The sequence below is a fragment of the Vipera berus genome, assembly GCF_964194415.1.
Source record: "Vipera berus genome assembly, chromosome: 5".
Classification (NCBI taxonomy): Eukaryota; Metazoa; Chordata; class Lepidosauria; order Squamata; family Viperidae; genus Vipera; species Vipera berus.
In genome coordinates, this window is record NC_138207.1 from 17,663,700 (window position 1) to 17,807,878 (window position 144,179).

General features: G+C 41.9%; 5 protein-coding genes across 6 annotated transcripts; 3 read left to right on the plus strand and 2 right to left on the minus strand.

Moving 5' to 3' along the window:
• The first annotated feature begins 11,127 nt into the window (after positions 1–11,127).
• LRRC31 (leucine rich repeat containing 31) lies at positions 11,128–26,401 on the plus strand. Its single transcript, XM_081328407.1, has 9 exons — positions 11,128–11,340; positions 14,862–14,984; positions 16,588–16,755; positions 19,533–19,700; positions 21,023–21,190; positions 22,091–22,258; positions 22,801–22,968; positions 23,611–23,778; positions 25,646–26,401. The coding sequence occupies exons 1-9, from the start codon at positions 11,331–11,333 to the stop codon at positions 25,963–25,965; spliced, it is 1,461 nt and encodes a 486-aa protein (XP_081184533.1). The 5' UTR covers positions 11,128–11,330; the 3' UTR covers positions 25,966–26,401.
• A 132-nt stretch (positions 26,402–26,533) lies between these two features.
• LRRIQ4 (leucine rich repeats and IQ motif containing 4) lies at positions 26,534–36,880 on the minus strand (the record flags this gene model as incomplete). Its single annotated transcript, XM_081329987.1, has 6 exons — positions 26,534–26,677; positions 29,828–30,024; positions 30,116–30,254; positions 31,848–32,021; positions 33,933–35,082; positions 36,876–36,880. 6 exons carry the CDS (start codon positions 36,878–36,880, stop codon positions 26,534–26,536), a joined length of 1,809 nt encoding a protein of 602 aa, XP_081186113.1.
• A 7,081-nt stretch (positions 36,881–43,961) lies between these two features.
• On the plus strand, positions 43,962–55,054 carry LRRC34 (leucine rich repeat containing 34; the record flags this gene model as incomplete). The annotated part of the gene is made up of 10 exons (XM_081329908.1): positions 43,962–44,077; positions 45,909–46,030; positions 46,544–46,608; positions 47,578–47,661; positions 48,863–48,991; positions 49,177–49,272; positions 49,792–49,946; positions 51,605–51,760; positions 52,795–52,921; positions 54,851–55,054. The coding sequence occupies 10 exons, from the start codon at positions 43,962–43,964 to the stop codon at positions 55,052–55,054; spliced, it is 1,254 nt and encodes a 417-aa protein (XP_081186034.1).
• Positions 55,055–56,714: 1,660 nt separating this feature from the next.
• On the minus strand, positions 56,715–72,089 carry MYNN (myoneurin). 2 transcript variants are annotated; one of them, XR_014026548.1, is made up of 9 exons: positions 72,047–72,089; positions 70,298–70,597; positions 68,413–69,215; positions 65,602–65,761; positions 65,331–65,509; positions 64,979–65,062; positions 64,729–64,815; positions 57,589–60,753; positions 56,715–57,548 (listed from the first exon to the last, which is right to left on the minus strand). XR_014026548.1 is itself a non-coding variant. In XM_081328633.1 (8 exons), exons 2-8 carry the CDS (start codon positions 70,561–70,563, stop codon positions 60,494–60,496), a joined length of 1,839 nt encoding a protein of 612 aa, XP_081184759.1. In that variant the 5' UTR covers positions 70,564–70,597; positions 72,047–72,089; the 3' UTR covers positions 56,715–60,493. The 2 variants fall into 2 exon arrangements, 1 of the variants encoding a protein (XP_081184759.1); XM_081328633.1 differs by having other exon boundaries at positions 56,715–60,753.
• Positions 72,090–77,957: 5,868 nt separating this feature from the next.
• Positions 77,958–82,647, plus strand: ACTRT3 (actin related protein T3; the record flags this gene model as incomplete). Its single annotated transcript, XM_081330106.1, has 2 exons — positions 77,958–78,160; positions 81,729–82,647. The coding sequence occupies 2 exons, from the start codon at positions 77,958–77,960 to the stop codon at positions 82,645–82,647; spliced, it is 1,122 nt and encodes a 373-aa protein (XP_081186232.1).
• Between the last annotated feature and the right edge of the window lie 61,532 nt (positions 82,648–144,179).

Sequence of the window (144,179 nt, forward strand, 5' to 3'; positions counted from 1 at the left end):
TCCTCTGTCCTGGTCCTATTAGATCTCTCAGCGGCTTTTGATACCATCGACCATGGTATCCTACTGCGGCGTCTCAGGGGGTTGGGAGTGGGAGGCACCGTTTTACGGTGGTTCTCCTCCTATCTCCTGGGCCGCTCGCAGTCGGTGTTGATGGGAGGGCAGAGATCCGCCCCGAGGCCTCTCATTTGTGGAATTCCTCAGGGGTCGGTTCTCTCGCCCCTCCTGTTCAACATCTATATGAAGCCGCTGGGTGAGATCATTCGTGGTTTCGGGGTGGGGTATCATCAGTACGCTGATGATACCCAACTTTTTCTTTCCACCCCGAACCAACCCAGCGATGCCCTCGCCGTGATGTCCCGGTGCCTGGAGGCGGTCCAGGTCTGGATGGGGAGAAACAGGCTTGGTCTCAATCCCGCCAAGACTGAGTGGCTGTGCATATCGGCATCTCGGGTCAACCAGACTATTCCATCTCTAACGATGGGGGGTGAGGTGTTACCCCCCGTTGATAGGGCTCGCAACTTGGGCGTCCTCCTGGATTCACGACTCAATTTTGAAGACCATATAGGAGCCGTGACCAGGGGGGCTTTTGCCCAGGTTCGCCTGGTGCGCCAGTTGCGACCCTATCTGGACCGAGATGCCCTACGCACAGTCACTCATGCGCTCATGACCTCCCGTTTGGACTACTGCAACGCTCTCTACATGGGGCTGCCCTTGAGGACCACTCGGAGGCTTCAGCTGGTGCAGAATGCGGCCACGCGAGTTGTGATGGGGGTTTCCCGATACTCCCATGTAACACCTCTACTCCGCGAGCTGTATTGGCTTCCGGTTGCCCTCCGGGTGAGATTCAAGGTGCTGGTGATGACCTATAAAGCCCTACATGGCTTGGGTCCGGGATATCTGAGGGAACACCTGCTGCCGGCATCAAGTTCCCTTTGTCCAGTGCGCTCCCACAGGGAGGGTCTTCTCAGGGTGCCACCGGTAAGAGATTGCCGGCGGACGACACCCAGGGATAGGGCCTTCTCAGTGGGGGCGCCTGCCCTTTGGAACCAGCTGCCAGTGGAGCTGAGGATTGCCCCCGACCTCCGTTCATTCCGCCGGGACCTGAAGACCTGGCTCTTCGAGCTCTCTGGCCCAGGCTGAGGATTAATCTTATTTTAACTGGGGTTTTATTTATACAGGGATAAATTTAATTTTTTTTAAACTTGTTTTTAACTTTTGTATTTTGGTTTTTAATTACCCTGTAAACCGCCCTGAGTCCTTCGGGAAAGGGCGGTATATAAATGTAATAAAATAAAATAAATAACTCCCAGAATTCCTCAGCCAGGCACGCTGGAATTCTGGGAGTTGAAGTCCACAAGTCATAAAAGGGCCAAGTTTGAAGACCTCTGCTCTACATCAGGGGTGGCGAACTACAGCTCTTTTATGACTTGTGGACTTCAACTCCCAGTAGTCCTCAGCCAGCCATACCAGCCAGTCATAAAGGGGCCATATTCCACACTTCTGCTCTACGTACTTTACCATATACAGAGACAGCATCTTTTCCTTCATCACTTGACTTGGAGTACCTTTCCGTAAACTGAGATTCCAACTGTGAAGGAATTGTCTGCATTCCATGCTGGCATATTAACGGTGGGTGTCCTGCCATGAACTGGCTCCTCATTAGAGTCTCTTGCTGATGCCTCAGTTCTAAAACAAATCATATAATATCGATGTGCCAACAGTGAGTGCATTTGGTTCAGCAATGCAGAGTTGACCTTGGACATAGGGAAGGAAGGAATACTCCAAGTTGAGGGGGCAGGTTTGCAGAAAAGATTACACAGCCTTGAGAAAAAAGAAAGCATGGGGAAGAAAAGAGCTCAAAATAACTCTGCCCTGATTTTGTTTAATATAAAATGGGAAAGAGAGAAACATTTTCAAGACTGAGGTAAGCCTTTTGAAGTAGAGTAGGTCTCGAAAGGGGCATATCAGGAATTCCACAAATGTTTTTTTTATTGTAATAAGATACAATATCAGAAGCTTACAAGCCTGTCTCTCTGTTTATACACATTGAGCAGTTATGGCTCATGGAAAATGCTGGGGTTAGATCTCACACTGGTTTGTGCAGAACATCACTCCGACTTTCCTTCTGGGCCTCATTCAGGATGCTGGTTTCTGTTGCTTTTATGCAGTGCTTCCTAAATTTTTTCCATCATTACCTAAAATATTTTATCTGAAAGTTTTATTCAACTCTGAAGACGGGTCATAAGCCCCTTCCTTCAGCACCACTGTAACTTTGAATAGTCACTTAACAAATAGTTGCAACCTGAGAACTACTGCACTATTATGAACAATGTCATCAAATGTTCTCTATGTCATTTCAACAAATCACCCCTGGTAATTATTGCCTTGTAGGAACACTTTAATGATGCGGTGGCTCAGTGGGTTAGGACGCTGAGCTTGTCGATCAGAAAGTTGGCAGTTTGGCGGGTCGAATCCCGAGTGCCGCGTAACAGAGTGAGTGCCTGTTACTCGTCCCAGCTTCTGCCAACCTAGCAGTTCGAAAACATGTAAAAATGCAAGTAGAAAAATAGGGACCACTCCGGTGGGAAGGTAACAGCGTTCTGTGCACCTTTGCCGTCTAGTCATGCCGGCTACATGACCACGGAGACGTCCTCGGACAAATGCTGGCTCTTCAGCTTTGAAACGGAGATGAGCACCGGCCCCTAGAGTTGGAAACGACTAGCACGCATGTGCGGGGGAACCTTTACCTTTTTTAGGAACACTTTGGGAGATTTTGAATATATTTTAGTACCTGTTGCAATATATAAGCTGATTTCAATGTCCCTGTTGTGATGGGTAATTGGATTCTTTATTACCCAAAGAAAAAACACTTTTATCCAATTCTGGGTATTTTACCCAACTTTGGGAAGCACTGCTTTAATGATTTGTGGCCTGGATAACTGAAAATTATTGCTTCCTGCATAAAGTTGTCTTTATCTTATAATTTTTGATTCTATCTGTTGTATACTGTATTTTTTATAGAAATCAGACAGGTGGGAAGGCAGGATGGTGGTTTTTTTACAGCACTGAAAGCTTTTCCACAGCTGAGAAAGAGGTGATTAAAAAAATGTGTTAGAACATAAAGGTGTGAGAAAGAAGCCAGATCTAAATCTTGGAGATAACATGTTAGGTTAGACCAGTGTTTCTCAACTGGGGTGACTTGACGTTGTGTGGACCTCAGCTCCCAGAATTCTCCAGTCAGCAAAATGGTCAACTCCACACATCTGAAAGTTGGTAAGGTTGAGAAACACTGGATTAGAGGCTACACTACCCAATTATAGGGGGCGTGATGGCCTAACGATTAAGATGCTGGGTTGTCGACCAGAAAGTGGGCAGTTCAAGACCCAAGTATTGTGTGATGGGGTGAGTTCCTGTTCTTACTCCAGCTCCTGCCAACCTTGCAGTTCAAAAGCATGCAAATGCAATTAGATAAATAGATACCACTTAGGTGGGAAGGTAACAACATTCTGTGCACGTCACGTTCTGTGCATGTCAGCATATAAACACGCTGCTACCTGACCACAGAAGCCTCTGGACAACACTGGCTCTCTCAGTTAGGAAACAGAGATGAGCACAACCCTCTAGTGGGGGACACAACTGGACAGGGGAAACCTTTAACTTTTTTTTTACCCAATTCATAATGTATGAGAGTGAGCAGCATACATCCATAAAAATCAAAAAGAAAAAAAAAATGTCCAACAAACATAGATCCAGTAAAACAAACCGCAATCACACACATAATGGTATATGTTACTTAATTTAAAAACAAAGTTTATTTATAATTAAAGGAATGCAATCTAGAAAAATGTGGTACCCTGCTACTATAGGGCAAGGTCTAAACTATCACACTGAATTTTTATTCCATCTTACCACCTGGTGTAAGGCCACTCCCAATTTGGTAAAAGGCCCCGTCTTCCACACCTCTCTGCTTCCCAAGGATTATTATTTTTCTCATGTGATCCTGAGGAGTCATGCTGTTGAATTAATGCAATGGATCATCACCAGTAATCAATCAAATGGAAATGTGTTGAGAGAAAGCAATTACATTAATGACACAAAACATCAGAGGAATATACAGGCAGTCCTCGACTTACAACAATTCATTTAGTGATCATTCGAAGTTACAATGCCACTGGAAAAAATGACGTATTTTTCACACTTATGGTCTTTGCAGCATCCCCATAGTCATGTGACCAAAATTCAGATGCTTGGCAACTGACTCATATTTATGACAGTTACAATGTCCCAGAGGCCTGTGATCACCTTTTGCAACCTTTTGACAAACAAAGTCAATGGGGATGCTAGATTCACTTAACCATGTTCCTAACTTAACAACTGCACTGATTCATTTAACAATGGTGGCCAGCAAGATTGTAACATGGGGCAAAATTCATTTAACAACTGTCTCATTTAGCAACAGAAATGTGGGCTCAATTGCAGCCGTAAGTCGGAGACTACTTATAAAATAGCACAGGCCTTATATATTTTGTTGTTTCACAACTCTGCATTGATGGGACATTTCTAGAGTTATCAAGAGTGTTTAAAAAGACTACTGTAGGTTCTTTGCATGCGCTTTGCACATGGAAACCTGTGGCATTTTAGTTTGCAGATTGGAAAAGAATGCCCTAAAAATAAAAGCTGTTTTCTACCTATCAAGCCATATCACTTAATTTTGACTGTCCAGATGTTCTTTCCAAACTTCAAGATAATTTCCAGTCCTGCAGTATAACATCTTTTAGAGTAAAGCTGGCAGATAACTGGACCAGAGCTCTTTAATGTCTCTTGATGTTTCTCTCTATGGATTAGTTAAGAATTTTGAAGTAAAGCAGTGTTTTCCAACTAGCCTACTGGTTGAGGAATTCTGGGAGCTGAAGTCCGCACATTTTAAAGCTGCTGAGCTTGAGAAACATTGGAGTATGAAAAAACAGAGGTACCAGCTGTCAAGGCCTGGTTTCATATAGGAATCTTTTCTAATCCTATTCTGTAAATCCTAGCAGTGCAGCACCTTATAGGGATGAAGTCAAGTTAATCACTACTTTAGAGTTTTACCCTGAACAAACCCTTCTTGGCAGCAGGCAAAACCCATTCATCCAGTGATAATTCTGTCACAGTTGGTTAAGCAAGAAATGGAAGTATGGCATTTTGTGGAGTAAAACTAGCTGCGTACACTTAATCAAGCTTTGCGAACTCCAGGGAGAATAAAGAATAAGCTGATGCACATGCAATGTAACTATTGTGTGCAAGTAAAGTTCAGAAGTAAAAGTTTAAATTTTTGAAAATCTTGTCCTTCCGTGATAATAGTGCTGTTCAAAAATGTTATTCAGTTCATATCTAATTTTATTGTGGTGAACTGAATACAGAATAACAGAGTTGGGAGGGACTTTGGAGGTTTTAGTCCAAATCCCTACTTGAGCAGGAGACCCTATCCTATTCCTGACAAATTGCTGTTCAATCTCTTCTTAAAAGCCTCCTTCAGTGATGGTGCACCCACAACTTCTGCAGGCAAACTGTTTCACTGGTTAATTGTTCTCATTGAACTGTTGTTGGGATCTAGGAATCCGCAGAACTAATATTCCCCAACCTGGCAAATTCCATCTGTGGTGGACTTCAACTACCTAATCTTTAGCCAACAGCACACTGGGCCAGGAGAGATTTACTTAGATGACTAAAGCTCCATTTATGAAGTTATAGTATAGGACAGTCTTTGGTGGCCTACTGGTCTATTTCTCTTGATCTACTGAAAATACCAAGTAGCCCTTATCTTCTACCTCTTTGGATAGAGAGCACCAGGTGAAGAGAAAGATGCTTTGGGATTGACAATGCAGTAATTAAGGCAAGTAAAATTTTAAAATAAACTCACAACATACTGAACCCACAAAGTAGCCAGCTACCTTTGAATCTAGCATGTTCTGTGAACTGATGTAGATATTTTATATTTCAGTATGTTGTTTGAACCTACATTAGATTAAATTAAATGAAAGCCATTTCAGCAGCAACCCAGAAAATAATTAGGTTATGCCTGTGTGTTGTGTATATATGCACATACACATATACATGTACATATACATATAGGATTTATTTAAAGCAGTTTCATTTTGGTTTTCCTTAGATGCATCAGAACAAGCATTATCATGGGAATTGTACAATGTAGAAATTTGTGCTAGGAAAGGGATCTAGAGGTAAGATCCTGCTGTGAACCTCTCCAGGTCTCTAGAAAACTAAGCAAAAATGGACTACCAAATCATACCTGTAACAAAAAATGGCAAAACAAAATGGGAATCATATTGCAAGTCTTCTATGATATGGAAGGTTCCCATTTATTTGTTAAATTACTCCTAAATTCCAAATCCATCAGAAACAAATTTGCATACTTACAAACTGGATTTTCTTGCCCCTCTACATGCTAGAGTTAATGTGTTTAAACCACCACAGCTAGAACAAAATCCAGATAAATTCAGTACATTCAAACTTAATGCCTGGTAGAAAATGGTCATCCACTACAATCAACAAACCATCCTGCAGACATATATTTAATTTATATCTATTTTTCCATTAGCATTAGTACTCAAATTAGTTTGAAATAAAATAAAATAATAAAATTGCATTTTAATTATTAAAATTTCCCTTATTAGCAAGGTAGCTTCAGCATTAAAACATGAATATATATATATATATATATATATATATATATATATATATATATATATATATATATATATATATATATATATATATATATATATATATATATATATATATATATATATATATATATATATATATATTCATATCAGCAAAAACCAGGAGCAATGAAACAAGTTTATCCTTCTTTGCAGGGAATTCAAAACCTTTCTAAAAAGGACAGAGATTTAGAAGAAATTAATTTGTATAGAACAGAGAACAGTGGCTGAAATATGTTACTTTCAGTTCTAAAAAAGCTTGTTTCCAAAAATATTGTATAAACTTTAAAGATTAAAGTCAAATGATTAGGATAGCTAAAGAACAAGCAGAAATACAATACTTATACATGTGCTTTGCTTGTGTTAAATTACATTCCTCATCTTTTCACATTTCATTAAGCTGGTTTACATCATGAAAAATAACTCATACAATTAAAATGAGGGATACAAAGATCCCTGAAAGTATAGTCATCTGGTAGATGCATGGCCATATCAGTTTTAATAAACAAAGACACTGTAATAATCAAAGATTCATGTGACTGAAATGCCCTTCTATTTCCCTAGTGTGAAACATGTTTTCCTGAGACTATGTTAAAGTTACTCACATTGTTATTACACAGCTGTCCCACATTTAATTTATGGTTGCTTGCATATACTTACAGTAGTTGTCAGTTCCTTCGTTTTGAAACAAGACAAGTGTATATAGAATATGCTGGATCTATGCATTCAGTCTGGTTGGCAGTATTGAAAAAGCATTGCAAAGTCAAGGCATTCTGAACAATGACTTTGATATAACCCCAAACTCAGCTTCTTTGGATTATTCTTTATCCCTACATTTAAGTCCTTTTGATTCTGACATCAGAAGCTCTTTTCCCACATCATCTCCTCAGCCTAGCAGAAACAAAACAATGTAATTATAAGTCAAACATCCCACTGATCTGATAAACCTATTTTGATATTTAACCTGTTAAGCCGTTAACAGCTTTCAAAGCCCTTAATGCATTCGCTGAAAATATTAATTGTTGCAGAAATTTTGCAGTCCACTGTGGAAGAATAATGATCACAGTGGCTTTGGAGTATTATTTGTTTTGCCAAATTTTTCCCCTAAAAAACATTGTGATCTGTAAGTCTTGGTGCCCTAGTTTGCTTATCCTGTTGGGTAGGAAAGATTAAAATCCCATTAAATACACTGAAAAACAAACAAAGATAACAGCAGTTTGCTCTTTAGGTCTTGCTGCCTGTTGGTTACAGCTCTCTGAAGCATTTGGGGGATCTCTTCACAAGAGATCAGTTTCTTCAAGAGAAAAAAAAATAGATAAAAAGATTCATCAGAATGTCAAAATCTAAGATTAGTCAGGAATTTTGAGAATCTGTGAATGATACAGACACTCACCAACTGGCTATCATGAGAAGCTTACTTATTCAGAAAAGACCCCTCTATCGTGGGTATTGATACCATCCTTGTAAAGGTAGTCCTCAATTTAGAACTTAACATCTGCAGTGATTCACTTAATAACTGTGGCAAGAAACATCATAAAAAGGGGCAAAACTCACTAAACAACTGTCTTGCTTAGCAATTGAAATTTTGGGCTCGTTTGTGGTCATAAGTAGAGGATTACCAACATTTGTTTTAACCCAAATGTATTAAATCACAGAAATCATCCTTTCTCAGTCCATTGATTTCTAAAACCTTTCCCAATATGATTATGTCTAACCGAGTGTTTTTCTTTGAAGAAAAGACATTTTCTCCATATATTCAACTGGCTGGACCAACCTTTACTTTGTTCAACATAACCTCAGTTAGCTAATTGGCTTGTGTATACACAACTCTGAATCATAAGCAAACAACATGATAAGAACAGTGATGTGTATAAATCAAGTCTACATCCTTATGGATATATATCAGATAATACACAAATCTATTTGGTTTTTGGTTGCAATTTACGATAGTGAAGAATTCAGACAGAGGGAGTAGCATAAAACTGATATGAAACTGAATCATTATGTGCCATTTAGGATGGAAATAGATTGAAAATAAAATCCTCAGAATATTTTTTTTGTGATTAAATGCAGGCAATATAGGATTTCAGTGTTTGCAAATCCTTTTTGTCAAATCAACTTGTGGCATTAATCCTCTAATGGTATTATTCCCTTAGAATATTTTCCTTTAGGATTATAGAGTCATGATGAGGCAAAGTACAAAAATCCACTTTAATCTTTGAATTATAGATGTGTGGGAAGGAGCTAAAGAGATTGTCCTCGGAAAAAGGTTCGTCTCTCTTCTATTACCTTAATGCCTTCTCTTTCTGACATATTATTGAGACTAAGAATATATTTAGTACGGCTGGTATGCACACAATTGCACTATTTTCCGGATCAGCAAGTTCTTCTCTTAATCGCTCGTATTATAATAAGCGTCTTTTTGAACTTTTGTAACTTACTAAACATGGAACCTGTTCTTGCAGACCAATAAGAAACTATAGCCAGCACAGAATATATAGGTGCAAGTTGTATCTCTAATGTGACACCTTTATTATATGACCCAAAGGTGCTTTTCCAAAAGGCAACTGAACCTCCTTGGTTTTTTCCTTGAAAACGTTTCGCTTCTCATCCAAGAAGCTTCTTCAGTTCTGAACTTCAGAACTCAAGGAGCTTCTTGGATGAGAAGTGATATCTTTTCAAGAAAAAAACCAAGAAAGTCCAGTTGGATTTTGGAGAAGCACCTTTTGGATAAACATGACCTGGATGATTGAGAATCTCCATAGACTCTACTTTATGAATTGCACTGGATATCAGTTAGTTAAAGATACATGTTTTCACCTATGAATCCCTTCATGGCTTAGGGCTTGCAATTTATGAGACCACTTGCCCCCAGTTTTCTTTGCCTGTCCTATAAAATCAGACAGGGTTGTTGTGCTCCAGGTCTCTTCAACAAAAGAGTGTGATCTTTTGGGACCAGAAAGATGCCTTTTATGTTGCTACTTATTTCTGCTATCTGGAACAGTATTCTGTCCACAAAGTTGATTTGGGCCCAAAATTATTGGCATTTAGAAGAGTTTTTAAAACCTGGCTCTTCCAACAAGCCTTAATCAAGGCATTTTGTGAACTATATGAATGTTTGATATTTTAATGCTTATATTCCCTAATGTACTCTCAGGGATTCTGATGGATGGCAAGTGATTGAACCCATATTGCGTATTTGCAAACCAAATAAAACATTTGTCCATGTTTACCCAACCTGTCAGTTTACAACTACACAATTCTAGAAATGTTTTTATCACATTTAGTGCTCACACCCTTGATAGATTGCTCTATTTACCCAACAACACCTGTCTTTGGGGCAGATTGCAATATGCTAACTCCTACACACTCATATTGCAGAGTAACCCATGTTTGAGGCAATTACAACAACAAAAAGATTATTCAGGAAATGTAAAATATTAACACAAAGGATTGCAGTGTAAACCTTTCCTTAGTACCTTACCCAGTTGATTTTTCTGGAATTAAACTCATCAATAATTTGATATGTTGCTTTTTGGTTCATGTTCTGTTTTGTGACTGAATAGGTAATATTACACTGTGGACTTAAATAATTCTTCTGAGATTTATCCTCTGCTCATTGATACTTTAGGGTTATTTTCTTCTTGCTTTCAAAATCATAGTTGCAGTTTGGAATTGAATGTAGTTCAATAAATTGGCAAGTCAGGAGGCATCCAAATTGAATTAAAGAAATAAACAAAAGTATCAATCAATTTAGCCAGGGTTGTCTCTGCTTTTGAGCAAACCACTTATTTCTTAGCTTGGGTTTCAAATCTGTAAAATAGGAATAACAATAACCTGTTCAATAGAATAGTAAATGCAGGCACAATGAAGCCTGCATAGATCTTTTAAAATTAAACATACTGAATAAACAAAAAAAAAGTTATTTCTGAGATCACTTCCTTTTACTTATGATATTAATTTTCTTAGTTATTTGGTTCCATAATTTTCTCAGAGTGCATCAATTTATCCTTAAAACTAGAGGGAGTAAAAAATTAGAGAATACACTGAACATGTTCTTGAAGTATTGAAATTTGAGCTATAAATTGACTCAACCCTTGGAAAACAAATGTAATGCAGCAAAGTGTCACATGTAGCAGACTGTGGGATCAAAGTCTACAAAATTATTCTCCTTTTAGTTTTGGAACAGCAGAAAAGGAAGGAAGGAAGGAAGGAAGGAAGGAAGGAAGGAAGGAAGGAAGGAAGGAAGGAAGGAAGGAAGGAAGGAAGGAAGGAAGGAAGGAAGATTTAAATGAAATATCCAAGCAAAACTATTTACTAAATCTTTGGCAAAATTTGGGTGAAAAGAACCAAAATCAATTGAGAAAAAAATTTGCTTGGAGCAACATCTCTCTACGTTTTTGAAATCTGCCACAGATTTTTAGAATAGAAGTAGTTTGGCTTTTGGTCTCTTCTTCCAAAATTTACCACTTATTTCAGGAAAGTTAACAGCAGAAATTGTCCAAGAAGAACTGAAGCACAGTGAAACAGTTAAAATGATCAAGAGCCCATGTTGAAAATCCCATTGCCAAGGCTGATTTAATTTACAAGTGAGAAACAGTTTTACAGTGCATGGGCAAAGGTAAGTTGCTTGATTTAAAATGTATTCTGTGAAGTTGTTCAACATTTAAAAGAAAAAAAACCCTTTAAAATATGTCTTATTTTTGTGTATATTAGTGCATATGAACCTTGTTTTTAATGGGAGATGAGAAGATTGCAAGTTCCAATGAGAAACAATGTGTAATGTTTATTTAAAGAGATCACATAAAGCTGATAATATATCTGGACTAAAGCTATCGTACACACACACACACACACACACAGACACACACACTAGCTAAACATAAATGCTTTCATTAATGTTTAACAAATTCCTATTTTCCTCAGATTTCTACTAGAATTCTTTCTTCCATCCAGCTTATACACAGAACAAATTTTATTTGCTGCCTCCTTTTCAAATTCTGTTCAAGCATAGTCTAATTGTTTCTTATATAGAGATCTCACTAAGTAATTTGCATTCAGGGGCATCCATAGCAAGCTTTGATGATGTATGCAATGACATTATCATACAACTTTACCTTAAGATGTTGCATTTGCAAGATGACATGGTTGTGAATACTTTCCCTGCCCCATTGAACCCATGTTTGCATGACTGCAAATAAGATATGAGCTATTGTGACCTATCGCTTAGGTCTTTACTCCAGTTCCCACTGAAGACATTACCAGTATGTGACCAACACTGAAGTGTATTTCTTCTTATGTCATAACAGGTGTATTTTAAGGTTAGGAGAAAGAGCTCACAAAAATAAACAATAATTAATAGGTCCAAAAAAGGGACACGGTGGCTCAGTGGGTTAGGACGCTGAGCTTGTCGATCAGAAGGTTGGCAGTTTGGTGGGTGAAATCCCGAGTGCCACGTAACAGAGTGAGCGCCTGTTACTCGTCCCAGCTTCTGCCACGGAGACGTCCTCGGACAAGCGCTGGCTCTTTGGCTTTGAAACGGAGATGAGCACCGGCCCCTAGAGTTGGAAACGACTAGCATGCATGTGCGGGGAAACCTTTACCTTTACCTTAATAGGTCCAGTGGTTCCTCTAGGGATATTAAGAGAAGTCAGAGAGACCATCTATATTAAAAACCAGTGCTTTTTCTGTAAAAGAAAAAGGTGCCAGAACTCACACAATGTCATACAACCCGCCTTGCCTACCGTACAAGATTCCATCCCAAAAAGGTGCCGGACCTCCGTTCTGAGCGTTCTATGACAAAAAAAGCCCTGATTAAAACTGATCAGCCCTCTCTCAAAAGAGGGGGTGGGTAGGACACCACCTATCCTCTGTTTAAAACACAGTTCTTTCAGCAGTCACAAGAAGGTTCCACACCCAATTGCCCTCTAATTCATCTGACCCTGAGAGTACAGATAAACCCCCAAGTGGCCTCAACAACTCTCAGAGAGCTAATGACCAACCTTCAGAGTGCTAATAGCCAGATGACTGCAAACAATATAAATCAATCTATTCTCCACCATTCAGCCAGAACTGAAGATGCTTCTTGGATGAGAAGTGAAATGTCTTCAAGGGGGGAAAAAAACCAAGAAAATCCAGTTGCCTTTTGAAAAGCACCTTTGGGACTAGCGGGCTAAACATTTTGGTTTGTCTCCTTTGTAGATTAGTTGACTGAAAACACAGTTGCCCTAATAAGAATGGATGTATATTTAATTTTTTCCAGTTCAAATAAACTCAATCATTTCATATATTGCTATGCTTGAGTGAAAGAACAATAAATTCAAATTGCCACGTTGCTATGAAGTTCACAGGTGTAGCTTTCAGTCATACTATTACTCAACTGAACACTCAACTGAAGTGTGCAATTCCCTTGGAGCTCAAATTAAGTCCCACTGAATATACTAGAAATTCTTTCAGTGAACCAAAAGAACATTGAGTCCTTTTTAAGCAGACTGAGAAGAACAGTTTAAAATTGATGATGAGTCTTAGACAAAGCCATTTAGCTCTTAAATGATGTATGTACAAACTGATTTTAGAAAAGAGCATGATTTTCAAAGAGGTCAGCCTAATAACCAATGGCCAAGAGGTACTACAACAACAACAACAACAACAATAATAATAATAATAACTGCAGCACCACTTGAACACCATTAGCATTGACAAATTTGCCATTAGTCAACTGCAAAACGCAGCCTTACTAGGAATTGCTTCTATCCTACGACGATATCTGTAATACCATCAAACATCCACATCTGCCTATCCCAGGTCCTTGGACTCAATAGGTAGACAAAAATGCCAAATCCAGGCTGAACATCTGGCTGACTGTACGATGATTAATAATAATAATAAAGTTGGAAGGGATCTTGGAGGTCATCTAGTCCAACCCCCTGCTCAGGCAGGAAACCCTATACCATTTCAGACAAATGGCTGTCCAGTCTCTTCTTAAAAACTTCCAGTGTTGGAGCATTTACAGCTTCTGGAGACAGGTTGTTCCACTGGTTAATTGTTCTAACTGTCAGGAAGTTTCTCCTTAGTTCTAGGTTGCTTCTCTTCTTGATTAGTTTCCATCCATCTCTTCTTGTCTGCCTTCAGGTATGCTGAAGAATAGCTTGACCCCCTCTTCTTTGTGGCAACCCCTGAGTTATTGTAACTCTGTGAGCGTCATTGTCTTGCTCTGCTTGGGTGGTAGTGGTACCATCTCTTGCTTATCTAGGAAAGCTGTGAACAATTCATAAGAAATAGCATAAGGTCAGACAAAGATGAGAACAAAGCAGATCACAACAGATTCCCTCTTTATCACACAACTATTAACCAGTACTTAAACAAGTGATGGCATCAGATCAGCAAACCAGGAACAGTTCATAACACCCAGTAGCTTATTTCACTTCATGGTAACAATAAATATTCCAAGAGTCCTAGATAATGGAAACATTTGTAAATATGGGGGGGGGGGGGGAAGAACCCCCACAACCCAACATTTAAGCTTTCGCTTCAAGGAGAAAAATATGAGTTTTGTAATAATTCATATGTTCCACGCAAAAGTAATATGACTGAATATACCTTTGATAAGGCAAAGACACATTTTTACGAAGGCACTAAAATGAGTCAGCAAAATTGTGTCAACATTTACACTCAAGAAACTTGTCTGACTACTTGTGTCTTAACTAAGGTAACTAATTGCATGCCTTTACGTCCGTCTTGATTCCTGGTGAGTTCCTGGACAATTCTGTGCAGATTGCTTGGCAACTTTTCTTTTTTTTAGAAGTGATCTCCCCTTGCTTTCTTCTACCTAGCGTTACCTAGGGAAAGTAATGGGCTCAGAATCGCCCGCCTGGCTTCTGTGCCTAAGGCAGAACTGGAACTCATAGTCTCCCAGTTCCTGGCCTAATATCTTTCATATTCATAGCTGGCGAAGTCCATTCATTTTCGTCAACTTTATTCACCAAGGATGCCTTTGTATTTCCAAAACTAGGGCAATTAGAGGCCTCACAAAGAGGGTCAGATAGTCCATGCTGCCTGGCTTAGCTTTGTTGGTAGATGCTGAAATGGTATGTTTCTAGTTTCTTTGTTCAGCAGATAACTTGCTGCCTTCTACTTTTCAAGCAGAAACAATGTCATGTCATTGGAGAGTTCAGCAGTTCTGGAAAAAAATGGGCAGATTGCCCTCTGACAAGAAGTTGGATTTAAACAATTGTACATTGGATGTAGTGGATATAACGGAGCTGAGTGAGTATACTTCTGTGGTATTTCTTTTCATATATATATACACATGAACATGCATCAATTATCTTCTCTAGAGGCCCTTCAAGAATCAACTTTGTATTTGTAAAATTTGGAACATCTCAATCTGCTCTTCTTATGTGGAATCTTCTTTCTCTTTAACTTTCCAGCCTCTTCCTTACTCCTTACTTCAAGCCCTTTCCTAAAAAACTTTTTTTTAACAATTTAGAGCCATGTGTCTCAACATCAGCAACTTTAAGATGAGTGGACCAACTCCCAGAATTCCCTCAGCCACTAGGCTGTATTTCCTGCATTGTATGTACTTTTGTTGTAAATTTTTCAGTTCTTCCTTTCCACCCAGTGGGAATGTATTTAATGAATTCCCTCCACAGAAATTTATTCCACATAATATCTGTTATGTACTGAGCTTGTGGTACCACACCACGTGAGCCAACGGCTCCTTTGAAACCTAGACAGACCGTCTCCAGCCTTGCAATTGGTCTACCTTGGCGGGAAGCATGGGTTCCATTCTACTGGCTGCTGCTAGAGGGTTGGACTGTATATATATATAGTGGCTGGGCACGGCCCAGGTTAAGCTCTGTCATAACTAATAAAGGATGTGTTACTCTCTGAACAACTGTGTGTCTTCATTCCGGATCACCAGAGCCCACGACATAACAATATCTACTCGTCTTTAAGGTGCCTTGAGACTATAATTTATTTTGCTGCAATAGACATGAGGAATTAACATTAATTCATTAACTCATTCAACTGCTGCATTTCCACAAAACAATAAAGAGTTTACCTTATGGGAATGCAAAGCTAGGTTTCACATTTCTTTTCTCTCTCTGCTTTTTTTAATGCTGTTGAGAGTTGTAAATCAAAAGAAAGATGATCTACTTATTTTTATTACTGTGTAATAATAAGCATTTTGAGATTGCTATTTACTGCTTAATAATTTATTAAAATGAGCCATCTTTAATTTACCATTTACAAAGCAGGCTTATTAGAGCAAGATATTGTTAGAGCTATCTGCGGTTTGTAACATTAAATAGCATTAAATAGAAATGTACTGTAAAGCTTTCCATCTCCTTGTGGCTAGAGAGGAGAGGGGAAAAAACCAGGAAAATATATATGCTCAAAACTTCATCAGACTTGTTTTCTTAGTGCTACATCATAGCACCTGTGTGTGAATCAATGTGTGAAAATATAGCCAAGGGTTGTTCACACAACCTGCTTCACTCTGGTTAACTGTGATGCTGCTCTTTCAACTGCACAGGGAATAAAGGACCAGCAAAAGTTTTAAAGATGAGCACATTTAATTACATAGTCTAGGTTTACAGAACACACAAAGATGTGGATAGATGAGTTTAGGGTGAACGGAGCCATTATTTCACACCCATGCTTTTATCTTCGTGACTCCACTTCTACTGCCACCTCCCAAGTTTATACAGTACAGTAGTAGAGACATAGATTGCATTGGTGTGGCCTACTGTTAGCCTTAAATAAACTTGGATGCAGGAGTTTAATTTACCAGAAATAACATTCATTCATGTTCTAGCCTTGCCATGTGTTAGCAATCTTTCTCTGTTGCTTGACTGCCTTTTAGCTACTGTACTATCACTGCTGCCAGATTTGGAGGAGATTGATCTTTCCTGGAATGACTTCATAGGAGGAAAACTAGAACATCTGGCCCTTCAGTTTAAACACCTGCAAGAGCTGAAAGTCCTCCAGCTGAACAGCTGCAGACTCACGACCAAGGACATAGGATGTTTAGGTACCATTTAGTAGTAGTAGAATCCACAGAGTTACCCCAATTGACTATGTTATTAAAGAGAATGATAGATGATGGGTGAAATTGCAAAATCTAGAACTGCTTTGAATTGTCTCTAGCATACACCTGGGCCCATCCTGACGCTAAAGCAGGGGAAGATATTGAATCTGATTTGAAGTCTAAATTATTCTCCTTCCACATCTCCATGACCCAGGCACTATTTGGATGGTCAGACCCTGAGGAAAAAGGAAGGCTGGCCTTCTAGCCAGAAGCTCTGCCACTTGCAGTGCTTTTTTTGTAAAAGAAAAAGGTGCCAGAGCTCACATATGTCATACAACCCACTTTGCCTACCCTACAAGGTTCCATCCAAAAAAGGTGCCGGAACTCCGTTCTGAGCGTTCTATGAGAAAAAAAGCCGTGGCCACTTGTATCATCTGTTTTCTCCAGATAAGGCCTGTGTTCCCTTCATGGTAGAAAACAACCACTAAAAGCTGCCGCAGTTATTGTGTAGTGGGTCCGACGCAAGGAAGAGACGCCAGCCGGAGTACGTGTTCAGCTCTTTATTGGAAGGGGGGTAGCGTACTGGCGAATGAGGGTTACCTGGCCTCCTTAAATACCTAGCCAGGTAGGCGAACAACCAATGGGGTTGGCCCTAGGTTTCCCGCCGAAACTGGGTTTCCCGCCAAAACCGTTCAGGCCAACGCCCCTTGGTGGCTGTTGCCATGCAGGAGCCTGCATACATAACACCCCTCCCCCCTTAGAGAAGAACCACATACAACTATAACAATTTAACTATATACAATGTGTGTAATGCAAGGCAACTGTGGGGTGGTCACTTGCACACATAGTCCGCTAGATAGGCAGGTGTCCTGTGGGGCCGGGTGGACCGTCTGGGTGTGGCTTGGCCCTGTACTTGGACAGCCGGTTCGTGGGGCATCTGTGCTGGGTTGCGCAGAGCTGGCTGCAGGAGGCCCTCCTCCTCTGGTTCCGGTTCTGGGTTGTTTCCGGTTGTGGTGACCTCCTCTGGGGTGTGGCTGTTCTGATGGGCATGTGTGGTGCGCTCAGGGACCCATCCTCTGAGCTGGTCAATGTGACGCCTCATGTGTCTGTCCCCCTCCACCCCTACGATGTAAGAGAGGGGTCCAGTTTTCTCAACCACTGTCCCCGGAACCCATGGATGCCCTGCCCCGTAGTTCCTTGCCCAGACCAGGTCCCCCACGTTGAGAACCCTGTGTGCTGGTGATGCTGATGCTGATGCTGATGATGCTATTGTGTAGTGGGTCCGATGCAAGGAAGAGACGCCAGCCAGAGTACGTGTTCAGCTCTTTATTGGAAGGGGGGTAGCATACTGGGGAATGAGGGTTACCTGGCCTTCTTAAATACCTAGCCAGGTAGGCGAACAACCAATGGGGTTGGCCCTAGGTTTCCCGCCAAAACTGGGTTTCCCGCCAAAACCGTTCAGGCCAACGCCCCCTGGTGGCTGTTGCCATGCAGGAGCCTGCATACATAACAGCAGTGATTACAGATAGGAGAGAAATTTATTCTGTTCATGTTTGATCCTCCAATTTTGCATTTTTTAGACAATACAAAAAACACACCTCAATTATCCTTCAAAATTAAGATTGCTGTCTCAATATTGAAATGCATTTTCTCACTATATCAGTATAGCACATTTCATTTTACACTGGAACCTGTGTAAAAAAATAATAGATAAAAATGCACATATTCCTGAACATAATGGCACAGCAACACATCTATTCAGGAAAATTGGATTCAAAATGGTATTGTGTTGACCCAGGGCACAGCACAGAGACAATGCAGTCAGCTGGCAATTCAAACAGTTCCTTTTATTGGTCCCAATTTTCCCCAATTGCTCCCACGTTTTCTGGCAAGCCTCCAACAATAGATCACACACCATATCCCTTGCTGAACTCAAGGCCATAGAGATAACAAGGAAGAAAAGATAAACTTAAGGAGTCCTAGTCCGTTTGAATCCAAGCTTGCCTGAGCAGTTTTCAAAAGAGAGAATCCGAAATACATCCAGAGGTCTTAAAACATTCAATCCACATGGTCAGCCAGTCCAATAGTCAAGGTTTCCAGGTTTCCAAACCGAAGGCACAGAACAAGAGCGACAATACACAACACTCCAATGAATCAGCGTTTGTTCCCGACAAATGCCCCACCCCACAGTGGCTCCTTAAATCTCAATCCCCAAGTGTGCCTTGTGGAGTGGGGCAGAATGCTCTCCTCCCAAGTAATTGAGCTTGCCTGCGTTGTTCCCTCCTTCTCTCCATTCTCTGTGCTCTAGGATCAGGTGTGTGTGTGTGGGGGGGTCTTGCTCATCGCCTGAACTCTGTCTCCCCTGTTCCAATCCTGAAGGGCCCTGGCCTGCCTTGGCCTGCTCTTCCCCACAGTCTTCTGAAGCCACAGACACTTCTCCCTCGGTCTCCATAGGGTCCTGTTCCAGCTCCATTTCTTCCTCAGATTCAAGCTCAGACGGAGGCATGACAGGTTTTTTTTTTTTACACAAAATGGTTTGCAATGTGTAAAGAAGTGTGGAAAAAATAGGTACATTAGTACAAATTAGTTCAAATACATTTTCTAGCTACTACGGAAATGAAGAACAGTAAAACAATTGAGGGAAACCAAATCTGTAGATTCTTTACCTCTCTATCAACGACTGAAATCTTCAATAGTTTCATACGTATGTGATACTTTTTGCATATTCAGTTCAATATCCAAAACACCACAAGGAATCCCAAATGCTTTTTTTTTTACAGGAGAAGCAATAGAAGGAATTCCTCATCTTGAAATACTGGATTTATCATGGAATCCTGGCATTGGGGGAAGGCTTTCCCTTCTAAGCTCCAAAATCCTCAAAGGCTCTAAACTCCATACATTAAAAGTAACAGATTGCTGTCTTACTCAGGAAGATGGCAAATCAATAGGTAAGATTCTGTGGCAGAGAGATACTAACATCTTTGGAGTGTTCACTGTATTAGCTTATTCTTCAAACTAAGTGTCTGATTGAATGAACTCATGATGTTCAAGCTCTTCTGAGTGGTCCAGACAGGAAAGCAAAATCATGAGGACTAAATGCTACCTGGGATGTGGTGGCTGAGTGGGTTAGGACACTGAGCTTGTCGATCAGAAGGTCGGCAGTTTGGCGGGTCGAATCCCGAGCGCCGCGTAACAGAGTGAGTGCCTGTTACTCGTCCCAGCTTCTGCCAACCTAGCAGTTCGAAAGCACGTAAAAATGCAAGTAGAAAAATAGGGACCACTACGGTGGGAAGGTAACAGCGTTCCGTGCGCCTTTGGCATCTAGTGAATGTGAACTGGACAATTACTGTGGATAATTTCCAGTTTAATTTGCATGCAGGACACATCCAGAACATCCAACTGTATCTCCAAATCAGAGCAAGCACTCACGGCACTTACTTCAGCTAGCAAAAATATAGCTTAATATTTATTTATTGAACTGTTGCAAACTTAGGAAAATAACTATAAAAATAAATAGCAGGCAAAATTAGGGAAAGAAACATGAACACCATAGTTTACAATATTTATATCTATATCCATATCTACATGTCCCACAACGTTTGAAAGCCACTGGAAAGTGTAGCCTTAATCTCTTTTATATGTAACAGCAGAATAGGATGTGGTGTTTATTCTACATCATGAAAGAATCAACATGGCAGATAGGGATGATTTATCCAATAATAGAAGTGTCTGTTCCCTAGAATACATATTAGTAATATTAGGGTACCATGCAAGTAGGTGCACTTGAACATCTAGCTGCTGTAATGGTGTTATCTCAAGACTTAATGGCTATTGTGTTATATAACTTTTTATATTTAAATTTGAGCCAGTCAAAGGCTTAAGATATTTTATTTCCTTCATTTGTTGTTATAAATGATATTTGGTGATTTGGTGCTGAATTCTGAGGATGTTTTCCTGGGCAGATCTGGAGATAAGAGGTTGGGGACTGCACAATCTAAAGATTTTCTAGCCCAGACCTCAGATGTTAGTCATAAATGGTCAAGAGAGAATTCCTTTTCCAATATGGTAGGTGTAGTTTCTCAGACACTTGGAATCCATTACAAGAATTTTCAGAAACTTTATTAAAATGTTTCTGTGATATTTCTTTAGTGATCATAGTTCAGAAATGTTTGGGTAATTTCCTAAGCAGTAAACTATTTTTTAAAAATTCTTTCCAACTCTCTGCTATCCTGTATTCCAGTGTTCTTAACTGCATCTGTCTTATTTTCAGCTCGGCTTCTAAGTAGGATCCCCAGCCTCAAAATTCTGGACTTGTCAATCAATGTAAAATTGGGATGTAGCCTTAAAAGTATTGCTCAGGAATTACAGTTTGTTTCAAGCTTGCAAGTATTAAATCTGAACACATGTGGATTAGAGCAAGATGGCTTCCATTCCATAGGTAATTATAGGTGTTAATTGGGAGCTGAGATTTTTTTTTTCATAAGTAAATTTGTATCCAATTTTTTTGGGTGGGGATTGAAAACAACATGACGAAGGCTGGTATGGTCAAAGCATAAAAAGTTGGGGCTTCAGCCCGATCCTATTTTATCCCTAACCCTATAAAATTAAATAAAATCCTTTAAAAAAAAGTTGGGGTTTGAAGTAAAAATCACATTTTGACATAAGCCCACATATCATTCCATCTGAAGGAGGACCAACAAAAGTAGGATCTAGCCCGTCAAGCTACGGAGTTGTTTCATTACTGTAATTAAAGCTGAATTGTTCATAAATTGAATTTAATTTTACATTTTAGACATTTTTCCATTTTTTAAATGATTGTTTAGCTAAGATACTGATCTTAAGCATCACTTTGTTAAATTCAGCATTTTGAAAACTGATTGCTTGAAATAATGTAAACTTTGTTAACATTCAGAATAAGGATTCTTGAAATAAATGCAAGTTATGAACAGAAAATTAAATGTTTTTGCATAAGAATATTTTAAATGTGCTACCTCTTAGTGATGTTAGAACTTTTATAGAAAAAATATTGAAACTAAAATTTGATAACTTAACTTCCATTCACATCTTAATTCTGAGCTAATCAAAATTAGATTATGCTTCAACCACATTTCTGACAAAAGAAAACTAACATAAGAGTGAATATGGTTAACAATCAGTTAAATGACATTTATCCTTTTGGCTACGTAAATTCAGCATTATTATATTATGTTAATCTTTTTGTAGCATTGTGTACATCCTTGAATCCCATCCTTATGGATGAAATATGGTTTATCTGTTGTACAAATAAATATCTCAAATGTGTGTAATTATATAATTAATAAAAACTTACCTATTTCAGATGCTGCTTTCCAATATTTATCGGAATTGAGAACATTAGACGTATCATGTAATAAATTGATTGGAGGAGTTTTCCAGTCTTTGGCTGGTCATTTGGCCAGTTTAAGTAAACTTGAAATCCTGAATCTTCATCAGTGTTGTATTACAGAAGAGGACATGTTGGTTTTATGTAAGAAATATGTGGAAATGCCTTATAATGAATTGTAAAATCATTTAGCTGTGAGAAGCAGTGTTTGTTGGCCCATGCAAAACTGGGATCATCAATTCTGCCAGGTTTTTAACAAAAGCTGAGAGCAGGGCCATTATTGAAAATTACAGCAGAGAAATAGATTTGTCTGTTCGGTTAAGTGAGATAAATATCCCAGTCTAATCAATTAAATCACCTTTAATGGGTTGTCAGAGATAGTTTAACGCAATGAGATCATTACTTCAACAGAAGACACTCTTCAAGTGAGGGCTTTCTTAAATATTGGCTATATTGGTCAAGTTGCATTATCTCCTAAGACTGATATTGTTCCATTTCTTTTTAAGCTCTTACTATTATTCCATTTTTCAAATAACTTATAAATGATGTGTTCAAGCAACTGGGGAAAGCAAAGAATAAAAGAAAGACTCCCAGGCCAATACATGGAGCTGGTTATATATTAATGGGTTCAAAATAAATTCTTCTTAATTTTACCGTATTATCTCTGTTATCTATTTCCCCCCCAGCCCAGATAATACCTCTTTTGTCAAATCTTCGGGAGCTGAATTTATCCTCAAATACAAATGTAGGGATATCTACCTATCATCTTCTTAGCAGACTACGATTTTTACCAAAACTGATATCTGTGCTCCTCAACAATTGTGCCTTGCAACATGATTCATTTCTGTCTCTAGGTAAGAATAGAGTGAAATTCTGTCTTTGCCTCTTTGTGTCCTCCTCTTTCTGGTAGGACTTGTTCATCTTCCAAGATCTTTTATGTATAATCTGCCTATAGAGGCAGACACTCTTAAAATTAATATCTGGGTCCATTATTAAAAGATATCCTTCAGCATGTCCAGTGTTTAGTTCCTTTTAGTTCCATCTAATGTCCAATTTTTAAAATTCAAAACAAAATCCTTTGGGAAGAATTCTTTATTTAAAATATATTGGGCCCTTAATTCATTTGTACATTTCTAAAATCTAAAACCATTATAAAATGTGATAATATATGTCTGTGGGATGCTGCAAGTAGACATAAATGCAGCCATGTTGCTGAATGCCCAAAGTGTGGTCATGTGATTGCAGGGGTGGAGTGACCGTTGGAACTTCGGCACTATGTCGCAACTTCCTTGTTCCAGGTAGAACAACGGTTGCTAAGCAACTGGTTGCAAGTCAAGGGCTACCTGAATAGGGTTTTGTTCCTTAGTAGTAATGAAAGAAGGTTCAAGGGGAACAAAATGTTGGAAAATTGGTTTGATATATTTAGAAATCTAATTTGTATGCATAGGACCGCCTTTCTTTGAAAATATACAAAGGGTTGTTGTTAATCTTTTCAGCTGATGCTGTCTTTCATCTTCCTGAACTGAAGCTAGTAGACCTTTCTTGGAATAAATGTGTTGGTGGCAACTTAAATCTGATTCTGAAAGCAATAAACCCTGATTCCAAGATCCAAGTGTTAAGGCTGAGCAGTTGCAGCTTGGTGGATGAAGATTTGATTGATTTGGGTACGTACAGAAATTCTATCCACCCCCTCCATTTCTCCACAACTATATTGGTTTGTTCATTGGGCATAATGTATCTCCTAAATATCAAAGGAAGTTTGCCCAGGAGAATAGTGTCAAATGGCTCCATTTTTATTGTGAACTAATCCATAGTAACAATCTTTCCCAACCTTCTTGTTGTTGTTGTTGTTGTTGTTGTTAGCTGCGAAGTCGTGTCCGACCCATCGTGACCCTATGGACAACGTTCCGCCAGGCCTTCCTGTCCTCTACCATCTTCTGGAGTCCATTTAAGCTCACGCCTACTGCTTCAGTGACTCCATCCAGCCACCTCATTCTCTGTTATCCCCTTCTTCTATTGCCCTCAATCTTTCCCAGCGTTAGGCTCTTCTCCAGTGAGTCCTTCCTTCTCATTAGGTGGCCAAAGTATTTGAGTTTTAGCTTCAGGATCTGGCCTTCTAAAGAGCAGTCAGGGTTAATCTTCTCTAGGACTGACCGGTTTGATCGCCTTGCAGTCCAAGGGACTCGCAGAAGTCTTCTCCGGCACCATAGTTCAAAGGCCTCAATTCTTTGGCGCTCGGCCTTTCTTATGGTCCAACTTTCACTGCCATACATTGCAACTGGGAAGACCATAGCCTTGACTATACGCACTTTTGTTGACAGGGTGATGTCTCTGCTTTTTAGTGTGCTGTCTAGGCAATGTAGGAAAATGTTGAATTTATAGCTTAATTCTAATTATATTGAAAATATTAGACTCTACACCATAACTTCTATTAATTCTTTTTAAATAGAACTTGATGTTATAACTATGGTCTAAGCATGAACCTTTCTCTAAAAATATTATAGGCATATATACCTACTTATATCTACCAAGTCTGAGCACATTATATCAAACTAATTCTGGGTAGAGATGTAGCCAGTAAATTTAGGCAGCAGGTTATAGTTCTTATTAGTAAAGTGTCTAGAATTATTTTAGTTAATTATGTATTGTATCAGGAATAATTTATTTTATTTTATTTTATTTTAATCCCATTTATATCCCGCCCTTCTCCGAAGACTCAGGGCGGCTTACAAGCTTAGCAATAGCCTTCATTCTATGTATATGCCTGCTTATTAGGGCTTTCGCCCCCCCCCCCCCAAGCGGCATTATTACAAAGTCAGCTTATTGCCCCCAACAATCTGGGTCCTCATTTTACCTACCTCGGAAGGATGGAAGGCTGAGTCAACCTTGAGCCTGGTGGGATAAAAAATAAATAAAAAGGAGGCAGTAAATAGGAAAAATATACTTTATGAAATATTTATGTTCAGTATCCATACTCAAGAGGGATTCCAGCTATATCTTCCAGTGTCTTCAATTCTTTGAGTAAATAGTCAGGACCATATTATCTAATCTTTTATTATCAAGAAAAGAAATGCCATCTAGATCAAAGGGAATTTTTATATGGAAGTATTTTCTGAGGCTACTGCATTTATAAGCTTTGATATTTTCATTTTGAAGAGCTAAGATGATGAACTTTGGGATCTTTTGTGCTCTCATTTTCTTGCAGATGTTTCACTACCCAGATAGATAACATCATCAATGTACCTTCTGCAAGAAAACAACCAAACTCAAAAAGCACCAAGGATCCCACAGTTCAACCCTGAGTTACATATATTCTCTTCTGAACTCTTTTAGACCTCCATGGTTGCCTAATTTAGATAAAACGCATGTCAACTGGAAAGAGAGATGGCACTAATCTCTCTGCTTTCCATTATGACATTCCTTTCCCCAGAGCACAATCCCTGTTCTTTCCTGATACAAAACCCAACCTGAGAGTACAGCTTGTATGTTTTTAAACCCATTACCTACATTTCTCTTGGTTGCTTCTTTCAGCTTTGATCATCCAGGCAGGGCATCTGGCTCAGCTAAAGAACCTGGACCTCAGCTACAATAACAATATTTCAGACCAAGGATGGAAGACCTTCTGTGGAAGCCTAGCTGCTCTCGGGCAGCTTTCTGAATTGGATATTAGCTGTCGTCCTTCATCACGGTGTGGCTGTGGGGAATGGCTGGGGAAGCTGTTGGATGCCCTATCTCAGCTACTTCTGTTCACAGACCTAGAACTAAATGGTTGGCTTCTTTCTGTAGCTCAGCAAAAGCTACTTGAAGATTTCAGGCTGAATAAGAAACGAAATGTCCATTTCAAACTTTGATATGGAGCCTAAAGTTTTGGAGTAGCATACAAATGCCTAGTTGGTGGATTGATGCCTATTTTCTCCAAATTTACCTAAAATGCTACAGCAGGGGTCTCCAGACTTGGTAACTTTTAAGATTTGTGGACTTCAACTTCCAGAACTCCTCAGTCAGCCCAAAAGTTGGAGAGGAAAGGTGGAGGTCTAATGTCTAAGGTAAAGTTTTCCCTGTCAGTTGCGTCCGACTCTAGAGGATGATGGCTGTCCATTGGAGGAAGCCAGTGTTGTCCGAAGACAATTTCTGAGGTCACGTGGCCAGCACGCCTATAAGCTTACTTGAAAATTTCAGGGTTGATATTCGACATCTAATATCTGGTCCTCGCTTATTGATGGGTGGATAGTCAATTCAACCTCTCTTCGTGCTTCCCATCCCAACCACATGAAATGTTCTTTGAGCATTAAAAAAAATACTTATTTACCTCTGAAGATTAAACAGGGATTTAAAAAAAAATAATACTCGTTTGTGTTTAATCCTTTTGTTCTTTTGCTCGAAGGCTTTCCAAAGCCCCTGCACAGCCCCCCAAAATAATTATTTCTTCTTGTCTTTGGGTTTTTCTTTCTCCTTGCCTTTCTTCTCCTTTTTCTCTTTCTTGACCTTCTTCATCATTTTCAGGATCTCTGAATAGGCTCCGATCCCTTTGCGCACTCTTAGGCCACGCCACCAAGCCTGGACCTGTGGGAATATGGGGGAAAAGCCCAATTGTAGTTAACGGTGGCTGTGTTCGCTTTGCAGTTGCTGGACGGGCTATATTGAGCTCCTCCTTACTAAACGTGGGCTTGTTCATTGATTCAGACATAAAATATTACAGAAAAGGTAACTCTTCTATTTTTCCCCACATCATTCAGTATCCTGCCCCTTTATTTAAAGCCACGTTTCCTTTATTTATTTATTTATTTATTAATGGGACTTATATCCCGCCCTATCTCCCGAAGGACTCAGGGCGGCTAACAACAATAACATAGAATAAGTACAGAAATTAAGATAAAATTAAAATTAAAGTCATCTGTGCAATAAATTAAAATTAAAAATTAAAAATAAATTAAAAATTGTAAACATAATTAAAATCCCTGTCAGTCCAGGTCAGCCAGGTGGAAAAGGAGTGTTTTGAGGCCGCGGCGAAAGGACTGGAGATCTTGGGCCATCCGAAGCTCAGGGGGGAGCTGATTCCATAGGACTGGCGCTCCCACAGAGAAGGCCCTTCCCCTGGGGTTCGCCAGCCGACATTGTCTAGCCGACGGTACCCTGAGGAGGCCTTCTCTGTGTGAGCGTACTGGGCGATGGGAATTCGTTCCCGGTAGCAGATGGTCCTGCAAGTATCCTGGGCCTAAGCCATGTAGGGCTTTAAAGGTAAGTACCAGCACCTTAAATCTCACCCGGAGGGCAACCGGTAACCAATGCAGCTCATGGAGCAGAGGTGTTATATGGGAGTATCGGGGAGCTCCCATCACTACCCGTGCAGCCGCATTCTGCACCAGCTGAAGCCTCCGGGTGGTTTTCAAGGGCAGCCCCATGTAGAGAGCATTGCAGTAGTCTATACGGGAGGTAACGAGTGCGTGGGTGACTGTACGTAGGGCATCTCGGTCCAGAAAGGGGCGCAATTGGTATACTAGGCGAATCTGGGCAAATGCCCCCCTAGCTACGACTCCAATATGATCTTCAAAACTGAGTCGTGAATCTAGGAGGACGCCCAGATTGCGTGCTCTATCAATGGGAGGTAACATCTCTCCTCCTATAATCAAAGATGGAACCTCTTGGACTAAACGAGATGACGGTACGTAAAGCAACTCAGTCTTGGCCGGGTTGAGCTGAAGCCTGTTCTTTCCCATCCAAATCTGTACCGCTTATGATAACCAAGATTATTAAACCTGTACAATTTGCCTTTCTTTCAGCATTATTGCCCCCTAATCCCACACAAATCAGATTATACTTTTTATATCGATCATAATTTCTGAGGCTATTGTGATGGTTTAGTCATACTTTTTGGCAGTGCTTAAAAAAAAAAAAGGTGCCGGAACTCAAGAACAAATCTGGCTCCAAACGAAAGCCCTTTACGGAGCAAGGGGGAAAACGCTTTAGGGCAGGGGTAGGCAACCTCGGCTCTTTTATGACTCATGGACTTCAACTCCCAGAATTCCTGAGTCAGCATAGCTGACTCAGGAATTCTGGGAGTTGAAGTCCAAAGGTCATAAAAGAGCCGAGGTTGCCTACCCCTGCTTTAGGGAGCTTCTGAGGCACAGATCACGTGAGCAGCATCAGCTTCTGAGGCACAGATCACGTGAGCAGCATCAGCTGATGGACGCCATTGCCACGGCTTTTGAGAGGGCCCTCGTCCTCCTCCGCCTCTGATGACCTCATCCTCCTCCACCTCTGATGACCCAGAGGCTTCCTTCGGAGGCAGAGCAACCAAGGTGGCGGTGGTGCTGCTGCTTTGGGAGTGTGCCTGGTCCCTCAAAGAGATTCACTCCAGGAGCCAGTCCTGGTCCCTGGCGGCCAACACGGGGGTGAGGACCCCATGAACCAAGGCACGAGAAGAAGGCCTGCTTTCAGGGCTGTGGAAGTGTTTCCGGGTCGACCTTCGATGCCCCCGATTTCCCCAGGCAGCTTTCTTTCACCGAGCCAGAGCCTTACTCACAATGGCGGCTTAGAAGGAGCCAGTTCTTCCCTTCAAAAAAAAAGGTGCCAGAATGCTATTCCGGTGCATTCTATGACAAAAAAAAAGCACTGCTTTTCAGTAAGCCTATTTGGTGCCTGGCTTTTTTTTTTTTTAAAAAAGAAGCTTATTACTAAACGTCTTAAAAGCGTCATGTCTTACAAATAGCAAGAAATTACATCCATTCACTTTCTCCAGTAGAAAATTGCTGGCCACCGTCCTAGAGCATATTCATGGCTGTCTTTTTTTATACAAATAAGATAGTAGCGGGATGCCAGCCTCGTGAGAAGGACATGCCGAAATAATAACTCTGTCTTTGCTGCAAGGTTACACTAAGCAGGATCTTGCAAGTACAATCTGAAAGTACATCTCCTCTGCCCTCCTCACCTTTACAGTCCAAGAAACTATGCAGGGTCCCTTCTAAGAGGTTTGCCATGCCCCCCCACTTCCTTCTGTGGACTCAGCTGCCTTTACAGGTAGTCCTCAACTTACGACTTGGTTGCTTAGTCTGTATGACAGACATGGGGGGGGGATCTGAATTCAAAGCTCCATCAGTCACATGACCACACTTTGGATGCTTGGCAACCAGGGTAAAATTAAAGCTGTTTACAGCATCCCACAGTTACATTATTGCATTTTATGAAACTTTTGTTGAAACCAGCATTTGCTTCTGGTTTTCAGTAAAAATCACACTCATAGCGATCTATTGGTTTGCTTAATGACTGAGGATTCACTTAACAACCTCAGCAAGTTACTTAATGTCTGGTGCAAAAAAATGGTGGTAAAATCAGGTTGGTCGAGTAACTAACCCACTTTACGACTGTCATGAGTTACACTTGTGAAGGGCAGACTCCATCCATTATGGGGGTAACTCAAGGATTACCTGCAATGGGCCATTGTCTACTCTTCAGCTCTTCCTCCTATCTCCCCAAATCATTCCCACGTGCCATCACATATAATTATTTACACATAATCATGGTTTTACATTCTTATGAGTGAAAAATGGAGTTTGATCATAAGAACTAAGGATCATAGCATTTTCCCCAGGAAAGACACTATTGATCCAGACCTGGCCATGTTGCCCCAACTGTTTAAGATGAAGAATGTTTCATTAGATATTTAACCTGTTCTCCTGTATGCTTCTGACTGTCCTCCTTCTCCCAACTTCATACCTTTATGGTTGTCTCTTTTGTTTTTCTTGCCTGTTGTAAATATTCCCATATGGCTGACAACCCTTGACTAAACACCTCCACTGGTGGGTCCATCATAGGATTCCCTTTCAGTGATAGAACTTGCAATTTTTCTAGACTGTCCAGGTTCTCTGGGATTTGAAATAATTGGTTGTTATGGAGTAATAGCTTCTGCAAACCTAAAGACAAATCAGAAAAATAATAATAATGATGAGCTAAGTTGGCTAAGAAGGCCAAGAATTTTCTTTGTGTCTGTGTTTTTCTTTTTACCTTGTAGTTGGCATATGGAGTCAGGCAGCTCTATAAGAAAGTTGTTATGAGCGTCAAGTATTTCCAGGTTATTCAATAATCCTATGCTTGATGGAAGGTACTCCAAGAAGTTGTTTTCGATGTACAGTTCTTTTAAATTCTAAGGGGGGAATGCACATGTCCATTTGGCCAGATGTGGCTACTGACTTGTCCAGAAACTCAAAGTAATCTTCAGAAAACTTTAATGAGAAGCCACATTTAATTTTAAATGGGAAAAGAAGGCAAATTTGAATCTGCAAGCCCTTCCACAGAACTGACCACTTTAGGATGTCTGTCTCCTGAATCCTTGCCATCTCCATTCCTTTGCCCCAAAACTATCTAAGAGTCTACCTGCTGAGTAACATCTCAGGTAAGTCAGCAATCTTCCAGTGAAGAGATAAAACACAAGGATCAACTTATGGGGGACTCACAATTTCCAAACCAAAGTTCAGCTCAGTCAGGGAAGATGAGAAAACAACACCAAAATAGGGCAGGCCAGTTTGATCTAGTAGTGACTAAGGCACCAGGCTAGAAAGTGGAAGACTGTGAGTTCTAATCCTGCCTCAGGCATGAAAGCCGGTTGAATCACTTTAGACTGGTCACTCTCTCTCAGCCCAACTCGTCTCAGAGAGTTGTTGTGGGGGAGATAGGAGAAAGGAGTATTAGATATTGTTAGTCGCCTTGAGTTATTTATAAAATACAGATTAAAATAAACACTGATAATATCCTGGTGCTTCTAAAAGTCGGTGGGAAATTCCAAGACTTTGATGACAATTGAATCCCATCGATCTGTATTTTTACCCCACATCTCCAGAGTAAATGGTGAAGAAAGATCTTAGCAGCATTTTCTCTGTGGCAACATTTTGTGAGGACCTACAGGTAGTCCTCAACTTACAACCATTAGTTTAGTGAATGTTCAGAGTTACAACGGCATTGGAAAAAAGACTTATAGCCAGTTTATCACACTTATGACCGTTAGAGCATCCCCATGGTCATGTAATCAAAATTTGGATGCTTGGCACTGCAGTGTCTTGAGGTCATCCAATCACCTTTTGTGACCTTCTGACAAACAATCTCAATGAGCAAGCCAGATTCACTTTACAACTGTGTTACTAACTTAACAACTGCAGTGATTCACTTAAAAACTGTGTCAAGAAAGGTCATAAAATGGAGCAAAATTAACTGTGTTGCTTAGCAACAGAAATGTTGCTCAATTGTCATAAGCGGAGGAGTACCTATACAGAATCCCTTATGCCCCTGACAGATGCCAATCTCAGCTTTGCACAGCATTTGCAGCTGTTAAGTTAATCAGATAGGCTTTTTTAAAAAAAAGAAAAAAAAAGAAAAAAGAATGCATCTCACTTTGAACAGTGAAAACCTGCTGACTGCTTAGCTTCAGTGGCATCACCAATTTTTTTTCTTTTTGCAAAGAATGATTAATAAGTATGCATATGTGCCCTTTATTTTTTTCTTAACCCAAGAAATGAGGAAAAAGTCAGATCAAAACTCTATAAAATCTTGATCTTAACCAAAAGTCCAAGAGGCAATGAATTCTAAATCAGTGTTTCTCAAACTCAGCAACTTTAAGATGTGTGGACTTCAACCCCCAGAATTCCCTAGCCAGTATGGTTGGGGAATTCTGGGAGCTGAGATCAATTGCTGTTTACATTGCAAATGTCTTTTCTTCAATTTGTATGTTAGTATTTTTTCTTACCTGCAATTGGCTAACATTCTCTGGTAAAACTGTTAATTTGGTCCCTGTATCTTGTCCCATGTAGAGTGTCTCTAGTGATACAATATGGAATATTTCCTCAGGGAACGAGACGAACCTGTTGCCGGTTAGACCAAGGCTTTTTAGCTGATAAAGCTTATTTACGCCTGGAGGTATCTTGATGTTTTCAAAATACAGATTTGGGAAAATGCATATTATTCAGTTTGTACATTTTAAATGGGTTCTAAAAGTTCTCTACGTGAAGTAGTGTCATTGATTACCAAGTACCCTTTCTAAAACAGGAAACCACTAAGATATCTACAGGTGATTCACAAACATCAAGATGGCAGCTGTGATCACATGATTATGGTCTCCCTCTTGACTTTCTTGAAACCCCAGCTGGCAGACACCCCTGGAGACTACTAACCGACTTGAATTCTCCAATATCCTAAAACCTTATTCTCTTTCTCCTTTTTAAACTTCTCTTCCCCTCCTCTCCCTCAGTATGTAATGCCTGGTGAGTCTTTCTGGGACTTAAGAAAAAAGATCACTAACTCCAGCTGAAATATAATAATAACAAATGATGTCTTTTAGAAGATGAAAGGATATTTTATTCTGCCTGGAAATGTGAATCAAGTCACCAAGCACCAGAAACGCTGTAGATGCTATTTATTTATTCATTTGTTTCTTTGTTTATCTATCAAATGAAAATTACAAATTTGAACAAGCAAAATGAAAATAAATTATGTGATAAGGACAATAGGCATGTTTGTGTACTTACTCCCTTAAGAATCTTTTAAATACGGGGTGAGGTCCACAGAAGTTAAGTTAGAATTAGAACTGTGAAATTTAGTAGCTGAGACAACTGAATTAGGTAAGATATTCCAGATTTTGACAACTCTGTTACAAAAATCTTTTTTTTTTACAAACGAGCTTAAGACGCTTTACATTAAGTTTAAAGTGGATGTTCACACACCTTACATTACGATTAAAACTAAATAAATCATTTACAGGTAAAATGATACCATGTGCAATTTTATATGTATAGATATGAATACCTATCCAATACCTATATGTTGGGATCTCAAGTCCCATAATTTTCAACTGACTGGCAGTCATAAGATTTGTTGCCCTAGTACATCTGGAAGACTTGAGAATGATCTTAGGATGGGTTTCTATAAACACATTTCATGGAGGTCCACCAGGGTGAGCTACCACAGGCTGAAAGTATCTGCAAGGCATGTTCCAAAACAAGGGTGTCAAACTTGTGATGTCACATGACGTGTCACAACATATCGTGACTTTTTTCCCACTGCCAGCAATGGGGTGGGCACAGTTTTGGCATGATGCATCCAGCCTGCAGGCCAGCAGTTTTGGTTTGGTTTGCAACCACAATGGCACAGTGAAAGCTCCACCAATTTTGTGGGTCCCACATGAAACACACATAACAAACAGATGGAGTAATCTTGACATTTCTGACCGCAACCTGTGGACACCCCTGCATAGGCTCCCCATATTTTTTGACTCAGATCTGCATATTTCCTTAGCCCCATGTGGGGAGAGAGAGAGCTGAGCTAACTAGCAGATTTTGGCCACCATAGCTCAAGTTAAAAAAAACATTAATTTCAGACTGCACTTTTTAGTACAAAATTATGTTACAAAAGACCTCTTAAAAACTAAGGGGATAGAAAAGCACACACATCACAAATATTATTATTATTATTTTACATGCCCCAAAGCATAAGTTCCCATGTTTTTAAAGATGAAAATGTGTGTGATTATGTTTATGGCATTGTTGGTTTAACTGAGTGGCCTGTGTTTTCCAAAAGTTTATTTTGTATTTGACAATCTAAACTTGAGAAGTGCCCCTAGCAGGTAAGATTCTGTATTTTTACCTCTATTCATCTTTTATACTTTTGGGCACACCCTGTAAAGTATACCAGTGGTTTTCAAAGATATAAATCTAGTAACAATCTACAATTATTGGTCCTTTTTAAAAGTATTTAAGGTTGTCGTAATTGAATTTTAATTTACTATGGGAGGTCATCTGACTAGAAGAACTGGGATCAAAATATGATGGATAAATACCTCACTTATCTGATTGTCATCCAGGGACAATATCTCCAAATTTTCCATTGCACAGATCTGCGCTGGAAATTCTTCCAGAAGATTTTCACTTAAATCTAAAATTATTATATTGGTTAGTTTTCCAAACGAAGGGTGTAACTCTTTTAGGCCACAATTCTTCAGGTAAACCACAGTAAGGCATTTCCAATGCCGTAACAGACGTGGAAAACCAACCAGGGCATTCCCCGATATGCTAAATTCCTTCATTTCTGTCAATTGCTTTAAACTCCGAGGGAGTTTGTACAATTGATTTGTTGACAAATCAAGCAGAGACAGTTTACAACACTTGCTCAGTGAATCAGGCACCATTGTCAGCTTGTTGCGGGCAAGATAAAATTGAGATAAATTCTGCAAGGATGAAATTTCATCTGGAATGACACTCAGATTATTTTTCTCAAGATCTATAATTTCTAGATTATGCAGTTGACAGAGTTCCAAAGGAAAATGTTCAAATCCATTCTCCTTTAGATAGAGCTCTTGAAGTTTGGTAAAATTCACTATTTCCTTGGGAAGACATTTTAGGTTGTTGTTAGAGAGCCCCAGCAGTTTCAAGTGATGAAGGTGTTTGCAGATTTCCACGGGAAATTCATCCAGATTTAAATCATAGAACCTGAGATGAGAAAGGAGCCTTATTTTACTGATGACTGTAAGTGTATTGTAAGGAAGTGGATTACTGCTCACATCCAAACTTCGGAGACATTTCAGTTCTCCCAGTTCCTCGCATAGCTCTGATATCCTGTTATTATTCAAATAAAGAACCTGTATATTCTTAAGACTACTTATTGCTCCTGGGATGCTACAAATTTCATTTCTTTCCAGATGTAGCTCCTCTAGGTCTTCCAGCTCAAACACTTGCCATGGGATGGTTTTCAATTTCCTGTTGGCTAAATCAACGAAAAAAATTCGGTCTGTGATCTGCACTGGAACCAGAATTTCCTCTTTTGATTCTTTGTTCCCCAAAACTTCGTATATTATCCTTTCATCTTCACTCAAATCCCCTTCCTCTGCTGTTGGCAGGTTCTCACATTCTACAATGGTAGGGAAAATTTCAGAGCGGAGAGCAGATGCTTTTGCAGTATAAGAGGTCTTGGAGACACCAATTGGCACGTAACTGTTTTCCCAGAAACAGAAAGAGAAATACGTTTTCAGCCATGTCTTAAAAAACAGGTGTCCTCAACTTACAACTATTTGTTTAGCGACTGTTCAATGTTACATTGGCATTGAAAAAAATGGCTTATGACCAATTCTCACATTTACAATTGTCACAGCATTACATGATCAAAATTCAGACAGTTGGCTACTGGCCTGAATATATGATGGTTGCAGTGTCCCAGGGTCACATGCTCTCCTTCTGCGATTTCCCAAGTGATTTTTGACAAGCAAAATCAATGGTGGGAAGCTGAATTTGTTTAATGGCTATGTGATTTAGTTAGCAACTGCAATGTTTTGCTTAAAAACCATGGCAAAAAAGATAGTAAAATCGGACATAATTCACTTAATGACTGCTTTGCTTAGCAATGGAAATGCTTTCCAATTGTTGCCATAAAGGATTAAAGGTAAGGTAAAGGTTCCCCCGCAAATGCGTGCTAGTTGTTTCCAACTCTAGGGGCCAGTGCTCATCTCTGTTTCAAAGCCAAAGAGCCAGCACTTGTCCGAGGATGTCTCTGTGGTCATGTGGCCGGCATGACTAGACACCAAAGGCGCACAGAACACTGTTACCTTCCCACCGTGGTGGTCCCTATTTTTCTACTTGCATTTTTACGTGCTTTCGAACTGCTAGGTTGGCAGAAGCTGGGATGAGTAACAGGCGCTCACTCTACGCGGCACTCGGGATTCGACCCGCCAAACTGCCGACCTTCTGATCGACAAGCTCAGCGTCCTAACCAACTGAGCCACTGCGTCCCCTAAAATGTTGCATTACTCCATTTTACAGAGAAGGTGTGATCTAAAATTAATGAATCCAGTAACCAATTAAAGAGATTTTATAAAAAGTTTTGAAGCAATATTCTGTGTATCATATAAAGAATGAGATGTGTAAGAATTGTTGACATATTTTGCTTAATGAGGAAGACATTTTTCCCCTTCCAGACAACCACAAATTTATGCCCAGCTATTCACAATAGAAGAAATTACTGCCTCCCAGGTAAAAAGAAAAGTAACTTATTACAAATATTTGGGGCAGGTTATGCTTAAAACCTTCTGTAATGGGTGTTTGCTTTGCTGTCAGTTGTAGGTTGATACCAAAACACAGAATGTTGCTTATTGTTATGTTACTATACATACTTCTGCTCTTCTGAACAGAATAAAGTTAAAGTGTTAATGGTTTCTAGGTTTTCTATGAAATATATAGTATCATTCCAAAGGTGCTGTTCAAAGGCAATTGGACTTTCTTATTGTTTTCCTTGAAAATATTTCACTTCTCATCCAAGAAGCTTCTTCATTTCTGGCTGACTGACGGGGAATGGATGGATTTATATTCTTAGCAGTCATCTGGTCATTAGCCCCTGAGGTCCTTAGCTCTGATCCTGGGGGTATAGATAAACTCCCAAGTGGACTAAATGACTTCCAAACTCTCAGAGAATTAACCACCAACCTTGAGTGCTAACACAGCAAAGCAGTGATTCTCAAACTTGGCAACTTTCAAGGTCTGTGGACTTCAATTCCCAGAATTCCTTAGCCAGTAGGGTGAAACCACTGTTTGAAGGAGAGAAGGCCCCTCTAGGGGGAGGAGGAGAACTTTTTTCAGCATGGAGTTGATTCGAGGGAAGACACATCTAAGATCAAACCCTTAAGTCTGTTTCTGCTATTTTCCAAGGGAAGGCAATCAATCTGGCGAGATTCTTGTAAAGAGGTGTTTGACAATAAAAGAATGCTTTGGCCTATTCATGAAGTTGTTTTGCCTACTTCATGCTGGTTGGAGAATTCTGGGAATTGAAGTCCACTGATCTGAAAGTCGTCAAGGTTGAAAAATACTGTTGCAAAGTATTGTTTCAAATTTTCAGAAAAATAATTAGAAACAATAGCTCAGAGTTTTATTTGATAATGCAATTACAAATCTGGGACCATACATAACTGGGCTGAATTGAGACAACTGTATGACAAAATGACATGAAAGAGGAAAACTCTTTTTTCCCCCCTGGAAATAGGAACAGTAATTGTTTTTAATCCCTGTAAGTTTCCACTTGCTTCCTGACACAACTGTCAGATTCTGGGACGCTTGCCTTTTTCAAATAAAGATTGAATCTGATTCGCTGATGGACCACTGATGTCATAAACTATTCCGTAGCAGTTGACATTCATGCTGAAGACTGGATAGGCAGAAACTGATATTAAGGAAGTAGAAATAGAAAACATGATTGCCTCAAGCTCAACTCAACTAAGTTCCCCCATGGACAGTTCCATCTCAGAGTCAACCTCAGCTTCCAAGGTACAGAAAAATGATGGAAATAAAGCCAGTAGCTCGAAAGAACTTTGCATACACTCAATTATTTAAAGGTCGGCTTTCTTAAGCTGATATACAGAAACCCAGACCTAGTGCCAAACCATTCCTAAGGTAGTTTATCACAGTACAAGTATGCTGAGAAACGGACAGGTAGCATTGGAAGCATTGGTGCATATTACCAGATTAGGATATGCCTCTCCTATCACCGCCTATCCAAGCATTAACAAGTTTTTTTCCCCAATAAGCTGATAGCATAAAGCAGTGATGGCGAACCTTTTAGAGACCGAGTGCTTGAACTGCAACCCAAACCCCACTTATGTATCATCGGGTGCCGAGTGGGTGTGGCTCATTGGGTGGGTGTGGCCCATTGGGTGGGTGTGGCCCATTGGGTGGGTGTGGCCCATTGGGTGGGCGTGACTGCGGTGGTAACGACAGACTGGGTGGGACTAAAAAGTTCAATCCATCAATTCCAACTTTGCGAGATCTTTTTTTTCCCCCGCGAGTTGAAATTGATTGATTGATTGAACCTTTTTTCTTTGCACACGGCAGCAGAGGCCTAAAGCGAAAAGGTTTTATAAAACCCAGTTGAAAGCCTAGGACTGGGGCGACAGCCTGTGTGCACACAGAGAGGGCTCTGCATGCCACCTCTGGCACGCGTGCCATAGGTTCGCCACCACAGGCATAAAGCAAGAATTAAATTTGGACTTGCATCTGTATGGAAAGCCAACAAAATTACAGTTAGGTAAGGAATGGTTGAAAAGTATTAATAGCTACCGAAATTCTTACTCTGTTGATCGAGCTTTCCTGTAGGCTGCTATTTTTGATTGAATCAGTTCTGAAGATCTATTTGTACTCAGAGAGATACTTCCCTCTGAAGCACTGGTCATGTTCATAAATTCTTGTTATTTCTCTGTGGAAGTAGAGCCAATAAAAAGCAGATAGCTGCTTGGCTTACTGCTTTTCTTAAGCTTCTTGTGCATTACTTTTCTGTATCCTCTAATTATTACAAAACAAAAAGAAATCATGACATACATTAATGTGATTTTAGCTGCTGTCACTGTGGTTTAGCCAATAGGAAATATCTTCATATAAATGTAATGGGCAAAGAAAGTGATCCAGATGAATGCTTGGTGATTTTCCAATAGATTTTTGTAAAAACTTCAAAATTTAAAATTATGCTGGCAATTGCCAGGTTCTCTCAGCTCGTAAGACAAAATACTGCAAAAATATATTTGCCAGGATCCAAAAATACAGATAAGCACATTATAGTAAAACTATGAAGCCATTACAAAAGAATTCCAACAACTGTTATATATCAAATGTGAGCTCTATTTACACTATGATCAATGTTCAGTTCTTGTGGTTCTTTCCTTTTAATAAAGGGCTAAAGTGATGTTTTCAATATAAGTTGCAACTTCCTTCTGTACTTTGCTTTGATCTAGTACTAGTTTACTGCTCTAGTATTAGGTGGCTTAGTTTTGAGAATGAGATGGTTCACAGAAGTTTCTACTCCGCAGAAGCAGAGAATTCTTGACAAGCAGACAAATATTTCTTCAGCTATCAGAGAAGACCACAAAAACAGGGGTCTCTTGACACAACATTCGAAGGAAGGAAGGAAGGAAGGAAGGAAGGAAGGAAGGAAGGAAGGAAGGAAGGAAGGAAGGAAGGAAGGAAGGAAGGAAGGAAGGAAGGAATAGCAATCTATTTTCAGACTCTACCAATATCCTGTATAACAATGATCCTATGGTAGTTTGGCAAACTGTGAGGAATGGAAATTGCTAAGGAGCTGGAATGCAGAAATTGGTAGAACTTGCTGGCAATGAAGAAATAGTTCAGCTCAAAGCATGGTGGATCTCCAAAACTGTATCCTGCAAAATAGAGCACATTGAGTTGTAATTGACATAGAAATAAATAGGCTGAGCTCAATTTTGATGAAAGCAATGAGCAATGAGCAGATCCATACCCTTGGTAGAAGTGCCCTCAGACTATATTAACTGAATTAGTATCTAGAAAGGGGAAATATAATAATAAATAATAATAATAAATAGCAATAATAACAATAATAACAATAATAACAATAACAACAACAACAACAACAACAACAACAATAATAATAATAATAATAATAATAATAATAATAATAATAATAATAATAAGTTGGAAGGGACCTTGGAGGTCATCTAGTCCAACCCCCTGCTCAGGCAGGAAACCCTATACCATTTCAGACAAATGGCTGTCCAGTCTCTTCTTAAAAACTTCCAGTGTTGGAGCATTCACCACTTCTGGAGGCAGGTTGTTCCACTGGTTAGTTGTTCTAACTGTCAGGAAGTTTCTCCTTAGTTCTAGGTTGCTTCTCTCCTTGACTAGTTTCCATCCGTTGCTTCTTGTCCTGCTTTCAGGTGCTTTGGAGAATAGCTTGACTCCCTCTTCTTTGTGGCAGCCCCTGAGATATTGGAACACTGCTATCATGTCACCCTCACCCTTCTCTTCATTAAACTACACATGCCCAATTCCAGCAACCGTTCCCTATATGTTTTAGCCTCCAGTCCCCCAATCATCTTTATTGCTCTTCTCTGTACTCTTTCTAGAGTCTCGACATCTTTTTTACATCATGGTGACCAAAACTGGATGCAGTATTCCAGGTGTGGCCTTACCAAGGCATTGTAAAGTGGTATTAGTACTTCACGTGATCTTGATTCTATCCCTCTGTTAATGCAGCCTAGCACTATGTTGGCTTTTTTGGCAGTTGCAGCACACTGCTGGTTCATATTTAAGTGATTGTCCACTAGGACTCCGAGATCTCTCTCACAGTTACTACTATTGAGCAAGGTACCACCTATACTATACCTGTGCATTTGATTTTTCCTGCCTAAATGTAGAACCTTACTTTTTTCACAATTGAATTTCATTTTGTTAGATAGTGCCCAGTGTTCAAGTCTGTCCAGATCCTCCTGTATCTTAAGCCTATCTTCTGGAGCATTGGCTATTCCTGCCAGCTTGGTGTCATCTGCAAATTTGATGAGTTCCTCATCCAAATCGTTGATGAAGATGTTGAAGAGCACTGGGCCCAGAACAGAGCCCTGGGGCACCCCCACTACACACTTCCTTCCATGTAGATGCAGTTCCATTGAGGACCACACGCTGAGTACGGCCTGTCAGCCAGCTATGAATCCATCTGGTGGTGATGCTATCTAACCCACATTTTTCTATCTTATCAAGTAGTAGGTTGTGATCTACTTTATCAAATGCCTTACTGAAGTCCAAGTAAATTATATCTACAGCATTCCTCTGGTCCACTAGTTTTGTCACTTGGTCAAAGAATGCAATAAGATTTGTCTGGCATGATCTGTTTTTGACAAACCCATGTTGACTTTTAGTGATAACTTTGTTTGCATCAAGGTGTTTGCTGATTTGTTGTTTGATTATCTTTTCCAGAATCTTCCCAAGTATTGAGGTCAGGCTGATAGGTCTGTAGTTTCCTGGATCTATTTTTTTTCCCTTTTTTGAAGATGGGAACTACATCAGCTCTCTTCCAGTCCTCTGGTAGTTCCCCAGTGCTCCAGGATCTTTGAAAAATATAGTTCAGTGGTTCTGAGATCATGTCTGCCAGTTCCTTGAGAACCTTGGGGTGTAATCCGTCTGGTCCTGGTGATTTGAACCCGTCTAGGCTGGACAGGTGCTCACTTACCATTTTCTTGCCTATCTTAACTTGCGTTTCTATTCTGTTTTTTATGGCACTGGTTTTGGTAGGTTGGACTGTTTTTCCCCTTTGTGTAAAGACAGATGCAAAAAACGAGTTAAATAGTTCTGCTTTCTCCCTGTTGCTGGTCACCTTCTTGCCACTTTCCCCCACTAATGGACCAATCATTTCCTTAACTTTTTCTTGTTTCTTATATGTTGAAAGAAGCTTTTTTGTTATTTTTGACTTTGGTCGCAAGCCTTAGTTCATTTTGAGCCTTAGCTTCCCTCACTTCATCTTTGCAGGCACGGGCTGTTTGCTGATATTCTGCCCTAGTTATGTGCCCCTCTTTCCACTTATACTTATCCTTTTTATCTTTCAGTTTATCAGAGTTCTTTATGCAGCCATGCTGGTTTCTTTTGAAAGCTGTTATTTTTCTTCTTTGTTGGTATTGTGCTAGACTGGGCCTTTATTATCTCACTTTTCAAAATTTTCCAAGCTTCTTGAGTTGTTTTCCCCTTTAGGATTCTCATCCATGGAATTCTTCCCAAGGTCTCTCTAAGTTTATTGAAATTAGCTCTTTTAAAGTCCAAGACTCTAGTTTGGCTGTATTCTATTGCTTGTGCTTTCTGGAGATCTTAAAAAGGTGAGACAGCCATTTACCGAGAACTCTCAACCTGAGGACTCTCAACTTTTAGCGTTTCTCCATAAGGCCATGGCTCAGATGATCACACAAATAGCTAGAATCAGATTTGTTTGAGGGACATTGCAGAGCTGCAGTCCAGATTGGGAAATGAAAGCCTACTCCAGAAGGCAAATCTTTTATTTTCCAAGAAAACTCCATAGATATCTACGAAATCACTTGGAGTCAACCTCAAGTGAAAGGAAATTGCTTTTTTTTTCCTGCAGAATTTAGTGGGCTATTGTGGAGCGTGATCAGAAACTATGCAAAAGGAGGGACAATGCATGCATACATACTGTATGGTGCTAAGATATGGAAGTCATTGAGTTTAGATCGGGGGGGGGGGTCTTCAAACTTGGTCCTTTTATGACTTGTGGACTTCAATTCCCAGAAGTCATAAAAAGGCCAAGTTTGAAGACCCGGTTTAGATGTACTTAACTAGGCAAGGAACGATGTTCGACATTTTCTCACACACCTAAGCCTGAGCTTCAGTGAAAGCAAATGGATCAAATTCCCACTAGCCCTCGCAAGAGTTAAAAGGCAGGACAAAACGATCGATTTATTGATTATTAATATCCCGCGTTTTTCATGCGGGGGCTCAAAGCACTGCTCCTTCCTCCTCCTATTTTTTTTTTTCTTCCTAACAAACCACTGGCAAGGGAGGGCCATCTTGAGAGACCACTCAGAATGTGCGAACGCGGCCAACCGCAGCCTCGGCCGCTTCTCAAGGAAAGGCATCCAATCTCAGACGGTTGCCACGTGAGGAAAGGGGGGAAGAAAGGGAGGCGGCGCATGCTAATTTCGAAAAGCGTGTGTGGTCGCCATAGCAACCGCGGTCCGGGCAGCGGGTGTTTCTCTCGAGCAGCCGGATCTTTGCAAGCATCGCTTCGCAGCCACGGAAGGAGGAAAGGCAGCGTCAAGGCAAGCGCTAGTCCCTGCTCCAGGATGCTAGAGCTGCATGGCAAGGGCTCTCCCCTCTCCATTTCATGCTCTCCTCTCCTAGTCGTGTACTCGGAAGTATGCCTGGCGGTTGTCAAATGAACATCTGTAACTCGGAGAATGCCCAGATATATATGGGCCTTTAGAAATTAGAAGAAAAAGATACTCAAGTGAGCATCGGTAGGCTCACATTGGGCCCCTATGCCAGTACTATACCTTCATACAGGGAGCCAGGGCTTTTTTTCTCATAGAACGCTCAGAACGGAGTTCCGGCACCTTTTTTGGGTGGAACCTTGTAGGGTAGGCAAGGTGGGTTGTATGACATGTGTGAGTTCCGGCACCTTTTTCTTTTACAAAAAAAGCACTGGAGCCCTTGACTTACAAGAGTTTGTTTAGTGACCGTTCGAAGTTGCAAAGGCACTGGGAAAAGTGACTTAGGACCAGTGGTGGGATTCAAATCTGTGAACAACTGGTTCTCTGTGTGGATGCCATTTTTCCTGGGCCTGGTCAACAAAAAATTAGCTACCGGTTCTGCCGAAGTGGTACGAACCGGCTGAATCCCACCCCTGCTTAGGACCGTTTTTCATACTTGTGACCATTGCAGCATCCTTATGGTCACGTGATCAAAATTCAGATGCTTGGCCATTGACTCATATTTATGATGGCGGTAGTGTCCTGGGGTCATATAGTCTACCTTTTGCAACCACCTGACAAGTGAAGCCAATGGGGAGGTCAGATTCACATAACAACATGTTACTGACTTTAGCAACTGCTGTGCGTTACTTAACAACGGTGGCAAGAAAGGTGGTAAAATGGGGCACTTCTCCCTTAACAATTCTCGTTTAGCAACAGAAATTTTGGGCTCAATTGTTATGTAAGTTGAGTACTCCCATTTACTTCTTTCCAGGTGATCGTGTAGAAAAATGTTTCAAATTTGGTAAGATTAAGACATGTGGGACTTTAAATTCCCAGAATTCCCCAGCCAGCGATTGATGTCCACATATTTTCATGTTACCAAGTTTGAGAAATTTAACTTCCTGGATGGTGGGCTCCGGATTGGTCTCTAGAGGCCAAATGTATGCTGCTGCTAGTTCCTTCCAATTTGCGGGAAGATTCTGTAAACATTCCCAGAATCAGCTGAGGGTTTCTTGTGAGTCCTCTCTACATGATGGTGATGCTTTTTTTTCATAGATGCTATAGAGCCGGTGACGTTTTTTCCCCTCATCTTCCCTTCCATTTTAGACCAGCATGCTAGCATGCATGAGCCTGGATCAACAATATTCTGAAGCCTGCAGAGAACTAAAGCAGCCTGTGAACCTGTTTATAAAATGCATTCTCCGAGAAGTGAAACTCCATGATGAAGCGTAAGGCAACCTAGTAAAACTAAGCCAATAACTCATTAAATATTCCTGGCAGGTTTTCGAAAGCTATGATTTGGCAGCAGGAAAAGCTGGATTCTGCAAGCTTCAGTACTGATACAAAGTACAGTTAGTCCTTGCTTAATGACTAGACCAGGGGTCTGCAACCTTGACAACTTTAAGACTTGTGGACTTCAGCTCCCAGAATTCTGAGAGCTAAAGTCCACAAGTCTTAAAGTTGTCAAGGTTGCAGACCCGTGGATTAGACACTTGGCAACTGTTCAGAGGGACTCACCTTGCCCAAAGGCGCTCATGATCTGGTTCCAAAGTTCTAAGAGCAACACCCTCTACACTCACATGACTGCATTCGGGGCATTTGCCTTTACAACGGGCTGCCATCTTCCACAGTCACCTGATGTAATCGATGGAATTTTTTTTGTTGCAAAAATCGCCCTAAGAATGCATTGACTCACTTAATGACCACCGTGTCCACTTAAAGATAGCTGCATTCCCTTTACAACTGCCACAGGAAAAGTTTTAAAATTGGGCCGATCACGTGGGTGCCTCGACTTATGATTGTCATGACTTAGAACCGTAATTTCGGCCTCCATAACGGTTCTAAGTTGAGGATTACCTGTATGCGGATGTGTCTCTATGTATTCATATTGTGGAATGAGGTAGCACCAGAGGAAGGTTAAGAAACTTTAGCATCCAGTTCCCAATGAAGATTTCTCAGATTTTCCCAAGTACTACTGGTGAGATTGTTGAGATCTTTATTCGGCATTGCTCCCAGAATTTATTGGCAAAGTCATAAGAAAATTGTGAGAGTCTGGAAATTGAAGGAGACGTGTAGAATTACTTTTTCCAATAACAGAATGCTGTAGTTCAGTGCAGAATTGCCTGCATGTTGCAAAGCACGCAATTGGCTTGGAATTACAGCGTTGGACCTTTGAGGTTGTATGCATGGCTCAGCTGAACAGCTCATTCTTCCTATGAAAAGGCTTAAGATACAGAAGGATCTTGACAGACTTGAACATTGGGCACTATCTAACGAAATGAAATTCAATGGCGAAAAAAGTAAGGTTCTACATGTTGGTAAGAAAAACCAAATGCACAGGTAAATAGTAGCAACTGTGAGAGGGATCTTGGGAGTCCACTAGTTGGAGTCCCTTCCAACTTTATTATATTGTTATTGTTATTACCGTTATTGTGATGATGATGATGATGATGATGATGATGATGATGATGATGATGATGATAAAAAAGAGCCAGAGGCGCCTTCGATATGAAATCTCTGCAGCCCAGCTGGGGATAATGCTGAACAAGTTATCCTTCAGTGGTAGAACTCAGGGTTTTCCTGCAGAGAATACGTGGTTCAATCTCTGCTCTTGTTAAGGATGGGTGAGAGGGGGACTCTGCCTAAAACCCACGGTGCACCTTGCCAAATGATTGATAATTCTGGGCTAGCTGAACTAATCCTGTGACACAATAGGACAGCTTTTCTGCCTTCTTGCCAAAGCAATAAAATTACTAAGATACTATGCGTGAAATACTGGGACAAGCTCCCTAAATGCTAAAAAGTATCTACTGCACTGGACAAGGGGAGATTGCATCATGATATCATTTAGCTTAGAGCAAATCAAGTGAGACTTGTAGATAGTTTTTAAAAATCTATGTACCTGGATGCATTTCAGATTATGAATATCTTTTTCCTCTCAAGGAAAGAGAAAGAGGACTCTCTGCAAATCCATGAAAAATATTTAAACCTCCCCTTTAATTAGTGTGAAATAAAATGAAAGAGCCGCAAGAAAAAGAGCTTCTATTTGTGTTATCACAGGTTGGCCAAAAGAATAACGGTTAAAATAGCTGGGAATAACCGCTTGGTACCTGTAGAGAAAGTGACCGATTCCGATTTTCAGATCCTTGCATCTGTCTTTATGAACAATGTGTTTCTTACAGGTATGTTTCCTTGTTTTAATTTAATACTTTAAAGAGGCGCCTCTAGAATCAGATGGTATAATTGAAGGAAGACTTGAAATTTAAATTCTTCTGTTTATTTCAAAGGTGGCTTTTATTTTAAGGGCAACTGGACATTCTGATTTTTCAGGTTCACAGAACTGAAAAAGATTCTCGGGTGTGAAGTGGAATGTCTGAAATAAAAATCAGAATATCCAGTTGCCTTTAAAATAAAAGCATCTTTGGGACCAGCCCTGACCTGGATGAATGAGAATCTCCATAGAGATTTCCCCGTTATGTCAAAAAAGCACAATCAGAGAGCGCAACCATTGTTAAATCCCACTTTCCATCCTGTGTGACATTCAGATTAGGTCTTGGAATAAGGCAAGACTAGGCTTCATGAATGAATGTTGCAGTTAGAGAAAGCCAATGGGGTGATGGGGTGATATTAAGGTGTTGTTACAAAAGAGATTACAACTACCATCTGTTCATTTCTGCATCCTATGGTTCTTTCAGGGCTGGACCTGAGATACAATCTCTTAACTGACGCTGGTGCAGTCAACATTGCCGCTTTCCTTCAGGTATCTATCAGAAATCCCTGCTCCTTGAAATTCTTGGGCTTGAATTGCATTTGCCCTACATGTCTGCTGCAATTTAAACTCTCAGTCTCTCCTTGGAGGGTGGAAATTCTAGAATTCATAAACCCAGCATCGCCACAGGGGGTTGTAGATGAGATTGGGCCAGCCTAGTTTAGGTAGTCCTCGATTTATTAGCACAATTGACTAGAATTTCTGTTGCTAAGCAGTATGGTTGCTAAATGAGTCGCGCCCAGGTTTGACACCTTCTTTGGCCGCGCTCATTAAGCAAATGACTGCATTTGTTAAGTGAATTGTGCAGTTGTGAAGTGACTCTGGCTTCCCCCATTGATTTTGCTTGTTGGAAGCCAGCTGGGAAGATTGCAAATGGTATCGCATGACTCTGGGATCTTGCAGTTGTCATAAGCACATGCTGCGAGCTGCCTGAATTTTGATCACATGAGGGTTGTAAATGCGAGGATTGACTGTATGTCACTTTACGTAAGTCAAATGCTGTTGAAAAAAAATCAAATGGTGGCTAAATGAATGGTAAGTGAAGGACCTACCTCTAATACTACTCTTGTGTTAAAGGAGAATTCCAGGAAATGGCTTGCAGGCCTTAGGTGGCTTATGTGAGTCCCCAAGCTATTTATCTCATTGAATGCTGCTATGTCATTTAGAGGTGTGGCATGGAGCTTGAATTAAATGGAGCGATCAACAGAGTAACCTACAGAGAGCTCAGATGTAACCTGGTTGCAGAAATCCTGCACAAATCTGTACCTGAGTTGGGAGATTGCCTGGAGCCATGTAACCGTTGAGTCCTAACTCTCAGCCAACATGTTGCAAGTGTTGGTCTACAGACGAAACTGGAATGTGCATTCATCATAAGGAAACCAATCTTTGGTGGGTGAGTGTGTGTGAAAGCGACCCATGGAAGACCACATTAGCAACACACTCCATGTCCTTGTGTTGTAGGATAATCGGACCCTGCTGTACCTCAATTTGATGTTTAATGACATTGGTATCGTTGGAGCAGAATTCATAGCTAAAGCAATGCATGTAAGTGGCTCAGTTTGAGAGAAAACCGTGTTAGCTTCCCATTTGGAGGAAGACACATTGAGATGTAAAGTCTTTGACTTGGTGGATTCAAACTAGACCAGGGGTAGGCAACCTCAGCTCTTTTATGACTCATGGACTTCAACTCCCAGAATTCCTGAGTCAGCTGACTCAGGAATTCTGGGAGTTGAAGTCCATGAGTCATAAAAGAGCCGTGGTTGCCTACCCCTGAACTAGACAGTCGGGGAGAAGAGTGGATTCAGTCTTGTTACAGTCTCTGTGCAGGAACAGTCCAGAGGTGGGGAAAAGGTGGGAAAAGGGCCATAGTTCCCCAACCCTACTTTAGGCAGAGGGAGACTATCACTCAAATGGCAGATGCTGAGTTCTTTCTTTGCTTAATTCTTTGCTAAAGGACAAAAAATGCAGAACTGAATCCAAATGAAAAATTATCACTAAGGACACAGGCCTTTCTGTTTCATTGCTTCAAGGAAGGCTGCTTCACACATGCAAGCACAGTTTATGTGCCACCCATTCTGCCATCAGGTGACTCTAGGTGGCTTAAAACACTGTAAAAAACAACAATATAAAGCATTAGCAGTAGTAACAGTATCACTGATTTGGAAGGGACCTTTGAGGTCTTCTAGTCCAACCTCCTACTGAAGCAGGAGACCCTATACCATTTCAGACCAATGGCTGTCCAGTCTCTCCTTTAAAACCTCCAGTGTTGGAGCACCCACAACTTCTGGAGGCAAGTCATTCCACTGATTACTTGCTTTTTTCCCGTCTTAACGGCAATTAAATGACTTTAGGAAAAAGCCTAAGTTTCCAAATATAGAGAACAATGTTTCTTAACCTTGACAAACATCCTTGAAGGATGTGTGGACCTCAACTGCCAGAATGCATGTTGGTTGAGGAATTCTCGGAATTGAAGTCCTCCACAGATCTTAAAATTGCAAATTAATTAAGATTGAAAAACCCTAATTTAGAATATCAGGGATAATACCAGTCTCTTCCTCGGCCTGACATCATCCAGGAAGGTGGGGCTAAAATATTTAAGCTGCCCTGTGGGAATTACAAACCTTAAAGTTGTAGCATATGCAAAAGTTTGGAAAATAGCCATGCGGGCAAGGGATTTTGGAAGGTGCCAGATGGAGAAAGACCAAATTAAACTGTTGCAAAGAAATAACTGAAGTTTTCCTTCTAGAGGAATGACACTCTGTGTTACTTAAGAATGACAGGCAACAAGATTGAAAATAAAGGAGGAATGTATTTTGCAGCTATGATGCAAATCAACAACACAATACAGAAGTTAGATTTTGCAGACTGTGACCTGGTAAGTAAGTTAAGACAAAATTATTTGAAAGACTTGTCAAAAAGAAAAACATAATTCAGCCATGTTTACAGTACAAAGCCATCAAAGATCTGCCATTAAGGTTTTGAACAGAATATAAAATGAATTTAATTGTTGACTGTGGAGCTGAGTTGGCTTTTTCTGGATTTGTTATTTTTTATTTTCAGGGTACGCAGAGCATGATAGCTTTGGCAACTGTTTTGAATCACAATGAGTCAATTAAAGCTATAAATCTCAACAGGCCAATTCTGTACAGTGAAGAAGTGAGTATGCTGGGCAGTTTTAGTAGCAATGACACATGGCCATGAAAACACCCCTAAAATTTAGTTGATTTCCCTCCCCCCAGGGAAGAATGGATGGTAACAATTATAAATATGGACAAAAATGTTAGGCAATGTCAAGTTTCCTTGCATTTTGACTCTACACTAGCCAAATCCAGATGAAACCTATTTTAACATATCTCCCCTCCTCACACTTGGAAGGCACCAGGTTGGGGTAGGCTGCTGTTAGGAGCTGCGATGGCGCAATGGTTAGAATGCAGTAATGCAGGCTAACTCTGCCAACTGCCAGAAGTTCGATCCTAATGGGCTCAAGATTCACTCAGCCTTCCATCCTTCTGAGGTTGGTAAAATGAGGACACAGATTGTAGGGGGAATATGCTGACTCTGTAAACCGCTTAGAGAGGGCTGTAAAGCCATGTGAAGCGCTATATAAGTCTAAGTGCTGTTGCTATTGCTACCTGGAATAGGTTCAAAATGTAATTTAATAATATGGAACTTCAGGAAGAAACCACTATCCACATAGCTTCCATGCTGAAAGTCAACTGCACCTTGGTGGAATTGCATTTATGTAAACATGGAATGAAGAATTTTGGGATTGAACGTCTGTGTGATGCCTTGTATGACAATAACACCCTCCGATATCTTGATCTCAGCTGGTAAGAGAGCCTTGAACAATGCACATTGCTTTGTTAGAATAGCATTAAAATAAAAACACTCGGGCCCATAGCAACTAGCTGTAATGTAGAATGTTTCTCTATAGATTTTCATATATTTCAGTTTGCTTTCTCACTTAATTTTCCATTTTTTCTTAATTCCTTTAGGGATTAAGGGCTGCATTTTAGCAACAGGGCTTCTTTTTGAATACTATTTGTAATTCTGAAAACTTTTGCCCTCTAGTTGTTTCTCATCCTCTTTCTCAAGCCTGCTGATATTCCCCCTTTGTAGGGAGGTACGAGAGAAACAATTGGACTTCTCTTGCATTTAACCCAGCTTCTCTAACTTAACAGGTTTTAGGTATGTTGAGATTTTTTGAATGTCCAATGTAGCATGTGGGTGCATACATTTCAAGAACTGTGATATTTGGGATATGATGGCAAATTCTACTGAAATGGATGCAATTAACACTTTGCAAAGTTCTGGTTTTCAACAGTACTAATTTTGAACAACTGTGCTAGAAAAGAAATATTAACATTGGGTAGTAGTTAAAGTTATGTTGTGGCTTTCAACTTTTATATCCAAATTTAGGTGCAGATGAAGGTTGTGATTTTGTATCCCATTTCCTAGGAATAAAGCCATCTAATGACAGTGGGATTCACTTTTGAGTAGAAATATACAATGAAATGGTTGGAAAAATCTAGGACAGGGGTAGGCAACCTCGGCTCTTTTATGAGTCATGGACTTCAACACCCAGAATTCCTGAGTCAGTTGATTCTAGGAGATTATCCATTTCCAGTGTTTTGGCGTGAACCTCAAGTCTCAGAACTCTGAAGTCAGCATGGGTAGTGGACGAAAGTTATGGGAGCTCAAGTCCATGTATACCACTGATCCATTCCAATCCTCTTCCTTCCACAGAACTCCACCATGAGAATAGATGACTGGTTTCTATTTAAACCCCTCCAATGAAGGAGGAACCACTAATTCCTGAAGTTTCATTCTTGAGCAGCTCTGACCTTTAAGAAATTCTTCCTAATATCCAATAGAACTCTACTACTTTGTAACTTAAACTTATTCTTACCCTGGCTTGTGATGTAATGGTGGACAATTCTGCCTCATCTTCATGACAGTCCATCAGATGCTTAAAAACAGTTATCATGTCTTCTTATAGTTTTCCATTTTCCAAACCATACCCACAATCACTTCTTAAAAGACTTTTTCTCTCCAGGCCTTCTAACATCTTGGTTGTTTTCGAGACATACTGCAGTATCTCAGTGTTATTCCTAAAAGATGGTGCCCAGAGTTGGCACGATGTTTGAGGTGTAGTCCTAGAGAAGACCTAAAGAAATCAGTGGAACTTAAATCATATAACTCGGCATGTTCATAAATAAATACACATGCACTTGATAGCTTTCCCAGCCTTTCTGAACAATTTGCAGGAAAGGAGGGCAATTCTATAATACAACATGGCATTAAAGCATTAATTGCCAATATGTATTATTTAGGAAACAACTATGCATATTTTTTCTGTAATGCCCTCTCACTGTTGATTGTGTAAGAGTACATTATGGTATTAACCTTTGTGGACTGCAATACAATTCCTCCTCTGGAACACAATTCATTCTTTTAAAATGAATATTTTATGTTTATCTCTTTTCAGTAACAAAATTAGCCGAGATGGTATGAAGTTTCTAGGACGGCTATTAAAACAAAACAGCACACTTGAGATTGTAGATCTTAATTTTAACAGGATAGAAGATGATGGTGCTTTCTACCTGAGTGACGCACTTGCTACACATAATCGGACCCTCCAAGCGTTAGTATACAAAAACTTTTATTCCAGAGTATTGAAAACTGCAGGTCTGAAACAAATAAAAAAAAATATATGGAAAAATCGTTCCATTATTGGAAGCACAACAGCTACACTTAGAATGCTCTACTAAAATGTTTTAACATCAAAAAAAATCAGCATATTTGCCTATTGTGTTCATTGTTTGCTATGGATTTTTTTTAAAGGTCCTAAAAATCATGCCCATAACCAATTTTATGAAGATTGGGTTTAGATAAGTACTTGGCATGGCAAAATATCTGTCTACTTTTGTGATCCTAGGATGAGAAATTAAGTGGGTTGTTTCAAGTTTCTTCCAACAAAATTGAACAAAATTAAACTTCAATGAAAATTGAACCCATCTGAATCTGCGTGACTACTGCTAGTGGATCAGCTTAAGTCTCCTGGTGCCAAAATCTTTCCCAGCTTATTTCATTTGCCTGTAATCACTCTTCAGTGTGCTGATACCTGGGTCTGTGATGTAGCTTTTCGTATGTCCATTTAGGTCATGGTTTTTTTTAGCCATGGTTTGCTGAAAGTCATAGTGGTCTAGTTCATCCATAACTCTAAGATAGGGTTCTTCAAACTTGGTCCTTTTATGACTTGTGGACTTCAACTTCCAGAATTCCCTAGCCAGCATGCCTAGCTGACGAATTCTGGGAGTTGAAGTCCACAAGTCATAAAAGGGCCAAGTTTGAAGACCCCTGCTCCAAGATATCAGAACATAGGTAGGAAGCCCTCAGGAAAATGGAAAGTAACATTTTCCAGGTGGTTCCTAATCATCAAACAAAGGAGAAATTAGCATCAAGAGGTGGATTAACATAAACTCTTGTCATGTGTAAAAAGGGATAGAAAACAAGATGGGACTTTGTGGTTCTGGATAATGGTAGAAGATGTGTTTAAAGGTGGAGAACAAAGTTGCACCTAATATACAGATATTTTCTCATGAAGTTTGGAAAAAGGCCAAGGCTGGTCAACTTTGCTCCAAAACTTTTGTTTTCTGATTTATATCCTTTTCTTAGGCTAGCAGTGACGTACAACAACATATCTGGACCAGGATTGGTGGCACTTGCAGATGCCATGAAAACAAACCCTGTCCTTTCGTACATCTACATCTGGGGAAACAAATTTGATGAAGCTGCTTGTGTGGTATGCCTTTCTGCTGACAGGTTTCTGCAGATAGAATGAACTAGTTGTCCTTCGTAACAGTCATCTTCATCGCTTGTAAAGCAATTCCATCTGCCAGCCCCTTGCAGAGAAAGAATGGTGTTGCCACCTGTTACTTAAGGCCAGACATCTTGTCCTCCTTTCTGTTGACAACTGACATTTGGGCAATAGATTGGGTTCACACATTGCATAAGCCCAGGTTGTGCTTCGTTAGGTGAAGGAGCTGTCTGAACACAGCCATTGAGGCTTTCTCAATGTGCATTTCAGTCCAAGCAGCCCCATGGGAAGAGCGGTTTACAACTTTTAAATGACATTTGCTAACCTCAGTGTTTCCCACTTTTTTATATTATTAAAGAAACTCATTTAAGTCAGTTTATTTAATAATATGAAAAAATGGGAAATTAAACAACCAAGCCAGCAATTGTCATTTAAATAACTGAGTGATGAAACATAGATTGTTTCTCTTCGTATGTATATATGGTGGCCCTCTTTTCTTTTTCTCCTCGTTGCATATAATGCAAATATTTTTAAATAAGAGGCTTATAATAAAATATTGCTTAATGGGTGTATCCCACCATTCTAACCCTGTTTTTATAATCTTGCTCAGGGGGAGAATCTCTACTCACCTGATATGAAACCTATTTTTTTTTAAAAAAAACTTTTTGAACTCTTGCACTGAAATGTATCCCAACATATGACAACCTGATATATTTTCTGGCAATCATCTTCCTTTCATACCTGTCTTCTCCTTTCTCTTCTTCCTTTATCTCTAGTCTGCCAAAATATGGATGGTGTAATGCACCCAGTAGGGATTATCTTTTGCATTTTGTTCTATTATTCCATCTATTTCCAACCAGTGAATTATTATTGTCAATTAGTAAGATAATCATTATCTTTTTTTAAGGAAAGGGCAGCCAGGATTGCAAGTGAGTGAGGTTGGTGTAGATCTGGCTTCAGTGCAGAGAAAACAGCACAACATCTCCACTTACTCACTGATTCTTTCTGCAATGTCCATTTGTCCTGGGTTGGAAAAGCATCTGAGGTGATGGTCTTGATTTGAGATGACCAGGCAGACACGGTGTGAAAGAATGGTTCAGTTCCCCACGACTAGCAGGCCTTCCGAGTAGGAAACCAAAGCCATGCAGGCCAAAACTACTTTTAAGTTTATGTATAACAAAACTTTGCAAGTCTGAATGCGCTTCTTCCCTCCTTATCTTTGTGAGAATTAAGGAGGGTCAACCTGACGTTTTCTCAGGTTACAGTTCTTCCCTGGACTCAAGCTACTTGATCACCAATGATACAAAAAAGACGTTGAGACCCTAGATATGAATATAGAGCAGAACAAAGTTTAGGGGCTGGAGGCTAAACAGTAGGATGAATGGTTGAGAGAACTGGGTATGTCTAGTCAGAGAGGACTAGAGGTGACATGATGACTATCTTTCAAAACTTGAGGGGCTGTCACAGAGATGAAGAGTTTGAATGATTCTTCCAAAGAGTCTGAGAGCAGGACAAGAAGTAACAAGTGGAAGATCATTGAAGAAAAATCTAACCTAGAACTAAAGAGAAATTAAGGCTTACCTCCAAAAGTTGTGGGTGCTCCATTAGTGAAGATTTTCAAGAGACTGGACAACCGTGTGTCTGGAATGGTACAGTCTCCTGCTTGAGTAGGAGGTTGGACTAGAAGACCTCCAAGGTCCCTTCCGACCTATTATGTTAGTATATTCTACTTTCATTTGACTGCTGTTTTTGTGGCAGTCTTCCGCTTGTCCCTTAAGATTTCTCTTTCTACCCACTACATCCACATGTTTCGTGGCCATACTGTATGTTGCATTCTTCATTTTATTTTCTTACTGAAAGTATTCCTGTGCCACTTTGGCAAAAGCGGCCAACTTCATATACTGTGTTTTTCAGGCATTTGCAGAATTGCTTCAAAGTGGCCGTTTGAAGCCAACCGGAACAGATGTTGAGCCATATGAAGTGGATGGACGTATATATCTTGCTGAAGTCTCCCATGGCCTTAAGCGGCATTACTACTGGACACCAAGTTATGGAGAACCAGATAACAAAGATGAAAATGCATCTTTAGCAATAAATCCTGTTACAGAACATTTATGAATATAATCGTGTCCCCCACTCACCCACCCCGCTTTCAGGAGTGTTTTCATATGTGTGCCTTGCATTAACACACGTGAGCACTTTTTCAGGTGTTTGTAGCATAATCACAACAATCAATGTTGGGAATTTGGATTTATTTCAATAGTTGCATCTCAATCCAGCAATAGCTAATCTGCTTGAAAGCATTTATTCTGTAGCTTTTGTATTTGTGTGTATGTTGTAATTATTATAAATATGGTTTTTATATGATTTAAACTCTCAAGTGGATTTCTTGGACATAAATCCAGCTGGGTGAATAGCGCATGTGTAATATTCCAATGTTAAAATCTTTAGGATATTTCAATAAATTACATTAACATACTTGTAAGTTAATGCATTTTATTAAAAGTGAGAAGAGAAACAATGCAGGTTGTAATTTTGCTTTCTGCACTGGTGTGAATTTTTTATCATAACTACTAAAGAACTTGATAATACATCTCGGATTATTACATTCTGAATAAGAACACCAGTCATTTCAGAATCAGTTGCTGAAATGATAAAATATGATAGTCTGTTTCAGTTTGAAAAACATGGTCTGTTCCCCTGAAATGATATATTTAAAGGCATTTTCCTGAATCGCAGCTTCACAGAAGTATGAAACAGTAAGGTGTAAAGCACATGTATTGTGTTCCTAATCCTCCTCAAAACTGATGTATACTTCTAAGTATTCTTCAGTTAGATTGGATGTCATAATGAGCTTGAGAGGGAAGGCTTCATCAAATTGAGGCGTTAAGACTAAAAAGAGCAACTCTTCTGCAATCTTACTTCTATTGGTATAATTTGTGCTTCTTAAGTACATAGGTAGTATATACTTAAGTATATAGGTAGTCCTTAACATATGACCACAATGGGACCTGAATTTCCTTGACTAAGTGATGTCATTAAGAGAGTTACACCTGATTTTATGACCCTTGTAGCATGGGGGCTAAGCGAATCTTGTTAATTTATTTGTAAATTGTTACTTGAATCTGGCTTCCCCCACCGACTTTCAGCTTGTTGGTAGAATGGCAAACGATGATCCCATGATTCGGGATACTCCCACCATCATAAATAATGCAGGTTGCCAAGCATCCAAGTTATAATCATGTGACGGCAGGAATGCCGCACATGCGTGCTAGTCGTTTCCAACTCTAGGGGCCGGTGCTCATCTCCATTTCAAAGCCGAAGAGCCAGTGCTTGTCCAAGGACATCTCTGTGGTCATGTGGCCGGCATGACTAGACACCAAAGGCGCACGGAACGCTGTTACCTTCCCACCGTAGTGGTCCCTATTTTTCTACTTGCATTTTTACGTGCTTTCGAACTGCTAGGTTGGCAGAAGCTGGGACGAGTAACAGGTGCTCACTCTGTTACATGGCACTCGGGATTCAACCCGCCAAACTGTCGACCTTCTGATCGACAAGCTCAGCTAACCCACTGAGCCACCATGTCCCTTTGGCACGGCTACAGATGCAGTTAAAAGAAGCCCATTAACATCCCAAACCACCCAGGATTTTATCCTAAAATCCTTGCTTGGTTTGTTTCATGTTTAGGTCACTGATCATTCTGGAATGAGGCTTTTTCAAGTCATTCTTCTGTGTCTCTTTGTATCCCAAGCAACAATAGGAGGGCAGAGCCCAGAAGTGTTACAAAACCAGTTTATTCAAATCTAACATTAAAATATTGCAACCTATGTACGTATACCCTCAGAGGGATGTACAAAAACACATACACACACACCCATGAACAAAAAAGATTTGTAAATACGCGGGGAAAATATTTCAGAAATAATTTAAACTGGAGGGGGGTAAGTCAGAAAAGTCTTCAGAATGCCCACAATTGTGCGACTGTCATGTGGCAAAAATTACATTCTCATCCAAGAGCTCAACATACAGATGAAGAAAAGGTCTGAACATCTCTTTTCTTCATGAAGGCAGCATTCCACATCAGCATCAAAACCTCTGTTTAATGGTTGGTGAATCACAGCAAGTAACTGGTCATCAACCGGAAGGTTAGTGTAAGTCCAAAATGCAGTTGGCTCTTCCTTTCATCTCCCCCCACAAACCAGTGGGGGAAGCTTTATGCACAAAATGTAGCGCACCCCTTTTTGTGACATAATCCCTATGGCATCCAGCAAATCCTTGCAACTAGTACTTTAATACCAGCAGAAACCATGATTTGTGAAAAAGATATTACTCAACTGTCCAAATTTTCCAAGTATCACAGTAGAAACTTCAAACTGGAAAAAAAGGTTGTATATTCAGTTATTGCTGCAATAATTTTCAGCTCTCCCAGAGCCTATTGTAGTGTATAAGATAAAAATGGTCTTTTAAAAAATTGCTTCATGTACAAACCACAAACCGTAGAAATGGAAAAAATATATATATAAATATTAAATAGTCAAATACAATCCAATAAAAACCCCTGGGGCAAGATTTTTGGAATTCTGAAACAATATTCAAGAGTGACCCAAATCATCTGTTTTCCCTAGAAGGTAGTTTACAATGACATTACAAACAAGTGTGTCCAAAAAAGTATCTTCATACACTTTTCAGATTTTGTTTTGTGCTAACAGAAGCTTGGTATCACCAGCACTAAGGAAACTTATACCACAAAAGTCAGGTTGTGTATCAGAAAAATATCTATCAGAAGAAAAAATAACCAGGTTCTCTCCATCTTCAAAAATATGGGAAGTGGTTGCCAAACCTCACAGAGATAAGCCTCCTCTTCCTCTTCCTTAAACTGTAACTCCTAAACGAATCTAACATTGCTAATTATGTTCTTGGGTACTGGGGGGAGGAAACAGGTACCAAAGCCACTTGGCTTTGGGTTGATGTTCCTTAGGACAGCAATTTGGCTGCTGTTACTAAGAGCAAAATCCTTCTTATTTTTTGAGGATTCAGGAGTAGATTATTGGATTTACCAAGCAAGCACATCAGGCTAAGAACATGGTTCCTAAAATCAGAATTACCGAGTCTCTAGCTCTCCTGGTCCTGAAAAATGCACGGAGATGCCTTGTAAACTCTTCTCTTTTTCTAGGTCTTACTCGTGCCAAATGTCTGCGCAATGATATTCACATCCAATGGCAACGTTCATCCTTCGCATACAGTTCTAAAAACTCCCAGATTTAATAATTGGGATACAGCTCTGTTACCACACAGCAGACCTTTTAAAGACCTCTTGCCTATAGGAACTGGAGGGCAAAATGTATTGGTTCCTTTAAAATTATGCAACGTAAGGAATACAGTTCATTCTGTCTGAATCTGGATTTCTAGTTACTGGTTTATATTTAGTTTTGCACATAATACCATACACCTACGTAAGCCTAAGTGGGTACTACAAATCTTACCCAAATGAGAATTCGAATTTGATACAGTTGTCAGAGAGAGGTTAGGGTTAGTGCTAAAACTACTATACACTTAATAAACGTACTTTTTCTTATGACACAATGAATTTGGATTTGTTGCATTGAATAAATTTGTAAAAGAATGGAATCCTATTCAAACATTTCTCCACCTCTTTCAATATTCCTGGCTTGTATTTCCTAAGGTCTACAAAGAAAAAATAAGAAAAGTGAGCGGAATGGTACAGCTAAGTTTTCCTTTTTTTTTTGTTTCTTAGGAGTTTGAACGTAACTTCACATGTTTTAAGTTCATACTCTGTTTAATATCAACTTATCAGCCCTTTTTTTAAACATGTTACTTATCAGCAATTCCTTAAGAGCGCCTCCTAGTCAAAACGTGAAGACAGAATTCTAAATAAACTGCATCTTTGGCTGAAACTAGCAGGTTAATTCTTTTACAATGCAGAGCTCCTTAAAGCACATATATATTTTGGCAAGGAGTGGCTGAAAAAAATAGTTGGCCACTTGGCACCTCCTCACAGAAACACTTGGTATTGCTAAACGAAAAACCTAACTGCCAACAAGAGCTAAAAAAAGATTTGCCATTTTTCACTCTTCTGTGGAAATGGGAAGGAACAACTTCTAGAGCTTGCGTTGAATTTCAACTGGAAGGGAATTGCTTTTTAAGGAAAAAAAAGAAAAGAACCCAACATGCCTTTAGCAGTATGGAAACGATCAGTGTGGATAATATATAGTGTTTGGGGCAGTTCCTGTTGCGCAAAGATTTTATAATCCATCAGAAAGGACAGATCAGAATTCAGCTATGTATTTAGAAACTGATTTGGTATGCATAAACCACTCAAAATTTTAAACTAGGTGAGCACAAATATGTCCACAGCAGCGATCAAATCGTTTGCCAGAGAAAAGATGGATTATAAAATAAATTTCTTCTTCCAGCCTCTTCATTTTTCTGATAGCTGCGGAGGAAATAAAATTCTTTTTCTACAACGAACAAGACAGAACAAACGAACGATCTTCTCAGAAAGCTACTAACTTTTGCGAGAATACTGATAAACCAGAAGAGCTTTTCTTAAATCTGTAACCAAGCCATTCCAAATTTTTCAAGCCCGGGATATCTGAAACTGGAAACAAAAGTCCTGGGACCAAGTAATCGGACTGTCTAAATCCGAATAGAATAGGTAGCAAGTCAGGAAAAAAAAATACTTTGGGTGATTCTAGCTTTGAATTTTACCCCTCAGACCTGAAATCTGACTTCAGGGACATCATAATTATATTACTCATTATCGATGGAGCCGACATATAGCAGAATCACTGATAATAACTTATCAGGATATTTAGCTGATATAGGCAACTTTGCAAATTTCTCTTTATAGACAAGAAATTCATCTGGTGGTCTACATAGTAATCACTGTTGCAGCTTTCTATATCCAATGACTTAATCCCTCATTCGGATGTATCTCTGCTTCTGGAGAAACAGCATCTTCTTCAGATACCATCCTCTGTCCCAAGATCCTAACTGTCCATGAGGAGAAAAGTTGACATCTTGGAAATGGGACAACTCCCCCATCTTTTGCCCACTGGTATCCAGTTGTATCTGCAACACTCCATGGAACAAACTGGGCAGCTGGCTGCACCTACAGTATATTGCCTGTTTTTAGAGTTGGTTTAGTTATGGTTGGGTTTGTTTACTTCAAAAGCTAAGTCATTTAGAATTTAAAAAGACTCCTCAATGTTTTTAGTTTGAATACCTTGGCTTACTTTTTGCATGAACACTGAAGTATCTTCCCCATATTAAAATGGTTGAGAATTCTTAAGGCAGATGTTGAAGAAAAAGAAAAGATATATATATATATATTATCTCCTAGAAAATGCAATCTTGATTCTTTCAGGTGAAAATACACAATCTTTGTTCTAGAGTTAACAAAATATTAGAGAAAAGCTGAATTCAAAGCAAAGATGCATCACTCAAAGTCCCTAGTCTGAGATGAAATCTAGCTTACCCACAGCAACTTTTGAGAAGAGATGCTTGCATTCCTAGAGTTTTCACCACTCGCAGTTGTCAGTACAGTTGTTGGAGGAAAATAAACTGAGGTTCTGAATATCCTGTGATGGTAGATCTCAGGAGTGTGTCGGATGGGGGGGACTGACCGTCCGTGACAGGCAGCAATACCTGGTGGTCCTCTGTTCCGATGGGCAGAGGCAGTATGTCTGAAGGCTTCACATCAGCAGACTCCAGCAAAAGGCTTTTCTCACTTGGAATTGAATCTTGCTCGCTGAAGGAAGGGTCAAGTGCAATGGAATCCAAAGGATACTCGGGATCTGAAAAGTCAAACAAAACTGAAGAATTACTCTCGAAATTAAAGAGCTATTTAATTTATACCATGTAATATAGGCCCAAGGAACATTAGATTTATATTTATTTTATATTTATATATTTATAAATAGTATATATAGAGATATATAGATAGATATAGATATAGATATAGATGAGATAGATAGATAGATAGATAGATAGATAGATAGATAGATAGATAGATAGATAGATAGATAGATAGATAAATTATTTAATTTTTAATTTAATTTAATTTAATTTATATACCGCCCTTTCCCGAAGGACTCAGGGCGGTTTACAGGGTATAATTTTTAAAACATTAATACAAAAATTAAGACCAATTTAAAAAGATTAAACTAAGTCCCTGCAACATGTAAAACCCCAGTTAAAACCCCAATTAAAACTCAAAACCCCAATTAAAATTATGGGTGGTTAAGAAGTTTTGATACACACACACACTCACATGCGCGCACACACATACACACACACTGACTCCTGTTTTTCCTTCTGGGGCTGCTGGTTAGGATATTTTGAAGGGCCCAGCAACCCCAGAAGAAAAACAAGTGTGTGCGTGTGCGCGCGTGTGTGTATCAAACTTCTTAACCACCCATCTCCCTCACAGAGGAGCTCTGACAGGTGTACAATTTAATCAACACCATAAAACATTTCAACCAACTAATTTAAGATTAAAAATTTAAAAATGTAAAACAGCCTTATAAAACTGCAAGAGACGGGAGAGATCGAAGATGGGGAGACTAAGAGTTGTTAATACAGGCCGGAGGAGGGGTTCTCCTGGCAAGGCTACACAGCTAGGTTTTGAGCTCTTTGTGGAAAGCCAATCCTCAAAGAATTGCTCACTACAATGAAAACCTGACAGGAGGAAGAGTGCCGCTGGGAGGGCAGGCAGGTGTCTTGCTCGGCTGTGGCTTGGGGGGCACTTTTTTCAGTGCTACTGTAACTTCGAACAGTCACTGTTGTAAGTCGAGGACTACCTGTACTTCATTACTTTTTTCCTTTTTTTTTGGTCATCAAGTTTTTGACACCTCGCTAGGTGACTGGTGGTACTCGGATGTTGCCATATCCTAAAAGTGGTACAATGGGTAAAAAAGTTGAAAAGCCCTGTTCTAGATCTTCATAAAAAATTCCAACTGAAACTATGGTTACATCTGTCTATATGTTGTGAAATTAAAGAATTTTCATCATGCAAACTAGAAACACAAGTCTACGGAGAAACCACCCATGCTAACCAGATGCTCCACTACCAAAGCAACAACCCAACTCCCACAAGAGAAGCTGTGTGAGCCCAAAACACACTGCAGCAACCCAGAACAGCAGAAAAAGGAAAGAAGAGCATCTACACAACATATTCTAACAAAATAGATACCCATGCAACTTTATCAAAAAGTCCCTGACCACTCAACCCAATGCAGCACAGCCAACACAAACCCTAAAAAGAATTACACTGCCACACATCAAGAATATCTCAGAAACCACCATCTGACTCTTACAAACACATGGAATCAGCATAGCACACAGGCCAACTAAAGCCCTTAGAAATATCCTAAGCAGACCAAACGACCCAGCAACCTGAGAAGAAAAAAACAGGAGTCATCTGCAGTGTAAGGACTGCAACAACCACTATGTAGGACAAACAGGCAGAAGATTGGCAAAACGCATCCACAAACATCAACTAGCAGTCAGAAGACATGATGGAAATTCTTTAATTTCAAAACATATAGACAGATTTAATCATAGTCTCAATTGGGAAAATATGAACATCCAAGACTAAGCCAACTCCAAAAACGCCAGGGAATTTCTAGAAGCCTGGCATTCTGACAAATCAGCCATCAATGGACACACAGACATTAATAACGTCTATAGACTATGCAAAAGAGACTATCACCCAGCCCAAAAAAGAACAAAAAGACCCAAGCACCTCTCCACCAGTCATCAGCTCTCAGATCAGTGTAGATTAACTCCAAGGTCAACTTCCGACCAACAATCAAGTAAGCAATGCCTCACTCAAGAAACTGACAAAGATGCCAACAGCAAATAACCCAGCCAAAGAATCTCTAAGCCAACCCCCACCAACACTGATAGGCAAGCCACTAGAACAGTGGTGGTGAACCTATGGCACGCGTGCCAGAGGCGGCACACAGAGCCCTTTCTGTTGGCACGCCCGCCGCCGCCACCAGCTGCCCGGAGGTCCATCAGGCCTCCACTGCTGCCTGGAGCAGGAGCCCCGCCCAGCACAAAGGAGGCAAAGCGGCCAAGTAGCAAGCTCGAGTAGAGATGGTAGAGCAGAGGTCAGCAACCATTGATTGGTGGACTGGAAGAAAAGGGAGGGGGAAGCATTTTACATGCGTGCGCGTGCACACGAGGCCACGAGCATGCACGCGCTGCAAATGGGGCGGGGCTAGCGCCTGCGTGATACTCACTAGCCCTGCCCCGTTCTTGCGTGGTGCAGCACCTTGCAGCACAGTGGCCCATTTTTGCGCCCCTGGTTTTTGCATGCCAGAGGCAGCACTGCCCCCCCCTGGCCGAGGGCACCATAATGCTGATGTGCCCCTGGCACTTTGCAATAAATAAGCGGGTTTTGGGTTGCGGTTTGGGCACTCGGTCTCTAAAAGGTTCACCATCACTGCATTAGAATATAAACTGACAGCACACGGCACCCCTTACCAGTACTGGTGATGTTACCTAGTTTGGGTAATGAAACATCTGCAAGAAAACAAGCTCAGAGAGCACCAAGAACCCCTGAGCTACAAATATTCTCTTTTATTAGCAAACTAATACTTTCCAGCTCATAGGCTTTTATCTATTTAGGGCAGTGATCCACAATCTTTCCGGCTCTGCGGACTGGCGGGGAGGAGGGGGAGGGGAAGGGGGAAGGGAATGGTTACACGCAAGTGTCTGGTGAGACATGCGCTCGCCCGCCGCTTCCATGGCCCAGTTCCAAATGAGCCAAGGCTCAGCAGTGGGCCACAGCCTGGGGGTTGGGGATCCCTGATTTAGGGCAATGCACTGTGAATTTCAGATAAAACTAGAGTTTGAAATTCACATTTGGTTTTTAAGGATTCCAGCAAAGGTCTATCCACTGATGACTTGAGATCCTCAGTTTCATGAAATAATTGCAAAGAGGTGGCAGGAAGATTAAAAAAAAAAACTTTTAAAGCAGTATACCTGAAAAGCAGTAACATCTTTGCAGATATATTAATAAGCCTTCAAACGTCTGTATCTAAATACTACCTAATCATATTATTGTCTTCTGGAACAACCACAACACCCAGAAAGGTACCCAAGGACCCATATTGTAGCTGAGGGGTGGGTGGGCAGCAGGAACATGTCTGACACAGATATCACCTTCAATCTTCCAAGTATTTGATTGTAATATTACAACCAGTACTGGAATAATGGATTTTTGTACGAATAAAAGAAAAGACACAAAATTAGTTTTTACAAATTACTTGAGATTCAGCCCTGCATTAAAAAAAAAAAAGCTAATAATGACTAACCTACACAAACGGGACAGAGGGGAAAAAAATCTTTTCAACTAAAGCAAAGCAGTACTGAAAACATGACGCAATACCGTTAATATTTTCCTGCCCTTTTTTCTTTTCCTGGTTCCAGTTTCTTTTCTTGGTTTTCTTTTGACATTTTATGCAGGGATAGATTAGCAACAGAGAATGTCAGGACGTCATTAAAAAAAATCCAGCATTTTTTACTTTGTTAGCTTAGAGGACTGATACACAGATTTCTCTAAATAAATGCTTTGATATTCTAGGCCAGGGGTAGGCAACCTCGGCTCTTTTATGACTCATGGACTTCAACTCCCAGAATTCCTGAGTCAGCTATGCTGACTCAGGAATTCTGGGAGTTGAAGTCCATGAGTCATAAAAGAGTCGAGGTTGTCTACCCGTTCTAGGCTATACAAGCATTAGGTATTAAAAGTGACCACTTACCCGAATGAACTTTCAATTTGTGTTTCTTTAGGTTCTTGATATCTGTATAGGAATTTCCACACAGTTCACAGATGAAGGGTCTTTCGCCTTAAAACAAAATTTATAGTCAGACTCACCAAATTCCAATATAGATATTTCAAGAGGAAGGGGGATGAAATCACCACTTAGCAAATGAGCAGTAGTGTAGCATTAAGCAACATTTCATGCATAAGTAATGAATTTGCTAGGAGTCTCATGTCTAAGATTTCACCTGTATGAGAGCGGAAGTGTTTGTTAAGTTCTCCTGAAGAAATGAAGCTTTTGCCACAAATGCCACATATATAAGGTTTCTCTCCTGCAGGGAAAATAAAGTGATTTAAGTTATCAGAAAACAAAGTCTTTCACCTACAGTCTAGTGTAGGCAGCATAGTCTATTTATGATACATAGAACGGTCTTAATCAGACACCTGGTCTCCAAACGTTTTAGTCTGATATACTTTGCTAGTGAGTGCCAAAGACACACGAAGCAATGTTTGCCTTGCGAAATCATGCCTTCAGCTTCCATTTTTAATAGCTCCATCAGCCCTGTAAAGTCTCCCCTAATTCATTTATTTCAGGATTACCTGTATGTTTTCTTGAGTGAGTGATGAGTGAACTTGAAACTGCAAAAGTTTTCCCACAGGTATCGCAGACGTAAGGCTTTTCTCCTGTGTGTCGTCGCACATGGTAAGTCAACGTGCTTGCTTGTGCAAATCGCTGCCCACATCGATCACAGACATATGGCTTCTCTCCACTGTGTTTCCTAAGGTTAAAAAAAGTAAAACATACTATCACTGCACCAGTGGCTTTTCAGCAAACATTTAGCCACATTTCAGGTCATGCTCATTCACTCACCTAGCATGGATTTTTAGATTACTTGAAGTTGCAAATTGCAGATTGCAGGCGTCACATTTGTACGGTTTCTCCTCTCCATGATGCATTCGGCTATGGAAAACAAGCTGGCATTTTTGAACAAAACCTTTGTCACAAAGTTCACATTTGTATGGCTTTTCACCTGCAAAGGGAATTAAGATGTTCCTTTAGCAATGCCTTCTAAAGGGATTTCCCCCCCCCCCATTTTGGACAAAAAGGAGTTGTGGACAAAGACAGGGAGATATGGCTGAATTTCAGAGAGTGGGCAGGACCCCATCTGGTGGCATCATTCAGACCCTAGCAGAGGTCCATCTCTTTGGCTGGTAACCCTCTTTATTCCAAAAATAACAGCACTTTGAACTAGATGCAATGGAGAGATGTTTTTCCTGATTCTCCAAAATCATTTAGCTGTAACTGCCCATGTAATGCTGGAAAACCTTTTGCCACAAATCAACCCCTTAGCAAATGTTCGGGAGTTCTAGGTATTGTCTTTCTGCTTAATTAAGGCTTGAACATTTTCAGATGTTGTTTATTCCACTGAGTCTTGGAATGATTACACATTTGATAGGAAAGAAGAGGTAGGTCGTGTGTGTGTGTGTGTGTGTGTTCCTTTCACGATTTCACAATTGTTTATCAAGTCAGATTTGACATTCCAAGTTTATGTATGTATTCATTACATACATACGCCATCCATCTCACTATCAAGCAACTCTGTGTGGCTTATAACATCATAAATAGCAGTATAAAACAAACAGAAGGTTAAAAACATTGACCATTAAAAGTTGCATAAACGTAAAAGTTGCACCGTTTACTACAAAGACAATTCAGAGCACCAGTTTATTTATTCATTAGTTCTAGTTCTTTCGTATGGCGAAAATACTGTTTAGAAAGATATGGCTTAATTATCACATAACCCTCACCAAAAAACAACAACAAAACAACCCAATGGAAGGAACTGTGACAAGCTCACACTACTACTTACAAAGATGACTTTAAATACTGCACACAGGAGCCTCATACTACAGCTTCCATAGCCTACCAGAAAAGGTTTGTGTGTGGGAGGGGGGGTGGGGGGGGAAACTGTTGTGGATTTTCTTTTGCAGTGATCAGTCTAAAGAAGTCCTTTTCTGGTGAAGTGGTAGCTACTGGTTTACAGCCAATGTGATACTAAAGCAAAATGATTTTTCTCACCTCTCCTTCCTCCTAGCTGGTCTTCAGCTTTCAGATTTAGATTCTGGGCATCTATCCAGCTAGCACCTGACATGTCTTTCTAGCCAAGCAACTTGGATCTTGGAGGTCTTCCTAAAACACCGTCTGTGAGAAATGAAGCCTTCTTTGCCAGTCCTTCAGTTCACGGAGCGCTAAGAAGGCCATTACTGTATTCCTTTTCTGTCGTTTCGCTTAAGCCTCCCCCCCACTTCCCTTGCCAGTTGCTACCGGTATCACGACTGGGAGACAACTGCTCGGGAGCAAGTTCGGCAGGACCAATATAAGAGCTCTCTGTATTTTTTTCCTATTTTATCACTCTCTTTTAACTGCTAGCTGCTGTGACTTTGGCTGATTTGATGCCTGAGCTGGTTTGGTGGCTGCTGCTTGGACTAGATCTGGTGCTGGCACTTAAAGTCGCTCTTCTTCCCGTTGGAGAGAGTTTGCCAGCTGCCAAAACCAAGCAGAACAGGAGGCTTTCTCCTTGACGGAGCAGACTGGTTACTCACACCAGTCAAACTCTTTGGAATTATGACCTCTCCTTCAATGGGGTCAATCTTTCTGGTATCACCACCACCTCTTTAAAACTTCAGCTGCTGCTTTAAAGCCCAGCAGTCAGACTACGCTTTGGAGCCTGGTTGCTTCCTCCTTATCAAGCCCCACAACATAAAATGTAGGTACTCCTATCTTCACTGAGTCTTCAGTTTTCTTCCCAAGCCCCTGCCTCAGTCTTCTGAAGCATTCTTCCACTACGCCCCCCCCCCCCAAATCTTCAGCTACCACTATGTCATGATATGCCATCAACACACCATCACCCAGTTGCCACCCCAACTTCTCTGGAATTAGCCTTTTTAAAGCCTTTCTGCCTCAAGCATGCCCTGTTCAGGTAAATGTTTATGTAGAAGTAAAGGGTGACACCACAGGGCGACACAATGCTTTCACTCAACTCTCTAACTCCCTAACGTTCTCTAACATTTTTACAGTTATGGCAAAAACAAACTTACTGCTTACATCAAAGTAGGTCTACACTGTCAACCAGAACTTGTGCACCAGCAACCAGAAACCATTTTATTTAAAAAGATCTGGCAGAAGCTCTATGTTTTTGTAATGCATTGTGGGGCATTTTTTTTTTTGCTTTACTTTTCCTTTACTTACTTGAAAGCACTTTTACAATGTCCCTGCCTGAATAGTTTCTGGCAAGGAAGAAGGGATGCAAATTTTATACAAAGGGTAGAATAAGGCTACAGCTCACAAATCAGTAGACCTGTATCAAGACAAATAGATCTACTCTGAAAATGCCCAGGACTGAGCTTTCCTCCTACAAACTGCATTTTGTAAAACTTTCTATCTCTCCTTGCAGTTTATGGAAGAAAGACATACTGATATTTCTAGTTTCGTTTGATAGGATATACCTGCTTCCTTGAAAATAATAATAATAATCTGAAGATGAAGAATGTTACTGAATTCTACTTATATTATTATAACTGACCACAAGCTGGCAAAGGGGAAGAATTTATTTCAAAGATGGGTGACCTTTCCTGCCCATTGTGACAAGAAGTAATCTCCAAACCCAAACAGAGCGCCTACCTGTGTGAGTTCTTACATGCGTTTTCAGCTGGTTGCACTGTGTAAACGCCTTGCCGCAGAGCTGGCACACATACGGTTTGACTCCCTTGTGAATCCGCATGTGCCGTCTCAGGCTACTAGATTCAGAAAATACCTTCCCACATATGTTACACACCGGCTTGGCCTTGGGGTATTTCTGATCCAGGTCTTCTCCAGAGCTCTCCAACTGATAGGAGTTCTTATCACTGCTAATGTTAGATAAGCAGTGCTCTTTCAGAGCACAATTTTGATGCGGTTTGCCCTTCTTTGGCTTCACAGTCATAGTCTGCCCAAGGATTTCTTGAGCAGCAAAAGTTTCACTCTCTACCACAGAGGCAAGCTGCAATTCAGAATTATCACCTCCTTGAGCAGCCTGTTCTGTTATCTCGGTGGCCAATTTATTTGCATCCAAAAACATCTCCATGGCAGAGTTTTCTGCAACATCACCTGGATATTGTACTGGCTTGCTTGGTGGGGGCTTGGGGGAACTGAAGGCCTTTTTCCGTTTTTTGGGTTGAACTGTTTTTTTCCCCAAGGCTGCTGTTAAGACTGGAGATTGAGCTATATCCACTGAAGGGGCATCTGATTTCTCGTGGTTATTGTAGTCACGAAGTGTTAGCAGGCAAGTCTGTTGGTTCAATGCAATATTCCCAGTGATACTAGAAGTTTCTGTAGAAGAAGGATTAGCGATAAAAGCAAAGTCTTCCATTTTTATTTTACACTTAGTGACTACTTCCTCCACTTTAAGATAGTCGGCAGCCTGGTGAATTTCTTTAACATTCCAACTGCAAGAAAAAAAGTACCATATGAAGAAAATTGGTGGTCTTAAAAATGCATAAATATTAAATTGAGCAAACTGATACAATTTTTAAACAAGATTTTAAAAATCTACATCAGAAATTAGGCTTATAACATGCTTCCTTTTCCTCTTTTGAAAGGCCATTAAATCACAAAAATAAGCATCAGCCTTAAAGTTATGTCACTGCTATGTAATCCCATTATACCAATCAACTCATCTGAACTATGCAGTCTAATTTACTGTTATTCAGATGAACCAAATATGATTTTGGACCTTAGCTGACATACAGTCTGAGACAACAGACCACATTAAAAACATGGTAAATATTAAGACACAGGATCCAATGCTTAGATGGGCCACTGGGCAAATTCTAAACCTGAAAATATTGAAGTCAGTTTAGTGCACAAAAATGTGCTGAATAGAAAATAATTACCAACAAAATTTATATTTCACCAAGTGATACTAACTGAATTATTCCTTCAGTCACCTCTGTGAGAGGTAGAGTGATGTAGTGATTCAAATATTAGGACTAGAAGTGGGGGGATTCAATTTCTATCTACTCTCAGTCATGGAAGATCATCAGGGGACTTCAGACTGCCTCCCATAGTGGTCTTTGTGAGGACAAGTAGGAGGAGCAAGTACTATTGTTGGCTTCTTCTGTTCAAAGACAGGCTGTAAATCTAACATCTAAATACATAACAAGAGATATCAGGTCTAATCCCTTGTAACAAGCTGTTGTCATACAATCTGTTAAGCTGTTGCTTGTTAGGACACTTGAATCAAAAGACATTTTCTCCCAACTTCCTTAATACTGATTTTTTTAAATACACCAACTCTTATAACAAAGGATTTTGTACCATGAAGAGCTTGCAAATTGGATTAAACTAATTGTTATGTAACATTGCACATCACCTTGTATACACTAGTTTCCTCTTCTGTTCCTGACTGATTTATTTCTGTGACATCTTAACTTACATTGTAATTTATACCTTAAGCAAGAACATTCTATTTACCGGTAGTTCTCTGTCTAGTATTTCCTTTAAACACTAAAAAAATCTCCAGCCATACCTATCAAGGTTTAAATCTCCTGTGTATATGAATTCCAAAAGTTTCTGAAATCCATCAGCCTTCACTTGATTCTGATCCAGAAATATATTACTCTCTGAAGTATCTCTGTAAATAGCCCAAAAGTATTCGCTAAAAGATGCAAGAACATTTCGATGAGCTTTGAACTGGAATTCACCAATAATGATGGTGCAGTCACAAAGAAAGCCCACTTCACGTTGCCTGTTCAGACTTTCCAGTAGGTGCTCACAATGATGGGAACACTGCATTTTGCGTAATGAGGCACAGTTTCTTCCCTTTGGCCTGAGAAGAAAAACAAATATATAAGCATTGGGGCCCCTAGCTCCAGCAGAATAAAAGGAATAACACAAACCTCGTTCAAAGATTTGTCTCCATTTACTATTTTTCTATTATTAAGACAACAAAATCTAATTATTATGAAGAAAAGCAAAATGCTCAGGCAAAACTAAAACTATTTCATTCGCCAAATACAACATCCCCACAGGTGCTGTAGCCCACAAAAACATTTGCTGGGAAAAGATGTTCTAGACAGTATGAGTATTCCCTTTCCAAAATAAGCAAATTTAAATCACATCAAAAAGGTAGCAGGTTAAACGTTGTTTAGAACGCAATGAGAGATTTTGAAAACTGGACTCTTTGGTTGCCAACCAGAGACTGAATAGGATGAGTACCTTATTAAGACTTCCTGCATCATCAGAGCAGGTTTTCCCCACAACCCCAGGCATATTTGGCAGAATGAATTCAAGAGGCCAAACTTAAGGCTGTATCTCAGTTGCAGAGCTCAACTGAGAATCTTCCTATTTTATGCAAAGGGTATTATATCACTGCCTTTATGTAGGGATCCAGATACAAAAGGGCAAAATGTGATTTGGACTGCCAGTTAGCACATGGACCATCTGCATTCCCCCAAAGGCACCTTTAGTTTTTTGGTGTTCTTAACAAGAGATCTATACAGGCGACCTATTTATTAAATTTACTGCCCATCCATCTTATCACAGGGTAACTCTGGATGGCTTACAATATTAAAAAAAAGATAAAGCTATACAAATAAAATGCTACAAAAATAGGATATGCAACCCTAGCTAACAGATGGGGGAGGGAGCAGAATGAGCAGGAGGAAAGGTGGGATTGTGTTATTCATCTAATCAATCTATATGGAGTGGAAAGTTAGAGCAGGGACTGGAGAGACCCAGATTTTCAAGGGCCTCACTGGGTGATTTGGGCTCAGTCGCCCTTCCTCTCCCGAACTTCCCCCTAAGGCTATTAAGGGGTTACCCCCTGTGCAACTGCATGGAGTCCCTGAGGAGACTGATGCCTTTCCTAATATAACTAATACATTGAGGGGGAGGCGGGGATGATGGGGTTTGGGGGCAATGTTGCAGAGGGCAACTCCTGGAGGAAAACCCCTCTGCAAGAGCAGAACAGAAACTGGCACCGGCATATTTTCAGCTTTCCTTTTTGCCCGAGGAGTTGGCTGAGGAGGGAAGAGCTCCTCTGGTCCAAATTTGATCTCCCCAACTGCCGGTTCGCTCCAGCCACACACGCCCGCCGGCTGGGCTACCTCCCACCCACTTCTTCTCCTCGGTCCTTCGGACTTCTCTGCAGCAAACCCGGGTATTCCTTCTCCTTCCCCTCCCCCCCCCGCCATCCAGCCCAAATGGTTCCGTCCTAGCCCGCTTCCTTTCCCCCCCCCCACCATCTCCTTCACAATTACTAACTAGGCAAACACACCTGGCAGGGGTGGCAACGCGAGAGCGGAAGCCTCTTCCGCTCAGGGCGCCATTTTGGGATGACGCTATTGGCTCCGCCTCCTTGGTTGATGGCGGTTCAAGGCTCACTTCCGTTTCGCGGAACAATTCCAGCCACGAAAGAGTGGCGGGATGGCTGCGGTTGAAATCGGGGCGGAGCTTAATTACGTAAGGGAATGGGCCTTTCCACAGGATAAACTACGTTTCCCATGATGTCTAGCGCCATAAATTACTAATTTTTAGGAAGTGCGAATGACTTCGTAGAAAAATATGGCCGGAGTTGTAATTGTCATGGGACAAAGGGGAAATTAAGTATAATGTATTAAGATTCATTGGAATGTCTATGGTACATCTAGAAAGGGGAACGCGCATTAGTCATAGGTACATAAAACCATTATTCTTACTTTTCGGCCGCCAAGTCGAAAAAAAAAGTAATAAACAGTTATTTCCAAACCGCACGGTTGCAATATTAGAACGCTGCAAGGTTTTTTTTTTTATAAAAGTTATCCTTTTTTTAAAAAAAAAGTTATTCTTCCTAGCCGTTGGGACCATGTGTAGTAAATATTAAAAGCAGATTTATTGCAACAAGTTATTTATTTGAGGGAAAGTCCACTGTTAAGCAATTTCTGTCCATTATAAATTACTTTTGAAAGAACATTGAATAATTAAACAATCCCCACGTGTCTAATTTGGATCGAATAAATTTGGAGATTAAAATATGTTTCCGCCCGGTTTCGAACCGGGGACCTTTCGCGTGTTAGGCGAACGTGATAACCACTACACTACGGAAACCACCATGTCTAATGCCTTGAAATGACTTTTCTTATGCCTTTACTTTTACTATGCCTATACATCCTCAAACAGAATTCGAATACAGCAATCAACAGTGAAACCAAATATTGAATCACAACAAATCCTAACTAAAATATAGATACTGCGGTCCCAAATGAAAGCTTCCTCCATCAAGTCTTGCTGCTACACATTTATAGGATAATGATACCTAATCGGGTAATGAAACGTCTGCAAGCAAACAAATCATGTCAAACACCAAAGATACCATAGTTCAACCCTGAACGACATATATTCACTATTATAGAATAATTAACAATTATAATTACAAAATAATTATAATTGTCTTCATTTTCTTTTCTTAAAAATCAAATTACTTATGACTTGATAAAAAAGGGATTAACTTATTTTGTCACTCATTGAGGCAATTGTTGACAATTATTTATTTATTTATTTATTTATTTTATTGGATTTATATACCGCCCTTTCCCGAAGGACTCAGGGCGGTTTACAGGGTATTTAAAACAAGGAATACAAAAGTTAAAAACAATTAAAAAATTACCTCAATCCCTGAAAAAAAATAAAAACCCCAATTAAAATTAAAATTCTCAGCCTGGGCCAGAGAGCTCAAAGAGCCAGGTCTTCAGGTCCTGGCGAAATGAATGGAGGTCGGGGGCAGTCCTGAGCTCCACGGGCAGCTGGTTCCAGAGGGCAGGCGCACCCACTGAGAAGGCCCTCCCCCTGGGTGTTATCCGCCGGCAATCTTTTACCACCGGCACCCTGAGAAGACCCTCCCTGTGGGAGCGCACTGGACGAAGGGAACTTGATGCTGGCAGCAGGTGTTCCCTCAGATATCCCGGACCCAAGCCATTTAGGGCTTTATAGGTCATCACCAGCACCTTGAATCTCACCCGGAGGGCAACCGGGAGCCAATGCAGCTTGCGGAGTAGAGGTGTTACATGGGAGTATCGGGAAACCCCCATCACAACTCGCGCGGCCGCATTCTGCACCAGCTGAAGCCTCTGAGTGGTCCTCAAGGGCAGCCCCATGTAGAGAGCGTTGCAGTAGTCTAAACGGGAGGTCACGAGCGCATGAGTGACTGTGCGTAGGGCATCTCGGTCCAGATAGGGTCGCAACTGGCGCACCAGGCGAACCTGGGCAAAAGCCCCCCTGGTCACGGCTCCTATATGATCTTCAAAATTGAGCCGTGAATCCAGGAGGACGCCCAAGTTGCGAGCCCTATCAACGGGGGGGTAACACCTCACCCCCCCATCATTAAAGGTGGAATGGTCTGGTTAACCCGAGATGCTGATATGCACTGCCACTCAGTCTTGGCAGGATTGAGACGAAGCCTGTTTCTCCCCATCCAGACCTGGACCGCCTCCAGGCAACGGGACATCACGGCGAGGGCATCGCTGAGTTGGTTCGGGGTGGAAAGAAAAAGTTGGGTATCATCAGCGTACTGATGATACCCCACCCCGAAACCACGAATGATCTCACCCAGTGGCTTCATGTAGATGTTGAACAGGAGGGGCGAGAGAACCGACCCCTGAGGAACTCCACAAGCGAGAGACCTCGGGGTGGATCTCTGCCTTCCCGTCAACACCGACTGCGAGCGGCCCAGGAGATAGCAGGAGAACCACCGTAAAACGGTGCCTCCCACTCCCAGCCCCCTGAGACGCTGCAGTAGGATACCATGGTCGATGGTATCAAAAGCCACTGAGAGATCTAATAGGACTAGGACAGAGGAATAACCCCTGTCCCGAGCCCGCCAGAGATCATTCACCAGTATATTAAAACAGTATAAAAATAAACTAAATTGGTAGGGTCATTATATTCTCCAAGACCCTATCTAATTAATTTCAGAAAAGGATGTTCAGGTATGCCTTATAATCACATTTAAGTGAGAGTGAATATCAAGTTGAATACTGTGGGATTTCAGGAGTGAGCAAGTAACCAGCATTGGATTAAATGCAGATTGTTCCTTTCTCTCACAGAAGGAATAAAATTACTATCACATCCTTATTTCCACTTGATTTCCAGCTGAGATCATTTGAATGTTAAGATAACATCTGCACTATAGAAACTTGCACACATTCTCCTTTCTGAAGTGCAGTTAGTTGGGCTTTTTATTTCCTAATAAATAGATACTTTAATTATCTGTAACTATCACACAGTACCTGGTCCTTCAAAATCATAATCATAATCATAATAGTAGTAGTAGTAGCAGTAGTAGTAGTAAGTAAGTAAGTAAGTAAGTAAGTAAGTAGGAAGGGACCTTGGAGGTCATCTAGTCCAACCCCCTGCTCAGGCAGGAAACCTATACCATTTCAGGTAAACTTACACAAACACAACTTTGTGGCAGGTGCTCCTCTCCCTCTTCAAACTTGTGGGAGTGGAAACCTTGTGCCACATTTGGCAGAAGGCATAGTTTCAATCTTGCATTAAAAAATCTTGGATTGTTTCCTACAATAGCATTGTAAGAAGTAAAAAAAATTGTGCCAATGTGAAAGATATTATAATTCCCAATGACTGAGCTGAGACTTAAAGATGATAGTACATAATATTCATTAGGATCATTCATATGACATATTTGTTGTCAAATTATTTTGCTGCACAATTAATCCAGTTTTCTTGGTCCATGTGGTATACTGAACTGAAAACTCACCCCAAGAACCAAGCTCCTACAATACTCTGGGCTAAAAGATGGTTTGAAGCAGGGGTCTTCAAACCTGGTCCTTTTATGACTTGTGGACTTCAACTCCCAAAATTCCTCAGCCAGGCACCCTGGTTTAAAGCTATGGATATGACTGCAAATTTGCAGTCACTTACTTGGGAGTAAATCCCATTGGCTTCAGTGGGGTTTGCTTCTGATTAAATTTGGGATGGGGAGCTAATGAGTTCTAGATGCCTGTTACTGTAGCTGCGATAGACACTGCTATAATTTCAAAAATTTGGAAAGCTACAGTTTTCTCCTTCCTGATGTATAGGATTCCAATGAACAGTCATTGCAAATTGATTGAAGGGTCCCGAGTGGGAAAAAAGAGAGTATTTTTACAGACTTACTACCCCAGTTTTAAGTGGTGAAATGTTTCAGGCATGTTAGTACTTGCTTACCATTCTTTGTCTTTTAAATGGAAAGATCATTACATTTCTTTTTTTTCAAGCTGGAAGAAGATTGTTTGAGTGATGACATTTCAATAATCTGTTTATATGGAGCTATAGACTAAACATAAGATGAGGAATTTGCTGTATTTACATATTGCTGCCCTAGGCGCATGAAATACTTTTTCCAGGAAGAGAAGATAGTTTTGGCCACTTCCTCAATCCCTGCTCAGGCTTCTTAAACATTCCCCATGCCATTCTCTTGCCATTGTCTTTCTCAAAAACTAAATAAAAACCCACTGGAATTCTTTTCTTGGTTTGTTATATCAGCAAACTTATTTGACCAGTTGATCTTCAATCAAAACAGACAATTCCCTTTTCATCAGTTCTTAAGAGAACTTTGCTTCAAGGTGCAAGAAAGCTGTACTTTGAAGTCTTTTTCACCAAACCCTGGAACCCATAACAATTGGCTGTTGGTGGCTCAGTGGGTTAGGACGCTGAGCTTGTCGATCTGAAGGTCGGCAGTTTGGCGGCTCGAATCCCGAGTGCCGTGTAGCAGAGTGAGCGCCTGTTACTCGTCCCAGCTTCTGCCAACCTAGCAGTTCGAAAGCACGTAAAAATGCAAGTAGAAAAATAGGGACCACTACGGTGGGAAGGTAACAGCGTTCCGTGCGCCTTTGGCGTCTAGTCATGCCGGCCACATGACCACGGAGACGTCCTCGGACAAGCGCTGGCTCTTCGGCTTTGAAACGGAGATGAGCACCGGCCCCTAGAGTCGGAAACGACTAGCATGCATGTGCGGGGGAACCTTTACCTTTACCTTTACATGCAGATTGGGAATTGTCATTCCAGTGCAAAACTGAAGGACTGGAGACTAGGAAAAGCAGATGTATTTCTTTTACTCCCCAAACTTATCAGGGAGATGATTATTGGGATAATGAAAAATATCTGCTTCCCAGAAAAATAAAGTGCTTACAAAGAAGGTGCCACAGATCTAGCAACCTGGTTGTCAACCAAGTATTTTATTAAATATAGAGTCCTATTCCAATGAGAAACAAGTGGGTGAGATCCAAGCTCAATTTTGTTTTTGTTATTCTCAGCAACACTTGGGCTGCAATTTCTGAAAGCAGCAATGATGTGAGGGCAGCTTCCCAACTGGGCTTAGAAGCCTGTGAGAATTGGAACCAGTCAGAGGAAGGCCAGATATGTCTCAAAAAGTCAAGACAGCAGTTCTGATGCATTTTATTTATTTTCAGTGCAGGTTGGCTCATTTAAGTAATTCTAAGTAATTTTCCTTTTTCTGTTCCATTATCTTTGTTTGTTGGTTGATCTGTTTACAGATATTGGCTAATTTCTATACATAAATTTCCTAGATTCATCCCTCCCTTAGTACTTGTCTTGTTTCAATTATTAAAATAAAAACCATTCTTATCCAATATTAGGTTTTCATCAACACTGCACACTCCGCAATCTCTTGGGCTCAGGGGAAACCAGGGCTGAGTATTAACAATTTTAGTCCTGGGAAAGAGGGATATTCTGTTCAGCCCCAGGGTAAAAGGAAGGCCCCTCCCCGTTAAAAAAAAATCTGCCCCGGATGGTTCATGCTTAATCACCCTAGTGAGAAGCTGGAATCCTTGGAATGGGAAGTGTCAGTTTGTATCATGTGTCCATGCCTTTGGTCAAATTTAAGCAGTTTCCTATTTAAATTACATGTTCCCTAAGAGAAAAGAGTAACCATAATTGGACAGTTCTTGAAGCAAGAAACAGACTTCACTAAAGAATGCGGAGAAAACAGACTCGCTGAATTCATCCTATCTTATCCAAACACCTATTCAAGGCCTTACAAAGCTTTGCTCAGAAGGTATCATAGCAACATGGAGGTCACAATAGCCCGAACAACACCTGTCTGGACAGATTATTAGCCTTAATCTTTCCCCAATATAAGACAGGCCCACTGAGGGTCACATGCTCTGTGCAGGAACAGGAACCATCAACAAGGGATGGGTGAGCTACCACCAGCTATAGTTTTAGACAATGGCTCAGGCCTGCTCAAGGCTGGTGTTGCTGGAGATAAGGAACCACGTGTCATCTTTACCAACTTGATAGGCCGTGCCAAGGCCAAGTCTGTAATGCTTGGTGCTGGCCAGAAGGATTTCTACATTGGCGATGAAGCACAAGCCAAGCGAGGGATCCTCTCCCTCAGGTGCTTAGCAAACACAGGGGAATGGAAACCATAGAGGATAAGTAAGAGTTTAGCTGGTCTGAAAACCATGTTAAAACTATTTACTTAGGGATGGGAATGACTTCAGAAAAAGGAATCTTAGGAATTAAAGGTTGGAATGATGATTTAAGAGAAGATGAAATTTACATGAACATAATTTTAGGCCAGGTCAATGGCGTTTATAGTACCACAATGGAAAAGGGCTATTCTGGACAACAGAAAGTCAGTTTGATAGATTAAGGCATTCTGTGATGATTGACAGTGAGTTCTGGTATTGATTCATGTAACTGGATATTAACTCAATAATAGGCAGCAATTGGCAATCTTTCAGGTTGGTCATGCTGGTTGTACGTATTGTTGGTTGGAGTTCAATGTCTGGAAAGGCATATGTTGTCCATCCAGGTGCTATTAAAAGGAACTAGAGGTACCTATGCTGGTTTTTGGAAGGCAATGAAGAGTATTAGAAATTCTTCTCTACCCATAAGAATAAAACTCTGATTTTCCACTATACTACACTGACAAGGTCATCACAACTCAGTCTGTGAATGGGAAATCATTGGGAAATACCAGACTTAATATCAGAACCAAAAGAGCATAGGGCAGGGGTAGGCAACCTCGGCTCTTTTATGACTCATGGACTTCAACTCCCAGAATTCCTGAGCCGGCTGGCTCAGGAATTCTGGGAGTTGAAGTCCATGAGTCATAAAAGAGCCGAGGTTGCCTACCCCTGGCATAGGGGAAAACATCTTAGCTGAAAACAATGGCAAGCCATATCTTTATTGGTGTTTTCTCTAGAGAACATTAGATGAAGGAGACTTTAAAAAAATGTTTTTAAGAGAAGATGACTTTCCTCCAGATTGTAATCACTTCTCAAAATGGGAGGAGAGACTTACTTACTGGTGTACATCAAATTGAATTATTTATTGTAAAAGATTGCTCCCTTCCATCTTTGCTGTTACTATTCAGATATCCCAACTATGATGGCTATTTTTTTCTTATTTAATTTAACAACTATCATGTGTCTTTGTCATGATTTTGTATTAACATACCAAATGTTAAAAATAAAAATCAGCTTGGCTATGCTCTTAAAATATGCCCACCTATGTAAAAAGATGAGGTTCATTTGGAGTGTGGCACATTGTTTAATTAAGCATAACAATAGTTTAACTCTGCTAATTAGTTACTATAATAAAAACTATATGGTATGAATAATTACCCAGTCAATTCATTTCTTTAAATGGCCTAGTTTGCAAAAGATTCAGAAGTAAAGACAAAATATCCATAGTGAAGAGATGGTGGGGAGGGGGAGAATCAAATAGATTATTTTGTCTGCCAAATTAGGTGCAATTGATTCTGGAAATGTTATTATCCATATCTATATCTATATAGATACACACACACACAGAGACACACACATACACAGTGCAGAAATAGAAAGAAAAGGGGGAGAGATTGTAGCAGGTAATGGAGCAAAGGAAGAGTTCAAAACTTTTTTGTAATAGGTTAATCATGATCCACGTTGGGTATCAAAGTCAATATGATAACTTTTAGAGAAGCTAACTTTTATTGTCATTTTTTTACTGTGAGCACACTGGTCCACATTAAAAATGAAATTCTGTTGCCTGCTCTCAAAAATGTATATATCTACCATATATGTATATATCTATCCTATACATGTATATATATACCCTATACATAACACACATATACACGTGCTATATAAATACATATATATTTATACCTACACCCATACATATAAATACATTATAAATATTAATCATTGTCCATTTTGAATACATAGCAGAAAGAAGAAATGTAAGGGTTCACAAGGTTGATACTACGGAAAAAAACTATGACTGAATCTAGATCAGGGCTTTTCAACCTTTTCACCCATTGTACCACTTTTAGGATATGGCAACATCTGAGTACCACCAGTCACCTAGCAAGGCGCCAAAACTTGACTACTGAAAAAAAGGAAAAAAGTGATGAAGTACAGGTAGTCCTCGACTTAAAACAGTTTGCTTAGTGACTGTTCAAAGTTACAATGGCACTGAAAAAAGTGCCCCCCCAAGCCACGGCCAACCAAGACACTTGCCTGCCCGCCCGGCGGCGCTCTTCCTCCTGTCCGAGGTTTTCATTGTTGTGAGCATTTCTGTTGAGGATTGGCAGCGTGGGTGGGGTGAGGGGGTGTTTGGTTTTTATTCCCCCCCCCCCGTCTGCTGGGTGGTTGCAGCAGGTTTTGGTCACTTCACATGATCCTGGGTCACTGTGACCATCATAAATATGAATCAGTTGCCAAGCATCTGAATGTAAATCACAAGACCCTGGAGATGCTGCAACATTCCAGCTGATCGGTGCTTCTTCTGGGCTCAGCAGAAACACCAGGATCAGTGCCGAGCTCCATCTGGAGCCTGGGGCTGATCCTGGTGCTTTCGCTGAGCCCTGACAGCCCTGCAGCTCCAGCCGTCTCTCGCTCAGGCTTGTGCAGTGCTGCCACCATTTCAACTCATTCCCCTCCCCTGCTACCACTTTTCCAGGATGGTCGCGTACCACCTGCCAGGTGCCAATGTACCACAGGTGGTATCCGTACCACTGGTTGAAAAGCCCTGATCTAGATGTTCTGCTTCAGATACCACGAAGCCTCCACCCACAAACAAAACAGGTTGTGAAGAGCATGTGTAGCGTCCCAGACAATCCTGTGCATCTAAATATGCACATGTTGCCCATTACTGATCTACAGCAATTGATTTCACAAGGAACTTTCTACCCCCTGTTCTAATACATAAAAGTAAAGCAATTCAAAATATAATAGTTTGTTTTCAGTTTCTATATTTAAAATGTTAGTGCAGGGCCTCTTTCTACTAGGAGCAACTTCACCCCACAAAGACTATTGATAACATTCCATGTATATGTATTCCATAAAGATTTAAATGTGTTGTTCAACCCTTAGTCTGCTCTAACTTGAAAAACGTTAGGAATAGCAATTAAAACTCTGACCAATGATTACGAGCCCCAGGTGCCATTCTCCAGTTAACCAAGGAGCACCATGGATGACTCTTGGCCAATCATTAGTTCTCAGCCCAGCTTATCTGAGAAAGTTATGAGAATTCAGATGGAAAAGAAACGACTCTACACATATCATCCCAAATTTCTATACAATGAAATGAGGAATATACATCTAACAAAAATATAAACAGAGTGTAACTAATATTAAACTACTACAGTATCCTTTCTTCGACAGAAGAACATTCTATGTTATAAACTGGGATCCATGAAAACTAAAGATATTTGAACTGAGAAGCGTTGACATGGAAACATGTCCTTCGTGAATTTTTAGAACTTTGTCTGCCCCCTCTCCAGTTCATCAAGTTTTAGATATATGCATGCTTGTATGTATGCATGCTTGTATGTAGATATGCATGCTTGTATGTAGATAGCACAAGCTATACATCAGTATTAATTAAACAATCCAATAGGTTCCCTAGATGTTTTCACAATATGTTGTAAGGTAATGTCCTCACTTTCTTTAATTCTCATTTATATTCAACAGATATCCAGTAGAACATGGCATTGTCACTTCCTGGCCAGACATGGAGAAAATATGGAAGCATACTTATGAGAATGAACTGAGATTAAACTCCAGCACAAGACCCGCACTGATCACCGAGGCACCACTTAACCCATTATCCAATCGTGAACAAATGACGAGGTTGCTCTTTGAAAAATTTGAAGTTCCAGCCCTCTATGTGGCCATTCAGGCTGTGTTGGCCCTCTACGCTGCAGGTCTCACAACAGGTTGTGTGATGGATTCTGGGGATGGGGTCACTCATACTGTCCCAATCTTTGAAGGCTACTGCTTGCCTCATGCTGTTCTCCGACTTGACCTGGCAGGCCGGGATCTTACAGATTATTTAATGAGGATCCTGAGAGAAAGTGGCATTGCCTTAGTGAGCACAGCTGAAAGGGAAATTGTGAGGATCATCAAGGAGGCCTTGTGTTATGTGTGCTTAAACCCTGAAGAAGAAATGGCTAAACAACCTACTGCAATAGAGAAAACATGGAAATTGCCTGATGGTCAGATTATCAGAATCCACAATCAATTGTTCCGCTGCCCAGAGACCCTCTTTCGTCCATCTAACATTGGCATGGAAGCACCGGGAATCGATAAACTCTTATTCAATACCATCATGAAATGTGACATTGACTTAAGGACCACTCTGTATGCCAATATCCTTCTTTCTGGTGGTTCCAGTCTTTTTCCTGGGATTGCAGACCGCTTGACTAAGGAGCTGATTCGCATGGCTCCCAAAGACACTGAAGTCCTGGTCCAAGCACCTCCTGACAGGAAGATCTCAGTGTGGATGGGAGGATCCATTCTTGCTTCTCTCTCAGCCTTTCAGGAGATGTGGATTTCCAAGGAAGAATATGCTGAAGTTGGGCCTAACATAGTACACAGGAAATGCTTCTAGATTCCTGTTGCACTGAAACATTTTTATTTAAAAAGCTGTGAAAAGAACATCATGAAACACTTGGTGAGATTTATTGCCTCACCTATTTGAAAGACAAATAAAGGTAACAATTCCATGCCTGCTTCCTTAGGCTATATGTCTGTAAATATCCTATAATACCATGATTGCTTCAAATGTATTTTCCTTGTATATATAGGCTGGGTCATACAAGATACTAAACTTAGGGTAACAAATATGTTGTATTCATACAAATAAACCATACTATAGCATAGCATGATAGCCTTGTTTATGCCACATGTTTGCACAACACACTGAACCACAAATTAACCAACCCCCTTAAGTTTCTAACATACTGTGTGAATCTTGATAAAACATGTACACTTGTAGTTTAAAACATGTGATCCTCAATTCAACAGAAGACTTCCATTTTGTAAAGAAATATTTGAACATTCTAATTTTACAAAAAACCACGCAGCTTGGAACTGCCTACAATATATTCTTAGACACTACTTTAACAATTCCTAGGTCCTTATTTAAATTTTGATTTTTTAAGTTTCCTCCACTTACATTACTCATGTAACCAAGGATACCATGGCCAATGGTATTGAAACCACTATTCTGGCTCTATCGCAGATAATCAACTAGCATAAACAACACTGTCTAAGGCAGGAAAAGGCACTGCCTTTTAAAAACAAATAAAATATCCCTAAAACAATAGTAGTAGTCTAGTGTAATATAAAGAATGTGTTCTGCTTCTTGTTCCTGGGGAACCCAGAATCTTGGCCTAGAATTTAGGACATTTTACCACTTGCATAAAATGACAAAGCAAATGAGCCTTACAATATATTTTTTCTATTGCATCCCCATGATGCACTGCGTTCCTGCCCCCAACCTGTGAATTATCTTTAGCTATATCAGTGTTAAAGTAGTTTTCCTCCTTAAACTTACAGCACTCAACAACATAAAAAAATATATAAAGTCTGTTACTCTTTATTGTGTTGAAAGTGTAGTGGGAGAATCAGTAGTAAGTGGGATTAGAGAAGAATTTATTGGTGTTTCCAGGCTGATGAGAAATTGATTAAGAGGAGTTTCTTAGATTTTTACTCGAAACTATATTCTAGAGAAAACATACAAGCTTTAGATATAGATAAATATTTACAGGAAGCACATTTTCCTAGGCTTTCAAAAGAACAACAACTTGAGATGAATCGCTTAATAACATCAGAGGAAAACTCTTTAGCTATTAAACAGTTGAAAGTGGGCAAGACCCCGGGAACAGATGGATTAACAGCAATTTATTATAAAATGTTGGTTGAAATGATTGAACCTTTAAAGATGTTGTTTAATAAAATTCAGACTGGAGGAGCAGTTCCTCCATCTTGGAGGACAGCCTTTGTATCATTGATTCCAAAGGAGGATCAAGACCTTACTCAACCTAAAAATTATAGACCTATATCGCTTTTGAATATAGATTATAAGATCTTTGCTAAAGTATTGGCTACTAGATTAATGCAAGTTTTAAAGCAAATGATTCATAGTGATCAATCGGGATTTATATCTGGAAGGTATATGAAATATAATGTAAGACAAATTGTACATTTGCTTGAATATTTGGATAAGAACAACCAAGTCCCTGCAGCATTGATATTTTTGGATGCAGAAAAAGCTTTTGATCAATTGAATTGGCAATTTTTATTTAGAGTTGTTGAGGAAATGAATTTTGGAGAAGGATTTTTACATTCTATTAAAGCTATATATCAACAACAAACTGCACAAATTATAATTAATGGGGGGTTAACAGAGATGCTTAAAATTGAAAAAGGTACAAGACAGGGATGCCCACTATCACCATTGTTGTTTGTATTAGCGTTAGAGATTTTATTAATTAAAATTCGAGAGTCTTCTATGATAAAGGGAATTAAAATAAAACAGAATGATTATAGATTGAGAGCTTTTGCTGATGACTTGGTTGTGACATTATCTCAACCGATACAATCGGTTATAGAGTTGATGGAAATTATAACTCAGTATGGCAAGGTTTCAGGGTTTAAGGTAAATAGTAATAAGACTAAGATATTGTCTAAGAATATGTCTATGGGTGAAAAGGAAATGTTAATTAAATTAACAGGTTTTGAAATAGTAAAAAAGGTTAAGTATTTAGGAGTGTATATTGCAGCTTCAAATGCAAAATTATATAAGAATAACTATGAAACACTATGGTTGAAGATACAAAAGGATTTAAATAATTGAAAAAAATTACAATTATCTCTATTGGGAAGAATCGCAGCTGTTAAAATGAATGTTCTGCTGAAGTTTCTTTTTTTGTTTCAAATGATACCTATATTGAAAAAGGATGCCAACCTTGATGAATGGCAGAAGGGTATTAATAAATTTATCTGGGTGGGTAAGAAACCAAGAGTTAAATTTAAGATTCTGCAAGATGCTAGGGAAAGAGGGGGACTCAAGGTGCCTAACTTGAAATTGTATTATGATGCGGTGGTCATGACATGGGTTAGCGATTGGCTTAATTTAACTAATAAAAGAATCCTCCACCTTGAGGGTTGGGATTTGGTATATGGATGGCATGCATATTTGCTTTATGATAAAAAGGTAGATAGGACTTTTAAATCTCATATTCTTAGAAGTGCTTTGCTGCGTGTCTGGAAAAAGTATTATTATAAGTTAAATTATAAAATACCGATTTGGGGAATTCCCGGACACGCGATAGAAGGTGTATCTATGGGAGTGAGCTTGGATATGTTTTCCTATAAGGAATTACTTAGATTGGAAGGGAATAATTGGCAACTTAAATCATTAGATGAGTTAAAACAAGAAAACATAAGTTACTCTTGGTTCCAATACACCCAATTGAAAGCTAGGTGGAAGCTGGATCAGAAGGTTGGCATTACAATTACAGATGAAAACTTAGTAAAACAAATTAGAGATTTAAATCGTGTACATATAAAGAGGATATATAATGTTTTAATTGAATTGGACTCGGAAAGTTAGAATAGAATTGAAAAAAGCGACTCATGATCTTTTTCACACTTATGGCCATTGCAGTATCCCCATGGACACATGATCAAAATTCGGATACTTGGCAATTGGTTCATATTTACGATGGTTGCAATGTCCCGGGGTCATCTGATTTCCTTTTGAGACCTGATGAGAAAAATTAATGGGGAAGCCAGATTCACTTAACAGCCATGTTCCTAACTTAACAACTGCCATGATTCACTTAACAACTGTGGCAAGAAAGTTCATAAAATGAGGCAAAACTCAATTAAATGTCTTGATTAGCAACATAAATTTTGGGCTCAATGGTGGTCATATGTTAAGGATTACCTGTAATAATTCACAGAGAGCAATACTCTAAACTGCTGTGACTCTATTGCCCTTGCTGGTTTAGATTAGGGCTGAAATGGCACAACAGAGAAATAGGGTAAACTAGGATAGAAATCCTGTTTCCACTGCTTCCCAAACAAAGACACAGAGGAATGCAGAAGTTAGCATTTGTGGTCTACATTTTTAAAAAAAGGGAAAAGAAAACAAACTTTGTTCATGCTAGAGCTTTCTCATGTTTCATTCTATTTTGTTTTAACTTTATTCCACTTAATCACAACATATTGGAATGTTGATAATGGGGCACAAGAAGGAACTTAGAGATTATGTTCCTGCAGAAGTGCTGTGACTGGCAAATGTTTTTCTACCAGATGATGACCTGATGGAAAACAGCAAAGCTAAAGGGTTCAACCAATTATTTAGCTATCACATTTAGCATACACAAAATGAGGACATTATCATTTGGCAGTGAGTCAAAACAGACTCAATAAAGGTAAGATGGGATCAACCAATTTGAAGCTTGTTTTCAATCCACTCAAGAATGGGTGAGAAGTTGTGGTAGTTAACTGTGTGAAAAGTTGTTAGACGCAAGTAAGCCATCTAGGAGTATCTACTGGCTGAAATTTCTTTGTAAGAAAAAAAAAGATGGAACAAATGTTTGAACAGCATTCAGCAGGAATAGGCAACCTTATGGCCAAATTTTGGGAGTGGGGTGGGTTAGGCCGAGGACTGCAAGATGGGGAGAGAGACACATCACATATCATATTAGGATTAGACTTGATGGGAAGTTCTGGGCTGTGTCTGTTTTTAAAACTGTGATGTTGATTTTAGGGCTTAACGTTGAATCCCAAAATGACAATAAAATGCTTTTAGTTTTCATTCTATCAGAATGGGCTTGGGAGGACAATAAAGGGTGATTTAAAGAGTTCATTTAGACTGGAGCCACAGGTGGCCATCCTTACACAACAGAATTGCAAAAGAAAGTTGAGATTGTAAAACCCTTATCAGATCATTCCTGTGCCTAAAACTGTTGAATGATTGCAGGAAACTCTGTAACTTTTCATTCTGTCTTCCCAAATTCAGCTAACCTTTGCTCATGTTTCCTGCTCCTGTTGTATGTTTCACAAGAGAAATATGGCAACTCCATACTACCAGTGATTCCCAAACTGGCAAATTAGTGATGCATGGCTTTTAGTACCTAGAATCCCTCAGCCAGCACAGTAATTGCTGAGAATTTGGGAATTATCCATATATCTGAAAGTTGACATGGTGGAGAAACACTGACACCTTCTGAATTTATATCCTTCACTATGCCAGTTCTTTGTGGCATGCTGCTTTTTAAACAAGTTGCTCATTTTAATGTCTGCCTTTTTCAATAGCTGAACTGACTGGTATCAGCTTTTCCCAGGCCTGATATTGGAATCCACTACTTCTATAGAAATCTGGATCACTGCATTTGTCACATATTAACCTTCCCTAATTTAGCACTCTAGAAGTCTGTTGTATTTCCAGCTTCCAGAATCTCCAACCAGAGACCAAGAGAAATCAGTAATTTATACTTCCATTAGGCTCACAGATACCAAGGCAAAGTAAAACCAACTCTTCTTCCTTCCCCCCTTCACCAAAAAAGGAATCTGGTAGCACTTTTCCCAAGTAATGCATTTTATTAAGACATAAACTTTGCTGAACTGCAGCTCTTCATGAGATGCTACATCACAATAGTTATCTATTTTACAAACATGTACAGCTGCCCAACTACCAGAAAGAACTCTGGACTGGGCACATTTTTTTAAAGCATAGCATAGCAGTGCATAGCATAGCAGTGCAAAACATTGCATAGCAATGAATAGCAAAGCAGTGCATTGCATAGCATAGCAGTGCAAAACATTGCATTGCATAGCAATGAATAGCAAAGCGGTGCATTGCATAGCATAGCAGTGCATTGCATAGCAGTGCAAAACATTGCATAGCAATGAATAGCAAAGCAGTGCATTGCATAGCATAGCAGTGCAAAACATTGCATAGCATAGCAGTGCAAAACATTGCATTGCATAGCAATGAATAGCAAAGCGGTGCATAGCATAGCAGTGCATTGCAGAGCATTGCATTGCATTGCATAGCAATGTATAGCATAGCAGTGAGAACATAGCAGTGAAGTGCATTGCACAATAGTGTAGAGCAACGCACAGCAGTGCATAGCATACCAGTGCATGGCATAGCAGTGTATTGCATTGTGCTACATTTCATTGGTTTGCATAGTACAGTAATTCAAAAAAGCCACTTGAAACAAAAGGACGTGAACGCTTTTTTTTTAAAAAGGTGTTTTGTGTCTACCACAGATTAACATGCCCCTCCTGCTATTTAAAGCACGAAGTTATAGAACAACCTTGGAAACTTTTCAGACGTGCAAATCAAAATCTAGAATTCTCCAATCACCACCGTGCCCTGCAAAAGAAATTCAACCCGGGCACGTTCCGTTACAAAAAAAAAACAACACACGAGAGAGGGGGAAAAAAAACCACCCGCCCCCCCCGATGTCGTCATCCGCATCACACCAATGAGAAATGAGGAGTTCTTGTTTCGCCGTCCAATGGAACGCTGCGGACGGAAGCTACTTAAACCCCCGGAGGCGGGCGGAGCCTTGCGGCGGTTAGGAGGTTCCTCCGTAGGGTCTAACCCTAATTTGGCGTCCTTGACGGCGCTTGGCCTCGTCCGCTGTTTTATTCGTTGACTTTCAGCGAGCCGCAACGTCGAAAAAAACGTCAGCTTTTTGGGGGGGACCTCCTCCGCTGATAAGCTACGCGTCGGGTCCGCCTGGAGCGCCCTCGGCCTTCGAGGCGCCGCCGCCGCCCCCGCTCGAGGCCGCTGTCAGCCTGGCCCTGGCCGCTGCTGCCGCGAAGGGTTCTGCCCTGCCTGCCTCGGGGGCGGCTGGTCCCACTGAAGGGCGGAGGAAGAGGGTTCGCGGACGCCAGAGCAAAAGCGGGCGGCGCCCCTTGTCCCGCGCGCCCTTGAGTAGTGGGGCGCGTGGGTGGGCGTCGGCCGGACAGGCCAAATTCTGGCTCCTCGGAGGACCGGGGTGGATGGGATGGCGGCTGCGGGGTCGTCCATGCCAGCACTACGGCGAATGCCGAGTCCCCTCGGGCTGTGCAATTCTGCCTTCCCGGCATGGCGACCAGAATGGCGGTGACGGTTTAACCGGGCGGCTCCACCATTGATTGGCGGCAAAATAATAATGATAATGATAATAATAATAATAGTAATAATAATAATAGTAATAATAATGATGCTTCTATATAACGCCCCCCTGCCTTTACCTACATTAATTAGGTGGCGAGTGGAGGGCCCTGGAGAGCAACGCAGGGGAAGAAAAGCATAAAAATAAAAGTGGGCCGCATCCTGAGGCATGTGCGTACGCCCTGGGTGCGAGTCCCAAAAGTGGCTTTTCAAAATCCAGTTGACTTTCGAAGGAGTGCGTTTGACAATCTCCCTAGACAGCCTGGATGTGAGGTTTGTTGGTTGATTAAATTTCTCCCTCTAGCCTTTAGCTGGCCTGCAGGGACTATGGGACCTGGAAAAACATTGTGAAACCCCCACCCCACCCTGCCCAACCACCAATGTTTTTCCAGGTCTTGACAGTCGTTGCAGGCCAAATGAAGGACTCTTGATTGTAGAGTGAGAAACATGGATCTGAAAAAATGAAACCTTTTTTTTTTAATGTCCTGGGGTTTTTTTAAATGCTAGTCTTCTAAAGACTACTGCTAAGCTTGTAAGCCGGAGAAGGGCGGGATATAAATGGAATTAAAATAAATAAAAAATAAAGTTAGGTGGTATACAAGTTAATAAATGAATAACGTACATTATTGGGTGCTTGTCTTTTCCCTCTGTCTAGGTAACGCATGATTATATGCTCACCCCCGTTCATGCAAATGGAGCTGCTAGCACATGCATGTGTGGGGGGGCTAGCAGTGGCTAGTGTGTATGTGCAAATGAGCTGCTAGCACCATGCGAGTTGCATGGCCTTTGCCCACGTGTGCAGGGCTAGCAGCGGTGGCTAGCGCCTGCATGGCCTACACAATGGGTCCACTAGCGCCATGTGGTTGTGCATGGCCCCATTTGTACATACGTGCAAATTTCCAAGCTGCTCCCTTTCCCTCCAGGCAGCCAGCATGAAAATGTTGGTGATATCTGGCCTAAAATGCTCTGAATCACTTCCCCCTTCATATCCAGAATAAGAGCCCTAAGTCATAAACTCAATAAATGTGTGCTCTGAGCCTTCCAGCTTATATTTTTTCTTAAGAATTAAGGCATACTAAACAAAAATGATTATCTAAAACTTGTTTTGCATCTTACATTTGTATTGGTGTTCTTTTGCAAAGCTAGAACACAACACCCATCATCGGTCTTCCAAAACAATATACATTTGCTAGGCCCATGCAGTACACTATGCCAAAACATGGTTTGTGGCTGAGTAAATTCTGGAAAGTCTGTTATTGTTTTGAGAGAGTCTAGGACTGCCTGGTTGCATCGTGCAGAGGCTGTGCCCATCCCAACTCCTGCAATGTAAAAAAAGTCACAATACCTTGCAACACGTCACATGACTTGATGAGTTTGACACCTGTGGTGTAGGAGGAAACATTCAAATCTCACATTTAGTTTAATTTACTCTCTTCTTGTGTGTGGGATTCTCGTATCTATATTGAAAATCCTGTCTGATGACTAAATAAAACAGGTAATAAACTTCTATGAGTTTGGGATTTAAAAAGGACAGCAATCACTGTCCAGAAAATAATCTACAAAATAATCTTCAACTGCCAATTTGCCCAGGCCAGGCTCTCAGCAAGTTCAGCCAAAGAGCAGAATATTAAATGTTTAAAGAAGTCTCTTTTAAGATACCCAGAATTCTGTCATGTGATCTATATGTAAATCTTTTCATTGATAAAGTATATGAGTTTTCTATTGGAATCTGCACAAATGAGATCATGGAGGTGCACAGGCCAAGTCTTCTGGAACATGTTTTGTACAAGAAGAAAAAAAATATTTAGCCACAATACTAGGAAGACGTTTTGTGAACACCAAAGATAGCCATTTCTCGAGAAGAATCTGATACTCTTTAAGTATGTTGGAAATGTTATGATTTGAGGCTGCTTTACTGCCTTGGCCTGGCATCACAGCATAGAATTTCTACTTTAGTTTGACTAGAGAATGCTTGAAAATGCCAAACTCTCAGAAGATTGGAGTTCAACCAGAAGCGGACCTTCCTCCAAGATAATAATCTTAAATATTCTAGTGAACCCTTCAAGGAATGGATGAGCGGAAAGTGGAGGGTTCTGGGATGAGTAAATCAAAGCTGAATCTCCCATCAAGATGCTGTGAGATGATTTGAAATGAGTGGACTACATGGGGAAAAAAAACCACTCAAAGACATTGCACAGTTGAAATCTGTAGAGAGCATTAGGAAAAGGGGGCAAAGCAAATATTGGAGCCAAAGGTGGGTGTACTTTTTCCACAGAAGGAAATGGTATATCATTGTTCTTTGAATAATTTTAAAATCAATTTTTCATAGTTTTTTCCCCAATTAATCCATCTTCATATACTGTTTGAAGATAAAATACTGATGTGTTCACATATGTTAAAGTAAAAACTTCACATGGGGTGTACTTAGCTTCTTCACCTGAGTACGAATGAATGAACCTTTATTGTCAAAGTACAACCATGTATACATTGAGATTGGCTGAGCCTCCCTTTGTGCCCCCACCCCCCAACTCACAGTGACAATAAATCCTCCATCTTATTACACCATATGAACTAATTGCACAACACACCGGCCTCGCAAGTCAATTCTGCATAAAGTTTATAAAAATTATTTCCCGTTCAAAAGCCTAACAGCCCACGGATAAAAGCTGTTTTTCAGCCTGTTGGTGTGCTGGCTATACTCCTATATCTCCAACCCGATGGTAGGAGAGTAAAGAGATACCATCCAGGGTGTGAGTCATCCCTGAGAATTTTCCTCACTTCCAAGGCAACGAGCCCTGGCGATGTCATCTAGTGGTGTCGGGACAGCCCACAATGTCTTGTGCTGTGCTCACCACCCTCTAATACTTTCCTATCTGCGGCTGTCAGACCAGCATACCAAACCATAATACCATACGAGAGGACGTGCTCTATAGTAGACTGGTAAAAGAGTAAAATGTCTTATAACAAAGTACAAGGGTTACTGGTGGTTTACTCAAATGATCAGATTTGATTCTGAAAGTAGGTTATTAGACAATAATTACATACTTCCAAGTTGAGAATAACCCCCTCTCCACCTTTGAGAAAGGGCATAAAGTTGCATTTTCATGTAACTTCTTATGTATTGTTATGAAATATGAAATATTTTTAGATACAAATTTAGTGCACTTAAATTTATACTTAGAGTTCTTTTATGATGTGCAGATACAATTTCTGGTAAAATGTCTTCAGTTTGATTAACTATTGCCATCTAGTGGTGTCTTCAACTTTCAAAGTTGAGAAATTTAGCAAACTGATGTTTTCTAATTGTTGGCAAGCACACGGCTATTAGCTACCACTTCTATTTCATTACCATTTAAATCTGGGTGTAAGGGAACATAAGTGAGAAGTTCTTTCCACTGTCTTGTATTTCTTAAGATGTCTAAAGTTGACTTGTTTCTTTAAAATAACACAAGTTCCAAAATAGGCTTTTCTATTTTTACAAAAGCGTGGATTAGTAGACTTATGTTCTGTATGCAACTTAAGAAACAGCAAATAATAGAAATAGAAGCTGTCACCTTGACAAAACTGCAATGTAGGGAAGCAGTAAATGCTATTGAGAATTTTTTTGCACTTATGTAAAAACAAAATTTGTAAGTTTTAATTAACTAAAATAAAATTTTGATAATAGAACTGTATATGATAAGGAAACCTTACTGTCAAAGCTATGTTGATATGATGATTGGAGGGGTGCTTTTTCTTTCAACAGTATCTCTATTGATAGCCAACTAGCCATAGTATTTCATACTATGAGCTATGTTTAGGGAAAGGTAAAGTCTATAGTTGCAGGTGGATTTTAGTTACACCATGCATATTAATTATCCATCAAAGTTTGTCCTTGTAAGTAGCAATGCACCACTATTGTGGTTTGAACAATTACTAGCAGTCTTAAGAATCTGTCTTGTTCAGTCCACTGTAATGGACATGATAAACCTGCAAACCCCATGTTTGTGTAGCTCTTAGTTCAGTGTCTTCATGTCCCAGTTTTACTCTTCAAAATACTGGGCAAAGACCCAGCCAATTGTTGGCAAGCCTATATTGGGGACCGCAGCCAAAAAAAATTAAAAGACGCTCCTGGGGAGGAAAGCCATGGCAAATCTAGACAGCACACTAAAAAGGAGAGACATCACCCTGTCAACAAAAGTGCTTATAGTCAAGGCTATGGTCTTCCCAATTGCATTGTATGGCAGTGAAAGTTGGACCATAAGAAAGGCTGAGCGCCAAAGAATTGAGGCCTTTGAACTCTGGTGCTGGAGAAGACTCCTGTGAGTCACTTGGACTGCAAGGCGATCAAACCGGTCAGTCCTAGAGGAGATCAACCCTGACTGCTCTTTAGAAGGCCAGATCCTGAAGTTGAAACTCAAATACTTTGGCCACCTAATGAGAAGGAAGGATTCGCTGGAGAAGAGCCTAATGCTGGGAAAGATTGAGGGCAAGAGAAGAAAGGGACAACAGAGAATGAGGTGGCTGGATGGAGTATCTGAAGCAGTAGGTGTGAGCTTAAATGGACTCCAGAAGATGGTAGAGGACAGGAAGGCCTGGAGGAACGTCGTCCATAGGGTCGTGATGGGTTGGACACGACTTTGCAGCTAACAACAATAATAGTATGTATAGAATGTCTTATTGAATCTATGCTGGCCATCTGGCAAACGATTATGCAGAAAAATAACCCAGTATGTCTTAGTTTTAGGTGCTTCATTGTGGCAAAGTTTTGAATTAATAGAGTAAATTTCAAAGATGTTATAACTTTTGGGTTTTTCAGTAAACACCAACCAGGTAGGTTTAGGTTTCTTAACATTTAAAAATAAAGCAGTTACTTGCAATATTTCCAGATCTAGCAGAAGTAGGAAAACTCTCAGATGGATATGTACATTCGGTTTTAATGTGGTTTTAAGTCCGGAATCATAAAGCTGTGTGCCAGAGCTATCCAGAAATCATATCCATGGCTCAGGAACCCCAAGCCTGCAGAGAACCAATTCTATTTTTGTGGTCTTCCAAACAACCCCAGATCAGAGAGAATGGCAAACAGATTTTTCTATAGTACAATTTTGCCATAAATAAATTTACTGTTGGATCACTTCAGAACTGAGTGAAGAATGCTAATTTGGATGGACATGATCCAGTATAAAGCACCATCATAGGATAACATGAATTCTAAATGTACACATTTGAAACAATACATTTTAAGTGAGTAAAAAGTTAAGGATGAAGATGTATCAGTTTTCTAACAGTAGATGGCAATATTTATTCATTATCAGCAAAAAATATCACAGAATTTGGTTGCAAGATTGAAAATATAAACATAGGACTGAAATGAATTTAATTAAGTACAAATTTGTTTAGTTACACAAATACATTGCAATGCAGCTCCACTTCTAACCTGTGAAGTGGTCAGATATTTCAAAGCATACATTTTAGTTGAATTTCCAAGATTCAGACTTACTAAATTAGAAAATGCTCCAAGTACTTTGTTCCTAAACTCAATAAATGCAATAGGATTAAGGTGGACATTACTTATTCCTGCATGTCCCATCCCCATCCCTGTTTTTAACTATTTGAAGATTGTGGCTGCTTATTTCATTTACAGAATACCATATCCAAAAGGCTCTCAGAATTTTACAAGAAATGTATATATAATAAAGGTATGCACATGATAAGCCCAAAACCAGACATGTAGAACAAACTAGGCTACAAGGAAATAAAAATGGATTCAGGCCCCAAATAGTTTCTGGAAGAGTTTTACTGGGACCTGCCTCCATGTCTGCTGGAAATGGTTTCTGATAGTGCTGTTGGGTCATTTCTAATGGGAGAATGCAGTTTTGCAGATAACTAGGCCTCAAACCATGAAAGGCCTTTTAGGGAGCGCGTTGTTGGCAATCGCTGTAGGTACATTGTGCTCCTGTGAATGCCCCCATATAATTGCGGCACTCAAATCAACTGCAGCTTCTGAGTGACACTTGTTTTACTTGCTTTGTATAGCTGCCTATCTCAAGTACACGACTGAGTGATTCAATGTCTTCAAAGGTAGCCCCATGTAGAATATGTTGCAGTATTGTAGCTAGCAAGTTACCATAGCAAAATCCTCTTGTCCAAGGTAGGGTTGCAATTGGCACATCAGCCAAGTTGGGGAAAGGCAAAGGAATCAGATTTGCATGTTAATGTTTTGTCCAATTTGAGAATGATGTAGGATGCAAAAGCCAAGATTCCGGTAATACATAAAGTACAGCAAAGGAGCAGGATAGCCTCGCCATAAGTATGTGAATGATTGCTGTCTTTGCAGAAGCAAACATTATTTAAATTGCTTGTGCTTTATACTTAGAAGGTAGTTTGTGATACATTACACACTTAGGTAACGGGACAGCTTTTCATGATCTATATGAGAAATGGGAATTTCTGGCTTGTTGGCCTTCTATAAGCCATCCAGTTGTGCTGGTTTTTTGAGTAAGGATTGCGTTAGAAGCCCTAACTATCTTGATAAGTCATTTATGGCATTCAGTAGCTAGTCTTTTGCAATTAGTGAGCAATACAAGGGATGAAGGGTACAAGAGCAATGAAGGAGAGGACTGCTAACCCTACGATTTGCAGCTGTGTTGATGTAAATGCATTGTTCCCATTATTGCTAGACTAGTGCTTTCCAATATAGGTGCCTTCCTGCTGCACAGACCAGCACTCAGAATTCCCCACCTAGCATGGCCATTGCTGGAAATTTCTGGAAATTGCCCTAGTGAAATACTGAGCAACAAGAATAGCTGAGCTTCAATTGTATGGACACATCAAACTCCTCCCTCCCCCATTTACAACATGAGGATGTTGCATTTATGTATCTTAAATACATAAAGTTCAGAGCATTTACATCTCAATAGTTCCTTTATTCTAACAAAACAGCAACTATTGCTTTATTTATTTATTTATTTATTGATGGGATTTATATCCCGCCCTATCTCCTGAAGGACTCAGGGCGGCTAACAACAAAACATATAATAAGTACAGAAATCAAGATAAAAATAAAATTGAAATCATCTGTGCAATAAATTAAGATTAAAGAATTAAAAATAAATTAAAAATTCTAAATATAAATTAATTAAAATGCCTGTCAGTCCAGGTCAGCCTGGTGGAACAGGAGTGTTTTGAGGCCGCGGCGAAAGGATTGGAGGTTTTGGGCCATCCGAAGCTCAGGGGGGAGCTGATTCCATAGGGCTGGCGCTCCCACAGAGAAGGCCCTCCCCCGGGGGGTCGCCAGCCGACATTGCCTAGCTGACGGTACCCTGAGGAGGCCTTCTCTGTGTGAGCGTACTGGACGATGGGAATTTGTTCCCGGCAGCAGATGGTCCTGCAAGTATCCCGGACCTAAGCCATGTAGGGCTTTAAAGGTAAGTACCAGCACCTTAAATCTCACCCGGAGGGCAACTGGTAGCCAATGCAGCTCACGCAGGAGGGGTGTAATATGGGAGTATCGGGGTGCTCCCATCACAACCCGTGCAGCTGCATTCTGCACCAGCTGAAGCCTCCGGGTGGTCTTCAAGGGCAGCCCCATGTAGAGAGCATTACAGTAATCAATACGGGAGGTTACGAGTGCGTGGGTGACTGTACGTAGGGCATCTTGGTCCAAAAAGGGGCGCAATTGGTATATAAGACGAATCTGTGCAAATGCCCCCCTAGCCACGACTCCAATATGATCTTCAAAACTGAGTCGTGAATCTAGGAGGACGCCCAGATTGCGTGCTCTATCAATGGGAGGTAACATCTCTCCTCCTATAGTCAGAGATGGAACCTCTTGGACTAAACGAGATGACGGTATGTACAGCCACTCAGTCTTGGCCGGGTTGAGTCGAAGCCTGTTTTCTCCCATCCAAATCTGTACCGCTTCCAGGCAACGGGACATCACATCGAGGGCATCACTGGGTTGGTTCGGGGTGAAGATGAATAGCTGGGTATCATCAGCATATTGATGATATTTCACCCTGAAGCTACGGATGATCTCTCCCAGCGGCTTCATATAGATGTTGAACAGGAGGGGCGAGAGCACCGAACCCTGAGGCACTCCACAACTAACAGGCCTAGGGCTTGACCTCTGCCCTCCTGCCAACACCGTCTGCGAACGGTCCGAGAGGTAGGAGGAGAACCACCGCAGAACGGTGCCTCCCACTCCCAGCCCCTCAAGACGACGCAGTAAGATACCATGGTCGATGGTATCAAAAGCCGCTGATAGATCTAATAGGACCAGGACAGAGGAATAACCTCTATCTCGGGCCCGCCAGAGATCATTCACCAGTGCGACCAATGCCGTCTCCGTGCTGTGCCCGGGCCTGAAACCCGATTGGTACGGAAGCCTCAAAATTGCATCTACCCTCCAAAGCCATGGATTGCTACCCTCAAGAGATTTATTTCAAATTGTAATTTTTCAAGGTGACTAATGAGGAAAATTATTAAATGATAGAAAAATCACATTAACTACATTTAGTTTTAATTAAATTTAAATGGGAATTATTTTTTAATTTATAAAGCAATTTGTTACGGATTTGAAGTGCTTAATTGGCAGGGTCAGGGTACAGTAGTAATTTAGCTATTATAACATTTTGTCATGAATGGTAGATATTAGCTATTCAGAGATATTGGATAGTTCAGTGGTTAGCTTTTTTACAGATCAAATTAGAAAATAGATAAGTCTAATTTGATTACACAAATCTAGGCCTTGATTTTCCTCAGTTGTCAAATAACCTATGTTGAGGAATGAGGGAATACATATAATGTTGGGACATGTACAGTGTGAATCAGAATCAGAATAGAGGTGGAAGGGACCTTGGAGGTCTTCCTGTCCAACCCCCTGCTCAAGCAGGAGGCCCTATACCAGGCACGTCAAACTCGCGACATCATGACGTATCACGACTTTTCCCCCATTGCTGGCAATGGGGTGGCCGTGGTTTCGTCGTGATGTATCCGGCCTCTGGGCCGGCAGTTTGACATGCCTGCCCTATACCATTTCAGACAAGAGTCTTTTCTTAAATACCTCCAGTGATGAAACACCCACAACTTCTGAAGGCCAGCTGTTCCACAGGTTAATTGTTCTCAGTGTTAGGAAGTTTCTCAATTCCAGGTTGCTTCTCTCCTTGGTTAGTTTCCATCCATTGTTTCTTTCCTTGCCTTCTGGTTCTTTGGAAAATAAGTTGTCCCCCCTTTTTTTGTGGCAGCCACTCAAATACTAGAATATTGCTATCATGTCCCTGCTAGTCCTTCTTTTCTCTAGATTGATCATACCCAATTCCTCCAGCCATTCTTCATATGTTTTAGTCTCCGGGCCTTTAATCATTTTAGTTGCTCTTCTCTGCACTTTTTCCAAAGTCAACATGTTTTTTGCAGTGTGGTGACCAAAACTACATATTCCAGTGTGGTCTTACTAAGGATTTATAAAGTGGTACTAATACTTCACGTGATTTCGATTCTATGCCTTTATACAACCAAGTATTATATTAGCTTTTTTAGCTACGAAAGACGGCATGCTGCCTTGGGAATTCTAAGAGTTGAAGTCCACAATCTTAAAGTTGTGAAGGTTGAGAAACCCTGTACTATTTAATTGTGAATGTTGTTTTATCCCCACTTCTCCCCAACCACTATACTATGATGCACCCTATTTCTTTACAATATATAGTATCTACATTTTCACTGCAGAGAACTGCCTCAGTCACTTAAAATATATAAGCTAAATATACTGGCCCTTTCTAGCTTCATATGTTTCAAGATTATTTACAATCCCACACTGGGTTACAAAATCAGTGCTGTTCACTTATGCTTTTGTGAGCATATTTAAAGAAGCAAAACATAGGAATAAAATCTGCAAAATTGGATTTCTATCCTTTTTTGTTTCCTAAATCCCCCAGATATTTGTCTATGTTTTTAAAAAGGTGATTGAATAATAAAACAAACCTGATTTTTTTTAAAAAATGTACTGCTTTGAAGCAATTTACCAGAAAATGGTTGTTTTCCTGATATTTCCAGCACTGTGAAATAGATTGTGTTCCTGGGATCTTTCATGCTAGTCTGATTCTGCTGCAGTAAATGAAAGGGATCAGAGGTGAAATTTTAACAGATGGCGGGAGACATAGTGGGTGCTGGGCATCGAGCAGAAGTTTCTCCTGCAGTTACTTTGATTTTAGTGCACATTTCTTGGTAATAAAAAAGCAATATTTCTGTCTTGAGCATGACTGATCTTGTTACCGTTAACTAGAAACTGCATGTCATTATTTTGATGGGTCTTTTCTTGGAGTTGTGGCAGCCCCCGAAGAAGATGGTGCAACGAAACTGACAAGCAGAACTAGATGCATTTTTCAGCAAATGCATCATAAGGCTCATTCAGGGATAGGAGCTTCTTGCTTTCCAGGCAAGTCCCTGTTAGCTAGAAGTTAAACAGTATGTTGTGTAAACATTAGTACCCTTTCATTACAGCTGTAATGTCTTGGCCTTGCATGAAATCTGGGCTCAAGCTAGAAGGCTTAAGATTGATTGCTGTTCAAATGAACTCTTAGTTAGCAGCAGTTTAAACACAGATGTTTTTCTGAAACTTCCATTCTATGTCAAATTGTGTGAAGTGAGCTCTGCTGGGTGTAGAAGAGTTTTTAATCTTGCTTCATCTCAATTTTTTCTTGTGGGTAAGTGTCAAAAGGGATCCACAAGGTCTGGGCTGCAAAAATCCAGATGACCACCAACAGATGGCAGCAGAGAGATGCAAAGCACTATAATACTTCTAATTTAGATGCTTTTTTTAGTGGTCATCTGGCTTTTTGCCGCTCAGACGAGTAGCCCTGATATTAGACCATAGACCGTAGAATAATAGGATTGGAAGGGACCTTGGAAGACTTCTAATCCAATCTGCTGAAGCAGAAGCCCCTATGTCATTCTGGACAAATGGCTGACCAAACTCTTCTTGAATACCTCCAGTGATGAATTATTCTCACTGTCAGGAAATTTCTCCTTACTTCTAGGGTTGGATCTCTCTCTAATGGTTTTTACTTCTTTTTCTGCCATCAGGTGATTTGCAGAATAGATCAACCCGTTCTTTTTTGTGACAGCCCGTCAAGTACTGGAAAGCTGCTGGACATACCTAGTGCCCAGATCTTTCCACATATAGTTTCTTCTCCAGACCTCTTTTATCATCTTTGTTGTTCTTCTCTGCACTCTTTCTAGGTTCTCAACATCTTTTTTGTATTGTAATGGCCAGAACTGGAAGTGGTATTCCAAGTATGGTTTCACCAGTGCAATATAAAGCGATACTTTCACTTCACATGATCTTGAAATTATCCCTCATTCCTAAGTGGTGGTCTGCTAGGACACTTAGATCCCTCTCAGAGTTACTACTGTTGAGCCACGTACCGTCTATATCTCTGTATTTGGGTTTGTTCCCTAGGTGTAGGACCTTACTTTTCTCACCTTTTACATTAAAGAGAGATGAAAAGAACCATTTACTAAAATTTAATAAAGACATATTGAAGATGCAATTTGGGGCTGATATCAGTTATACATTATGCAGCTTTAGGCTCGTTCCAGAGTGCAGGACCTGGAATAATGGTTTTAAGTTACAGGAAAACAGATTCCAATTGAAGGTTATTGTGTGTGTGTGGGGGGGAAACCATCAGTAAGAGCAGAGGAAACAATTATACAAAGAAGTAGTGGGCTCCCTTCACTGGACGTGTTATGCAAAGGTTAGGGGTTAGGTAGCCTTGTTTTAATTTGGATTCCTGAACTAATGGTTTGGACTTGATAGACTAAAACAGCAGTCCCCAACCTTTGTGGCCCCGCAGATCAGCAGCAGTGGGTGGGCGAAGTGATGGTTTCGAACAGACAACCTAGCTCATGTGGATACCCAAATGAAGCTTTGCACACTCCCAATGGACCAAAGACCAGTAGTTGTCTGTGGCCCAGGAATTGGGGACCCCTATGCTAAAAGGCCCCTACCAACTCATTAATTTTTTAAAAAAGCCAGTTTGGTCTAATGGTTAAGGCACTGGGCTAGAAAGTAGATGGCCGTGAGTTCAAGTCCCATCTTAACAATGAAAGCTAGCTGTGTGACCTTGGTCTAATCACTCTTTCTCAGTCCAAATCAACTCACAGGCGTACACAAGCCAGGATGTCTTATACTAACTTTCCTGCTTGGCTTCAGACCTTTGTTTTAATTGTGGTCATATGGCTTGAATGTATGTAGGCTTGATTCCTGGTATTTGTACCTTTAGAATTTTTTTTAAAAAAATGTTTTTTAAACTTGGCAAGAAATGATACCATTCAGGGCTTCTCTGATACCATCAATGTTTAAAGTTATGCCTTGCAGGAGAGAGACGTATGATAGTTCTGGTCTGTGGCTAGAAATAGGGTGATTCATGAAGAGTCAGAAATGAAAAGTTGGTGATTTCCTATGCATCAAGTGATTACATTTGTTAAACATTTAAATATTTAACTGGATTAACTTTTAAAATAAGAATGTGGGGGGTTTTGTCAATTATTAACCTGTGCCTGAGTTCTTACCAATGTACTTACGGTCACCCAAAGGCAGAGTAGGGTCAGTTTTGTGGTTAAAAGCTGCACATTTTTTTAAAAAAAAATTGCCTTCAAGGGCAGCAAAGTATAGCAATTAAGGATAGGGGGTCAAGATACAAAACAGGTAAGTTAAAAAAACTTGACTACACCTATTTTGCATCTGAAAATAGGATAAACACAAAGTATACAAGCAAATATTGACCCCATGCTCCAGCTATACTTCAGGAGCTGGAAAAATGTGCATCATCTTTCATATCTCTATGCCATTGTTTAACCATGGTTTGTTAAGAGACATGCAGATGAGCAAAAGCAATTATGATTTCTGTTTGGTCAATTCCTTGCCTTCCCTTCCTTTTTTAATTTACTCTCGCCTTCTGTCACTGTAGAGAGTTACTTCTAATATTCCCAGGAGGATCCATCTAAGTACTAACCGTGCCTTTTAGCATAAGCAAGGTCAATTAGGTGTTACCACCTGCTGTTAATTAAAGATTTGTCTTGGACCTATTCCACCATCATTATCAAGGTGTAGCTCTGAAACTGTTCACAGATTTCTAATGATTGATAGGAAAGGATTGATGGTGCTCCTTAAGGCACGTTTCAAGGGCAAAATTTCACAGGACTCTCATATCAACATAAGGATGTTCTTGTACGCCAACTGCTACTTCATACAGCTTTCCAATAGTCATAAGACATCAAACAACTCTGAAATTACTGGAGTAAAGGTTACATATCTGCTTGTATGCAATATTAAAACAGGTATTTATTAAAAGAATCTTAAGTAATTTGATAGAGAAATCGGGAAAATATTTAGAAACACATCATCATGACTTCTTATGACTACTAGCAATATGTTTCTGCTTCTAGCTGTTTTAAACTATTCTGGACTATAGCAGCATTCCATAAATATTTTGATTGCAAAGCTGTTGAAAAATGCAGCTTCAATGGGAAGTGAACTTAGACATTTGATCAATTATTCATAAATAGATATTGTTCAGCTGATTAGCCAACCCTTTTTAGGTCCATATTAGACTTCTCTGAAATACCAGACACTATTGACAGCTGGATTCATGTGTCATGCTAAATCGTGGTTTCCTTAATCTAGGGTTATTGGACCAGAGTGTGCAAATCTCCATCTTCACTAGATGGCAGAAAAGAACTAGAATTTTCTCTTCACTTAACTGCCATCTATTAATCATCTAGATTCTTGCCGCCAAGAGCTGATCATTCTTTTTAACCAGGATTTATAGAATAAACTATGGCTGGTTATATGTGCCAGCCCTACAAGGTACACTTGATTAGGAAACCAACTCTATAGAAAGATTAGAACTCTACTTTATTCAGATGGGCCATAGCAGTGTTTCACAGTCTTGGCAACTTTTAAGGTATGTGGACTTCAACTCCCAGAATTCCTCAGCCAGCTATGCTGGGAGTTGAAATCCACGTATCTTAAAACTTGAGAAACACTGGGCTATACTGTAGTAACAGAAGTTTACAAGTCTCCCTGTGGTTTTCCTTCACTCCTTTTTGTGCTCTGGGACTTGGAGTAGTGTCAATGTGTCTCTCACCTCCCTCTAACCTACCTTCATGGACACTTGTTTTTCACCTGCTGCTATTCTAACAGCTTCTGGCTGGTTTCTCCATCGGCATGGCTCCCCGCAATTTGAAGTTCCATGCTATAATTTACAAAATGTTTGCAATATTCTAAGCCCAAATCAAAACAAACTGCATTATGGCATGTTATATAAATTCTGGTCCAGTTTACTTAAGTGATAACTATAAGCCTTAAAATAGCATTTTATACCACCTGGATAATGTCCACACCTGGGACTTCAGTTAAAACAATTTCAGCATGAAAATAACAATGAGCTGTGTTTTGGTAATTGCACACTGTAGCTTCCTAGATGGCGTAAATTTAGAATATTCAAGATTGGGTGTGCTTAGCATCCAGTCTAATTTCTGTCAATTTGATTCCTACCCTTTTTTGTATCCCCATGCATACTCATCATCCCCTCACCCAAGTTTATTTTATCAAGTTTTGAAATAGGCTACCAACTAATTACAGCTCCCAAAAGCAAAGGAAGGGGAATAGCTATTTACTTAGGACCCTGCTTTACACTTAGTAAATAAGGTGGTGTTTGTTGTTTGTTTCATATCTCCGGAACTTCCCATTATGGGGCAATACTATTCCATCTTTGGAACATGCTAAGGGACAGTGACAAATCTAAGCTTGCTTACGGCCCTTTGGGAAAATAAATTCCACTAAATCAATAGTCCGGAGTACCTTAGGGAACACCTGCTGCCGGCGTCTACTTCCCTCCGCCCTGTGCGTTCCCACAGAGAGGGCCTCCTCAGGGTGCCACCAGTCAGAGAATGTCGACTGGTGGCCCCCAGGGGGAGATCCTTCTCTGTGGGCGCCCCGGAGCTTTGGAACCAGTTACCGGTTGAGCTCCGGACGGCGCCCGATCTTCGCTCCTTTCGCCGCGATCTGAAAACATACTTGTTCGAGCAAGCCGGCCTGGCCTGAGGGGGGATTGGTGGGGTTTTTTTTTACTATTTTTATTGCGGTTTTTTTAGTATGTATTAACTGTGTTTTTAATTGGGCATGTATTTAATTATCTTTTATCTTTTGTAAATCTCTTGTGTTTTATTCTTGCCCTGTACACCGCCCTGAGTCCTTCGGGAGAAGGGCGGTATAGAAATATTAATAAATTAAATTAAATTAAATTAATAGGATCTACTCTCACATATAACTGTCTTTGGTATACAAATGTCAAATTCCTGCAAGTGATATTAAAAGGTGTAGCCTGTGTAAATATAAATTTGTATTTAATAAAAAATGGCAACATTCCTTCCCCTCCCCCCCTCCCCTTTCTAAATATGCACATACTTTCCAGGGTGACAGGGAAAAATGTATGGCTTCAAATTAGCCTCCATGGATTTAGGGGTATAAGTAACACCAAGGCACTAAAGGATATGCAATTAATTACAACCACTTATTTCATCTGAAAAATAGCCGCCTTGCTAAATCAACCATGGACACGTAGTTTCAAGCGTACAGCAACTATTTTAGTCCATGTGTATTTTTCCAGTAATGAACATTATACAAGATTGAAATGTAATCTTTGAAGCAGAAAATGAAGATTAAAAAAAAAAGCATCTTGAGTTTACAGAAAGTGATCCAAAACAAAGTGGTATTGTTTTCAAGGTCTACAGAATAGAAGTTGGAGTAGGGATCACGACTGAAGCAAATAACTTGTTTACTTTTAGTTTCTTGCTTGGAGGTGAGGACTACAAAGCACCGGATTCATCTTGATTTTGTGCATGTACTAAGATGAATAAGCTTAAACACTGCACAGTTTAAGATTTTTTTTTTAAATATATGGCTTTAACATTTTTTTAGGTAGATGACTGGATCTGGCCTTTGATGTGTGCATTCCAGGCCACATATCAATAAGCAGGAAAAGAAGAAAGAAAACAGAGCACTTTTTAAAAAATGTGAATGAAAATTGAATTTCTTTTCATTTAAAGTAAATTAGTATTAATCTCCTTTTTAAAAAAACCAACAAATTCATGAGTTTAATTCCTTGGGATGGCATCCATGTAGTCTTTCAGATAGCTTCTGGTTATGAAACTGGTTTGACATTGCCATCTTCTTAATACTCTGTATTTTTTGTTTTAACTTCTCAACCTAGCCAACTACTCAAAAATTCGCAAGCAGTTTCTACTGCTAAGAACTAAGGGACCTTGCTTAGCTTCCGAGATCAGTTAAGGTCAGCTAAATGCAACCATCTGCTGAAACTGTACGACTATTCCCTGCACAAGTAATAACCCCTTCCCCCTGTTACTTTATAAATGACAATTTTACAACAAGCTCTGGAAGCATAATAGAGACCACCATGTATAACTGGTAGTAGTACAGGTAGTCCTCAACTTATGACCACAATTGAGCCCAACATTTTTGTTGCTAAGAGAGACATTTATTAAAGTTCACCCCATTTTATGACCTTTCTTGCCACATTGTTAACTGAAACCCTGCAACTGATAGATTAGTAAAACCCAGTTGTGAAGTGAAGCTGGCTTCCCCATTGACTTTGCTTTTCGGAAAAGGGGACCACATGACCTTGGGACACAGCAACGGTCATCAGTATGAGCCAGTTGCCAAGTACCTGAATTTTGATTACAGGATCACGAGGATGCGTCAAAGGTTGTAACTGAAAAATGGTCATAAGTCACTTTATTCAGTGCCATTGTAACTTTGAACGGTCACTAAATGAACTACATGGGATAAATGATATTAGATTCATAAGCAAGATGCATTAACCAAATAGACTTGAAGCCTGCACCCATGACCCTGGAGCTCCCACGTATGTCCCACGTATGTTCATACTTTTACCTGGCTTTACCTGGTGCATATTTATTGCTGAAGGTGAACCTTACGTAGGGCATCCCTATGATCCTGGGAAGTTGATGAGGCAGAGTGATTTGCCTAGAGCCAATTTGCATAAGGTTCTCCAGTTTTGAATTTGAGTCTTAAAGAGGGTGGTGAGCATAGCACAAAACATCGTGGGCTGTCCCCTGACACCACTGGATGACATCGCCAGGGCTTGCTGCCTTGGAAGAGTGAGCAAAATTCTCAGGGACGATTCACACCCTGGTCAGTATCTCTTTACTCTCCTACCATCGGGTAGGAGATACAGGACTATAGCCAGCCGTACCAACAGGCTGAAGAACAGCTTCTATCCATGGGCTGTCGGGATCCTGAATGGGAAATAACTCTATGTATGATTGACTTGCGAGGCCGGTGTGTTGTGCAATTAGCTCACAGGGTGTAACAAGATGGTGGGTTTGTTGTCACTGTGAGTTGTGGTGGGGGGCACATGTTGTACTTTGACAATAAAGGTTCATTCATTCACCTTACCAATAAAATACCTTTTAGCCACCCTGTGCTTCTCAGCCTGGTTTGGGAAGTAAAATTACATCTCTGAATGGGAGGAGTTGAGTACTAGATTTTACAAAGGTGAAAAATTAGAGGAAAAACAAAGGGTAATTTAAGAACTAAATATTAAAAAACGGGAAGCCACAATCTACCCTATCTGAAGCGTGTTCCTACGTTTTTACCCTTGTTTGGTGTAAGTTTTCAGAATGCGTTAGTGTCACAAGAAATAGACTTGACAATCTGTAATATGTAGACTACCGGTCACTCATTGTGGTTGCTGGGCTAATGGTGCCGCGAGTGGAAAGACTCTTTTAATCACTATTGTCATCCATCTCATGAAGTACATGCATTTGTATTAATTGCCAGGTTTCTCTCCACCCGATAGATGTCTTGTGGCCTGACAAGAGATCAGGAGTTCAAGTTATTTCTTGTAGATGTTGTCATCATAGAGCGCCAAAGGTCACCCAAGGTCACATATGTGAATTTGACCTCTCCCAAAATGGGGTTGAGTCTACTTTTGTGAAAAAAGGAAGGGAAAATAGAACAGCATGTTCCCACCACTATTCCTGGCTAAATTGTATCTTCCTGAGCTGTTAGGTGCTGACGTTTTCTTAGGAGGTGCTGAGTGATTTCGACCATTACTGAAAAACAAAAGGATAGTGGTTGATGAAGAACTTGATTTGTTCCTACACAGCTGGGTGGTAAGAATTAAACAGTATATTGGTGAATGAATACTGTGTCATTTATGTGGTAGTATCAATTATACAGTTCACATTAAACAAAATAGGGGCTGACTCCAAAACCTTGGCTATGACTTTCAAAGCCCTTCCTAGATTGCAACCAAGTCTATATTTTTTTTCATGTGAAAGCAATGAGAATTGATGTAATACATGACATGTTAGTGAATTAAATCACAACGAATTCCACTGACTTTTCATTAATTTTGCTTTAATTGAATTTAAATGGAACTGGGAATAATGAAACTTAATTTTTGTCAGGGGCCCTCTCTACTTTCTGCAGCTTGGTCCCCGTAATGGGTGGTCAAGTGTAACTTTTGGCCCCCAAAGACTTATGCCTCCCGATCTGGTAATGTAGTTTATTACTGAGATACAAACCATCCAAGATCCACTCTGAATTATTGACTTGGACTGAAATGTAAACTCGATTCCAAAAAAATGAGTCAGTCTGATCAGAACCATTGATATGAACTGAATTGATTGGATCAGAACATTTATTTGATTTGATACCCAAACAAGAAACTCTTACTACAGAATTGATGAGATGGCATACTGCCTGTTTGGTGTCTTGGTTCAAAAGGATGATTCAATTGAAATTATTTGAACTGGAACCTGAGAGAGCTCTACAATTTTTAGTTTCCCCAGCTCTCAGACCCAGCCATTCCCTGGGTGATCCCACATTGTGATAGAGAAATATTGATTGTGAGCAATTTTGGGCATGCGGGCAAGAGTGAAGCTGTATTAAGTCAGAATGGTTTGTCTGTGTTGCAGATTGGTTGACAGAAATGCTTTATGCCATATTATGTGCAAAAGATAAAGCAGAAGGCAGCCTGGTTCTCCAACTGCTTGGGTGTGTTTTCATCCGAACAGATAAATGGTCCTCTAAAGGATTCTGAAAAACAGCATATAAATGCCAGTGGACTTCTGTCTATACGGTGTGTGTGTGCGCATGCGCACAGATGTGCATATGATGGAGCACTTCTGAATATTATCTGGTCAATGTAGCTCTATACTGTGGACAAGCATAAAACTGCATCATTGTTCTAATTCTGGTTTGCATTTTTGTTTTTATAACTGAATTCTCCGTGTGGTGGTGCAGTGGTTAGAATGCAGTATGGCAGGCTAATTCTGCCGACTGCCAGCAGTTCGAATCTCAGCAGCTCAAGGTTGACTAGGCCTTCCATCCTTCCAAGGTCACTAAAATGAGAACCCAGATTGTTGGGGTCAGTATGCTGATTCTGTAAACCGCTTAGAGAGGGCTGTAAAGCCCTATGAAGCGGTCTACAAGTCTAAGTGCTATTGCTATTGCTATATATTTCATTCAGATCTGAGATGCAAAATATCCAATCAAACTTGCCTCCATTCAACAATTTGTTCTGGGGGGGAGGGGAGGGAGGAATGCTTTTGCAACTTGGATTGAAAATTGCCAGTTCAGTTTGACCCACTGAACCGATTTGACAATAAAAGGGCAACTGAATTATCTTCCAACTAGGTCTCTGAATTAAGTGGCTTCCTTCCATTTTAGCAACTAAACCCTGAAAGAGAACTGCGCTATATAAGGTTCCCAGCAAGCCTGAGTGCATCCCCAGGATTTCCCAAAGGTTTTTGCTAAATGTAATTTTGAAAGTGGAAGGAGCAGAGAAATCCTTAACCAATGATGGCTGAGTACAAGGTCACTGCAAAGGAATGCTTTGCTGTGACAATGCTGTCAGCCAATGGAATGGGACAATTTGCTACAGCTCACCATGGCCAACTCGCCGTGGCCAGCTCACCACGGGGCAACTCCTCACAGGACAATTCAACAAAAACAAAAGTTAAATGAATTTCAATGGAACCATGGCCAATAATAATAAAGTAAAGAAAGTCAATCCAGAAATACAAGAGTTACAATAATTTCAGTGAAAACATGGTCACCAGTACAGGTAGCTCTCGACTTACGACCACAATTGGGATGCTGCAACAGTAGTTAAGTGTGAAAAACAGTCTGAAGTCACTTTTTCCCACTGCAGTTGTAACTTTGAACAGTCACTAAATGAACAGTTGTAAGTTGAGGACTACCTGTAATAATAGCAACAGAATGAAATGGCTAATGCAACACTGGGTTGTCCTTCAGTGAGTTGCCTGTGGCACGTTGTCCCTTTGCTCCTTTGTAAAGCCATTTGACACCCCATCCCCAGGATGAAAGGAGGGAGTTGGAGCAATGCAAAAATGACTTGAGGTCGAATTGGAGTTGCTTCTATGGTGTTAAAGTCTCCCTAGACCCAGTCTTCATATTAAATGAAAGATGGCTATGCACAAAATCACATTAATCTCTATCCAGGTTCCACCACTTCTTTTGGCAGTGTGGCTGTCAGAAGCAGTCATTTCCCCTGCACTGAATGGAGGTGCAGGAACATGAAAGCATCAAATGATGCACAATATTTATGTAGGACCAACGATGGTGACAACGATGAGGACGATGATGTATATTCGACATTTTTTCTGGAGTTTGGATTGGCTGACTGTGCAGCCTCAATATAACACACTGAATTTACAGGAGCCGACTCCAGTTAAACCTTTAAAGCAAACTTCCTAACAGGGAGAATTTCATTATGGAATACAGGCTGGACAACCATCTATCACAGGGGTAGGCAACCTCGGCTCTTTTATGACTCGTGGACTCCAACTCCCAGAATTCCTGAGTCAGAGTCCACGAGTCATAAAAGAGCCGAGGTTGCCTCAGGATGACTTCGTGGGGAGTCCTGTGCTGCAAAAGTGAAGAGAGGACTTCAGTCAGAGAGGCCTGGCCTGAAGATGGTCCCTTCCATCTAGGGGAGCCTGTGTGCTTTGTCATCTCCTAACTCAGGGGTGGGCAACCTCGGCTCTTTTATGACTCATGGACTTCAACTCCCAGAATTCCTGAGCCAGCATAGCTGGCTCAGGAATTCTGGGAGTTGAAGTCCATGAGTCATAAAAGAGCCGAGGTTGCCTACCCCTGTCCTAACTCATTCAGGTCTCCGATTTAGAAATTAAAAGGTAGGCAAAACCGCTGGAGCAAGAGAAGGGGGAAGCGCCCTTTCTTAAAACTGCGCCCTCCGGAAATGGCGCGTCGCTTCTCTCCGACGTTCTCGGTTGTGACCGCTAGGAGGCAGCGCAGGACAATCAGTTGGCATTTCTGAGCTGCGTGTTAAGCCGAGATGCTTTTGGGTGCTGCAGGAAAAAAAAAAGGAAACTCACTGCGTGCGTCGTGTGTGGGTGCGTAGTTGCGAGTTTCTTCGCGTCTGTGTACCAGGATTCCCACCCACCCACCCACAACACCTTTTATGCACTAGATCCAGACTGGCTTCTGGATTCCACCAAGGTCTTCTCCTCTTGCTTTGGCTCCCGCCCACGCCTAGGTTTGGGGGGGAAGCAGATGGGGACTGTAGCCAAGAAATTAAAAGACGCTTGCTCCTGGGGAGGAAAGCCATGGCAAATCTAGACAGCACACTAAAAAGCAGAGACATCACCCTGTCAACAAAAGTGCGTATAGTCAAGGCTACGGTCTTCCCAGTTGCAATGTATGGCAGTGAAAGTTGGACCATAAGAAAGGCTGAGCGCCAAAGAATTGAGGCCTTTGAACTCTGGTGCTGGAGAAGACTCCTGCGAGTCCCTTGGACTGCAAGGAGATCAAACCAGTCAGTCCTAGAGGAGATCAACCCTGACTGCTCTTTAGAAGGCCAGATCCTGAAGCTGAAACTCAAATACTTTGGCCACCTAATGAGAAGGAAGGACTCACTGGAGAAGAGCCTAATGCTGGGAAAGATTGAGGGCAATAGAAGAAGGGGACGACAGAGAATGAGGTGGCTGGATGGAGTCACTGAAGCAGTAGGCGTGAGCTTAAATGGACTCCAGAAGATGGTAGAGGACAGGAAGGCCTGGAGGAATGTTGTCCATAGGGTCGCCACGACTTCACAGCTAACAACAACAACAATAAAATCTAAGCTTGTTCTAAGGAACATTTGAAAAGTGCCCCTCGCTTGGCTGGAAAACCTGAAGGATTCTCTGACTATTGAAGGGCCGAGGCTGCGATCCTGAGGCCAGAGAACCTCGCCCACTTTTACCAGAATAATTGTGGTGGGCTCAGTGATTTACTATATAATATCTCCTGCCGTCCGAGATAAAAGACGAGGAAGCCAGGGGTCCTTTACGCTTCAAAAAATTCCCTTTAGCGCTTTAAAAAATAAACGAAAGCACAGCAACAGAGGGGGTTTGAAGCCTGTCCACTTGCGCCTCATCCACACAGTTGCTCTACCCAGCTTCGTTCTCCCCTCTCACTTTTTCTGACTCTTATTTGCCCCTGAGCTTGGCTTCGTTTCTTGGCCATCATTCAGATATGTATTTTTCAAAAGCCAACTCTGAAGAGGAGGTGGGTGGTTAGCAATGGCTGTTTTCTTACCAGTGATTTACGGTAGTAGCTTCTTACAGCGCCATCCAACCATTTCTCTACCGAGAGGTCAGTAATGAAGGCGAGCTTTAGATTACAGCAAAGCTTTCTCTGTCTGTCTGTCTCTCTCTGTTTGTCTCTGCCTCTCTCTCTGTCTCTCTGTGTGTCTCTCTCTGTCTCTGCCCCTCTCTCTCTCTGTCTGTCTGTCTCTCTCTCTGTGTCTGTCTCTCTGTCTCTGTCTGTCTGTCTCTCTCTCTCTGCCTGTCTCTGTGTCTGTCTGTCTCTGTCTCTCTGTCTCTGCCTCTCTCTGTCTCTCTGTCTGTCTGTCTCTCTCTGTGTGTCTGTCTCTCTGTCTCTGTCTGTCTGTCTCTCTCTCTCTGCCTGTCTCTGTGTCTGTCTGTCTCTCTGTCTCTCTGTCTCTGCCTCTCTCTGTCTCTCTGTCTGTCTCTCTCTCTCTCTCTGTCTCTGCCTCTCTGTGTCTTTCTCTGTATGTCTGTCTGTCTGTCTGTCTCTCCCTCCTGCAGATGTTGTGTGTGTGTGTACTATAAGGGGAGTTGCAGTAAATATGCTACAAATATGCCCTTCTGGCATCGTTTTCTACTTGGGTCTCCCCTGATACTGTTTTCATCCCATCCTTGGCGGAGGAAAGAAAGAGGTTTCAATCCTCCTCTCACAGGTGTGTGTAAGTAATATTTCACCTCTTTATCCTGACACCATCCGAAGGCAGCCTCCCAGTGGGCCAACCCTGCTATATATTTGAGATGGGGCAGCCATTGTATTCTTGAGATCTTTTTTTTTTTTTGGTGGAACCAAGGCTGAGCTGGCGGGTGAGTGAGACGATGGGAGCTCATTTCAGGAGCTGCTGGCTTGAGGCTAATTTGATGAGAACCAGGACTTCTCACCTTACTCCTTGGAGGACCAAACTTCACCCACTGAGATAGGCAAGGATTACTGTCCATTCCAACAGAAAAATAAATGCAAGCATTTCAGAAGTTGTGGGTGCCTCACCACTGGAGGTTTTTAAGAAGAGATTGCACAGCCATTTGTCTGGAATGGTATAGGGCAGGGGTAGGCAACCTCGGCTCTTTTATGACTCGTGGACTTCAACTCCCAGAATTCCTGAGTCAGCCATGCTGGCTCAGGAATTCTGGGAGTTGAAGTCCACGAGTCATAAAAGAGCCAAGGTATAGGGCATGGGTAGGCAACCTCGGCTCTTTTATGACTCGTGGACTTCAACTCCCAGAATTCCTGAGTCAGCCATGCTGGCTCAGGAATTCTGGGAGTTGAAGTCCACGAGTCATAAAAGAGCCAAGGTATAGGGCATGGGTAGGCAACCTCGGCTCTTTTATGACTCGTGGACTTCAACTCCCAGAATTCCTGAGTCAGCCATGCTGGCTCAGGAATTCTGGGAGTTGAAGTCCACGAGTCATAAAAGAGCCAAGGTATAGGGCATGGGTAGGCAACCTCGGCTCTTTTATGACTCGTGGACTTCAACTCCCAGAATTCCTGAGTCAGCCATGCTGGCTCAGGAATTCTGGGAGTTGAAGTCCACGAGTCATAAAAGAGCCAAGGTATAGGGCATGGGTAGGCAACCTCGGCTCTTTTATGACTCGTGGACTTCAACTCCCAGAATTCCTGAGTCAGCCATGCTGGCTCAGGAATTCTGGGAGTTGAAGTCCACCAGTCATAAAAGGGCCATAGTTCCCCCCCCACCCCCTGCTGTAAGATAACAAGAATGCTGGCCATCAGTCCAGCTTTGTCTTGGTGCTCAGCAGTATCCATAAGGACCACACAGTTGTTCTTCCCCCACATCATAACAACTCTAGAAGCCTTGCCAAAGCTCTGGAAATAGAAAACTTGGCAATGCTCCCCAAGATGACAGAGACACACACACACACACACACACACACAGAGAGAGAGAGAGAGAGAGAGAGAGAGAGAGAGAGAGAGAGAGAGAGAGAGAGAGAGAGAGAGATATGCCTGAACCAGCCTCTTATTTCCAGGTTTAAATCGTGCTAATCTTGTTTGATAAACACAGGTCTAGCACAATTTCAAAAGAGAGCTAAACCTGTGTTTATTTGGAGCCCCCAGAAGATTGGATCACTTTTTATGGAATGGCATTGTAAAGCATTGAGTTGAAGCATAGCGGATTGTATCCACAGCCCAAACTATCCAACTGAGGCAGTCAGGTGCAGCTGCAGGTGAGGCGGAGGTGAAGGCTTATGGTGCAGGCCCCCCCACAGCCACAAAAACGGTTACTGGAGCATGCTTGTGCTGCAAAAAAGGGGGGATAAGAGGAGGCGCCCCAAAGAAGTTGGATATTATGTCACTTCAGCAGGTGCAGGTTAGAAGATGCTAAAACTCCCTCTCTTGGAAATAGGCCTTTAAGGGCAGTTGTGTTTTAAAGCCCTGAGGCGGGATTTCTCAAACTAGGCAACTTTTAGGATGGATTTCAACTCCCAGAATCCCCCCAGTCAGCACGAAGAGGGAAAATTGACCAGTTTGGAAAAACACTGCCCTAGAGGTGAAGCCGGGCTAAAGAATATATATGCGATCTTGGAAAATAATTCAAGAGCAACTCTTTAACTCTTAACGTTCCCGGCCGATGGGCCTTGTAATCCAACTCATCAGCTGGCTGCCAGCTGATGGGAAGAAAAAGAGCCGTGTGTGTGTGTGTGTGTGTGTGTGTGTGTGTGTGTGTGTGTGTGTGTGTGTGTGTGGTCGGCGCGCGCTTCTCCGCGTGCTGCTTTTCCAACCTGCTCTGCGAGGTTTTGGGGTGCTCCTTGCCAAAGAGGGGAGGATGGAGGGGGGAGGGGGGGGAACTGAAGCGCTCATTGCCATTTCTCTACCGAGAGGTCAGTAATGAAGGCGAGCTTTAGATTACAGCAAAGCTTTCTCTATCTGTCTGTCTCTCTCTGTTTGTCTCTGCCTCTCTCTCTGTCTCTCTGTCTCTCTCTGTGTGTCTGTCTCTCTGTCTCTGTCTGTCTGTCTGTCTCTGTCTCTCTCTCTCTGCCTGTCTCTGTCTCTCTGTCTGTCTCTCTGTCTGTCTCTCTGTCTGTCTCTGCCTCTCTGTGTCTTTCTCTGTATGTCTGTCATAAGCCTCTCATTGCCACACACACACCCGTCGTAAGGGGGGGGGGGGAAGGAAAGAGCCCTGACCGATTGGCTGGAGAGTGCTTTTTTTTTTTTGAGAAAGGGGCATGCAGGGTGGCAGGAAGGCAACCTCAGGGTTTAGCGCCCCCGCACCCCCCCCGTCCGTTCCTCACGCCTCCTGCCGCCCAACGAGCCTTTGCTCCGCTCCAGCCCGCTGGGCCAGAGTTAAACCCCTTTCGGGGACCAGCGGAGGCCGCGGGAGCCCCCCAAGGGGCGGCGCAATGGCGGGTCCCCGTTTTCGGGAATCAGAGCACCCCCCCCGCCAGCCAGCCGAGGCGCTTTCTTGCGCAAGACGCGCTTGGGTCGCCTCGGCTAAGCTTCGCGAAGCCACGGATTATGTTTTTTTAGGTCGAGGCTCCTCCGCGCGTTTATTTCGCAGTCCGCGGGATCGGTTAGTGTGGCCTTTTCCAAGTCCCTCGGGTTGGTTTTGCTTCCCCCCCCCAAAAAAAAAGATCTGAGCCCGAAAAAAAAAAAGCGGCGGGCCACCGTTTTTCCTGGCCAGTTTTGGGAGCGGGAGGGAGGAAAAAAAGCAGGATTTGCCCAGAGCCTGGGGCTCCAAGCCTCCAGGAGCTGCTCCTTATAACGTGGTTGGAGAATGGATTCTTTTTATTAAGCTAGCTCAATGGTAGGCAACCCTGGCTCTTTTATGACTCTTGGACTTCAACTCCCAGAATTCCTGAGCCAGCTGTGCTGGCTCAGGAATTCTGGGAATTGAAGTCCACGAGTCATAAAAGAGCCAGGGTCTACACAATGGGTAGAAAATCCCATTGACAATGAAAATGAAACCTGAGTTAGGGGTAGAGCTCAAGTTAAGGTTAAGGTTAGATCCTTTTGGAGTCAGGGCTGAAAAATGATGTGAGGACTAGATTCTAGGTCTAGGGCAGGGGTAGGCAACCCCGGCTCTTTTATGACTCATGGACTTCAACTCCCAGAATTCCTGAGCCAGCTGTGCTGGCTCAGGAATTCTGGGAATTGAAGTCCACGAGTCATAAAAGAGCCAGGGTTGCCTACCCCTGAGCTAGCTAGGGCTCTTTCTAGGAACGCGGGGCTTGGTGAGTTAAGTGCGGCTCGGAGCCCGCGAGTTAAGTTTTTCTCCTTGCCAAGGCGACGCCCTCCGGACGGGTTGGGCTGCAGCTCCCACGGGTGCCAAGGCGCTCGGAGTGGGCAGTCCCGCCCTTCCGAAGAGCGCCCCCCCCCTTGAGGAGGGCTCCAAATGTCCGGGCTTCAGTCGAATTTAACCGGCGCGCGAGGATCTCCTCCCCCCCTTCCCTCCTCTGGCTTTCTCCCGCCCCCCCCCCTTCCTCGTGCATTTTGTAAAGTAGCCCCCATCGAGAAATGATAAATATCCCTGTTGATCACTTGATTGATTACCTCTTGGAAAGGTCACGAAAGCTCGCAGTAATTTCCTTTTGCCCGAGGCTTCCTTTCCCACTTTGACTCTGAGCGCGACAGTTCCAAGTGTACCGGCGGCGGCGGTGGTGGTGGTGGGTGGGTGGGGGGCTTCGCTTTGATTTTAACCCCTAAGTAGCCCCTGGAGGAGGGAGAGGAGAGGAGTCGGAGGAGAGGAAAGGTAGGGCAGGGCTGGGGAGAAGGAAAAAAAAAAGCATAGCGTGGGGCGAATAAAGCCGAAAGAAACTCAAAAGTCAGCAGCGGCCCAGGACAGAGAAAGACCCCCGCCAAGAGAATGAATGGGGACATCCCACCGAGATAGCCCACCGCCACCAATGGAAGCGGATGTTGAAAAAAGAGAGGAAAAAAAAGTGGCCACTTGGGAGAAGATAAAGGATTTTTTTTTAAAAAAAAGTTTGCTTGTTTAAAATATAAAATCTCGCCTCCAAGTTGTGGGAAGAAGGGGGTGTGTGTGTGTGTGTCTGTGTTGTCTGGATGGCATGTCTGTCTGTCTCTCCCTCTCTTTTGCCTTCTCTCCTGTGGTCTTAAATATTCAACTGTAAGCAACCAGACGCGCTATTAATTTACCCGGTCCTACCCAGGGTCCTGAACCCAATTAATTTCTAATAATTATAGCCCAAGGGGACTTGGGGGAGCGTTACTTCCCACCCCAGCTGCCTCTCCCCGCTTTTCCGAGCTGCGCCACTTCAACCCCCCCCTCCCGAGGTCAGCAGGTCATAATAAAAGGCTGTCTTTGGAAAGCGATCTGGGGAACTCTTCCCCAGAAAGAGGGGGGGGAAAGGGGGGTTGATTTAGACCAATTAGTCCCACCGCAGAATTCTGAGAATTCGCCTCCACCTTAATAGCGATTTCCACTCGGACCGAACGAAAAATTCGTATCAGCTTTGGCCAGCCAGTCAAAGAGTTTTTAATTTCTTGACAGCGAAACCTGACATCAAGTGCTGCCCCTTTTGGTAAACAATAATTGCAGCGACAACGATTGAATTAATCTTCCTGCGTTGGTAGCCAAGAGAACCTAAAATAAGCGCCGTGGGGCTGACTAACACACAATAGAGTTCACTGCACAAAGACAATGGCTCAACAAATGCCGCGATCAAGGAGGCGAGAGCGGGGGCCGGGGGTGGGGGGTGGGGTGTTTTTTTTGGGGGGGGGCGGCGGCGACAGCATCCTTCTCGGGGTTTTCTTTCCGAAAGAGCTGCGGCCTTGTTCAAAGGCTGGACGGTGGGGAAAAGTAGGTTTGGGTGGCGGAATAGAAAACGTGCGGCTTTGCGCGCGTTATCTTCGTTGTCCCCCCTCCCAGAGCCCCCCCCCCAACGAAAGCAGCCTCCGCAGTTGCAAGCCAGGGTGGTTAAGGTGTCCTTCTCCCCCAGGTCGCCTCCCTAACGCCTGGCGACTTGGGGCTGCGGCGCTGTGGGAGCTCTCTCCGTTGTATCTACGCCGGCTGGCTTAGCGGGGAGGGAAGGGCCTTGCAAGTAGAGGTCGGGGAGGGTGGGGGGGGGCGGGGTGCAACCAGCAGATAGAAAAGGAGGGCTGGGGCTTGTTTGTTTGTTTGTTTTTCTTACAAAGGGCCTGCAGGGGAAAGAGAGCCGCGGGTCCTCCTCGCCTTAAAAGGACGCCGAGCGAACGTCTGAACGGGCCTTCTAAACAGGCAGCTTGGTCGGTGCAGTAGGTCGAGGAAGCTTGGCGAGAAAAGCCGGCTTATATCCCTTCCCTCTTCATTCGCCCGGGGTAGCGGGTCAGCAACTGACTGACGGGTTGATGCTGGCACGGAGGAGAGGGAGAGGGAGTGAGGGAAGGGAAGGGAAGGGGAGGGAAGGGGAGGGGAGGGAGGGAGGGAGAGGGAGAGAGAGAGAGAGAGAGAGAGAGAGAGAGAGAGAGAGAGAGAGAGAGAGAGAGAGGATGGCACCCCAGGTTGACCGTGGCCTCAACAGCTGGCACTTCCACCTGGAATGCTGCTTCCTTCCTTTTCCAGGTCGCAGCTCCTGCCTCTCCTGGCAGGGCCTCAGAGAACCTAGTTAACTGTGGATGGGAGACCACAGGAAAATCCCAGAGTCTTGGAGAGTAGAAAAAGTCTTTTTGTTGGTAATTTTTTGTTGCTAAGAAAACTGTATTAACGCCTCCATCCCAAGCTGAATTTTAACTGCAGGGATGTTCTATTTGCTCCATGTTTGGTTGATGTTATATTATTTCCACCTTCTGCAAGGCCTACCATGAACTCAGGGAATCACTGAAAGCCTCTAGTTCAGGGGTAGGCAACCTCGGCTCTTTTGTGACTCATGGACTTCAACTCCCAGAATTCCTGACTCAGGAATTCTGGGAGTTGAAGTCCATGAGTCATAAAAGAGCCGAGGTTGCCTAGCCCTGCTCTAGTTAATATGACACTGGGTGACTTAAAAGAACAAGATAGGCTGAGCCGCTAAGTGTTTAGTTGGGTTTGCAATGTTGTATGAAAGCAGCCGTGATGGGTCTGTAAAACCAAGGTGGATGGTTTAACATTTGGCATCAGTGCAGCTAATGTAGTTTGTTCCATAAGCTACTCTTAAGGAACCCCGTGGCTCATTGTGTCAATACAGCCACTAATTGTCAGCCTCAGTTTTTCCTTCTGTAAAATGGGAAGCCTTAGTGACGGTAAGCAGGAGGGTTAGGAAGTTTAATGGGTAGAAGCAGAGGGTCAAAATGAAGCAGTCCTGAGACTAACTATTCTACCAACATATTTGGAGAAAAAGAATGAGTGAAGAGATTATGGAAATCAGTGATCCCCCACAACCCCACAATCAAGTGATATATAAACAAAAGATTTGGGGATGGATTCTGGTTTTTAAGTCCGCCCATCATATTAAGGATTCTGTATTGCCCGTTACTTCCCTCCCACATCTCCGGGATAGCAGGTGTGGCGCACCGGGTTTACACACCCTACTAACTCCTAACAAGCCTTTCTTGGTTTCCTCTTTCTTGATGAACAAACTCAGCTGTGGCTTGATTAACAAAGAATGGTTGAAGAAGACCGAGGCTTAGTTTTGGGTGCCTTAATTCCTTTCTAGGTAAACGTGGTAACGATCACGTTGCCCCCCTGGTATCTTCTGCTTCGGAGTAGGGGGGGGGCTTTCTAAGGAGAGCGTAGAGAATGCGACTGCATGGTCGTCTGAATGGGAAAAAGATAAACGTGTCCAGCCCTCGCCTAGCATACAGGCGAAGCTCCGGGGATAGCCAGACTAGCCTCGAGGAAAAGCAGGAGCGAGCAGGGATTGCTTAAAGTCGCATTAACACCACTTGTATGCATTTATACAATGTGTTGGTTCGAGTCAGGAGAACGCCAAAGGTGCAGTGTTAGCAGAATATCGGTAAAGTCCATTGAACCGCGTGGATTTAAACTGGGCTGGGACGAACTCACCTGCAGCGAATATTTACTCATAGGTTGTCATTTACTCATACTGCCATCGCTTTCTTCCTGCCTTGCAGAACATCTCGGGACGGGTAACATTTGCACAAGCGTTGCAATTCTATAGTTTTGCTTGGGAGGAAGCCTTGGCGAAGTTTGGGTTTCGGGTTTTTTTATTTGACCACCGAATAGGAAACCCCTGCATAAAGCCTTTAGGCTGAAGCTGCTCGCGGTGAGGTCAAGAGGTGTGTGTGTGTGTGTGGGGGGGAACGATTACATTTATCTCCCGCTTTCCCTCCAAGCTATGATTTTTTTCCCCACTTTCCCTTTTCCCACGCGAGGTCGGTTAAAGTGGGCGTCCTGGTTCCCATCTTCCAATCGGTAAGGGTGATTGAGGGGCGTTCGCACAGAGCCTCAAGCTACCATCTCTTTAAACTGTGCTTGTGGCATGAGCCCCAGTTGGATTATAATAATAATAATAATAATAATAATAATAATAATAATAATAATAATAATAATAATAATAATAATAATAATAATAATAATAATAATAATAATGTTGGAAGGGACCTTGGAGGTCATCTAGTCCAACCCCCTGCTCAGGCAGGAAACCTTATACCATTTCAGGCAAATGGCTGGCCAGTCTCTTCTTAAAAACCTCCAGTGTTGGAGCATTCACCACCTCTGGAGGCAGGTTGTTCCACTGGTTAGTTGTTCTAACTGTCAGGAAGTTTCTCCTTAGTTCTAGGTTGCTTCTCTCCTTGACTAGTTTCCATCCATTGCTTCTTGTCCTGCTTTCAGGTGCTTTGGAGAATAGCTTGACTCTCTCTTCTTTGTGGCAGCCCCTGAGATATTGGAACACTGCTATCATGTCACCCCTCACCCTTCTCTTCATTAAACTACACATACCCAATTCCATAACAAGCGGGTCCGTAAGTTTCAGTTTACAAAACGTCAGCGCTGAGGTTCGCCCACCCCTCAAACCCAGCCAAGCAACCGCTTAGTAGCGCGCGTGAACTCTCCTTAGCTCTCACTTAGCCTTTTCTCTCGGGTTGGACCTCCGGAGCTCTCCCACCAGGCCTCCTCGCTGGCCGGGTGAGCTTGGTCGCGGCTTGCCCGCAAGGCCCAAGGGTCACCGGGAGAGAAGCGGAGCTGGCCCCAAAGAGGGTGGCAGTCCGAGGCGCCTGAAAAACAGCTAGAAAACGGAGAGGCCCACAGGTGCGGGCCGGAGCGAAAGAAACGAGACCCTTCGGCGCGCTTCCTTCCTACTGGGCCTTTAAGAGTTACGCCTTTCCCCACCTCCCCCCCCCCCCCGAGCCTTCCCTTCCTCGGAAGGTGAAGAAAGAGAGGCACTCTTCACCTGTTGGATTTCTTCACCTTCCCCTAGGCCTCTTAAGGGCACGGGGAACCTGGCTGGGTGGGGGCTTGTAATAGAAGGCCTCCGCAATGGAGGTCGAGCAGGCAGGCGGCAGCAATCGTGCGCTTGGCTGTCCTAGGAAGGAAGGCTGTCTCCGCGTCCCCTTTCCGTCCCCGTCTCGCCCCCTCCTCTTTTAACCGCCTGGAGGGCCCCCTCAGCGGCAGTTCTTCCTTTCTTATTACCACCCCCCCCCCGCCGCATAACACGTCTGTCTGTCTGTCTGTCTGTCTGTCTGTCTGTCTGTCTGTCTGTCTATCTATCTATCTATCTATCTATCTATCTATCTATCTATCTATCTATCTATCTATCTATCTATCTATCTATCTATCTATCTATCTATCTATCTATCTATCTATCTATCTATCTATCTATCTATCTATCTATCTATCTATCTATCTATCTATCTATCCCTCCCTCCCTCCCTCCCTCCCTCCCTCCCTCCCTTCTCTTTCATACCTGGCCTGTTCTGGGATTGGAGACAAGTAATATCACGAGCTGAGCATTCACACATCCGACGCCCTCTCAGGATAGGCCTTGCCTTCCCAAATCCTCCGGTTTGAGTTTTTCCCAGCCTCTCGCCGAGCGGCTACTTCTGGGAGCGGCTACTTTAAGCAAAGGGGCTCTCTGGCTTTTCTGTCCCGATCGGTCAGAGAGTGGATTCCCTTGGTACTAAGGCCGGCTCTCCTTGAGAAACGCGTGACCTGTTTACCGATAGACTGCTTTTGCACAAGTGGGTTTCATTCAGCCCGCATACCTAAAAGCCCTCAGTTGACCTGTGGGCACACTAAACTTGCTTCACTTCAGCTGAACATTATCTTTCTTCTCTCGCCAGATTCCTCCCCCCCCCGCGGACACATACCGGGAATCGGTACACGCGTTCCCTAGAAAGAGAAACATCCGAGAAACTCTACGTTCCCCGCGAAGCTGGCATGTGCTCGACTTGAGAAAGAAAGATGTTATGTTGTGTTTATCACTCTTCGCACGTTCACTTTTCGGCATCGGAAGCAGAGTGCCTCCTGTTTGCAATCCTCAGCGTCACCTCAAAATTGAAATAGGCTACCCTTTAAAAAATCCGACTTCTGTTTTCGTTTGTATCTTTTTAAAAGGGCGTCCTTAACAGAAAGTGCCTCCCCACTTCTAGTCTGCTTTTTTTGTTGTCCGATTAGAAACATGTTTTGTTCGGAAACAAATTCCACCAGTCCCAATGGGGGCCGTGTCTGGCATAGTTGCGGCTACATCTACAGCCCCAAATCATTTGTTCCCGGGCTGTGTGGGTTGCGTCGCGATAGAATCTCCCCGGCTATCTCAAACCACGGTGGAGATTACCGCGGTTTACGCGCGCCTAAATCTGAAGTGGATTGTGACCACCTTAATTGTGTGTAGGATCGGGCGCACCCGCTTCTTAAATCTAGGCGGCGGCCGGCTGTGCAGAGGTGCTGAAAGAGAGAGGGAGAAAATTTGAAACGCCAAAAACCAAGCGGCTTCCTTGCACGAACCAGCTCAACCTCGGGTCTGAAAGCCCATAAATTTTATTTTATGGTATCTAGCAGAATTTTGCAACAGATATTAATGGGCACATAAATAGCGTGGAGGTGGTACTGAACAAAGCTATTTAGTACAAAGAGATTGTTCCGGAGGAAAATTAAAAATAAATAAATAAAAAAAGAAACCCATTATTGTAGCTCGAGTTGATTCATACCTCTATCAGGGGCCCAATTCTTAAAAGCGAGATCCTGGCTTCAAGTAGATGCTCAGCGATCTCCTGTTTATTCGAGTAAATGAAATAATTCGGGTTACTTAAGATCCTCATCGCTTCAGTTTCATCTGAAGGAAAAAGAGAGAAGCCGAAGGGATCTTTTCGAACACTCGCCCAATTCTCTCAAATCCTACATATATGGCGTCGAGGCAAATCCCATTGACTTGAATAAATGGGTATTTCTTGGGAGTTGCGAACTGACTGGGTGGCCTCGTTCTTGCAATCTACCCCGATCCTACCTTTCGCTAGGAATTCAGAGGGAGTTACTCCTGAGTAAGGGCATATGGATCGGATCATAAGATACAAGCAGATCCTAAATACGTTTACTAGGGAGTAAGCCCTACTGAAATCAAGATGATTTACTTCTTAACCAGGGTGGATACCGAAGCGTTGGTTTGAAGGTCTCTACCAGGTTGTTAGTTAACAGTTCTCTTTCGTGATGGGTGCCAGCGTTAAAGACAAAAATCAATAAATGTTTAAATACATAAACCTATCGGTTGGCGGTGGTCTCCGAGGTGCTGCTCAAAGCAAAGTTACTCGGGAGCTATTCCTCCTTCCCCGACTTGAATGAACACGCAGAGGGCTGCGAGAAGCGGTGGGGTCACCCCTTACTACCTTGGGCAACAGAGGCCGTTTCCCCCTGGAACCACAATAGAAAGTCATGCAGCTTACTTTCGAGTAAGCGAAAAGTTAAGGTCGGGGCGACCGGATGCTGAACTCAGAAATGTAGCGAGGTCCTTTCCGCCTTCCGAGGCAGGGCCAGAAACCTCCTCGCCCTCGTCAGGGCAACAGTGTCTCCTCTCGAGTAAACGAACGGCCGAGGGATCCTACCCCTAAACGGAGCTGCAAAACTATGAGGACCTGAGTCGGCTATCCTAAAGTTGGGGAGGGGAGGGCGGGGGGGGGGGGAGGCAGAAATCCGCTGGCTTTCCCCGGAGTCAATCTGAGCTTCTTTCCCCCTTAAGCTAAAGCAGGAGGGCCAACATCTCAGGAACGGCAAAAGCGCGTTGTTGGCTACGGGGAGGCCCCGTGGGACGAGCAGACGCAAGGCGTAAGATTGATGGCCTCCCCGCCTTTCCCAACTCGAGGTGGGAAAGGAGGCGACTTTGCGGTCCTCAAAAGCTGGGCGCCCTCCTCCTCCTCCTCGCGATCCCCTTCTTCAGTGCCTCCCCACACAGGCTCTTCCCCATCTGCGGGCCAGGGGTGTGTGTGTGTGTGTGTATGGCGGCTCCCGCATCCGCTGCCCCTAGAGGAAACGCGGGGTGCCGTCCCTTGGAAGCGCGGGACTGCCATCTCCCTCCAGGCTTAGCTAAAGGCGGGCGGGCGGGCAGGGGAACGGGAGCTGAGCGGGTCCCAGAAAGCCGGCAAGGTTTGCTTCCGAGTGACCGTGCCAGGACGGGAGCGCGGCGGGATTCCCTGCGAGTGGGAAGGGCGTGGCGTGGAAGGAGGGGGAGGGGGAGGGGGGGAGAGCGCCAAGCATCGCTCAATATTAAGGCGTTTTATGCGGGGCGTCTAAGCCGGGGTGGAGGTGGGGTGTAAATCCACGCATCCCAGTCCCGTCCGCCCCCCCTTTTTTTAAAAGGGTCTCCCCAGGAGGCGAGGCGGGGAGCGGCTCTCCTGCGCTCTGCTGGCCAGACCCCCACATCCCAAAGTGAAAGATCGCTCCAAACTTTTTTCCCCCCTTTCCTTTCCTTTTCTTTTTGGCAGTGGCGACCGGGAGATGTTGAAAGAGGGGGGGGGGGAGGTTGAGCGGAGAGGGAGAAGGGGGGGGGGGAAGAGAAAAGCCGACCGTGCGCATGTGCGAAGGTGTCCAAACTGACAATGCTGGAGAGATAGCGAGCTCTGGGTTGAGAGAAAGAGAGTCTGGGTGAGAAAGAGGGAGAGGGAGAGAGAGAGAGAGAGAGAAAGACAAGAGTGGGGGGAAGGAAACACAAATAAAAGGAGGGGAAAGAGAGGGGGAAAAAAAGCCCGTCCACTGGTTCCCCCCCTCCCAGATCTCTCTCCCCCCCAACACCGTCAAAGCAGCGTCCGCAGGACTTGGCACCCATGCGATCCAAAGGCAGAGCCAGAAAGCTGGCCACAAGTAGGTGTCCGCGCTCTTTCGCTTGCTGCTCCCCCTTCTCTGCCACGAGGCTTTCAGGCGGCCGAAGCGTCCGGGTCTGCTGGTGAGGGAGGGAGAGGGGGGGGGGGGAAAGAAGCGCCGGGAGGGGGAGTCTCCCCGCTGGGGCCCGGAAGGGACACCCTCCCCCCCCAAAGCCCCGCGCCCGATCCTGCCCTGGCTTCCAGACGGGTCCCTGCCGGGCCGGGCCGGGCTGAAGCTGCTGCTGCCTCTGCTGCCGCCCATCCACTCGCGGCCGCGAAGTCCAGAGGGCGCTTGCGGGGGGTGGTGGTGGCGGGGGGGGGGGCGTTTTGTTTGAGAGTCGCGGAGTAGTAGCTCTTCGGATTTTTTTTTCCAGCGGCGGTTTTTGCAGCGGAGGGGAAGTTCCCGGCTCGGCTCGGCTGGGCTTTTACCTCTGCCCGGCGCTGTTTGTTTGTTTGTCTGCCGGGGTGACGGCGGCGGCGGCGGCGGCGAGGAAGGGGAGGGTGGGGAGAGAGGTTCGCCGGTGAACTTCAGCCGAGGCGGCGAAAGAGTTGAGCAAAAGTTCAGTGCCGGAGAGCGCCGCTAGTTTCGTCGCTCGCTCGCTCGCTCGGGCTGGAGGGAGGAGCGGGGAGGAGAGGCTTGCAGGAGACGCGGCGCGCCTGCAGTGGGCGCTGTCGGCCCTTTGGAAAAACAACGCGCGCGGGGCTGCCGGGTTTGGGAATGGGGTGGGGGGGTGGGGTGGGGGTAAGGAAGCGCGGGGTTGCCAGGGGAGAGCGCGGCGTCGGCGACGACCAGCAGGAGGGGAGCGGACCCCTCGGATTTGCTAGGGCAGGTTGTGCCGGGAGAAGAGGGGCGGCGGAGGGGCGGAGGGGGGGGCGCGCAGGAGGACCCGGAGGAAAGGCGCTTTGCAAGCCCGGCGGCGGGAAAATCCCCATAGGAAACTTTAGGGGCCACCTCCGCCGCCGTTTTCCTCCATCATGGGGGGACTGGTCAGTTTCGAGCGGTGGCGCCCTGCAAAAAAAAAAAAAAGCGAGAGCCAGCCAGGGTTGGGGCTCCAGGCGGTTGAAGGGGGCGCCCCCTCCTTTGTTCGGAGCGCCGAGGCGCACAACAAACTCCATCTCTCCCTCCGCCCCCCCCCCCCAGGAGAAGCCTTTAAAAATCCGGCGCCCGCTCTGTTTGCCCCCCCTCCCTCCCCCCCCCAAAATCCCGCTTTCCGTGCCTTCCTTCCGAGCCTTGCGCCCTCGCCTGCGTGCAAAAGCAAACCAACCTGGCTTCCCGTCGGCTTTCCCGTGCCGCGTTTGCAACTGTGCCCCGGGTTCCCCCTTCCCGTCAACTCCTCTCTCACCTCTTTTGCTTGCAGAAAGCGGCAAGTCGCCGTGGAAAGGCGCGAAGGGTGGGGGGGGTGGGTGGGAGACGGCAGCCGCTCCGAATCCCTTCGAAGTCCTCCTCGCCTCCCTTAAAACCCCAAACGCGCCCACCCTGATTCAACCCGGAGAGAAAACTTTATTATTATTATTATTTGCAAGGTTTCCTTCGCTTGTTGCTTTCGGCGTCTTCCTCCCCCACTCCTCCCGTGGTTATTCCTCGATCGTGGCCACGGGGCTGTCGTGTGGCCTGGCCCTGACTCTGCTGGGAGCCTTGTTAGGTTCGACGCTATGAAAATAAAAAGAACCCCCAAAGGCTACAGACGACCAGCAACTGGGGCAGGTCAACTTACACGTTAGCTCTTTCGGGCCAACCGGGTCTTTTGGATGAATAAGTAGGGGCGCTGGGATGCGTGCCTCGAATCGGGGGGGGGGGCGTTAGCTGTGAAAGGCTTCGAAGAGACAGACTCGCATGTCGTCGTGTCAGTTTCAGGCGTGAAGCTTGCGGGTTCTGACCGGCCTCCCCCCCCCCTCCAGCTCGTCAGACTTCTGCCTGCCATAGCGTTCAGATCCTACTGCAAGCGTGCGGGTTTGTGTACGTGTGTCTGCGCGCTCGCTCACGTGTGTGTGGATTTTTCAGAGTTTACACCCAATGCTTGGAAGGAGATTTCCTGGGCTCCCCCTTCCCTCGAGCTGCGCCCCTGGCGCTTCCGAGGAAGCTTCAGGTCCCGCTGAATGCCGGCGGGCTTGACTTTCTAGCAAGCTTTGTATTTATTTCAGGTTACTTTCTTTTTATTCTCCGATGAGTGGCTTTGAAAAATACTTTTAAGGGCTAGAAAGGCAACGAAAGGAACAGGTTTTCCAGTCTTGTTTTTCAAAGGGCAGGATGGTTATCCGGTCGATCACCCAACTCGGTCCTTAAATTTGTTTGGATCCCATCAGCGATCCAGACTTTTCCCCCCCAATTGCTGGAATTTTTGTAAAAAAACAAATAAGGGAGGGGGGCCTGCAGAGAAAATGTGGCGTAGCTTGCGTGACATGTTTTTTAAATGCACGATTATTTGCTTGTTTGGGCGAAAAATGGGGGAAGGGAGAGGAAGGAGGGAGAGAAGAGGAAAGCATACGATCTCATTGGATTACTGTCTAATTTTCTGTGAAATAGACCACCCTCTTCCTCCTCGCCTGCCTTTGATTAGCTGTTTTTTTTTCTTTCCTTCCCCCTAAAGCAGATGTATCCAGTCGATACAATTTGAAAACAGGTCCGTTATTCATTAAAGAAAACGAAAGGAAAAGGGAAAAAAAAAGCGAGTGACAGATGCGTCGCTTGCAACCTTTCAGATTCCTTGATCGAAAGTCCAGAGGTGAAGTTAGGTAGCAAAACCTCTGGACTTTGATTTTTTTTTTGCGCCCTCCAGCCCGCTGCTGTGCTGGGCATAGATAATCTTTGCATAAGTCCTTGGCCCACCTTAAGCGGTGCAAACAGTGAAAAAGACGCTTTAGGAAGTCGCCCGATATCTCCCGTGCAAAAACGTGGGAACGGAAGCCCTGAAATTCTACAGTTAAATATCGCCCTTATTTGCAAACCGCCTTTCAATTCCCCCCCATCGATCGCCTGGTTTTTATTCGGTCCGTGAAGGTAGCTAGTATTAAATCGCGGAAGGTTAAAACGAGAATATAAAAACGACGGCATTTCACTCTTCACTTTTAAATCTGGGGGTTTCTTCTTCGCCCGTGAAATTTGCTAGCCGGTGTGTTACTGTATCTCTGTAGTCTAATTTGAGTAATAAACGCAAAGGAAGGAAACATGATTTATTTCGCCTCCAAAGGCGCCTTTCATTTCGCCCTTTTCTTCCCGAGTGAACACCGAATCTCCTAAAATGGGTCGCGGGACCGGTGATTTTTTTTTGGTGGGGGGGGGAAAGAAGGGGACTCCAAACGGTGCCGATCTGATCGGAACGGCAGCCACGCTTATCGCAGGAGGCGCACGCTGGTCCCCGGTTTTTGTGTTGCTTTGCAAAATAAGTAAACGCGAAGAAGCAAAACTTTGGGTTCGCTCAGAGGGCAACAGGCGAGACCCAGGCGCGTCGTGGGAACACAAATCCTGAAGGCCGCCTGACTCAAGTCCAAGGCTTTGCCTCCGAGATTTATAACTGCTGTGGTCGCGCTCCAAGAAAATACGAGCGCGTTTTAAGAGTGAGTGAGTGAGTGAGTGAGAGAGAGAGAGAGAGAGAAAGAGGAAGGACCTTTTCCCGGTTGCGAAGGGGTTTATACTCTCAAGCAAATAGACCGAATCTCTGTCGGCCGCAAGGTGCATCTTCGCGCACCCTTCTTTAAAGACCAACAGCCCGCGCGCAGAGGGGGGGGGAGGAGGAGGGAGAGGGGCGAAGGGGTCCCGGGGATTTCGACCAGACAGTTAATGAAGCGCGCGCAAATCCCTCGCATGGAAACCCACGGAATTGGATTGGAGGGTGTGTGGTGGTGGTGGGGAAGGTTTGTGTCAGCTAAATTTCTCTTCGGTTGGGCCTGGGGCTTTTCTTCAAGGAAGGTGGTGGCACTTCTTGGGAGCTCCGGCTAGGAGAAGAGACAACAATTCCGGTAGCTTGATAGAAGCTTCCAAATAATAAGAGCGAGTGGAATATATTTTTTTACACTTTCTTTTACACTTTACTAAAATGATACTATTATCATTTTATCCCTCCCCCTCCCCTCCCCTCCCCCCGAGCTCTGAAAACTAATAAAGGCCTCTAAAACCAGGAGCTTTGGCCTAAGTCGCGACGGAGCCAGTCTTTCCAAATATTTGACAAAGTAAATTACCACTTCCGCCAAGTTTCAACAGGCTTGTCCTGCGCCTTGCATAGGTTTCTGCGGGAGGGTTTTCTCCCCCCTCCTCTTTGGAGGGAGAGAGAGAGAGAGAGAGAGAGTCTTTCATTGGAAATCCGAAGAGAGCGGAGAGGAATTGCTGAGGTTTTTCTGCCCCCCCCCCCGCAAGCCTAACTCCCAATCTTGTCTGAAATGTGTTTTTTTATTGGCTCGTCTGAATCTCAGAATCAGACCAGAGGATCAAAGAAGACAAGCAGCATTTGTTTATTGCGTTCAGTGTGCAAAGGGATGCCTTTCGGAGCAAACCAGCATTAAAACGAAGTTTAAGAAAACAGGGCTTGGTAGGAAGACGGGCAACCTCCCCTCCCGCGTGTGTGTGTGTGTGTTTGTGTGTGTGTGTGTGTTTTGCGGGGCTGTAGGGTAGAGAACATGTCTCACCCAGCACGAGAGACTTGGGGCCTTGGCTTTGCGGTGCGGAGGAAATGCTTTCTCCTTAGCTCCATTACTAAGGAGCGATTTCCGGGCTTGACACTCAGTTTAAACTGCTGGGAAATCCAGATTTTTAAAGGCAGCAGAGAGGCTCCGAGTCCAGCGTGGATTCTCCTGTACCCCCAGTCATCCCTGTTGAGGATCATGGGAGCTGACATCCAACCTTTCTGGAGGTCCCCAGAACAGCAAATACTGAATTATTCTACTCCTGAATTTCCCCAGAACAGCAAATACTCAATTGCTGTTTGCCTGAGTTTCTGTTGTTAAAGCCGATCTACCTCCTTTCGTTTGGGGGGCCCGGTGGCTGGCCAGGTCCTTCCGTCTGCCTTTGTCTCTTTTCACCCTTGCTGCCTGGAACACCTGCAGATCCTTTCAAGGAAGATCCTGGCTGTTGTTTTCAGCTCTCTGGCCCATCTTCCCCAGCCAGGCCTTTTCAGTTGACTCCTGAAAATTTCTTTTAACTCCAAACAGTGCTTAATTGTCACCTTTCCTACCTTCACCTCGCTGGTGTCTTTGTTTCTTTCCTCTGTCACTGTAAGGTGCTTGGGGCAGAGTCTTGCATTTCTTTCCCCCCCCTCTTAATGCTTGTCTTCTAACGAGGCATCTCACATCTCAAAATGACTATTATTCGGAATGATTTCTAATACTTCTTAAGGGGAGATCAGAAGAAAGCTGGGAAGGAATATCCCATTTTAAAAAAATCACAGTGCAGCGGGGAACATAATTCAGCTCATTTGATATTGCCTTCCTTAGGTTAGCCTTATCCCCCTTTATTTTCAATGAAAAGAGGTTAAAGGACATCAGGGTATCCATGAGTGGTCAAAAAAGTCAAGATGGCAGCCACCCTAATGCATTCAACTCTACCTATTTTTAATGTGCCTCACATACCTTTGTTAGCACTTTGGGACCTGCATGTTGATTTTTTTTAAACCACATCCTATAGACCCTACAGATCCCCACTTCCTCTAAAGATAGTAAATTGGGATGGCCCATTCCACTCTTAATTGTGGATGGTGTGTAAATTAGCTATAGATATTGGATTGCTCCTAGCATTCCATTTTAATTAAACCAGAACAAATAACTGTATCCAGTTTTATTTATATAGTAGCCATAGTAATCACAACAACTTGCAGTGCAAAATGTAACACATCTGCCTTTGTTGTGGATAGTTGGAGCTTGCTATGGAATAGTCACTCTTAACATCTTGAATTAATTTCTAATGCTCTTGATCAGTATTTTTCAGTATTGATGACTTTAAGATGCATGGCCGTCAACTCCCAAAATTCCCACCCCCTAGTTGCACTGGCAGGGGAATTCTGGGAGTTGAAGTTCACACATATTAAAATCACCAAGATTGAGAAACATTGCTCTAGGTATCCAACTGGCTTAAAAGGGGAGCCTTACCTATGACCTGAGTCAGCATTCTTGGTAGGCAACATCTGCCTGTCGTAATTTCTCAACATTCACGAACATCTTATATCCTCTTCTCTAAGGCATGTTGAGCTCTTTAAGGGAGTGCAATCCTACACCTGTTGCCTCCAAAGTTTCTCAGTTTAGCATGGGAGTTCTAACAAATTACAGGAGACAAGACCTTTGGAAAAGAAAGAACGCAATAATATGAAATGTTAAATTGCCTAGCCCTAGACATTGTGAAATGAACTAATACTTAATGAAACATTATGGGCTATTATAAGTCTCAGAGCAATTTGGGCTAGGAGTTATCCCAGCTTTGGAGTTTGCAGTGCCTATCCTTTGAGTACTGTGTTGGGGATCTTTTCAGAACACAGAAGTGGGGAGAGAAGTGTTAACTTTGGTTTAGACTTGGTTGCAGGTATGGCAGTTCACAGTGATTCCAGTAGTAATTAACCCGTGGTTGATTTGGCTTTTGAGTTATCACTATAACCCTATTTATGAATGTCTTAGTAATGGTATATCAAAGAATGGTTCCTAGCTAGTCAGCAGAGGACTGGTTGATGAATACCAACAATGCTTTCAGCAAACGTTAGAATTTAGCAGAGAGTAGAGTTTTTTCTATCAATGACATGCATACCAAGATGCATATTCTGTCCTTTACTTTTATTTTAAAATGTAACCTTTCCTCAAACTAGTACACGTGATTCTTGCAGTTGTGGAAGATGAAGATGCTGCGAGAAGGAAAGTTCTAAACCAGTGTTTCTCAAATTTGACAGCTTTCCAGCTGGGGAATTCTGGGAGTTGAATTCCACACATCTTTAAATTGTCAGGTTTGAGAAGCACTATTCTAAACATGTAATGAAAAAGTAGGCTTTTATTGAAAGAGTTATTGGCAGCTTTTTAAACATGCTGTGGAGCAGGAAAAAAGGGGTGGGGGTGGGTGAGCGGGGGGGGGGGGAGTAGATCAGCTGTACCTGGTGTTCTGGAAGTAAAGATGGATTTGTTAAGGGAAAACCGAGGGCTACCGTATTTTAGGACATGTGAGAAGGAGCCAGGAAAATACTTTATAACACTTGATAGAATGACAGTGGTAGATAGGAAAGAACACTGAGGAACATCATGCCATGGACAGTTTAGTCTAGCGCAGGGGTGTCAAACTCAATTTCATTGAGGGCCGCATCAGCATTGTGGTTGCCCTCAGGGGGCCGGGTGGGTATGGCCAGGGTGGGTGTGGCCTACTGGGTGGGCGTGGCTAGAGTACGTATGGCCTACTGGGTGGGCGTGGCCAGCTCTACATCGTTCGCATCAAGGGTGCCTATGGGGGCCTGGGCAAGAGTGGGGACAGATCTGAGGGTCTCTGGCAGAAGGAGGGTCTCTGGGCCAGGGCCAAGGCAGTGGGGGCCATTCCCTCACTGTTCCCAGGATGGCTTCGCGGGCCACATGAAACCACTTTGCGGGCCGGATCTGGCCCCCGGGCCTTGTGTTTGACATGTCTGGTCTAGTGTGACGTAGTTTGCATATACCACATGTCAATGTTAAATTACAGCGTACACAAATGTTATGAAAACACAAACCTTTATGAAAAGACACATTTTTTTCTTCAGTGTGACCAGTTGAACCGAAAATATAATAGTTTTAGCAAAGGTCCAGATTCCCTCAAGGGAAGCTAGTCTCTTGGTGAATTCGTAGATATGTCCCATGTAGTTTCCTTTCCACTTTCTTTTTTACCTTCCAATCTAGCTGACAGCCACAGAATTTTCAAGTGGTCTCCCATCCAAGATCAACCAGATGTAGGTAACTCTGCTCAACCCCTCTAATCCCCGCTCAACTCATTAAGACCATTTATGGGTATTACTGGATTTTAATTGCTTACATATTTTATTTCTGATTGTTGTCTTCTTTCATATAAAGTGGGCTATGATTGAAATAATAAATCAATGAAAAGACTAACCAATAAACGATTATATTTCAGTAGAGAATATGGTATTTCTTCTGCATTAGTGTGAAATTATATTAGATTGTTGGCATGGGTGGGAGCTGTGTGACCTACACCCAATTTTATGAGGCCCTATATCTTAAGCCCCAAGGGACGTGTGGCTCAGTGGGTTAGGACGCTGAGCTTGTCGATCAGAAGGTCGGCAGTTTGGCGGGTTGAATCCCGAGTGCTGCATAACAGAGTGAGCGCCTGTTACTCGTCCCAGCTTCTGCCAACCTAGCAGTTCGAAAGCACATAAAAATGCAAGTAGAAAAATAGGGACCACTACGGTGGGAAGGTAACAGCGTTCCGTGCGCCTTTGGCGTCTAGTCATGCCGGCCACATGACCATGGAGATGTCCTCAGAAAAGCGCTGGCTCTTAGGCTTTGAAACGGAGATGAGCACCGGCCCCTAGAGTTGGAAACGACTAGCACGCATGTGCGGGGGAACCTTTACCTTTACCTTATATCTTAAGCCATCTTTTAGGGAATCTCTTTCTATTCTACTTTGCTAGAGTATGCTGTCATGTAATCTTATAAACTAAGGCCATTTTTGGCTCTGGTGATCCCAATTTTTCTAGCAGTAGCATGTTTAGAATTCTGGGAGAAACATTGTATCACCCCACGAATTGTGGTCTACCAGGATCTTGTCAACATTTACATTGGGATGAATCTGATAGTTTGCAGTTTGGCAGCCTAGTGGCTGGGTGTGCATTATGTCTTACCCTTCATTAACCAGATTTCACATTTATCTGAATTTTCTGAGTTTGCACAACCAGCTTTTTCTAATCTGGTGTCCTTCAGTTCAGCTGGGGCTATGGTTCTAAGAGTTTCCCACTATGTATAGCCTTTGTATTCCAAGCACATGAGGACAATACAATCTTGGGAAGGGTTGCTATAAGCAGAAATAATTAAAGAGGGATTATGCTAATACTAATTTCACATCTAATCCTAATCCTAAACACTCAGTATCTTTCTTCACATAATATATGTACTGTAATCAGCTATTACCCCAGCCAACATTCCTTATCAACAGTTCTGGCATTATCTAACCACCTATTCAGCCTGCCTTGGCTAACTTTGAATGAGAATCAATGGGTACCTCATCAGCTTAGCCAGACATTGATATATAGTTATAGTTTTATTACACCAGGAAGTTGTTTTGAATATAACAAAAATGGCCATCTTTGAAGAAAAGCTGGGGTACTTGTCTTGCTTTGTGGACTGATACTGTTTTAAGTTTTAATAGTCTACCAAAGTGCCTTCCTTTTCATTGCTCCATCTGTGTCCGGGTAAATAAACCTACAGTATATAATCATACTTCTGCAGCAGTTACCACTCTCAAGGGCACTTAATTCTTCAAACTCCACACCATCCTCCTACTTGATAGATGGTTTACTGTACCATTTACACACTCATACAATTTATAACCAAATTCTTCAGTGATACACAACAAGCTAGTCTGTCATCAGAAGCACATTTACATTTTATATATTTTACTGAGCAACAATACTGGACTGATACATGAATATTTGGAATACATTATTCATGGAAATCAGATAATACTGAAAAATATAAGCAGTACCTATCTGTTTAAAATATAGTCTCCTGGAGGAAGATTATCCTATCAATCCATTTAAACGTCTAGAATATTAATTAAACTACATATAAGTTCTCACTCCCTCCCCCCTAAGGCTGTTGGGACTAACCTTTCCAAATTCAGGTGAAAATACTTTGTATATTTCAGGGTTATCTAGAAATGATGAAGAGTTGATATACTTCTTGAAATCTGGATTAATTTTCCACAAAAAAGATTAGATTTTGTGCCCAATTCTCTTGATTGTGGAGGAATTATATACTGCTCAGAAAAATAAAGGGAACAGAAAATAAGACATCCTACTATTAAATACAGTACATTGTGTTGTTTAAGTGTTCCCTTTATTTTTTTTTGAGCAGTATATTTCCATGGTACTGAATTTGCTGTGTAGGGTAACAGTATTTATATTCTGCAATCTCTGCTCCAGATTTGAAAAAGTTGGAGAAAATCTTGGTCGGATGCTTTTATTCATTGAGGAACAAACTTCTGTGGCCCTCTCTGAAAGTACTGGGACTCAAGTCCCCTAATTCCCAGCCAATAAAATAAGAATGGCATACTCTTGGTCATGCTAGATGATAGTTATGAAACTCAACTCCTAATATCTCCGGAGAACACCTTGGGAAGAAACTGATCCAAAAGACAAAGCTCTAGGTAGTTAATCGTAGCTTCTTCTTATGTTCCTTCCACCCGATTCTGTGTCCAGTCTCCGTTGTCTACTCCCAACCGTTTTCTTCCAAAGTAGACGCCGCAGGTTTTATACATTTGAAAAGGATGGGCTATAACCTGAATCAAGAAAGGAAGAACTGAGAAAGTTCCTGACCCCCCCTCCCCCATCCAGATCACTCCAGATAGGCAATAAAAACCTTGCAAATAAGAGCTACACTTGGGAGGTGAGAGCCATACGTAAAACATGAAGACATATTTCTACAAAAGGGAAAGTACTGTTTACACAGCTTTTTGAAAAGGATGACACATTGCTCCAATTCCAGTATTAGAAAAGCTAAATATTCTCACAAGGCTTTGAAGTTTCTTGGTTGAGGCTGAACAGTAGGGATGGACTCCAGTTCAGATATTGGTTGTGTAGGTATAACTAATGACTTTTTTTTTTAACAAGACAAATACTACACAACAGACCAAACTCTTCCTCAATGGGGGCTCAGAGAGAAGGTTTGTCAACTGGCTTTTCCTTTTAGCACTGAATATTTGGCTCTTAGCCAATTCTATACAATATCCACCACAGAATATTTGAATTCCCAGACTCTATTTAACAAGTTTTTTTAAATAAATAAACTCATTGTCTCTATTTAAAGTTATTTCATCTCTTGTCCTATAAAATAATTTTTAAAAGTGACAGGATCTTATTATGCTGGTTTTGCCAGCTGCGATTCCCCACCCCCCACCCCCTTCCTTTCTTTCAGAGTTTTTCTAAACAAACAGAATAGCAGAAGATTACTCGAAGAACCTTAAAAGAAAGTTAAACTCCACGGTTCTATGCATCAAATGGGAAGGGCGGAAAGAGATAGGCAAAGCATGGCTGTTACAGACATGTCTTCTAGGCTTGTCCTCCTGGCTGGGATATTCAATCATAAACAACAAAAAAGACAGGTTCAGAAAGTCAATTAAACATTAATCTTTTTTTTAAAAGAAGGATTGTGTGTTTTTTTTTCTTTTTCTTTTACACATCCATCAGACATGGCAACTATGCCAGGTTGCTGAAAAAAAGAAGCAGACAGGATCTACAGATGTCTTTCATCATTATTGCCATAAATAGTTATGTGTCTCTATAGCTATCTACTAGTTTAAACCTCAGATGTATGACAACGAACTGGAAATGCCAAGATAGCTACCACTATTGTTACAATTCAGGAAAGATTTACCAATTTATCTGACAGGTCTCTGTTTCCTTAGGCTGTGATGTTCAGTGATCCTTCCTCAATTTGAGGCCATCCAGATGTTCGGAGCTACAATTTTCATCATCTCTTACCAGTGACCATGGGAAAAATAAAGTCTCCAAGTCAAGCCTGACTCCTGGTGACTTCATGTATCTGTTAATGTGGTTTTCTTGGCAACAGTGCAGATATGCTATGCTGTTGTCATTTTCTGCTATTTCTTTCAGCTCCCTAGTTTAGCTTACAGTTCTGGAATTGCCGGATGATTTCCAATGATTAACCATGTCTGTCCCTGCATTACCTTCTAAGCCCCAATTGGGCTGCCACCCGCTAAAGTTTGCTCATGGGTGCTGAAGGCCAAAATATCTGCTCAGGGAGGGTTATTTGGTGAATACTAGAGACTCATGTCATTGATTTGGGGCAATTATTATTTTGTAGCCTTGATAAATCCACAAGCAGTTGTCACAATATAGGTAGCAGGTCCCTTCTTAGAAGATACCACTCTAATGGCAGAAAGTGAAGAAGAACTAAAGAGCCTCTTGTTGCGGGTGAAGAAGGAGAGTGCAAAACATGGGTTGAAACTTAACATTAAGAAAACCAAGATCATGGCATCCGGACCTCTCAATTCCTGGCAAATAGATGGGGAAGAAATGGAGGTAGTGACAGATTTTATTTTCCTGGGATCCAAGATCACTGCAGATGGGGACTGTGTTGTTGTTGTTAGCTGCGAAGTCGTGTCCGACCCATTGCGACCCTATGGACAACGTTCCTCCAGGCCTTCCTGTCCTCTACCATCTTCTGGAGTCCATTTAAGCTCACACCTACTGCTTCAGTGACTCCATCCAGCTACCTCATTCTCTGTCGTCCCCTTCTTCTATTGCCCTCAATCTTTCCCAGCATTAGGCTCTTCTCCAGTGAGTCCTTCCTTCTCATTAGGTGGCCAAAGTATTTGAGTTTTAGCTTCAGGATCTGGCCTTCTAAAGAGCAGTCAGGGTTGATCTCCCCTAGGACTGACCGGTTTGATCGCCTTGCAGTCCAAGGGACTCGCAGGAGTCTTCTCCAGCACCATAGTTCAAAGGCCTCAATTCTTTGGCGCTCAGCCTTTTCTATGGTCCAACTTTCACTGCCATACATTGCAACTGGGAAGACCATAGCCTTGACTATACGAACTTTTGTTGACAGGGTGATATCCCTCCTTTTTAGTGTGCTGTCTAGATTTGCCATGGCTTTCCTCCCCAGGAGGAAGTGTCTTTTAATTTCTTGGCTACAGTCCCCATCTGCAGTGATCTTGGAGCCCAGGAAAATAAAATCTGTCATTACCTCCATTTCTTCCCCATCTATTTGCCAGGAATTAAGAGGTCCGGATGCCATGATCTTGGTTTTCTTAATGTTAAGTTTCAACCCAACTTTTGCACTCTCCTTCTTCACCCGCAACAAGAGGCTCTTTAGTTCTTCTTCACTTTCTGCCATTAGAGTGGTATCATCTGCATATCTTAGGTTGTTGATATTTCTTCCGGCAATCTTAATTCCAACTTTTGATTCATCTAGCCCTGCCTTTCTCATGATGTGCTCTGCATATAAGTTAAGTAGGCAGGGCGACAGTATGCAAAAGGACTCAGGGCGGTTTACAGGGTAGCACAAAATACAATATAAAAGATAATATAAAATTAAAATACATTAAATTAATTAAGCCCAATTAAAACAATATTTAAAAAGCTAAAACCCTTTCAGTCCAGGCCTGATAGATCGAAAAACCAGGTTTTCAGGTCCTGGCGAAATGAACGCAGATCAGGGGCGGTCCTAAGTTCCACGGGTAAATCATTCCAGAGGGCAGGCGCGCCCACAGAGAACGCTCTTCCCCTAGGAATAACCCGCCAGCATTCCTTAACCGGCGGTATCCTGAGAAGGCCCTCCCTGTGGGAGCGCACGGGATGAAGGGAGCTTGATGCCGGCAGCAGGTGTTCCCTCAGATAACCCGGACCCAAGCCATTAAGGGCTTTATAGGTCATCACCAGCACCTTGAATCTCACCCGAAGGGCAACCGGAAGCCAATACAGCTCGCGGAGTAGAGGTGTTACATGGGAGTATCGGGAAGCCCCCATCACAACTCGCGTGGCCGCATTCTGCACCAGTTGAAGCCTCTGAGTGGTCCTCAAGGGCAGCCCCATGTAGAGAGTGTTGCAGTAGTATAATACTATAATATGCTACTAGTATAATATACTAGTATAATACTAGTAGTATAATACTATTATAATACTATTAATTTCATGATGAAAGAAAACACACTTGAATGATCAAAGTGATTGGACCTAGCCAGCCAATTCAATCAATTCGGTCTGTTTTAGTTTATATATGTGAAGCAACCTTTTTAACATAAAAAATAAACTGATTTTTAGGTGATATATACTGTAAACATTTCATTATAGTAGATGCTATTTCAGAAGGAGTTTTCCAACTTCTGCATGCGTAAGAGGAAACAAAATTTCCTTAGGTAGTTCTTGCCATCTACATTGATACCTATATTCTATATGTATGTATGTATGTATGTATGTATATGTATATGTATATATATGTATATATATGTATATATATGTAGATCTTTGGTCATTCGGGTTTTTCCCCACGTAGAATTGGAGGTATCAGGGCAACGTTTCGACGAAATCTCATCCGTCATCCTCAGGATGGTGGCTTCAGCTTCGTTCTTCTTCAGCTTCGTTCTCCCAGAAGAATGAAGCTGAAGCCACCAGCCTGAGGATGACGGATGAGATTTCATCGAAACGTTGCCCTGATACCTCCAATTCTACGTGGGGAAAAACCTGAAAGACCAAAGATCTACATACAAACAACCGCGAAAACCTCAGAAAACATGTATATATATGTATATATATGTATATATATAATTCATTATGGATGTTTTTTATTCAGGCAAAATGGCTTTTAATAAACTGGTTGAAAAGGATGAATGAATTTCAGCTGACCTTAAAAAAATTGCTTTCAGCTATATATACCCAAAAGGAATAAATGAAAACACATCCATGAACTTTCTTAAGATTGAAAAAAGTATTTGGGTTGCCAAGGTACAATACCGGCTTCTTTTTAATAATATGCACAATCACTGGAAGATTTTTTTTGGTACAAACTCTGCTGTAACTCATCTCTCCTTATTGTGAACTGCAACTCTTGAGAATACCAAATTGGGGAAAAAGCAGCATTAATCACGAAAGCTTTCATAATCTGTTGCAAAATTCTATGCAAAGTTATTTGGAAGTAGGTGTGCTCATTGGGGTTTACTCTCTTTTAAAGCTGTTTAAGCTTACAACCTTACTCTGAAAAATGTGTTTCAAATATGCATAGAATTCATGGATAATGTCAACCTTCATATAAATTATTGTAACATTACAAGAACTCAGAATAGCTGTCCACCTTGTCTTTTATGTTCCAAAAATTGTTGAATTGTCGCTTCCAAAACATTGTTTTAAAGTTTTGTATATATTTTCTTTCAGGACAACAGCTAAGAGGCCACTGAGGGAGTGTTCATGTTAAAGACCTACTTAGTTGTATTAACAAACTGTTCTTATCTATGAAAAGAGAAAGTGTGTAACATTCTGAGATTTTATGCAAACTGTGAGTGTAATATCTGCTGCATAAATCAGTCTCATGGGGACATGTGCTTTTAATTTCCCTTATTTTTCAAAGCAATATTTAAGCCCTGCATTGTAGGAACTCCAACCTGAACTCAGCAAATTTGCTTCATAGGAGTCCTGACTCCTTAGTCTTCTCTATCCAGATTTTCCTATGTGAAGTCCATAGAGAGAAGGTTGTAACACATGTAAAAAACCTTGAAAACTTTAAAGTGTGCAGAGAATCAATGGATTATATCAACCCTAATATAATAATTGTAACACCACAAGGTTTCAAAACAGCTGTCCAACTTGTATTTTATGGTTTTTGAATTGTGATTTCCAGCATATCTTTATAACTTAATAATAATAATAAAGTTGGAAGGGACCTTGGAGGTCATCTAGTCCAACCCCTTGCTCAGGCAGGAAACCCTATACCATTTTGAACAAATGGCTGTCCAGTCTCTTCTTAAAAACTTCCAGTGTTGGAGCATTCACAGCTTCTGGAGGCAGGTTGTTCCACTGGTTAATTGTTCTAACTGTCAGGAAGTTTTTCCTTAGTTCCAGGTTGCTTCTCTCCTTGATTAGTTTCCATCCGTTGCTTCTTGTCCTGCCTTCAGGCGCTTTGGAAAATAGCTTGACTCCCTCTTCTTTGTGGCAGCCCCTGAGATATTGGAACACTTCTATCATGTCTCCCCTCATCCTTTTCTTCGTTAAACTAGACATACCCAATTCCAGCAACCGTTTCTTACCGGTATATGTTTTAGCCTCCAGTCCCCTAAATTTCAATTTCAATTTCCTAAATTAGGCAAAAAAAGCCCAGATCAAGTCCTGTCCCAATTTAGTATACCAATTCATAAATCCAACAGAAAAGAATCCGAAGTCATTGTTAACTAATAATGCAATAACGTATCAGACTTAACAACACATGATTAGCAGCAACTCTAACCTTTGAAGACACTTATAGGATAATTCTTGGACTCCAGTCAAGTAGCTTTTTCTCATCATTAGCCATCTGAAGTCATTTATAATTTAGCCAATGAGCTCTTCTAAAGATGGGAATAGCCACCAAGGACAAATATTCAGATTGACTAATTGGGATCTCAGATAAGTCATCAGGTGTCTTCTAGCTGATTCCTACAGAACCTGTTTGGTGTAGTGGTAGTCATAAGAAAATGACCTAGAATGTGAATTCATGAAGGTTTCACTTGGTTTATGTCTTTTGTTTAGAGAAATAGTCTAGCAAGCAAGGAATACGAACCTGGATCCATACATGTACCTTTTCTTTAGAGCAGGGGTGTCAAACTCAATTTCATTGAGGGCCGCATCAGCATTGCGGTTGCCCTCAGGGGGCCGGGCGGGTATGGCCAGGGTGGGTGTGGCCTACTGGGTGGGCGTGGCTAGAGTGAATACGGCCTACTGGGTGGGCGTGGCCAGCTCTACATCATTCGCCTATGGGGGCCTGGGCAGGAGTGGGACACATCTAAGGGTCTCTGGCAGAAGGAGGGTCTCTGGGCCAGGGCCAAGGCAGTGGGGGCCGTTCCCTCATTGTTTCCAGGATGGCTTTGCGGGCCACATGAAACCACTTCGCGGGCCAGATCCAGCCCTCGGGCCTTGTGTTTGACATGTCTGCTTTAGAGCAAACTAGATCTTTCCTCCAAAAATATCTGAAGTGGAATGAATATTCTCTAATAATGCACTACCAATTTTAAGGATTCATTGATTAATAGGCAGCAGGCTAAATTTTAATTAATTTAGGATAGCCAAAACAATTTTGAGCAAGCCCTACCTCCATCTTGCAACAATACAGTCAGTCTTGCCTTCCAGATATCTTGGGATTTGGCTTCCATATTGCATAGCTGGGAATTATGGGAATTGAAGTCCAAGACAATTGGAGAGTACTAGGTTGAGAAGATTAACAAAGAGTCAGAGTGCTTTTGTTTTGATTCCACTTTGGTTTCCTAACAACTAGCAAATTCCACAATACCCAAAGCTAGAAGGACATTTCCTCCCATGTATAACAGAAAAACCAGAGCTATTTAATTCTATTTAATTCTAATTTTGAGGGTAAGCAGATATTATTTTCAGGGAATTGGTTTCTTAAGATTCCTCAGCCTTCTCAATGACTGGAAAACCATGACAAATCATATTTATGATGGGAAGAAAATCAACATTTCATTTTATAGCTTCATAACGTAATCTTGCATCCCACAAAACAACATATCAGTGCAATGCAGCATGCCAACTTTTGATTGTAATCGGTTGTAAACCAAAAAAAGAGACACTTGCAAAGTGGTTGTTCTGGGTGAATGATTCTCCAATTATGCATAACTTTTCAACAATATTTAATTTTTCCACTTTAATTGCACAGAAGTTGACACAAGTGGGGAATATTATATCTAGTCATTTTGTCTGCTATTGATTGTTACTTTGCTAACGTGCCAAGCATTAAATATGAAAGAGCAGTATAAAAAAATCACTGCTTTTTTTTAAAGAAACCATAAACCTAATCCAGAGAGTGCAATAATTTATAGGCACATGTTCCAGTTTTTGTATAAAATATTTCATAGGAAAAGATGGAAAATGAAAAGAAAATAAATATATAGCATACTTTAGGGCTGTGGGCAATCTAAGCCTGCCAAAAAAATCCAAATTCTTTATCAAAGAAACACAAATTCTCTGACCAGAATGAATTGTTCAAATTAAACCTTATCATTGCATATTTAATTTGAATGTCTTTTCCTCCTGCTTCTAAGATTGAAGTTTTGCAAAGGTTTTAACATTAGTTCTCCTTTGACATCAAAGATGTCAACATGCATATCATTGAAAAACAGTACAGATACACATATATAAAGTACTGTTTTATTAACTAAGAATTAGCTTCCAGTTCAAATTCTCACTGTGTACCTAAAAAGAGCAATAATGAAATAATAATAATAATAGTCATTGTAATGATGATAATAATAATTTCATTTATATACATCTTTTCCAATAAAAAATAAGCACAATCAAAATTCAGCATTAATGTACAAATAGCCGGCATAATTTTTTGGGGGAGGCAAGATCACTTTTGATATTTTATTTATTTATTTTATTTATTTTTATTCCATTTATATCCCGCCCTTCTCCGAAGACTCAGGGTGGCTTACAAGCTTAGCAGTAGCCTTCATTCTATGTATATGCCTGCTTATTAGGGCTTTCACACACACACCCCAAGCGGCATTATTACAAAGTCAGCTTAATTGCCCCCAACAATCTGGGTCCTCATTTTACCTACCTCGGAAGGATGGAAGGCTGAGTCAACCTTGAGCCTGGTGGGATGCGAACCTGCACTAATGGCAGGCAGCTGGTGTTACTTAAGGAGGCATTAGCCCACTGCTCCACCAAGGCTCTATTTGAATAGCTTCATTTGAATACAGGTAATCCTTAACTTATAACCATTCATTTAGTGACAGATTGAAATTGCAATGGCCCTGAAAAAAGTGTCTTATGACCATTTTTCACAGTTAGGACTGTGGCAGCACCCCTAGTCACTGATCAAGATTCAGATGCTTGGCAACTGGTATGTATTTATGACAGTTGCCGTGTCCTAGAGTCATGTGATCATGTTTTGTGTCCTTCTGACATGCAAAGTCAACGGGGAAGCCAGATTCATTTTACAACCGTGTTACTAACTTAACAACTGCAGTGATTCACTCGACAATTGGGGCAAGAAAGGTTGTAAAATGGGGCAAAATTGATTTAACCACTGCCTTGCTTAGCAATGGAAATGTTGGGCTCAGTTGTGGTTGTGAGGAATGCCTGTTATGCCAGATGGCACAACGAGAAATTAATTTTCGTTCCACGTGCACTAAAATGTTTTGAAGGTCTTCTGAGACTTTGAAGGACTGCATATGGGCCAGGAGTTCAGTTTTGTATAATTTTGCTATATAAGAATAAAAAAAAAATCGGATGAGAAA

Coding starts and splice junctions, on each gene's coding strand:
- LRRC31 (XM_081328407.1), top strand. Junction 14,985..16,587: donor AGTGGATATAACGGAGCTGA/GTGAGTATACTT, acceptor ACTGCCTTTTAG/CTACTGTACTATCACTGCTG. Junction 22,259..22,800: donor AGAGGACATGTTGGTTTTAT/GTAAGAAATATG, acceptor TTTCCCCCCCAG/CCCAGATAATACCTCTTTTG.
- MYNN (XM_081328633.1), bottom strand. CDS start 70,563: ATGCAGTGTTCCCATCATTGTGAGCACCTACTGGAAAGTCTGAACAGG. Junction 69,216..70,297: donor GGAGATTTAAACCTTGATAG/GTATGGCTGGAG, acceptor TTTTTCTTGCAG/TTGGAATGTTAAAGAAATTC. Junction 65,063..65,330: donor TCACTCAAGAAAACATACAG/GTAATCCTGAAA, acceptor TTTTCCCTGCAG/GAGAGAAACCTTATATATGT.